The sequence below is a fragment of the Neoarius graeffei genome, chromosome 3, assembly GCF_027579695.1.
Source record: "Neoarius graeffei isolate fNeoGra1 chromosome 3, fNeoGra1.pri, whole genome shotgun sequence".
Taxonomy (NCBI): Eukaryota; Metazoa; Chordata; class Actinopteri; order Siluriformes; family Ariidae; genus Neoarius; species Neoarius graeffei.
The window spans coordinates 37,259,054-37,384,018 of record NC_083571.1 but is presented as its reverse complement, the minus strand read 5'-3'; the positions used below and the strand labels follow the sequence as shown (position 1 = coordinate 37,384,018).

General features: G+C 42.7%; 4 protein-coding genes across 4 annotated transcripts; 3 read left to right on the top strand and 1 right to left on the bottom strand.

The window, feature by feature from the left end:
• The first annotated feature begins 6,677 nt into the window (after window positions 1-6,677).
• LOC132882783 (bifunctional UDP-N-acetylglucosamine 2-epimerase/N-acetylmannosamine kinase-like) lies at window positions 6,678-10,433 on the top strand. Its single transcript, XM_060915893.1, has 3 exons — window positions 6,678-6,837; window positions 7,025-7,141; window positions 9,056-10,433. The coding sequence occupies exons 1-3, from the start codon at window positions 6,732-6,734 to the stop codon at window positions 9,289-9,291; spliced, it is 459 nt and encodes a 152-aa protein (XP_060771876.1). The 5' UTR covers window positions 6,678-6,731; the 3' UTR covers window positions 9,292-10,433.
• A 14,374-nt stretch (window positions 10,434-24,807) lies between these two features.
• Window positions 24,808-60,097, top strand: LOC132883322 (sialic acid synthase-like). Its single transcript, XM_060916785.1, has 7 exons — window positions 24,808-25,066; window positions 27,105-27,320; window positions 30,173-30,272; window positions 31,781-31,935; window positions 32,049-32,315; window positions 32,404-32,607; window positions 60,022-60,097. The coding sequence occupies exons 1-7, from the start codon at window positions 24,935-24,937 to the stop codon at window positions 60,070-60,072; spliced, it is 1,125 nt and encodes a 374-aa protein (XP_060772768.1). The 5' UTR covers window positions 24,808-24,934; the 3' UTR covers window positions 60,073-60,097.
• On the top strand, window positions 60,022-70,384 carry cplx2a (complexin 2a). Its single transcript, XM_060916786.1, has 3 exons — window positions 60,022-60,099; window positions 68,389-68,567; window positions 69,331-70,384. The coding sequence occupies exons 1-3, from the start codon at window positions 60,069-60,071 to the stop codon at window positions 69,523-69,525; spliced, it is 405 nt and encodes a 134-aa protein (XP_060772769.1). The 5' UTR covers window positions 60,022-60,068; the 3' UTR covers window positions 69,526-70,384.
• Window positions 70,385-72,594: 2,210 nt separating this feature from the next.
• tmod1 (tropomodulin 1) lies at window positions 72,595-99,462 on the bottom strand. Its single transcript, XM_060915892.1, is given in 12 exon segments — window positions 72,595-73,004; window positions 75,272-75,299; window positions 75,302-75,376; window positions 76,241-76,385; window positions 79,943-80,086; window positions 80,225-80,332; window positions 80,659-80,789; window positions 83,705-83,794; window positions 85,295-85,414; window positions 85,533-85,689; window positions 90,510-90,711; window positions 99,182-99,462. Coding segments are annotated over 11 exon segments (1,137 nt in total). The 5' UTR covers window positions 90,630-90,711; window positions 99,182-99,462; the 3' UTR covers window positions 72,595-72,985.
• Between the last annotated feature and the right edge of the window lie 25,503 nt (window positions 99,463-124,965).

The following is a 124,965-nucleotide window of genomic DNA, read 5'->3' as shown; positions in this document are numbered from 1 at the left end:
CTCTGGGGCCAGAAAAACCGGTTCCAGGCTAGCACCGACTCTCTGCTGGGCCAGAGGAAAGAACCGCTTACGTCAGCGGGGGGGGGGCGGAGTTGTTAAAGTGCCATTCCGCCATTGGATGTATTCTTTGGCATAAAATACAATATATTTTGACAACATATATAAATGGTATCACTAGATAGAGAAATTTTTTAGCTTCAAAATGATATATCAAACATTTTTTGACAATGACAAGTATATTAATTTTGCGACCAAAGTCACCTACCCTTTTAATTTCTGCGCGTGATGTCATCGGCAGGTTCCCCTTCTTGTGTACCACGTGACGTGTGACGTGGCACATATTATCAGCAATGGCAGATAGAACGCGATAAAAATAATACCAATAAGCCTAGCTAATACCAATAAATCTAGCTAACTGAAAGATTAAGGGTCATTCCATGTCAATTCACATACCCTCCCCAGTGACACCTCTTCAATTTGCCTGATATTTATTTTATTAGTGCCTTATGATGTCAAAAGAAAGAATCCAAAATTTTAGCTTCCTAGCTGGAACGATTTTTGAATTTTGGCCCTTCAAAGTTTGGGTGCCACGCCCACTTTTGGGGTCCGGGAATTGTACACTTAATTTGCAAGCATTTTTGGAGACCCATATCTTTTGTTCTAAGCGGAATATAAACCTGTAAATTGCTATATCTATGTATTCTGGCCATGTCTATCAGATTCTGCACCTAAAAATAGCACAAGTTTACTAACTTTAGAGATATTAATCCCTTAAAAGTGGATTTTTTTAATGACACAATTTTTTTTTTTGACATTTCAGGGGTCCATATCTTGGAAAGTTTTTGTGTTGATAGGGTTTAAACTGATTTATCATCATATTTGGGAACTCTACTGTGTACTTAGAGAGTTTCAGGGCACTCAGAGCTTTGGTGGGGGTACAGGAGGGCCCCAAATATGGCTTCGGGACAAAATTACCATTTGGTACGTCCTACTTCAGGCCATTAGTTGGCCATGTGGGCACATGGTGACTGGAATGAGCCTTTAACCCTATCAACAGACACCTTTTATCAAACTTTTAAGTCAATAAAAACTTTGATTATCCAACTCCTTCAGTATAAACTAAGCATTTGTATATGGTACTATTTTTGCATATTTTCTGAAAAATCCTAAGTCCGGAAAGTAGGTAAACTATTGTTTTGACTGCCTGTTCATGTTTAAGGTAGTAAAAGCACACCCATATAGTGATTTTAATCTATGGGAAGATTATTTATACCCAATACCCCATTAGTTATATTGACAATTACAAGGGATAAACCCTTTCCCGGCTGTTTCACGATGCTGTTTTTTTTTTTTTTTTACATTTGACACCTTTCCCTGTATCCAACCAAACTCTGACCACTATACACTTAATAGTTAAATGCATCTTTCAAACAGGAAAGGGAAAGATGCAAACAAGGGGATGATCCCAAGAAAAACATCCTGGTTGCTTTACTACATTTGTTCTGACATCCGATCTGGAAGTTAAACCTAGACTCATCAGGGGGGTTTTTTCAAGAAAAGGGGAAGGGGCCCCGAGCCACTCATGTGGGGAACATTAGCATATCAATTAGTACTGTATTTCCCCTTTTTATTAATTGATATGCTAATTTTCCCCACATGAGTGGCTCGGGGCCCCTTCCCCTTTTCTTGAAAAAAAAAAAAAACCTGATGAGTCTAGGTTTAACTTCCAGATCGGATGTCAGAACAAATGTAGTAAAGCAACCAGGATGTTTTTCTTGGGATCATCCCCTTGTTTGCATCTTTCCCTTTCCTGTTTGAAAGATGCATTTAACTATTAAGTGTATAGTGGTCAGAGTTTGGTTGGATACAGGGAAAGGTGTCAAATGTAAAAAAAAAAAAAAAAAACAGCATCGTGAAACAGCCGGGAAAGGGTTTATCCCTTGTAATTGTCAATATAACTAATGGGGTATTGGGTATAAATAATCTTCCCATAGATTAAAATCACTATATGGGTGTGCTTTTACTACCTTAAACATGAACAGGCAGTCAAAACAACAGTTGACCTACTTTCCGGACTTAGGATTTTTCAGAAAATATGCAAAAATAGTACCATATACAAATGCTTAGTTTATATTGAAGGAGTTGGATAATCAAAGTTTTTATTGACTTAAAAGTTTGATAAAAGGTGTCTGCTGATAGGGTTAAAGGCTCATTCCAGTCACCATGTGCCCACATGGCCAACTAATGGCCTAAAGTAGGATGTACCAAATGGTAATTTTGTCCCGAAGCCATATTTGGGGCCCTCCTGTACCCCCACCAAAGCTCTGAGTGCCCTGAAACTCTCTAAGTACACAGTAGAGTTCCCAAATATGATGATAAATCAGTTTAAACCCTATCAACACAAAAACTTTCCAAGATATGGACCCCTGAAATGTCAAAAAAAAATTGTCATTAAAAAAATCCACTTTTAAGGGATTAATATCTCTAAAGTTAGTAAACTTGTGCTATTTTTAGGTGCAGAATCTGATAGACATGGCCAGAATACATAGATATAGCAATTTACAGGTTTATATTCCCCTTAGAACAAAAGATATGGGCCTCCAAAAATGCTTGCAAATTAAGTGTACAATTCCCGGACCCCAAAAGTGGGCGTGGCACCCAAACTTTGAAGGGCCAAAATTCAAAAACCGTTCCAGCTAGGAAGCTAAAATTTTGGATTCTTTCTTTTGACATCATAAGGCACTAATAAAATAAATATCAGGCAAATTGAAGAGGTGTCACTGGGGACGTTTTGGGCATTTGTGTGAATTGACATGGAATGACCCTTAACTCAAAATTTTTCGCAATTTTTTTGGCCCCCATATACAAGGAGAAATGACTCTCTCACTTTGGGGGTTTCCTGGTCTAAAAATAGACCGACACGTGGTACACAAGAAGGGGAACCTGCCGATGACATCACGTTTCACTACTGCGCGGAAATTAAAAGGGTAGGTGACTTTGGTCGCAAAATTAATATACTTGTCGTCAAAAAAATTATGTTTGAGGGGGCATCGTGGCTCAGGTGGCTAAGGCGCCATACCATAAATCTGGGGACCCGGGTTCGATTCCGACCCGAGATCATTTCCCGATCCCTCCCCGTCTCTCTCTCCCACTTATTTCCTGTCCTGTCTCTACACTGTCCTATCCAATAAAGGTGAAAAAAAGCCCAAAAAATATCTTTAAAAAAAATTATGTTTGATATATCATTTTGAAGCTAAAAGATTTCTCTGTCTACTCATGTTATCATAAAATATATTGTATTTTATGCCAAAGAATACATCCAATGGTGGAATGGCACTTTAAGACCAACAACAATCACAAGACCGTGAACGGTCACCATTTTTAAGCGACGAGAAGCAGCAGCTGTACAAACGCGAAGTCATCCATTATTATTATTGCTGTTGTTCCCCCACAGTCCAAAACCTCACTTCTTGCTGTGAGGCGACAGCGCTAACCACGACACCACCATGCTGCCCCAATACAGTTCAATTAATGTTAATATGAATAGGCCTAAAGTTACAGTATTTCTATCACAATTTGCCAGACTTTGACCTTTTGTCTGTTCTTGCGATGATTGTTCCTTGTATTATGCCATGAGCCATCACTGTGGCTACTATATTCTACTGCTTTTAACCATAAGCCTAGCTCAGTCAGATACCACATTACCTTCCACTGGATGTGCAATAAGCTAATTGAGCGTCTTGAGCTACATTTAGATTGCCAAATCCATACTTCCAGTTCCGCGTGGGTTTCCTCCGGGTGCTCCGGTTTCCCCCACAGTCCAAAGACATGCAGGTTAGGTTAACTGGTGACTCTAAATTGACCGTAGGTGTGAATGTGAGTGTGAATGGTTGTCTGTGTCTATGTGTCAGCCCTGTGATGACCTGGCGACTTGTCCAGGGTGTACCCCGCCTTTCGCCCGTAGTCAGCTGGGATAGGCTCCAGCTTGCCTGCGGCCCTGTAGAACAGGATAAGCGGCTACAGATAATGAGATGAGATGAGATGAAGTGTATTGATGGCGCTGTATTGATTGGAATTACATCTAAATTTTCATGTTAGTGATGCTCTGGGATGTCCCTGTAAAGAACCTAGCCAACCTGTCATCTCTGTATGAGAATCCGCCTTGTGTCTTGGCCAAACTTTGGCGTGTTGACACAAAACTTGATGACGTCACAGGGTGCGTTGGAATTGTCTAGCTCCAAGGATTCCAACGGTACCTTGAACTGTAAAAATGAACTGTATTGTAATGTCTAAAGATATGACAATAGACAAAATTAGCATTTCTATGCCTTTATTGTTTTCAAGTTTCCGGGTGCTCCGGTGCGAAAGGCCCTCGCCAGCCACGGGGCTCGAACCCGGACCTTCTTGCTGTGAGGCGACAGCGCTAACCACTGCACCACCATTGGGGCGGCACGGTGGTGTAGTGGTTAGCGCTGTCACCTCACAGCAAGAAGGTCCGGGTTCGAGCCCCGTGACTGGCGAGGGCCTTTCTGTGCGGAGTTTGCATGTTCTCCCCGTGTCCGCGTGGGTTTCCTCCGGGTGCTCCGGTTTCCCCCACAGTCCAAAGACATGCAGGTTAGGTTAACTGGTGACTCTAAATTGAGCGTAGGTGTGAATGTGAGTGTGAATGGTTGTCTGTGTCTATGTGTCAGCCCAGTGATGACCTGGCGACTTGTCCAGGGTGTACCCCGCCTTTCGCCCGTAGTCAGCTGGGATAGGCTCCAGCTCGCCTGCGACCCTGTAGAACAGGATAAAGCGGCTACAGATAATGAGATGAGAAAAAATTATATATATAAAATTTATTATATAATAAATTATATATATAATTTTTAATATATAATTTATTATATAATATATATATATATATATATATATATATATATATATATATATATATATATATATAAAATTCACGAAAAGCAAAACTGTGAGAATTGGTTATTAATTTGAAGTGCGAAAGAAAACCCTCCATGTTTTTTTTTAATTAAATTATTTTTAAAGGGTATTAAGTCACATTTCCACAGCACAGACATCAATTAAATAATAATTGTGGGATTTGTTTTAATCCACAAAAATCCCTGTGTATTATTACCATTAGTATTTTTTACGTTGAGGTAAGCGTTTCCTCCTGCGCGTGCGCCAGATCACGGGACACTGAACGGGACACGGTTTAGTCATTCCATTGGTCGAGTGCCGACGTTCTCCTTTACCCATTGGCCAGTAGGAATGTCAATCAGAGTAACCCAGCGCTGATTGGCTAGCGCGGACGTTTCCGTTAGGACTGACGTCATCCGCCCCTCTGGGCCCCGCCCCCCTGGGCCATGGGCCCCGCCCTGGTTTTTTCAGACTTTTTAAATATTTTTCATTCTCATCCCTGTGTTTGACAGACTATGAACATTTTGTAAATAGCTTTAATAGAGGAATGCAAATACTATAGAACTAATAACTTTACTGAAAGATGAATTGAAAGAAATAGCTGGGAGTGATGCAAAGAGGAATAGAAGGAGCCAGAAGTAAAAGAAAAGATCTCATCTCATCTCATTATCTCTAGCCGCTTTATCCTTCTACAGGGTCGCAGGCAAGCTGGAGCCTATCCCAGCTGACTACGGGCGAAAGGCGGGGTACACCCTGGACAAGTCGCCAGGTCATCACAGGGCTGACACATAGACACAGACAACCATTCACACTCACACCTACGGTCAATTTAGAGTCAAAAGAAAAGATGTAAATAATATATTAGATAAGAAACATTAGTTTTTTTTAAACTTTTGCTCTGTAGACAAGAGACATTGTGACAGACTCTTGGAAAAAGCCAGGACATAATACAAGAATTAAGTGTAATTTGGAAGACAACAGGTATCTCACTTAAATACTGAGCATGATTTTTCACAAAGTCATTTTGAAAGGCCTATCAAAGTTTTCTTTTATTAACATTTCTTTAAATTGTTATTTACACATTTTTTTTACTTTTATTTTGATTGAGATAAAATACATAGGCACTTATTAGATATTTCAAGGTATTTTACATGGATCTTTCATTTTAAAAGAGAAAACTGTTGATAGGTATTTTATATGGCAAAATGAAGACCAAGACTAGTCAAATATTTACTTGTTGAGATCAATTTTTTACTTGCAGGAAATGCTCAGAATACACCATATAACACCTAAAATGGCTTGGTGTCTGTGCCCCCCAGACCCCCCCTCTTTCCTCGGATTTCTTATTTACAATTTCACAGCCCTGAATATGTTGTGGAAAAAAGATATCGTCCATAAAAGAGATAGCGGAACAGTGTCCGGGTTAGAAGAAGTATATTCTTCAAAGCTACATTTTCATCTAATTTTTATAAATAACAAATTTTTTTTGCCACTTATGTCATTGATTACAAAATATGGCATCAAATAGATACACATTATTGTTAAATTCTGTTGCTTTTCTATGTTAAATCTATGTAAAAAATGTGTTCTATAGCATCTTTAAATGTTAAAATCTCAACAGCTTCAGGGGGCTTCACCCCCTGTACCCCCAGCAGGGGCACTGCCCCTGCACCCCGCAAAGGGCTTGCAGCCCCCTTGACCCCTGCTGATAGTTTCTTACATTCCTCTATTTTTTTCAATTACTGCTGGGATCCCTGATCCAGCACGGGGAGTTAATCCATGGTAGTACGTTCTGCGCTGCTGAGCTCGGGCACATCATGGTGTCTCTGGATGGACCGGAGTGTTCCTGTGGGAATCACGGCTGCGTCGAGGCCTACGCATCCGGGTTAGCGCTGCAGCAAGAGGCGAAGAGGCTGCACGATGGTAAAACACACACACACAGAGACAACCTGAGTTTTTCATGCTGGTTGTCATGGCTACACTCCATCATAGCTCCATTACATCAGCAGCTGTGTATGCATCGTAGCAGTGGCTCTGTCTGATTAGAGGAAAATAACTGGTGTCTGTCAGCCAATCAGGAGCAAGTATTCAAACGATGTGATAATTACAGAGGATATGCTGCTGGTGGAGGGAATGAGTTTGAACAACAAGGAACAAGTGAACGCATCGCATCTCATCCAGGCTGCTCGCCTCGGAAACAGTAAAGCAGAGGGAGTGCTCCGGACAGGTGAGAATACAGCTGATATAATGATGGGGCCATAAATGATAATAGGATATATATATACACAGTGCCTTGCAAAAGTATTCATACCCCTTGAACTTTCCACATTTTTCCACCTTACAACCACGACCTTAAAAGTTTTTTTTATTGAGATTTTATGTGATAGACCAACACAGAGTAGCACATAATTGTGAAGTGAAACGAAAATGATAAATGGTCTTCAAAATTTGAAACAAATAAAAATCTGAAAAATGTGGTGTGCATTAGTATTCAGCCCCCTGTACTCTGATACCTCTAAATACAATCCAGTGCAATCAATTGCCTTCAGAAGTCATCTAATTAGTTAATAGAGTCCCACTGTGTGTAATTTACTCTCAGCATAAATACACTTGTTCTGTGAAGGCCTCAGTGGTTTGTTAGAGAACACTGAAGAACAAACGGCATCATGAAGACCAAAGAACTCACCAGACAGGTCAGGGATAAAGTTCTGGAGAAGTTTAAAGCAGGGTTAGGTTATAAAAAAAATATCCCAAGCTCTGAACATCTCAAGAAGCACTGTTCAATCCATCATTCAAAAATGGAAAAAGTATGGCACAACTGCAAACCTACCAAGACATGGCCGTCCACCTAAACTGACAGAGCGAGCAAGGAGAGCACTGGTCAGAGAAGCAGCCAAGAGGCTCATGATCACTCTGGAGGAGCTGCAGAAATCCACAGCTCAGGTGGGAGAATCTGTGCACAGGACAACTATAAGTCGTACACTCCACAAATCTGGCCTTTTTGGAAGAGTGGCAAGAAGAAAGCCATTGTTGAAAGACAGGCATAAGAAGCCACGTAGGGGACACAGCAAACATGTGGAAGAAGGTGCTTTGGTCAGATGAGACCAAAGTTGAACTTTTTGGCCTAAATGCAAAGCGCTATGTGTGGCGGAAAACTAACACTGCTCATCACCCTGCACACACCATCCCCACTGTGAAACATGGTGGTGGCAGCATCATGCTATGGGGATGCTTTTCTTCAGCAGGGACAGGGAAGCTGGTCAGAGTTGAGGGGAAGATGGATGGAGCCAAATACAGGGCAATCCTGGAAGAAAACCTGTTGGAGGCTGCAAAAGACTTGAGACTGGGAAGGAGATTCACCTTCCAGCAAGACAATGACCCTAAACATACAGCCAGAGCTACAGTGGAATGGTTTAGATCAAAGAACATTCATGTGTTAGAATGGCCCAGTCAAGGTCCAGACCTAAATCCCATTGAGCATCTGTGGCAAGACTTGAAAATTGCTGTTCACAGACGCTCTCCGTCCAATCTGGCTGAGCTTGAGCTATTTTGCAGAGAAGAATGGGCAAAAATTTCAGTGTCTAGATGTGCAAAGCTGGTAGAGACATACCACAAAAGACTCACAGCTGTAATTGCAGCAAAAGGTGGCTCTACGAAGGATTGACGCAGGGGGGCTGAATACTAATGCACACCATATTTTTCAGATTTTTATTTGTTTAAAATTTTGAAGACCATTTATCATTTTCGTTTCACTTCACAATTATGTGCTACTCTGTGTTGGTCTATCACATAAACTCTCAATAAAAAACTTTTAAGGTCGTGGGTGTAGGGTGGAAAAATGTGAAAGTTCAAGGGGTATGAATACTTTTGCAAGTATGTGTGATATATATAAAAAAGGGGAGTCTCTTGAATTTAAATTATTTTATCATCTTAATCCGACATTGAAATTTTGCCATGCGAAAAAAAGAAAAAATAGACAAGGACACTTTTTTTTTTCGACTGACATTATCAGAAATATGTTGAAAAAAATCTGTGAACCTAAAAAAAAGGGTGGCCTTATTACACTTCCAGATTATTAAACTTTTTTGTGAGATTTTAAAAACATATATATTGTGTCTCTCTTTTTCTCTCTCTCTCTCAGCGAGTACAGCTCTCGGTGTTGCGGTCGTGAACATCCTGCACACAGTAAACCCGTCTCTGGTGGTTCTGTCTGGTGTTCTGTCTCAGTACTACAAGAGTCCTGTCACAAACTTCATCAAGCAGCGCGCCCTCTCCTCCACCAGGGAAGTGAAGGTCATGGTCTCTGACCTTGACAGCCCCGCCCTGCTGGGTGCCGCCAGCATGGTCCTAGACTACACCACACGCCGCACCTACTGAGATGCCACGTACCAACACCAAGGGCCAATCAGACTCAGTGTTTCGTGAAACTTGTGTATTTGGGATCAAACCATTGAGAAGCAGTTGGAATAGCTGCTCTGGGACTCTGGGCCAAGTCAGGCTGTAAGCCTTGGAGTGTCTCTTCTGATTGGCTGTGAGCCTTGTAACTTTTCGATGAGCCTCTGATGTGTTTTGAGACTTGGCACAAAACCGGTCACATGTGACACCCTGGAGCCCATCAGACGCCGCCTACTGAGACAAAAGACCAATCAGAATCCTCGCACTTTTTTAAATTGCTTTCTCTGTTGGTGGTTTTTGTTGTATTTACTTTTTGTAATCATTTGTGCTTGGCTCTGACCCCCCGGCCTTCTCTTGTCGGTGCCTTAACAGTGTTTGCGATCAAAGAGGAAGGGAACTTTCATGCTTAGGAATGTTTCAAGCAGAACAGCTATGGTGATCAGTTAGCATGTGCTAACCGACGCTAGCTTTCAAGAGTTTGTAACAAATCTAAACGATGGACGCTTTCTTGTCTCTCGGTTATGTTTTCCTGGTCTGATTGACGTTTGTTTCTCATCACACGACTCATTCAAAGCTCTGACGAACAGCTTTACAGTATGTTGAAGAAAGATGATGTTACTTCATCAGTGGGAATCCTGAGGCTGTGTTCCAGTTCCGTTTCAAACTTTCCCTTGGTTGAGTCCATTTAGCTGTATTAATGTTCTGTTTTTTTATTACTCGAAGAGAATGTAATGAGCGTGTGTATGAAAAACAGAACTGAAACTCGGCTGCGACTTACTGACGTGCACCAGTGACTTTGGCGGCGAGGGGGTGGCGCTCCCCGTAAATTCCCAGCTCTTAGTGTTTTGCTTTGCATCGCATCATGACACTGTGCAGTATTTAGCTTAATGTACGCTAGCTTTCAGGCAAATGTCACTGTTGATTTATGTAAAACTCAGTATTTTATGCTAATAGCTATTGAGTTGACGACATGTTTTTCTGTTGGCTGATTTTTAGACTGAAATTGAGCCCGGCCTGTGTTTGCTCAGCTACGCCCATTAGTCCATGAGCATATAAGTGGTTAATCCAATCAGAGGCAAATTGTTTGTTGTCAGACCGTTGCATTAAACAGGTTTCCACCATCACAGATGTCTGTTTTAATTTGCTTAATTCTTGGATAATTTATTCATATAGCACTTTTTCACAAAGTGTTTTACATCAGTCATTAAAATAATCTGTTAAACATAATTGTGCTTTGTTTTTCTTTAACACCCAATAAGCAGCTTCAACGGTCATACATTTTCTACACCTTTATTCTTATGAACATTTTAGGATATATGAATATGCATAAATATGCAAATTTTGTGGAAAACCTCAGGTTTATATTAGAATTAATTCTGTCCAGGTGTACATTAACATCTGTGAGTTGTTTATTGCTAATTAGCTGCTTTATTTTACCACATTGGGGTTTAGCCATCAGGTTATCATGTAATAATTTGCAGACTGGACTGGGATTGGTTCGTATAATTGGGCCCATTTTGTGACATCACAGTTGGGGCAAATGCAGTGGACGTGGATGTTGACGAACCCTGATTCTCTCCTGCCATGGCATCGGAGGCGGAATCTCTGACAGAGGGCTGTCTGCTAATTAGAATACTAGGCCATGCCCATTGGGACAGATCAGATCAGCTGCTTCTTGACTATTTTATCATCTCATCTCCTTCTCATTATCTCTTTCCACTTTATCCTGTTCTACAGGGTCGCAGGCAAGCTGGAGCCTATCCCAGCTGACTACGGGTGAAAGGCGGGGTACACCCCGGACAAGTCGCCAAGTCATCACAGGGCTGACACATAGACACAGGCAACCATTCACACTCACATTCACACCTACGGTCAATTTAGAGTCACCAGTTAACCTAACCTGCATGTCTTTGGACTGTGGGGGAAACCGGAGCACCCGGAGGAAACCCACGCGGACACGGGGAGAACATGCAAACTCCGCACAGAAAGGCCCTCGCCGGCCACGGGGCTCAAACCCGGATCTTCTTGCTGTGAGGTGACAGCGCTAACCACTACACCACCGTGCTGCCCTGTGTTGAATGTGCTCTTGAAAAGTTTCCTGATTTATGGTGGTTGCTTTTAGTCTTTATCTCTTTATCTGCAGCGATGACTTCTAATGAAATGTTAATTTTTAACCACTGTAATATGAAGTGGAGCTAAAATAAACACCCCCTCCCACTTACACGTGGAGAAACAGGATCTCAGCGATTTCATCACAGGGGGGAGTCAGGGCCTTTCCAGCTCTGCAGCAGCACATTGAGCAATACGATGTCAAATCCAGATAAAGTCGCTAAGGCAGCTGCGTTTGTTTTATTGGCTGCTCAAGTTACAGTACAATAAAAGCACTTGATTACATCTCACTGTTCCTCAGAGAAGTGCACTAAGTAGGGTGTGAACCAATGGCGTCGAAATCTTCTGTTGAATAGTGAACCGTGTTAGGTTCAGCTTCTTGTTCCCTATAAAAGTGCACTATATAGGGTATAAAATAACTGCTCCACCCTATGTAGTGCACGAGATATTTAAGAGACTCCTGCTTCTATAAGTGCATTAAATACAGCTATTAAACCCTTTAGTGCACTAGTTATCCAACATTTCAGGAGTCCATGAGGTGTTAACTGTGTAGCTGAGTGCTTGAGTGAATTTTGTGCATATTCGGCCCACGGGATGAAACGAGACTAGTCCCCCTGATTCCTCATGCAGAAGATTCTAAAAAAAAATCTCCTGATTGGCCCGTTCCACCTGGCTGTTGGACTGGGGATGATATCCAGACGTGAGGCTTACTGAAACTCCAAGACGTTCCATGAAATAAGTCAACAGCCGTGATATGAACTGGGGACCATGGTCACTGACAATATCCTCAGGGATACCAAAGTACTGAATACATTTTCAAATAGTAGTTCTGCTGTCTGAAAAACAGTAGGAATGCCTGGTAAGGGAATAAGTGTCCGAGCCTTCGAAAATCAGTCCACAGTAACCATGATGGCTGTGTTACCCTCAGATGGTGGTAGGTCTGTGATGAACTCAATGACCAGGTGGGACCATGGTCTCTGAGATACACGGAGGGGATACAGCTTACCAGAGGGCAGGGTTTGTGGAACCTTTACTTGGGTACATTCGGAGCAGGAAGCGATGAAGTGGTTATGTTTGGTCCGCATCTTCTCCCACCAGTACTTACTCCTTAGCATTTGGTAAGTTATTTGACTACTAGGGTGACCTGTGGCAGGAGATGCATGTACCCATGCCACGAGTTTACTTCAAAGTGGTTTGGGAGCATATAGCAAGTCAGGTGGGCAGTCCTCTGGGCGATTGACTGAACGAAGCATTCTAGTGCAAGAACGGGATGAGGTTCCGGGTTACACGGTACTGGACTGAAAGTTCGGGACAGAGCATCAGCCTTAGTGTTCTTATGCCCAGGATGAAAGGCGATTGTGAAATCGAACCTCGTGAAGAACAGAGCCCATCAGGCCTGACATGGGTTCAATCTCTTTGCCTTCTTGAGATACTTTAAGTTTTTGTGGTCAGTTAGTATCATGAAGGGGTGTGTAGCTCCCTCTAACCAATGTCTCCATTGCTCAAGGGTGAGCTTAATGGCTAGTAGTTCACGATTCCCAATGTCATAGTTCCGCTCAGCTGACGAGAGCTTCTTAGAAAAGAAAGCCACAGGGTGAAGCTTTGGTTTCTCGCCGAAGCGCTGGGATAGCACCCCTCCCACTCCAGTCTCTGAGGCATCCACCTCGACTGTGAAAGGCTTGGTTGGGTCAGGATGTTGCAGGATGGGGGCTGAGGTGAATGCAGTCTTGAGTCGGCCGAAGGCTTCCTCAGCTGCAGGGGTCCAGAGAAGACATTTGGGACCTTTCTTTAGCAGAGTGGTTAAGGGAGCTGCGATGGTGCTGAAACCTCCAATAAAGCGTCGGTAGAAGTTAGCAAAACCTAGAAAACGTTGAAGCTCCTTCACAGATGTGGGTACAGGCCAAGACATGATGGCAGACACCTTAGAGGAATCCATGCTGACTCCTTCTGCACTGATGACATAACCCAGAATCGAAATCTGACGTAAATGGAATTCACATTTTTCAGCTTTAGCATAGAGGTGATTATTGAGTAGACGCTTCGGAACTGACCTGACATGTTCCAGGTGACTTGCTTCATCAGGGTAGTAGATCAGAATGTTGTCAATGTATGCGATTACAAACTTCCCCAGCATGTCCCGGAGCACGTCAACAAACAGTTCTGAAAGCATGTAGGGGACCATTGGAGGATTTCCTTGTTTTGCCAGGATATCAGAGGGTCGTGGAGCTGTAACCATGGGTAAGCCAGGATGGTGTCGTGGTTAACTATAGAAGTCGCAAAAAGTAAAATGAGTTCAGAATGGAGAGCTCCTACTTGGATGCGAACTGGAGTGGTTCTAGTTGTGATGAGACCATCTCCGATAGGTCCTCCGTCGATGGTCCTGATGCTGAGTGGACTCTGCAAAGGGGTTGTGGACAGATTGAACTCCTGGATGATTGAACTGTTGATGAAGTTCCCCTCTGCCCCGAAGTCAACAAATGCAGATAACACATGGGTCGAGGCTGGCAGTTTCAACAACACAGGTACTTTAAATGATTGTGAGTTAAAGTTTCTCACAGGACTCACCGCGTCAGAAGCAGGCTCAGAGTTGTTGTTGCGAGTAGGGTGGACTGGACACTGTGTTATATGATGGTTGGAACTCCCACAATAGAAGCATAGCTCCTCACGTCGCCTTCTCTCTCGTTCAGAGCATTTCAGCCTAGTTTGAGAAACCTCCACGGGTGTGGATGCATCAGCTGACTGAGCTGGTCTCGTGTCCTCCTTGAGAGAAGGTTGGCTGGAAAGTAGATAATCCGGTTGAATAGCGAGGTCTATGAGGGAGTCCAAAGTGGGATGTTCATCTCTACAAGCCAGTTCACTGGATATTTTGGGACGAAGACCTTAGTGAAACACTGCTTTCAGAGCCGGCTCATTCCATCCACTAGTGGCTGCAAGAGTTTGGAAATCCAGTGCATTCTTGGCTACTCCTCTTGCCCCTTGGGTGATGGTGAATAAATAAACTAAATAAACCCTTGGGCCCCGACTCTCGGGGGGCCCCTGGGCCAGGGGGCCCCAAGCAGTTGCCTGCCTTGCCTGTTCACAAGCTGCACATCTGGCTGTCAGGTTATAGTCCCATGAAAATCCATGACCTTGAGTTTGACATTTCAAAGTCATTCAAGGTCAAAGGTCATGGAGCCAAATGAAAGCCCATATGGCACTCCCTATAAGTTGATAATGGTAAATATCCGTCTACCATCAACGTTTTCAAGTTACAGCCCTCTGAAAATCCGTGACCTTGAGTTTGACCTTTCAAGGTCACTCAAGGTCAAAGATCATGGTGCCAAATGAAAGGCCATATGGGAGTTCCTATATACTCATAAAAGTAAACATTTGTCTATTGGCAACCGTTTTTGAGTTATAATGGACAATGTTATTTTGACCAAAAGGTTGACCTTTCCGGTCCGGGTTCGAGCCCCGTGGCCGGCGAGGGCCTTTCTGTGTGGAGTTTGCATGTTCTCCCCGTGTCCACATGGGTTTCCTCCGGGTGCTCCGGTTTCCCCCACAGTCCAAAGACATGCAGGTTAGGTTAACTGGCGACTCTAAATTGACCGTAGGTGTGAATGTGAGTGTGAATGGTTGTCTGTGTCTATGTGTCAGCCCTGTGATGACCTGGTGACTTGTCCAGGGTGTACCCCGCCTTTCGCCCGTAGTCAGCTGGGATAGGCTCCAGCTTGCCTGCGACCCTGTAGATCAGGATAAAGCGGCTAGAAATAATGAGATGAGAATGAGATCTACGGACCATTGCCCACCTACCCTGAAAATTTGAAGTCAATCGGTGCAACCGCCTAGACGCTATATTGTTAACAGACAAACAAACAAAGAAGATCCACGTTCCACTACAAGCAGGGGCGCCGCCAGAAATTTTGGGCCCCATGAAAGATTAGAATTTTGGGCCCCCCAACTTTGCCCACCCTCGTCACAATTGCACTATTGTCATTATTTGACTTTTGATAGCCCATGGACCTTGAGTTTGTGACTTTGCTATTACATTTTATGTATTAACCAATGGTTGAAACCAATGGTTTAGAACGTGTGAACATTCCACACACGTAACCATGTCAAACACTTGACTGGTGTCCGTTATTAGTGTAACGGGTTTATTTTTTTCCACTTGCCATTGTGTGTAGTGGTGGGGAAATTCTGTGCTGGCCCTTTAAGAGCGCAGGTAGTTATGGGAACGAGGCACTGGCCTCTTTCAGTTCGTTTTGGAAATAAAGCGCCAATGCCACTGGACGTTTGCAGCCCGTCCTCAGCAGTGTATTTCTGTCTCATTTCTTCAGAATAAAAAGACTGGTGAACAACACAACGCAACGTCTGTTACATTAGCAACACTTTAATCTAGCAAACTGTATATGGCGCTCGCTCATTAAAAACTTCAATCCTAAAGCATTTATGGGTTGTACTGCTGCTTACCTCCTTCTCCAAAGGCGGGTTCAGTGGTTTGGTAGGGCGGAGGTCCCCCTGAGGCTGAATCTGGGCATATTTAGGGCACCCCATTAGTTATGAAACTGGTTATTAACACTAGTTATTAGCACCAGCATAACGTAATATTTCATCTTGTTTATCACACAAGTCAGCTGAGTTATTAAAATGGAAAAAATGTCACTGTACAAACTGTAAAAGTGTTCTCTTGATAGGCTAATCCAACCACGTTCATACTGTTCATTTACCATTCGCTAATATTTTGAACACACATGTGAGCGATAGCTACCTTTCTTTGGGAAAAACTGAGTGACCAGTTGCCTGCCTCTCCGGTCCCTCTCAGCTTTCAGCTGCCTTTCTTTACGTTTTTGACAGCCACTCTTCATATTTAGCGATCATAGACTGTACGCACTCCACTGCTGGCTGGCTGGCTGCTGCACCGCGACACAGCAGCAAGTAGCGTTGCACTGATCAGCACACAGATTTAACGCATCGCGCTTCTACCAGAACTGGACCGTACCATTTTGCAAAAGGGGGAGGGTTAAATGACAATATGTTGAAGAACTCAAGAAATAGACAACCTTGTTCAATTAGCTCATTTTACCAGATGGAATATTGCATTGTTGTTATTTCAAAAGTCTTATTAAAATCATTAAAAGCATATTATCAGCCCCTTAAAGGGCCCCATGGCAGTGCTGGGCCCCTAGAATTGTTCTAACCTTTCCCCCCCTGGCGGCGCCCATGACTACAAGTGAAGCCACACCTTTAAAACCTCAACCACAGTCAGATAAATACTTTAAAATAAAAGATAGAGACCGTGTGTTTATTTGTGTCAGAGATGATCTTTCTTTCCAGCTCTTATACAACACAATGAGCTGTACAAATAAGCCATAATCCCTCAAAGACACACCACAGCCGTGTATGCTCAGGACTCGACAGCAGAGTGACATCACCACCCTGAGGGTTCAGATTTCAGTTGTCACTTGATGCGTTAATCACATCTGTCAAGTCAATTTAATTGTATAGCGCTTTTAACAACAGACATCGCCTCAAAGCAGCTTTATAGATAATTAGTCTGGATTTTCTGGTTTCAGGAGGAACGTGAGGAATCGCACTTGAATAATAAACTCTGCGGCTATATTCGCAGATTATGGTACAGTAATGTCACTAATATAAATCTTTTACTTTTGTTTTTATATATTTATTGAACATATTACACCAAACTAGAATTACGGGATTTTTTTTTTTTGTGGAAGAAATGGCAGGAGACCTCTTTTTCTTTTCCGAGACCCTTGAGTATCAGCTGATCTCACCAGGCCCGGCGCCAGGAACAGTTTACTAAGGCTGGGCATACACTGTGCGATTTTTTTCAATCGCGATATTTAGCTGCTGCTCACACTGTACGAGTGAATCGCAGGGGTAAACAGCACGCAGCTTACGATTCCTGTTCTCACACTATACGATCCGATGCTCGGATGCGATCTGACTGCTCACACTGTACTTCCATACTTCCAGATTCTTGTATCCGGAACTGCAACGTGATATAGTGTTGTGACGTTCGCGAACGAACCGATTCTTTTGAACGGCTCCTAGGCATGAACGATGAGAACCGAGTCTCGAGCTGGGGGAGCCGTTCTTTCTGTCGTTCTTTTTCTGTACTGCGTTTCAGATAGTTTATAATGTTGTGTGATATTAATGATAATATTGTGGGAAAACTACTTTGCACGGACGTTCATTTAATTTATTCTATCGTCATTTTGTTTGTTCCATTTTTGTGTATTTTATTTATTTATCTGTTTTGTATCTCAGACTTAAATATTTTTGTAAAACAAGTGTTTTTCTATAAAATATTCTTGCGTTGGGCGGCACGGTGGTGTAGTGGTTAGCGCTGTCGCCTCACAGCAAGAAGGTCCGGGTTCAAGCCCCGTGGCCGGCGAGGGCCTTTCTGTGCGGAGTTTGCATGTTCTCCCCGTGTCCGCGTGGGTTTCCTCCGGGTGCTCCGGTTTCCCCCACAGTCCAAAGACATGCAGGTTAGGTTAACTGGTGACTCTAAATTGACCGTAGGTGTGAATGTGAGTGTGAATGGTTGTCTGTGTCTATGTGTCAGCCCTGTGATGACCTGGCGACTTGTCCAGGGTGTACCCCGCCTTTCGCCCGTAGTCAGCTGGGATAGGCTCCAGCTTGCCTGCGACCCTGTAGAAGGATAAAGCGGCTAGAGATAATGAGATGAATGATATTCTTGCGTTCTTGATAACTATGTTCTTGAGTGGGTTCTTTTTTTTTTTTTTTACAGAAAAGCCATTCTGCATGGACATTCATTGAAGCCCTCATTGTTTTTTAATGGTTATTTATGAGCGTTTAGGGGTTACAATAATGTAAGTCTAGGTTGCTTTATATAAAAGGTATGTCCAGAAATATTGATGTCACTGTCTAAGCAGAGGGATCTGGCTTCTTTAGACGCTGTCTTCTTAAAACTGAATAAATATTTTAAAAAAGAGCCAAATGAGCCAGTCTTTTGAACGGCTCTTTTCAAAGAACGGATCACAAAGATACGGATCCCATCAAAGAGCCATAAATCCCATCTCTAAACATGAAGAAGAAGAGGAGACCGGAAGTGCTGCTCAGTGTTTGTTTTCTCTTCCGTATCTGTGTTCATGCATGTGTAGTGTGACAGGTTGAGGTAAATCGGCTCGTGACACCGCTTCAACAGTGCGATAGCCTCACGATGGGCGACCAGGATTTCAAACATGTTTGATTTTCATCCGATCGATCGGGAGGAGGTCGTGAGGTGTTAATCGCTTGTCGTTACCCCATGTATACTACACGATCCGAGACGCACGATTGAGCCAAAAATCGGCCCGATCTCGAAAATAGTCGCACGAGTGAAAATCGTGTCAAAATCGGGCCAAAAATCGCACAGTGTCTGCCCAGCCTAAGGGGCAATTAGAAATCGCAAGGGGGCAAATATTTTTCATATAGTGTGTAGAGTGATGGTGGTCTGACAACGTGTTTCAAACAATTAACTGCGCCAAACACAAAACCACGGCCCCGAAGGTTGCTTTAGTCTGGGAAAATCATGTGACACATTACCGGGGCAGTTGCGCTTTATCAACCCCCGTGCCCACCTGTTAACCCTCCCCTCCAATTTTCTCACAGACACGCGTTACAACCGGAAAGATGCCAAACATAAAACAACACACACAAACCTACAGGCAAGTCCTTTAAATTTAAAATACATACAAATAGCTCCGTGGCATGAAAACAAAACGTCAATGCAAGTCTAAGGTACTTGGCTCGGCGGCCAAAATCATAATTTAAAAAAATTAACAGACCCCGCGGCTGCACCAGTCATAGCCTTCCTGACTCGCACCGAGTCAACGCTAACCACTTAATCCGCGATCCCAGTTTAGGCGTGTAGGGGACTAAACACTCTGAAGTGATGAATTTTCACCCCCGCTGCATGGGGGGTGACGTCAACGACACATATTCTTACGCTACAGTGGTGCTTGAAAGTTTGTGAACCCTTTAGAATTTTCTATATTTCTGCATATATATGACCTAAAACATCATTAGATTTTCACACAAGTCCTAAAAGTAGATAAAGAGAACCCAGTTAAACAAATGAGACAAAAATATTATACTTGGTCATTTATTTATTGAGGAAAACGATCCAATATTACATATCTGTGAGTGGCAAAAGTATGTGAACCTTTGCTGTCAGTATCTGGTGTGACCCCCTTGTGCAGCAATAACTGCAACAAAACCGTTGCTCACTCCTGCACACCGGCTTGGAGGAACTTTAGCCCATTCCTCTGTACAGAACAGCTTCAACTCTGGGATGTTGGTGGGTTTCCTCACATGAACTGCTCGCTTCAGGTCCTTTGACAACATTTCCATTGGATTAAGGTCAGGACTTTGACTTGGCCATTCCAAAACATTAACTTTATTCTTCTTTAACCATTCTTTGGTAGAACGATTTGTGTGCTTAGGGTCGTTGTCTTGCTGCATGACCCACCTTCTCTTGAGATTCAGTTCATGGACAGATGTCCTGACATTTTCCTTTAGAATTCGCTGGTATAATTCAGAATTCATTGTTCCATCAACGATGGCAAGCCATCCTGGCCCAGATGCAGCAAAACAGGCCCAAACCATGATATTACCACCACCATGTTTCACAGATGGGATAAGGTTCTTATTCTGGAATGCAGTGTTTTCCTTTCTCCAAACTTAACGCTTCTCATTTAAACCAAAAAGTTCTATTTTGGGCTCATCCGTCCACAAAACATTTTTCTAATAGCCTTCTGGCTTGTCCACATGATCTTTAGTAAACTGCAGATGAGCAGCAATGTTCTTTTTGGGGAGCAGTGGCTTTCTCCTTGCAACCCTGCCATGCACACCATTGTTGTTCAGTGTTCTCCTGATGGTGGACTCATGAACATTAACATTAGCCAATGTGAGGGAGGCCTTCAGTTGCTTAGAAGTTACCCTGGGGTCCTTTGTGACCTCGGCGACTATTACACGCCTTGCTCTTGGAGTGATCTTTGTTGGTCGACCACTCCTGGGAGGGTAACAATGGTCTTGAATTTCCTCCATTTGTACACAATCTGTCTGACTGTGGATTGGTGGAGTCCAAACTCTTTAGAGATGGTTTCGTAACCTTTTCTAGCCTGATGAGCATCAACAACGCTTTTTCTGAGGTCCTCAGAAATCTCCTTTGTTTGTGTCATGATACACTTCCACAAACATGTGTTGTGAAGATCAGACTTTGATAGATCCCTGTTCTTTAAATAAAACAGGGTGCCCACTCACACCTGATTGTCATCCTATTAATTGAAAACACCCGACTCTAATTTCACCTTCAAATTAACTGCTAATCCTAGAGGTTCACATACTTTTGCCACTCACAGATGAGTAATAATATTGGATCATTTTCCTCAATAAATAAATGACCAAGTATAATATTTTTGTCTTATTTGTTTAACGGGGTTCTCTTTATCTACTTTTAGGACTTGTGTGAAAATCTGATGATGTTTTATGTTATATTTATGCAGAAATATAGAAAATTCTAAAGGGTTCACAAACTTTCAAGCACCACTGTATTTGCACACAAAGCGGACCATATATGAACACATACACCAACATAAACGGAGATAAACTTAGCCAACAAAGAAAGAAAATGGATTCACAATATTGTGATTGAATTCGTTTAATTCGGTGGGGGAAAGACTACTCCCGTAAACTTTACTGCATATTACAGGATATTGTTACCACTTAATATTTCGTATTTGAAAATGCAAATAATTAATACGTCTATAATACATTATATTTTCATAAGAAAACAATTAAGTGATCTGAGTCTCCGTTGAGGGGGCGGGGCTGTAGCCACGAGGGGGCGACGCCCCCTTTCGCCCCCCCACGGCGCCGGGCCTGGATCTCACTTTCTTTAAAGCTCTAAAAAGTTTTTAAACTGAAGCATTTCACAGTTAAACTCTTTCACACAAAAATATCGGATACAGATAATGACACCTCTGCTAATATGGATACTAACACTGACTCAGAGAATGATATTGCTTCTACTTCTCGGATGTCAGCTGTAGTTGACTTTTTACTGCAGATTTGTTAGCTAGCTCAGGAGAGCGACCCAGGGTGGGCGTCGAGGACGTAGAGCAGCTCCCACCTAAACATTCACACACATCACACCAATGGACAATTTCAGAGGTGGACAGTAACGAAGAACATTGAGTACTGTACTTAAGTACATGTTTTAAGTATCTGTACTTTACTTGAGTATTTTTTTTTTGTGTGTGGAAACTTATGACTTTAACTTCACTACATTTGAAAGACAAATATCGTACTTTTCACTCCACTACATTTCTATCAAGGTCCTCTTTACTATGAAGCAGCTTTGAAAGTGGATTTTTTTTCGCAGGTGACACTGAGACAGCCGATCAGTAATCACGAGGGTCACATCCTGTCCATAGACTATAAAATCAAGTTCAATGATTTATCAGCAGCGTTATTTGAACATGATTAGTTGACAGCAGAATGGAAGGAAACGGTTCTTCTGGGGAATGCAGCACCCATGGCCATACCTAGAACCCATGTTTCAGTTTTTTGAAAGGATTAAAGACTCATTTTGTTTTAAATGTTTGCTTTGGGGCGGCATGGTGGTGTAGTGGTTAGCGCTGTCGCCTCACAGCAAGAAGGTCCGGGTTCGAGCCCCATGGCCGGCGAGGGCCTTTCTGTGCGGAGTTTGCATGTTCTCCCCGTGTCCGCGTGGGTTTCCTCCGGGTGCTCCGGTTTCCCCCACAGTCCAAAGACATGCAGGTTAGGTTAACTGGTGACTCTAAATTGACCGTAGGTGTGAATGTGAGTGTGAATGGTTGTCTGTGTCTATGTGTCAGCCCTGTGATGACCTGGCGACTTGTCCAGGGTGTACCCCGCCTTTCGCCTGTAGTCAGCTGGGATAGGCTCCAGCTTGCCTGCGACCCTGTAGAAGGATAAAGCGGCGAGAGATAATGAGATGAGATGTTTGCTTTGTTTGCCTAAACCGAACCATATCACGGCCTACAAAAACTCGCCATCCAACCTGCAGAAGCATGTTGAAGGATGTAAACATTTTATTCCAAGAGAAAGCTTGCAACGAAGTTGTCTGTGCTTTTAGAGCTAGCGATAACGTTGCAATAGCTATGCAGTCTGGTTAGTCAAAGGACTTTCTATGGATTTGCCTGCCAAGTTGCCATCACCTTGTCCACGGCTAACGTTAACACATAGCTAGTTAACTTGGACACGCCCATAAAGGGACATACTTTCATATAAAAAAACCCCAACACTAATGCTGTGTTCACATATATACTGGTACGATAGTGGTATAACTGTATCCACGCCCGGATCACCACACAGGCTTCATATGGCTTCAGCCTAGGGGCCCCCACGCCCCCCGCCTCGCAGGGGGGCCCCCAATTGGTCAAAAGAAAAAAAACCCTTCATATTCATTGGCTCAAAATGAATATTTAAATAAACGGACGCTGATTGGGTGAGGCAAATCCGCCTTCCATATATAAGCGTTAGACGTCACGCACGACGTCACTCCACAGTTGAACAGTGAACGTGTGACAGAAAATACGAAAGCGGTGCTCAAAAGCGCAAGGCGCGACGGCAAAAAGCCCAACGTGACAAAGCTCTATTGAGCAATATACCAAAACTAACAGGGTTTTTTAAACCTAATGAAACCCAACTGGCAAGTGCAAGTCATCATGACACTAGCGTAGCAAACGTTATGTTAGCTGCAGCTGCAGCCAGTACTTGAGAGGTTCAGTTGCCTAAAAGGCCTACAGGCACATTCAATTGACAGTTGCATAAGTTGTGATAAGTTGTTGTCAATCTAAACCTTATAGTTTTTGGTGTTCTGTTTTTGCTGGCCCAGCTGTACAAAGTTTAATAATGAAAAAAAACCTTTAAAATGTAGAAAATAGACAGTTCTTTACAGGTAGATGGGACAAGATGGTGGTGGCCGGGGGGGCTACAGCAACTTGTAGCCTTGGGGCCCCTGGCCATGTTAATCTGGCCCTGACTGTATCGATACAAAGTATACCGGTACAGTTTAGTGCATCTGTCCACACTACAGCGAAGCGCTACAGTACCGATACTGTACCGGTACGAAACCCATACATTTGTGGGTTTCGTACCGATACAGTTATACCACTACAGTGCCGGTATAGTTGCTAGTGTGGACAGGTGTTGCGGTACGAAAATCCCTAGTGTGGACAGGGTATAGAGGTTTTCGACCCACGTGACCGTTGCCATGTCAACAAGTAGCCGGAGCCATTTTGATGATCACAAATATGGCAACTACCGGTAGCGATACACTGTTGATCATGACGAAGTCTCATTGTCGAGTATTTTATCCGGCCTAGATGACGCGAGTAAGAAGCAATATCACGAGAAAATCAATGATGCTGGTGTACGTGATCCGTACACGTTACCAGGCTATCTTTTTCTGGCTTTGCAGCGCTGGTGATCTTCCTGACCTGCAGTCAGGCGTGTGGGAAATACCAGGGAAAAAACAACAAAGAAAAAGGAGCGAGATGCAGAAAACACCTTCACTATCCAGCGACGTAGGGCATTTACAGGGCGAGCAGAGGGAGAGGTATTTGCAAAAATTGAGGTTAGCAGGCTTAGAGAACGACGTTTACCTGCTTCCACCAGGATTGTTCACTGACGTACGGAAGTACACGAAGCCCTCGTCTTTACCTGACTCTGTATACCTATGTCGTTAAAAACCAGGCTGGGTAACATGCCTACATCAGCGGGTCGTCCCTGGAGCCGGTGGTCGCCATCTTATTACAGCTAAGGTTTGTTCACATTTTCATTTACTTTCGGTCCTCAGGATAAACAAAATGTTATTAAATGTCATTGAAATAACTTCTTAGTCTGTTGAGACATGGCCCGTTATAAATTTGCTGTTACCAGGCAATGACCAAGAACTGTATTATTAGGGTCGGTGTAGTTGTAGCAGTGCACTAGCAGCTAGCTGTTAGCACTAGCTAATGTCAACAACAGTAGCTGGTATGTTACTGTAGCAATGTTTACGTTCAGTCATTTGGATGACTGTTAAAACCTTTCAGTCTCAAGTTTTTCCTTTACTGGATTTACTAGTTTCCTGAGCTCGCGCACTCACTCCCAGCCTGCCCGAGCGCGCTATGATGACTGAACGTAAACATTGCTACAGTAACATACCAGCTACTGTTGTTGACATTAGCTAGCTTGACCTTCAAAATGGCGGACACCGGGGCGTCACGTGACCTGTGACGTCACGTCGAAATCCTCTCTAAATTGGTCCAGGATATGCACTTTAAGGTGTGTCTCGTGACGCAGACACCAGGGACTCGAATTATGAAAACAGAGAGAGAGTGGGCGTGGCTACGGGAACAAACCCGGAAGTTCTGGTGCTGTCACTCCGTGTGTGTGTCTGTCTCTCGGGTTTCTGAGCTTCGTTGACAGTTTTATCTCTTCTGTGTGATTTTTTTTTTTTTTGTCTTCACTCCGAGTGAAAATGCCTCTGAAGTTTGAGCTTTGTCCCGGCCGCATGATCGGAGGAAACCACCCGTGTTTCATCATCGCAGAGATCGGACAGAACCATCAGGGGGACCTGAACATCGCCAAGGAGATGATCAAAATGGCCAAAGTAAGAACCCTGACGCGCTCTTGGCTCTTTCTGTTCTCACACTACAGAGAAATGTCATAATGATGCAGGAAATGACGTGTATCTGCTCAGAAATGCAGCAGTTTTGGCTTGGAAATCTACACATTGCATTAACTAATCAATCAATAAATTAATTAATTAATTACTCTGCATCAGAGATAATTTATAAATAAACCTCATATTATATTTAATTTTGTATTATTAAACTTGTTTTATATCAACTGATTAAAGTGTCACTTTTTTTTTTTTAAGTTGAAAATCCCTGGAGAAAAAGAGTGGTGACCACGTGACTGGCGAATTCTGTTACGTCATCAAATCTCCAATCGGATATGCAAATGAGTTATGAGGGACGTGCACATTTCTGAAATCAATATAAAATCACATTGTACGCTGTGGCACGGTCGCCTCACAGCAAGAAGAAACCTTTATTTGTCACATGCACAGTGAAAATCATCCTCTGCATTTAACCCATCTGAGAAGCAGTGAACACACACACACACACCCAGAGCAGTGGGCAGCCACACTACAGCACCCGGGGAGCAGTCAGGGGTTCGGTACCTCGCTCAAGGGCACTTCAGCCCAAGGCCGCCCCACGTTAACTTAACTGCATGCCTTTGGACTGTGCGGGAAACCGGAGCACCCGGAGGAAACCCATGTAGACACGGGGAGAACATGCAAACTCCACACAGAAAGGCCCTCGCTGGGCTCGTTTGCATGTTCTCCCCATGTCTGTGTGGGTTTCCCCCACAGCCCCAAGACATGTGGTTAGGTTAATATGGGACGGCCTTGGGCTGAGGTGCCCTTGAGCGAGGCACCTAACTCTGAACTGCTCCCCGGGCGCTATTAGCATGGCTGCCCACTGCTTCAGATGGGTTAAATGCAGAGAGGAAATTTCACAAGTGTGTGATGAATAAAGTTGTGCTTTCTTTCTTTACACTGCTTTTCACAGGTGGAGTGGGTAAGCTGGCGTGATTCAGGGCATTCCTAATTAGCATATTCATTCAGGTGTTTTTTTTTTTTCTGGAACTAACCCTTAATTCATTATTTATAATAATATCCATCCAGGCGGCACGGTGGTGTAGTGGTTAGCGCTGTCGCCTCACAGCAAGAAGGTCCGGGTTCGAGCCCCGTGACCGGCGAGGGCCTTTCTGTGTGGAGTTTGCATGTTCTCCCCGTGTCCGCGTGGGTTTCCTCCGGGTGCTCCGGTTTCCCCCACAGTCCAAAGACATGCAGGTTAGGTTAACTGGTGACTCTAAATTGACCGTAGGTGTGAATGTGAGTGTGAATGGTTGTCTGTGTCTATGTGTCAGCCCTGTGATGACCTGGAGACTTGTCCAGGGTGTACCCCGCCTTTCACCCGTAGTCAGCTGGGATAGGCTCCAGCTTGCCTGCAACCCTGTAGAACAGGATAAAGCGGCTAGAGATAATGAGATGAGATAAATAATGACGGGGTGAATATGTCATGTGTTATTGGTCATCTGAGGTTGTATTTGCCTAATTTTAAGACCTGGAAAGGACCAGATCATTTTTTTTTTTTTTATTATGTCCTGACACTTAAAACCTAGACTTGAAAGAGGGTGTACATTACATCACAGGCATTTATTCTTATCCAGAGTGATGCCCAACATACCCGGAGCAGCCTGGGGAGCAGTTGGGGGTTTGGTGCCTTACTCAAGGGCACTTCAGCCATTCTTGCTGGTCCAGGGAACTGAACCAGCAACCTTTTGGTCCCATAGCTGCTTCTCTAACCTTTAGAGTCATTATATGACTAGTGGAGTTTTTGTACTTAAGGGATCTGTTATATCCTCCTCTAATTGGTACCTTTACATACCATACAGAGTCTAGACATTGTCATACACTAGGTAGTGCAGGAATATAAATATGGCATAAGTATGGTGTAAATATAGTTCAACTATTACAAATCCCACATAAATCTAGGGTAAATATGGTATAAATCTAATGTAAACATGGCGTAAACGTGCTTCCTGTATTCCGATGCACTCATGTGAATGTTTTGCAGGATTGCGGTGCAGACTGTGCGAAGTTCCAGAAGAGCGAGCTGGAGTATAAGTTTAATAAGCACGCTCTGGACAGACCCTACACCTCCAAACACTCTTGGGGGAAAACATATGGAGAACACAAGCGCCACCTGGAGTTCACACACGAGCAGTACAGGGAGCTTCAGCGCTACGCTCAGGACATTGGCATCTACTTCACTGCCTCGGGCATGGACGAGGTCAGAGGTCTCACGCACACAAAAACATAACATATTTTCCTGGACTTTTAATAGAAAATGTATATCACTGGAGGGAATTACTTTTCTATGTTTTGTTTGTTTATTTGCAGGCGTTAAAACTGTACACCTTTTTAATTTATTCTTCAGAAAAATAAGAAATAATAAATTAGATATTAAATAGAAAGTAGGTTAGATGTCCTGTGGATTGTGTTTTTTATGGGTTAAATGAGTGTTGGATTATAAACCTTAAATCTATAGATAAATAAATAATACTGTTTGCCTTGGAGTATCATGCAAATGACCGCTTAATCGCACTAACTTGTCCTTGATTGTAACCTTCCAAACGGGTTACTCAGTACCACCAATTATATATTATGTTTTACCATACATACATACATACATACATACATACATAAATACATACATACATACAGTGGGGCAAAAAAGTATTTAGTCAGCCACCAATTGTGCAAATTCTCCCACTTAAAAAGATGAGAGGCCTGTAATTTTCATCATAGGTACACTTCAACTATGAGAGACAAAATGAGAAAAAATCCAGAAAATCACATTTGTCTGATTTTTAAACAAGTTATTTGCAAATTATGGTGGAAAATAAGTATTTGGTCAGTAACAAAAGTTCATCTCAATACTTTGTTATATACCCTTTGTTGGCAATGACAGAGGTCAAACATTTTCTGTAAGTCTTCACAAGGTTTTCACACACTGTTGCTGGTATTTTGGCCCATTCCTCCATGCAGATCTCCTCTAGAGCAGTGATGTTTTAGGGCTGTCACTGGGCAACACGGACTTTCAACTCCCTCCAAAGATTTTCTATGGGGTTGAGATCTGGAGACTGGCTAGGCCACTCCAAGACCTTGAAATGCTTCTTCCGAAGCCACTCCTTCGTTGCCCGGGTGGTGTGTTTGGGATCACTGTCATGCTGAAAGACCCAGCCACGTTTCATCTTCAATGCCCTTGCTGATGGAAGGAGGTTTTCACTCAAAATCTCACGATGCATGGCCCCATTCATTCTTTCCTTTACACGGATCAGTCGTCCTGGGCCCTTTGCAGAAAAACAGCCCCAAAGCATGATGTTTCCACCCCCATGCTTCACAGTAGGTATGGTGTTCTTTGGATGCAACTCAGCATTCTTTCTCCTCCAAACACGACAAGTTGAGTTTTTACCAAAAAGTTCTATTTTGGTTTCATCTGACCATATGACATTCTCCCAATCCTCTTCTGGATCATCCAAATGCTCTCTAGCAAATTTCAGACAGGCCTGGACATGTACTGGCTTAAGCAGGGGGACACGTCTGGCACTGCAGGATTTGAGTCCCTGGCGGCGTAGTGTGTTACTGATGGTAGCCTTTGTTACTTTGGTCCCAGCTCTCTGCAGGTCATTCACTAGGTCCCCCCATGTGGTTCTGGGATTTTTGCTCACTGTTCTTGTGATCATTTTGACCCCACGGGGTGAGATCTTGCGTGGAGCCCCAGATCGAGGGAGATTATCAGTGGTCTTGTATGTCTTCCATTTTCTAATAATTGCTCCCACAGTTGATTTCTTCACACCAAGCTGCTTACCTATTGCAGATTCAGTCTTCCCAGCCTGGTGCAGGTCTACAATTTTGTTTCTGGTGTCCTTTGCCAGCTCTTTGGTCTTGGCCATAGTGGAGTTTGGAGTGTGACTGTTTGAGGTTGTGGACAGGTGTCTTTTATACTGATAACGAGTTCAAACAGGTGCCATTAATACAGGTAACGAGTGGAGGACAGAGGAGCCTCTTAAAGAAGTTGTTACAGGTCTGTGAGAGCCAGAAATCTTGCTTGTTTGTAGGTGACCAAATACTTATTTTACCGAGGAATTTACCAATTAATTCATTAAAAATCCTACAATGTGATTTCCTGGATTCTTTCCCCCCATTCTGTCTCTCATAGTTGAGGTATACCTATGATGAAAATTACAGGCATCTCTCATCTTTTTAAGTGGGAGAACTTGCACAATTGGTGGCTGACTAAATACTTTTTTGCCCCACTGTACATGTGGGTGGCGTTTTGGTTAAACAGCACTTCACAGATATGACCTCAGATTAAAAGAAACAGCAGAAAAATAAGTTAAAATAAAAAAATAATTAAACAGCCACTAATTACTAATGTACTGGATTTCAGTCAGTAGTCTGATGTCACAGTTCTGATCTCTGTCTCTTTTCCACCAAAGCAGTTCCAGGGCTGGTTCGGGGCCAGTGCTTAGTTTGGAACCGGGTTTTCTGTTTTCACTGACAAAGAACTGGCTCTGGGGCCAGAAGAACCGGTTCCAGGCTAGCACCAACTCTCTGCTGGGCCAGAGGAAAGAACCGCTTACGTCAGCTGGGGGGCAGAGTTGTTAAGACCAACAACAATAACAAGACCACGAAAGATCGCCATTTTTAAGCGACGAGAAGCAGCAGCTGTACAAACGCGAAGTCATCCTTTATTATTATTGTTGTTGCTGCTGCTGCTTCTTCCGTGTTGTTTTTGCTTCAATATTCGCGCCAAGGTTTATGCAAACGTAGCGACGTAACTGACGTATACAGTGATGTAATGACGTGGCTTCCCTTAGCACCGCAACATATGGAAAAGCAAACTGGTTCTCAGCTGGCTCGCAAGTTGAACGAGTTGTGAACCAGCACCAGCACTGGCCCTGAACCAGCCCTGGAACTGATTTGGTGGAAAAGGGGTGTGTCTGAAGGTCAGTGTTGAGTTTGAGTGATTACTGCCCCATGGTGTTCTACACTGTGATTTCATCATGTGCTCGCCCTCAGGTGTGAACACACCTGCTGGATACACTGCATTCACACTTTATGCAATTTTTATTATAGATGGCTGTGGAATTTCTTCATGAACTCGACGTGCCTTTCTTTAAAGTCGGCTCCGGAGACACCAATAACTTCCCGTACTTGGAGAAAACGGCCCAGAAAGGTGAAGCTCTTTGATTACATGTGAGTTTTCAGTGATAAAAGGTTAAAATGGAGAACAATTTATTTTTACCGATTCTGCTGTTTTACTAAATATTTAATGTCCTTTAGATTTCATCAGTGAGGCTCTGAAATTAAAGGACATGTAAAGTCAGTATCCAATATTTTGGGGGTTACCTTCAAATATTTACCGGCTAGTGGCCTAGTGGTAGTGTGTCCGCCTCTTGATCAGGAGATCGTGAGTTCTGTTCACGGTCGGTGAACAAACAAACAAAAAACCCTAACAATATTAATTTATTGGAGGTTTTTTGTTTGTTTGTTTGTTGCCATAAAGTATATATTTTCTAAATGGTAAAGTGTAAAATATTCTGATATGCTGTTTGCTGTAATGGTTACCATTTCATGTAATCTGCATAATCAGTTGCTCAGCTTTTTTCAGGTTTTCATGTGTACATGTAAAGTTCCAGTAAAGCTTATTTTCCTGAAACAGCTGTTCTGCAGGAAAACACAATACACCTGCTGTACTATTTGCATTTTAATCAGTCATCTGTACAAAGCACCTGTATTGTATTGTATATTATTGTAACAAGATCTTGGAGATGTTTGGAGATATCGTATGTGTATATGGATGGAATTGCAATAAATTTGACTTATTTTGAAAAAAAAAAACCTAACAGTCGGGTCATTTCATTTCATTTTATTTGAAAGGGACCATGTGCAATTAAAAACATAAATGTTGCCATTTGATGCATTGCACCAGAGTTAGCCTTAGGCTAATTTACATCTGCAGTCCCTACTTAATGGCACAGAAAAAATCACTCAGCAAGTGTTGACATGAAGAATACAAATAAAAACAATACAGATAAAACATCAAATATCACCAAAGACCATCATAAAAATGGTACTTACTGCCATCTGGCAAGGCACGCTGCAATACAGATGCGAGTGGGGAGTCAAACTCTCGTGGTTACCAGAGGACTAGCCGCCCACTGTAACCCTAGCTATGTAATAGGCGAGAGGCCGAGGGCTGCGGAAACGGAGATCGGCGCCGCCCGATGCGCCACACGGCGCGGGAAGGACTTTAACTTCAAATATTTGAAATCTGTTCAACTAAATTAATCTGAATTGTTAATCTGTCAAGTTTAGGATTAATTGGATCTCATCTCATTATCTCTAGCCGCTTTATCCTTCTACAGGGTCGCAGGCAAGCTGGAGCCTATCCCAGCTAACTATGGGCAAAAGGCGGGGTACACCCTGGACAAGTCGCCAGGTCATCACAGGGCTGACACATAGACACAGACAACCATTCACATTCACACCTACGCTCAATTTAGAGTCACCAGTTAACCTAACCTGCATGTCTTTGGACTGTGGGGGAAACCGGAGCACCCGGAGGAAACCCACGCGGACACGAGGGGATTAATTGGATATTTATTAGAATTTATCATACTGTATATTATGAAATAAGTGCATCCTGATTTTTAATTGTGTGTGTGTGTGTGTTTCCCCCAGGTCGTCCGATGGTGGTATCTAGCGGGATGCAGAGTATGGAGACGATGCGGCGTGTGTATCAGACAGTGAAGAAACACAATGAGAATTTTTGCATCCTGCAGTGTACCAGTGCCTATCCTCTCGAACCTGATCATGTCAACCTGCGCGTCATCACGGTAACCTCACTGTCTGTGTGTGTGTGTGTCCCTTGTTGATATGAAGAATAATCATGCTGTATTCACACAGTAATTGATTATGAATTAAAATATCTCAATGTACTGACCAATAGGAATACCAGAAAGAGTTCCCGGACATCCCGATTGGTTACTCAGGTCATGAGACGGGCATTATTGTGTCGGTGGCAGCTGTGGCTATGGGTGCGAAGGTGTTGGAGCGTCATGTAACTCTGGATAAGAGCTGGAAGGGCAGCGACCACTCCGCCTCGCTTGATCCCTCTGAACTTGCCGAGTTGGTACAATCTGTCCGAATTGTTGAGCAGGCGCTAGGCAACGGCATCAAACAGATGCTGCCCTGTGAGGTGCCCTGCCACGACAAGGTGAGTAAGTGCACACGCACACACGCTACCTTAGTGATTGGCAGGCACAATGAAGTTCTCCTTATTGGTATCCCCCCCCCTTCTGTAGCTGGGTAAGTCTGTAGTGGCGAAGACGGCAATCCCTAAGGGAACAGAGTTAACCCTCGACATGCTGACGGTGAAGGTGGCTGAGCCGAAGGGTATTGCACCAGAGGACATTTTCGAGCTGCTGGGGAAGAAGACGACAGTAGACATTGGGGAAGACGAGAGCGTCACCGAGGACACGGTGGAGAACCACGCCAAACGAGCCAAAGTATGAAAGACCACAAACTGTTGCGTGTGTGTGTGTCTGATCTTAAGCTGTGTGAGGATTGTCATGGTGCTCTCAGCAGTGAGAGATAGGGAAGATTGTTCTCCAAACTTTCATCACAAAGAATAAAACCCAAAGCAAACTGGTGTTCTGTCTTCACTCAGTCGTCCTCCTGAGAAACAGTCTGACAAACTCTCTGAAGTCAAACGTCCCAAACGCCCACCATCAGCTGAGGCGTGGCACTTGTCGTTTGTCTCTTGCCTAACCCTCTATTTTGTATTCTGTCTATCCATCTCTGTGGCAAAGTAAATAATTCTTTCATTTTTGTCCATGGCTGTCACGTACTGTTTCCACATTTTCACTCTTTCTTTACTCTTTATCCCACACTTTTTTCATTCTCTGCTTCATTTCTTTTTCTTTATTCCTCTCCTGTCTATATATATGATGGCTGTCTACTCGTCAGACGAGCAAGACCATCGCTGGCAAGTTGACCTATGGCTGATTATTCCTACTCACATGAGATCGACAGTCACTTTTGAAGCCAGCGAGTGGCTTACAGAGTTTGCCGCAAATACTGCAAACTAGGTCTGTGGTTGTGGCCTGATGGTTGGTTCCGTCGGATGGAGGATCTTTGAGTTTTGAAATGTCTTGTAAGTCCAGAACAGCTCTTGCAGACTTTGCTGCAGACATGACACGTAAGTGGGTCTACCGGAACAAACTGAATATAATCTGTGTGTGTGTGGGGGGGGTGGTCTGTATGACTTCTGAGATGGCTTTGAAGCCCTGCATTTGACAAGCTAATACGGCCACGCTCATTACAGCGGAACTGAGGCACATCTGTATCTACTTCCTCTCCTTTGCGGGGAGCTCTTTTGGTTTTGGCCTAGCCTATTGACTTAGCATGGAATGAATGACAGCCTCCGTGTATCTGTTTCCTCCAAGTATTCCTATCGCCAGCCTGTTCTTCCCAGTTTATGATAGAATTTTAACAGGGAATCTTTAACACAGTCTTTGAAATGCTTCTTAGGTTTTTGCTGAGGTCTCTTTCCCTCAGCTAGCTCTCCATAGAACATCTGCTTGGGGATACGGCTGTCATCCAGCCGAACCAGATGTCCCGCCCAACAAAGGTGGTGTTTGTGTATTTGAGCTTCTGTGCTGAGTGTATTGGCTCGCTCCAGTGCTTCTGTGTCTGGAACATGCGCGATGCGCTGAATGCCAAGGATTGATCACAGACAATGCTGATGAAAGCGCTCCAGAAGATCTAAATGTTTCCTATAAGTCACCCATGTCTCACAAAAATATAGAAGGCTTGTAAGAACACAGGCATTATACTGTAGACCTCTAATTTTGTTTTCTTCTTCAAGCCTTTCTGAGACCATACACGGTCTTGAAAAACAGAAAAGGCATCAGTAGCTTTCTTAAGCCGGAGAGAGATTTCATTGTCAAGGGAACATTGATGATTTATCATGCTACTGAGGTAGGTAAAGTTATCAACGACTTTCAGCTTCTTCCCATCCACATAAATGGAAGGTTCTACATAGGCTGCGCCTGGAGCTGGTTGAAACATGATGACTGTCTTATCTCCTCTCATCTCATTATCTCTAGCCGCTTTATCCTTCTACAGGGTCGCAGGCAAGCTGGAGCCTATCCCAGCTGACTACGGGCGAAAGGCAGGGTACACCCTGGACAAGTCGCCAGGTCATCACAGGGCTGACACATAGACACAGACAACCATTCACACTCACATTCACACCTACGGTCAATTTAGAGTCACCAGTTAACCTAACCTGCATGTCTTTGGACTGTGGGGGAAACCGGAGCACCCGGAGGAAACCCACGCGGACACGGGGAGAACATGCAAACTCCACACTGAAAGGCCCTCGCCGGCCCCGGGGCTCGAACCCAGGACCTTCTTGCTGTGAGGCGACAGCGCTAACCACTACACCACCGTGCCGCCCATGACTGTCTTATCCAAACCGATTATCAGACCAAAAGCTTTGCATGACTTGGACAACCTGTCCATGAACCTCTGCATATCAGCAGCAGTGTGGGAGACCAGGTCACAGTCGTCAGCGTAAAGGAGATCGCAGACAATAGTTAGAAGAACTTTCGATTTAGCCGAAAAGCGGCGTATGTTGAAAAGCTTGTCTGTACTACGATACCGTACATACACACCTTGGTCACAGTTCTTGAAGGCATCCATAAGAACCATGGAAAAGAAGATGGAGAACAAAGTTGGTGCAACTAGATCTCCCTGCTTAACACCATTCTCCACTTTTATGGATTCAGACATGATGCCGCCAACAATTACGGAAGCCTCCATGTCATCATGGAAGGACTTGACCAGGTTTATGAAGTGTGGGGGGCAGCCAAGCTTTCCAAGAATAATCCAGAGTGCTTCTCTGTTGACCGTATCAAAAGCCTTTGTGAGATTGACAAAGACCTGATACTAGCACTGGCCCTGTTCTACACACTTTTCTTGGATTTGGCGCGCTGTGATATCATGTCTGTTGTTCCTCTGTTTGCTCTAAAACCGCACTGGGATCCTGGGAGGACTCTAACACACATATGGGCATTTAGTCTGGAAAGAATTACGCCAGACAAGATGTTTCCAGCTGCACATAATAATGCTATGCCTCTCTAGTGCTCACAGATTTCACGGACACCCTTCCCCTTGTACAGAGGAATCAAAATAGCATCTCTCCACTCTTTTGGGACTACTCCACAGGTCCAGATGTCTAAGATAACTCTGTACATGATATCAGTTAAGTGCTCTCCTCCAAACCGAAATACCTTGGCAAACAATCCATCTTGACCAGCTGCTTTTCCAAGATTTAGCTTCGCGATTGAGTTGCGTACCTCTTCCATAGTGGGTGGCGTTTCCATTGTGTAGGCTATAGGCTGCTGAGCTATGGTATCTAAAACTACAAGATCCACGTGTGATTCTCTATTCTCAGAGAAGTGTTCTTTCCATTGACTAGTTATTTTCGCTACATTCACACTGCAAGGCTTAATGCTCAATTCCGATTTTTTTGTGAAATCCGATTTTTTTGTGAGGTCGTTCACATTAACAAATATATGCGACTTGTATGTGATCCTCAGTATGAACGAAAAGCGACCTAAAAGTGTTCCGCATGCGCATTGCAGGATACGATGACGTCACACGCAGTGAGCATGGCCAGTGTTTACGGAAGTAAAACCGCCCGGTTGCGGTATGACCCATCCAATCTAGCTTGAATAGCTGCATCCCCCCAAATGGAAATCAGCTCCCTAACCTCTGCGTCCTTCCATTGAGAAGATTCAGAACCTTCACAGCCCGAAGCGGCCCTCGCATTGATGTCATGCGCAGGGGCGCAGATACGTTTTTTGAACTGGGGGGGACAAAAAACTGGGGGGGACAAAGCTGCCAGCAAACCAACCCCAATATGCCTGTCAAACTTGTTGCGGGTTACCATAGCAACCAAGCTCGAGCTCGCAACCTGTGCAGTCTGCGCAGCTCAACCAACCGAATATCGGTCTTTGTTTTGTTTTATGTGAGTTGTTGCAACTATGTATACACTGCTGTGCACCTCAATAAACCGAATGGTAATTAGTCTTTTGATTTTTCCGTGAGGTTTGCCTTATGCAAAGAAAGACAGCATAGACTTTTTTCCTCCCTATAAGTGGGAGGGACCGAGCGAGGTGAATTTAAATCTGGGTGGGACGAGTCCCACCCTCTATCTGCGCCCGTGATTATGCGCCATGTTGTAACTTTTTTTGAGAGACCCGCCGCCTACTTCAGCGCAGAATAGTGACGTTTGTGGCTTGTTGATGACGTGTAAGTCGGATGAATGCGACCTGGCGGTTCAGACTGAAGTCGCATATGAAAAGATCAGATAGGAATCGGAATTAGGACCACATATCCAAACGGCCTGGGTCGGATTTGAAAAAATCGGATCTGTGTCGTTCATATTGTCAATAAAAGATCGGATACAGGTCACATATGGGCGAAAAGATCGGATTTGAGTCACTTCAGCCTGCAGTGTGAACGTAGCCTTTGTCCATCACGTACACCACCTTGCCATCTTTTGACCTCAGAGGAGTAATTCTTGCCACACGAGGCCCAATAGACCTCTTGCAGTCATGTGACCGAATCCCGGCTGGAATGTAAACAGACGCCATCTTGTCGGTCAACAACACAGCTGAATATTGTTGCACTCGTATACAAAATGGATCAATTTCAACCGACGGACTACACGGCTCATTTTTCTAATGACTCTGCTCCTCCTACTCAAGCGAGTAGGACGCTTCTTTGCTTTGCTCCTGCTTTCTTGATCTTTATTTCTATACTTTCTCATTGAATTTTCACTATTTTTTTTCTCATTTTATTTTTCATCTTTATAAGCTTTTAATTTTAATTTAATTTCCACTTCTTTTTTTTCCCCCTTCATCTTTATAAGTTAGTTTTTAATACAAAATGGCAAGAAGCAAAAAATCCTGCAGAAAATGCATGGAACTAGAACAGAGGATCTCTATTCTGGAATCAAAGATTAATGCTCTGCCAAAGACGGACGAATTAAAAGCGATATCTCAGGAAAAGAGTACAGAAACAGTGGCTGAGAATGCAGAGATTGCACTCCGACAGACTGAGGACATTATGGATGAATTCACCAATCAAGCTGGGCAAAATGTGAGTACAGAAAACTGGCAAATGATGGGTGGTAAGCCCAAAAATAAAAACAGAAGAGTAATTACTTCAACACCAGCTCGTTCTACAAATTACAATAGGATCTACAATCCTATGGAAAATCCACAGCCCATAAGGATTCAGAACAAATTTGAATGCCTCAGGGATGTGGAAGAGGATTTTTCAAGTGGACAAACACATAGTAAAAAGAGAGAGCACCAAGATCGAAGAGCTGTGAGAAGAGGCAAAAATCAGCTCGTAACACCACCTGATCCCACAACCCTTGTTCTTGGTGATTCCACTGTAAGACAATTAAAAGGTTATAGGATGATTTGTTGTCTCCCAAATGCATCCATCTCTGACACCAAAGACAGCATTTTGAAGGTCATGTCCGAGCATAAAACTATTAAACGTATTGTTGTGCATGTGGGAGCAAATGATGTTTTCAGAGAACAGCTGTTTGTCCAAGACGATTTCAGAAAACTTTTTTCTGAGCTCTATAAGATTGGAATTCAATCTTTTATCAGTGGCCCACTTCCAGCGAGAGGAAGTTTTGCTTTTTCTCGACTCTTCAGTCTTAACACCTGGCTTGGAAAAACTTGTTCTTCATTTGGTATGAACTTCATAGACAATTTTAACCTTTTCTGGAATCGCAGAGAATTTTACAAGCCAAATAGCACTGAACTCAGCTGGATTGGAGCCAAAGTCTTAGCAGACCACTACAAACTTGCAATCTTTTCTCAGCCAGCACCGAGGAAAACAGTTGATAAGATGTCGCAGACTGACATAGTTGCAAAGCCTAAACAATCATCTTTGCAAGTCGTCATCAAGGACACACAAACATCTGACTTGCAAGACTCCCAACATTCAAGGACAGACGACTCCACTTCTCCTCGGATGGACTTCCCTTCTAGACTCATGATATTGCAAAAAATTCACCTATAAAATTCACCTAATGATTATGCCCCCCTTGAATGTCTCTACCAGTGTATCGATCAAATCAATAGCTGGATGTCACAAAATTTTCTTCAGCTGAACACAGATAAAACAGAAGTAATTCTATTTGGAAAAAAAGATGAAAGACTCAAGATTACCACTATTCTTGACACAAAAGGGATGAAAACTAAAGAAATGGTTAAAAATCTTGGTGTTTTCATTGACAGAGAGCTAAACTTTGACAGTCACATGAAAGCAATCACTAAATCGGCATTTTATCACCTAAAAAACATTTCCAAACTAAGAGGACTTGTGTCAAAAAATGATCTGGAAAAACTAATACATGCCTTCATCTCTAGTAGGGTTGATTACTGCAATGGCCTTTTCACAGGCCTGCCAAAAAAGACCATCAAACGACTTCAGCTGGTTCAAAATGCAGCGGCTAGGGTTCTCACACGAACAAAAAGAACAGAGCACATTACTCCAATTCTAAGGTCCCTTCACTGGCTTCCAGTAAGCTACAGAATTGACTTTAAAGCATTGCTGCTGGTGTACAAATCTCTAAATGGTACAGGGCCCAATTACCTCTCTGATATGTTGCAGCGGCCTAACCCAATCAGATCTACCAGATCAAAACAGAAAAATTTACTATTAAAACCAGTTGTTAAAACAAAGTGTGGTGAAGCAGCTTTTAGCTACTATGCAGTACAGCTATGGAACCAACTCCCAGAGGACATCAAAAATGCTCCTGCTGTTGGCAGTTTTAAATCTAGGTTAAAGACCAAGCTGTTTTCAGATGCTTTCTGTTAAATAATTAATATTGTCTTCTTTTTTTTTATATAATTTTTACTTTCTCTGCATGTTTTAAATTTACTTTAATTTTAACTTTATTCTATTTTATTCTTTATTCTATTCTGCTGGTTTTTTTTCCTCCTATTTCTACTTTATTTTTATTATTTTATTTCTACTATTGTTTAATTCTTATTTTCTTTTAATTCTTTTAATTCTTTTAATTAATTGTTTTAGAATAAAAATAAAATTTTATGTAATTTTATTTCTCTATTGTTTACTGTTTTTGTTTTTACTTCTGTAAAGCACATTGAACTGCCATTGTGTATGAAATGTGCTATATAAATAAACTTGCCTTGCCTAATGAACAGATAGATATATGTCTAAAATAAACGACCTACAGATTAGTGACCCTTATTGATTACCGGACGTAGTTTTCACGACCGTGTCAGTGGATATTGAACTGCCAGAGGTGGAATACCCAGATGTGTATAATTACCTCATTAACTTTCCCTCGCTGTTCAGTGGTGAAGCACTGCGTGCTTATAAATCTCTGGACAGTTATCTTTACAGAAATTCAGGATTTGTCAGCCCCCCTCAGATGTGGCATCTTGTAAACAAGAAAATAACAATCCTCATTGGACGGGTAAGTCACTTACGGTAAGTATTGAGCACTAGTACAGGCGCCAGTGATCGTTCTTTCCAGTCGGTACCCATGCCTTGTTGTTTGGATCGGCCTGGCTGATAGCAGCAATCCATTTTGCATGCCTGTCAGGGTCCCATGGCAGCCTATGAAACTTTCTTCCCGATTTCTGACCTCTCCTGTTGTGGCATTTATCTGCCATACAACTCTCCGGCAATATTTGCAGATTTGGGCGAAAAACAACGAAAGTCAGTGTCGGTAAATTGCGATGGCGGAAATATGGCGTTTGACCGACAAGATGGCGTCTGTTTACAATCTGGATCGGCTGTGACATCACATGCAAGTGGACTATGGCTTGCTTAATTAGGCTGTGCAGCTCCTTGCTGTTTTTGGAATCAGCAGTGGTCTGCATCTCTGCTGCAAGATTTGACCACCATGTGTCCTGCATTGTCCGCAGAGTATGTTGTGCATCAGCCTTAGCTTGCTTAAACTCCTCATTCAGTTGCTTTCTCTGAGTCTCTGATAGTTTTTTCTGCATAAGGTGTTTACATAAATTGTTCTTGGTAGAAAGAGTGACACTTATGGCTTGATCATTTTCATCAAACCAGTCTTGGGATTTGGAGGACACAGTGCCAACAACATCCTTAGTGACGTTGTAGATTTGCTCACGGGTAACCTTCCATGAGTTGGAGTACATCACTGTGCTGAGTCGTTCCTGCAAGATGGCCTGTGTATCTGATGAGTAAAGTTGTGCAACATCTAGACGTTTAGGAAGCTTAACTGTCTTACGTGACCGAGCAGTAGGCTTGATGGCCAAACGCATCTTTGATCTAACAAGCGCATGGTCTGTCTAGCACTGCTCCACGCAAGGAATGGACATTGCAGACATCTTGCATGTCACGCTTACGCACAATTACATAGTCTAGCAAGTGCCATTGTTTAGATCTTGGGTGCATCCATGTTGTTACATGGTCGCCCTTATGCTGAAATTGCCTGCTAGAAATAAGCAACTGAAACTTGGTGCACAGTTCAAGCAGCAGTAAACCGTTGTCATTTACGTTGCCTACACCATAACACCCACACTGCAAAAAATGGCCTTTCAAAAATAAGAAATAAAAGATTAAAACAAAGCATATTTGCTTGAATCAGGTGAAAAAAATCTGCCAATGGAACTAGTCAAATTTGACTTGGTAAGATTTCTTAAAGTAAGATGAAAAATCTAACCTGTTTTTAGATGAAATAATTCCAAAATAAGATTGGGGAACTTATTATGCGAGATCTGATTAACTCAAAATAATCAAAATAGTTCTTATAACAAGATCATACTTCTTACATTTAGCCATTCATCTCATCTCATCTCATTATCTGTAGCCGCTTTATCCTGTTCTACAGGGTCGCAGGCAAAAACATGCAGGTTAGGTTAACTGGTGACTCTAAATTGAGCGTAGGTGTGAATGTGAGTGTGAATGGTTGTCTGTGTCTGTGTCAGCCCTGTGATGACCTGGTGACTTGTCCAGGGTGTACCCCGCCTTTCGCCCGTAGTCAGCTGGGATAGGCTCCAGCTTGCCTGCGACCCTGTAGAACAGGATAAAGCGGCTAGAGATAATGAGATGAGAAAATCAAAGTGCTTTTAATGATATTGAAGTGCTTAGGCCTGTTAGCCCTCGAAGGAAAGGCAGCTCAATCACTTTAGTCTGACTTCCAACCACAAAAAAAACTCAGTTATACAGGACAAAAATGTCAACAAACTGTCAGCATATCTTCAACAACATACTCGGCCACAAGTCTCCTAACCTCTTGAGGCTGAAGGAGCATCTCAGAGCGGCAGAACGTTAATTTAGGCTGCTTTGTGATTTTATTGCCACTCTCATCCTCTGCTTGCTTCCTTGCTAACTTCATGTTACTATGGCACCTCTGTAAATGTTTAGTTAAATTACTGGTGCTATTTCGGGAAGTGGACAGTTCTTTAGGTTTAGCACACAGTGTATTTGACTACGATGTTCTTCACATCCTTATTTTTCACAAACTTAAAGTAATGGGCGTATGCCAATCTGGAGAATGTGCTATCCGACATTAGATCAGCTGCAGGTTCACTCATCTCTCTCTTCCGTCTGACTAGCCTAAAGGAAAAGGAAGTGAAACATTTTGCGAGGACGTTTCACCTCTGCTGATCTCGCGGTGATTTTGGCGAATTTGTATGAAGGAAAAAAAAACACCACTTCATTCCAGGTTAAAAATGCACTGTAACGCACGTTACTGACATTTGTACCAAGTAAAATATTACCAAATTTATTTCTGTAATGCCTTTCATTACCGCGTTACCGCAAAAAGCAATGCATTACAGGAATTTGTTACTTTTGTAACGCGTTACTCCCAGCATTGGATATAATCCACTGTATAATTTATTACATCATGGCAATCAATACAATTTTCATGACACAATATATTGATTCATATCAATACAATATTAATATAATAATGAACGTAACGTGCGTGACATTTGCATGCTTTTCAGTTTTTTTTCTAATATCAGTACAGTGTTTTTCTGGAATTTTATATTTAGATTTTTTTTATGTTAAAAAGAAATCAGATTTTTTTTCTTGGACATTTCACTCACAGATTTCAAGTTCCTTTCAACTTTGCTGTATTTATTTCTTTTGTTTAATTTTTAAACATGCAGTTTATGATTTCTTTTTTTAACTACAGAATAAATTACTACTACTCATTTCTGTGAGGATTCTCAGTCATCCAGGTCAGAGTAAACTGTGGGTGGTAAAAGAGAGCAACTGGACTTGGTTGAAGATTCTTGAAGACGTTTCACCTCTCATCTGAGGGCCCGTTTACACGAGGACGCTGTCGGGTAAAAACGACTAAATATTTTATCGGAAGTGCCTTTCGTCTACACGGGGACGGCGTTTCTGAGGCTGAAAAACGGAAAAAATTGAAAACACCTTCCAGAGTGGATAAGTTAAAAACAGCCCCCGTTGCATATCCGTCTAAACTACCCAATACGCGAAACTCTGCTTGGATCTGCTCACGTCGGGTACGCGTTTACGTCATACATATGTCATATACTGTACATGCCAGCCCGGGAAGTAAGAAAGTAAGTAAAAAAGTAAGAGCATGTCTGATTACATCGATCCAACGGACCTTCAAGCTGCTCTGGCAGCTTTAATAAACGTCCAGGAGTCCTTCGAACATCTATACCGAATCTGCACATACAGTATACCGTTAATGAACAGAGGCGGGTATAGTATGCTCTTACTTTTTTACTTACTTTCTTACTTACCATAGCCAGAGTAGTCAAAGTTTTCGCGGCGCAGATGTGCAGATCAGACAAGACGGAAGACGTTGCGCATGCGTGCAGACATAGCGGAGGTCTGTCACAGCACCACCTAGCCGCCTGGCATGCACATCCAATTGAATTCCACACATTTATGCGTCACCATATAGACGCAGATTTCCTCCTTGAAAACGGTCGTGTAAACGCGGAAAAAAGTGAGAACGAAAACGGACTTTTGCGTTTTTGTTTCAGACCGTCCCCGTGTAAAGTGGGCCTGAAAGGCTTCTTCAGTTCTGTCTGACTAATATGGAGTATCAGGTATTTATCCTCTCAAGGAAAGTCCCAGCAAAAGTGAAAGGTAAGATTTATAAGACAGTCATGAGACCAGCTGTGATGTATGGATTGGAGACCGTCCCCTTAACGAAGAGACAGGAGGCGAAGTTGGAGGTGGCAGAGTTGGTTTGCGATGGGAGGTTGGACAGGATAAGGAACGAGCACATCAGAGGGACAGCACATGTGGAGAGCTTGGGAATTAAGCTAAGAGAGATGAGACTGAGATGGTATGGGCACATACTGAGAAGAGATGCAGAGCATGTGGGAAGGAGAATGTTGAGGATGGAGCTGCCAGGCAAACGAAAACGAGATACATGGATGTGGTGAGAGAGGACATGAAAGTGGCAGGTGTGGTAAAGAAGGATGCGGAAGACAGGGAGCAATGGAGATGAAAGATCCGCTGTAGCGACCCCTAATCGGGAGCAGCCAAAAGAAGAAGAAGAATCCTCTCATGGATGAAAAGCAATCCTGAGGTGTCGTTGAGTCATCCTGTTGTACCCCTTTTCTACCAAATCAGTTCCAGGGCTGGTTCGGGGCCAGTGCTGGTGCTAGTTCACAACTCGTTCAACTTGCGAGCCAGCTGAGAACCAGTTTGCTTTTCCATAGCTTGCAGTGCTAATGGAAGACACGTCATTACGTCGCTGTGTACATCAGTTACGTCATTGTATACGTCATTACATCGCTGTATATGTCAGTTACGTCGCTACGTTTGCATAAACCTTGGCGCGAATATCGAAGCAAAAACAACATGGAAGAAGCAGCAGCAGCAACAACAACAACAATAATAATAATGGATGACTTCACGTTTGTACAGCTGCTGCTTCTCGTCGCTTAAAAATGGCGATCTTTCACGGTCTTGTTATTGTTGTTGGTCTTAACAACTCTGCCCCCCCCCCCCCCCCCCCCCCCCCCCGCTGACGTAAGCGGTTCTTTCCTCTGGCCCAGCAGAGAGTTGGTGCTAGCCTGGAACCGGTTTTTCTGGCCCCAGAGCCAGTTCTTTGTCAGTGGAAACAGAAAACCCGGTTCCAAACTAAGCACTGGCCCCGAACCAGCCCTGGAACTGATTTGGTGGAAAAGGGGCATTGGTGTGGGTCACTGGGGGCTGGGTGTGAACAGCCTAGAGAGTCGTTGGGGTGATCAATGGGTTGTTGGTTCTCTCTGTCCTCCTGTGAGTCACTGAAAACAGCTGGGTTTTGGTGTGCATTCAGTTGTCTGGGAAGTGTGCCATGGACTGCATTGTAGGTGGCTGATAAATGGTGTCTTAGACCAGCGTTTCTCAACCTTTTTTCAGTCACGGCACCCTTCAGAAGTATGCAAATTCTCAAGGCACCCCCATATAAAATATACGCAGTCACACTGACTATACGCTGACCCCGGCAGTGACGTTGTGACATGGGAAAGGGGGCTGTGAGACAAATTTTGATGATGTATGAGGCAGCGATGATCTGCATTAGTGTAACTATTGTTTTTTGGAATTTGAAGTCATTTTATTTATTTCAATGTTGGAATACAACCCCGATTCCAAAAAAGTTAGGACAAAGTACAAATTGTAAATAAAAACGGAATGCAATGATGTGGAAGTTTCAAAATTCCATATTTTATTCAGAATAGAACATGGATGACATATGAAATGTTTAAACTGAGAAAATGTATCATTTAAAGAGAAAAATTAGGTGATATTAAATTTCATGACAACAACACATCTCAAAAAAGTTGGGACAAGGCCATGTTTACCACTGTGAGACATCCCCTTTTCTCTTTACAACAGTCTGTAAACGTCTGGGGACTGAGGAGACAAGTTGCTCAAGTTTAGGGATAGGAATGTTAACCCATTCTTGTCTAATGTAGGATTCTAGTTGCTCAACTGTCTTAGGTCTTTTTTGTCATATCTTCTGTTTTATGATGCGCCAAATGTTTTCTATGGGTGAAAGATCTGGACTGCAGGCTGGCCAGTTCAGTACCCGGACCCTTCTTCTACGCAGACATGATGCTGTAATTGATGCAGTATGTGGTTTGGCATTGTCATGTTGGAAAATGCAAGGTCTTCCCTGAAAGAGATGTCATCTGGATGGGAGCATATGTTGCTCTAGAACCTGGATATACCTTTCAGCATTGATGGTGTCTTTCCAGATGTGTAAGTTGCCCATGCCATACGCACTAATGCAACCCCATACCATCAGAGATGCAGGCTTCTGAACTGAGCGCTGATAACAACTTGGGTTGTCCTTCTCCTCTTTAGTCCGAATGACACGGCGTCCCTGATTTCCATTTCCAAGAACTTCAAATTTTGATTTGTCTGACCACAGAACAGTTTTCCACTTTGCCACAGTTCATTTTAAATGAGCCTTGGCCCAGAGAAGACGTCTGGGCTTCTGGATCATGTTTAGATACGGCTTCTTCTTTGAACTATAGAGTTTTAGCTGGCAACGGCGGATGGCACGGTGAATTGTGTTCACAGATAATGTTCTCTGGAAATATTCCTGAGCCCATCTTGTGATTTCCAATACAGAAGCATGCCTGTATGTGATGCAGTGCCGTCTAAGGGCCCGAAGATCACAGGCACCCAGTATGGTTTTCCGGCCTTGACCCTTACGCACAGAGATTCTTCCAGATTCTCTGAATCTTTTGATGATATTATGCACTGTAGATGATGATATGTTCAAACTCTTTGCAATTTTACACTGTCGAACTCCTTTCTGATATTGCTCCACTATTTGTTGGCATAGAATTAGGGGGATTGGTGATCCTCTTCCCATCTTTACTTCTGAGAGCCGCTGCCACTCCAAGATGCTCTTTTTATACCCAGTCATGTTAATGACCTATTGCCAATTGACCTAATGAGTTGCAATTTGGTCCTCCAGCTGTTCCTTTTTTGTACCTTTAACTTTTCCAGCCTCTTATTGCCCCGTTCCAACTTTTTTGAGATGTGTTGCTGTCATGAAATTTCAAATGAGCCAATATTTGGCATGAAATTTCAAAATGTCTCACTTTCGACATTTGATATGTTGTCTATGTTCTATTGTGAATACAATATCAGTTTTTGAGATTTGTAAATTATTGCATTCCGTTTTTATTTACAATTTGTACTTTGTCCCAACTTTTTTGGAATCGGGGTTGTATATAATTTTTTGACGGCACCACTAACAAAGCCAGACGGCACCCTGGTTGAGAAAGGCTGTCTTAGACCACCACCTCTGTTCAGTGATGGCTGTTCCAGGTTGACAAAAATGGCTTCTTTAACTCCTTGCTCATACCAACGATCCTCTGTAGCTAAAATGCGTATGTTGCAATTCTGAAATGAGTGTCCTTTGTTGTTAAGATGAAGATAGACAGCAGAGTCCTGGCCTGAGGATCTTCATATGACCTAAAACTTCATCTTTTGCTACAGTATTCTGACTGATAAGTAAAGCTTTGCTGATCTTCTTGTAGCCTTCACCTTTGTGGTGTAAAGAAACGATTTTCTTTGGGGAATTCTGAAGAGACAAGTTGAGCATCACTCTCCATCCAGCATCCAGTCACTAAAAGAGGTCATTGTTGAAGAATGGAAAAAGATTGATGTTGCAAAATGTTGCCAACTTGTTCATTCCATGCCTAGAAGACTTGGTGCTGTCATTAAAAATCATGGAGGCCATACAAAGTACTAGATGTAGTAGTTTTTGTTGTGGGGTGTACTCATTTTTGCACCACCCTAATTTTAGTAAAACTGAAAAATGTGTAATCCAAGTTATATTATTAACCTTACTTTCCCATTATAAGTTAAACAGATGTTATATTAAACTTTGTCTTGTCAACATTTTGGAAATTGTATTCATTGAGATATTGTCTAAAATGTTACTTTTCAAAGGGGGTGTACTCATTTACGCTGAGCAGTGTGTGTGTGTGTATGTGTGTGTGTGTGTGTATATATATATATATATATATATATATATATATATATATATATATATATATATATATATAATATGCACACACACAGTGGTGCTTGAAAGTTTGTGAACCCTTTAGAATTTTCTATATTTCTGCATAAATATGACCTAAAACATCAGATTTTCACACAAGTCCTAAAAATAGATAAAAAAAAACCCAGTTAAAGAAATCAGACAAAAATATTATACTTGGTCATTTATTTATTGAGGAAAATGATTCAATATTACATATCCATGAGTGGCAAAAGTATGTGAACCTTTGCTTTCAGTATCTGGTGTGACCCCCTTGTGCAGCAATAACTGCAACTAAACGTTTACGGTAACTGTTGATCAGTCCTGCACACTGGCTTGAAGGAATTTTAGCCCATTCCCCCATACAGAACAGCTTCAACTCCGGGATGTTGCTGGGTTTCCTCACATGAACTGCTCGCTTCAGGTCCTTCCACAACATTTCGATTGGATTATGGTCAGGACTTTGACTTGGCCATTCCAAAACATTAACTTTTTATTCTTCTTTAACCATTCTTTGGTAGAACGACTTGTGTGCTTAGGGTCATTGTCTTGCTGCATGACCCACCTTCTCTTGAGATTCAGTTCATGGACAGATGTCCTGACATTTTCCTTTAGAATTTGCTGGTATAATTCAGAATTCATTGTTCCATCAATGATGGCAAGCCATCTTGGCCCAGATGCAGCAAAACAGGCCCAAACCATGATACTACCACCACCATGTTTGACAGATGGGATAAGGTTCTTATGCTGGAATGCAGTGTTTTTCCTTTCTCTAAACATAACGCTTCTCATTGAAAGCAAAAAGTTCTATTTTGGTCTCATCCATCCACAAAACATTTTTCCAATAGCCTTCTGACTTGTCCACGTGATCTTTAGCAAACTGCAGATGAGCAGCAATGTTCTTTTTGGAGAGCAGTGGCTTTTCTTCTTGCAACCCTGCCATGCACACCATTTGTTGTTCAGTGTTCTCCTGATGGTGGACTCATGAACATTAACATTAGCCAATGTAAGAGAGGCCTTCAGTTGCTTAGAAGTTACCCTGGGGTCCTTTGTGACCTTGCCGACTATTACACGCCTTGCTCTTGGAGTGATCTTTGTTGGTCGACCACTCCTGGGGAGGGTAACAATGGTCTTGAATTTCCTCCATTTGTACACAATCTGTCTGACTGTGGATTGGTGGAGTCCAAACTCTTTAGAGATGGTTTTGTAACCTTTTCCAGCCTGATGAGCATCAACAACGCTTTTTCTGAGGTCCTCAGAAATCTCCTTTGTTCGTGCCATGATACACTTCCACAAACGTGTTGTGAAGATCAGACTTTGATAGATCTCTAGATAGAACTTTGATAGAACTGCTAATCCTAGAGGTTCACATACTTTTACCACTCACAGATATGTAATATTGGATCATTTTCCTCAATAAATAAATGACCAAGTATAATATTTTTTGTCTCATTTGTTTAACTGGGTTCTCTTTATCCACTTTTAGGAATTGTGTGAAAATCTAATGATGTTTTAGGTCATATTTATGCAGAAATATGGAAAATTCTAAAGGGTTCACAATGTCATGAGCGTCTGCCATGATGGTGGATATGAACTGAGCGCTGATAACTTGTGTCGTCCTTCTTCTATTTAGTCCGAATGACACGGCGTCCCTGATTTCCATAAAGAACTTCAAATTTTGATTTGTCTGACCACAGAACAGTTTTCCACTTTGCCACAGTCCATTTTAAATGAGCCTTGGCCCAGAGAAGACGTCTGCGCTTCTGGATCATGTTTAGATACGGCGTCTTCTTTGAACTATAGAGTTTTAGTTGGCAACAGTGGATGGCACAGTGAATTGTGTTCACAGATAATGTTCTCTGGAAATATTCCTGAGCCCATTTTGTGATTTCCAATACAGAAGCATGCCTGTATGTGATGCAGTGCCATCTAAGGGCCCGAAGATCACAGGCACCCAGTATGGTTTTCCGGCCTTGACCCTTACGCACAGAGATTCTTCCAGATTCTCTGAATCTTTTGATATTATGCACTGTAGATGATATGTTCAAACTCTTTGCAATTTTACACTGTGGAACTCCTTTCTGATATTGCTCCACTATTTGTCGGTGCAGAATTAGGGGGATTGGTGATCCTCTTCCCATCTTTACTTCTGAGAGCCGCTGCCACTCCAAGATGCTCTTTTTATACCCAGTCATGTTAATGACCTATTGCCAATTGACCTAATGAGTTGCAATTTGGTCCTCCAGCTGTTCCTTTTTTGTACCTTTAACTTTTCCAGCCTCTTATTGCCCCTGACCCAACTTTTTTTGAGATGTGTTGCTGTCATGAAATTTCAAATGAGCCAATATTTAGCATGAAATTTCAAAATGTCTCACTTTCGACATTTGATATGTTGTCTATGTTCTATTGTGAATACAATATCAGTTTTTGAGATTTGTAAATTATTGCATTCCGTTTTTATTTACAATTTGTACTTTGTCCCAACTTTTTTGGAATCGGGGTTGTACAAAGAGAAGATAGATATGTGTGGTTTTGACCCATATTGTTTAAAAAGTTAGACTTTTCTGAAGATAATAAGTTTCTACCAGCCGATGAGTACGGATACAGGTCATTTCGTCCAATAGTTAAGACATTTCGTCCAAAGCCTTTTTCATACACACTATCAATTATTTTATATTTCAGGTGTTTGTTCGAAAAAAAGGAGGAATTCTCAATGGAATTTGACTGAAGCAAGACACATTTTTGTAAAGCAAATGAGTGCCATAGTACGTGTGCTTCGACACTAAAGAGTGCACTAAGGGGAGTAGCCATGTCGGCCTTTGCCACTTGCTGACCCTGGGATGAGTTAACTCCCGTGTCATTGCAGGCTGCTCTCCTTTCATTTCTGTGTTTCCGGCTGGATCATATTACTTCTTCCACGAGAGCGCTGCTCGGTGCCTGGGGCTTCGTTCACAAATCCCTAGGCCGAGGCACGGTCCTACCGACCCAAGACCATGCTCTTTTGAAGGGGGAGGCTTAGAGGGAGGTGCCTGTAAAATTTGGCTTCACTGTGAGCTCCCTTGGCCGAATTATTAATTTTTAAACCCAGCTGGATCATGTTAAATCTTTAGGCGCCGAGCAGCACTCTCACGGGGCTTTCATTCGTGAACAGCGGAATACCTGAAATATAAAATAATTGATAGTGTGTATGAAAAAGGCTTTGGATGAAATGGTCATTGGACGAAGTGTCCTGATCCCCTCATCTTCTCTCTGTACTAAGCCTCAGAGTTTCCTTGCCCTCTTTCCGAATCACGGACAGAATTCTAAAAAATCGGAATGTGTCACGATCATGAGTATTGTAGTGACTGTAACCATATACAGCACAAAGACATGGCATAGCTAAAAGAATGCTTAAAGCAGTGGAGAAACAAAGAGAGTTGCGCACGCGTGACTATGTTTAGTATGGAATGTCACTTGACCCTGCATTTGTATATCCACCAACACGGCTGACATCCGCGTTTCTATTTTGCTTTGACGTAACTTGCAAGTCAAGGACGTATATCCATCCATCCATCCATTAGAGTAGAGTGGGGTAATATGCCCCCGTGGGGTAATACGCCCCCGGCCTGTTTTACCCAAAATAACCACCAGATGGAGCAAAGTTACATTTCTATTGTTGCTATGGACTGGCTTGACAACGGGGATATACAAATATCCACTGTGGATCGCATATCAGCAACGCAGCGGAGAGAAATCAAATTTCATGGTAAGTGATATAATTTTCAGATATCAGTGAAACTGTATTTAGATAGCTGCTATTTCGTCAGATATCACAGCTGTGTATGTGGTATGAGTAGACAAGTCAGTACGTTAAAAAAAATACATTAGGTGTAAAAAGTTGAATCACATTTTGAAAGTAAGACCCTTTTTTGTAAAAGTGTAGTCTGTGGGGTAAAACGCCCCCTTAATGGCGGGGTAAATGGCCCCCAGGGGGCATCGTTTCCTTTTATCATAATTACTGTATTTCATACATTTCTGAATAGCAGATAGCTAATGAATTCATTGATTCAATTAGCATTATTTATTGATGCACATGTTCTTTGTTAATTCATGTTCAATCCACACAAAATTATATTGAAATTAAAATGCGAAATATAATAAAATAATGCATCTATTCATTAATTCAGGGATATTTTCTTGTTTCTTTCACATTATAGGCTTAAGTAAACACTTTTGCTATCCAAACAGCTTTTTTTGAGTGAGGGGGCCTATTGCCCCACCTCAGGGGGCCTTTTACCCCACTGGGGGAGTAAAAGGCCCCCTTGGCACAATGTTTGTTTTTGTTAAAAAAAAATTAAGTATTAACTTTAGGCAAACTTTAGGTGGCATTATTGTTCATGTCACTGTTGTCAAAAACTATGATTAAAACTAAACACATGGTTCATTTCAACTTGGAGAAAAACTGAATTTTCCTTAAGGGGGGCTTTTTCCCCCACTCTACTCTATCTGTAGCCGCTTATCCTGTTCTACAGGGTCGCGGGCCAGCTGGAGCCTATCCCAGCTGACTATGGGTGAGAGGCGGGGTACACCCTGGACAAGTCGCCAGGTCATCACAGGGCTGATACATAGACACAGACAACCATTCACACTCACGGTCAATTTAGAGCCACCAGTTAACCTAACCTGCATGTCTTTGGACTGTGGGGGAAACCGGAGCACCCGGAGGAAACCCACGCGGACACGGGGAGAACATGCAAAAAAAAATTTTACCCTAACCCTAGATACAGTAAGAATAGGTTCTAACAGTATCATAACACCAATGGAAGCCATGGCCTAATGGTTAAAGAAGCATTTTTGGGGCCAAAAGGTCATTGCTTTGATTCCCTGGACCAGAAGGACTGGCTGAAGTGCCCTTGAGCAAGGCACCTAACCCCCAACCACTCTGGCAAGAGTGGCAGTGTACTTTGTGTCTGATTAGCCAAAGAAAAGCTGATGATGTGATCATCAGTTCGGGTGGCGCCTGACCGAAATGAAAAAAATAACACTAAATATTAAAATGTACAACAAAATAATTCACACAACAAACATGAGCAATATATTGTTGCTATAAATATGCTAATATAAATTTGTTTGGCAACTCCCATAAAAAAAAAAGTCCTACAATACACAAAAGTATTTATAGATGTGGTGTGTGTGTGTGTGTGTGTGTTAAATACACAACGGATTATATCGACAAAAATTAAATTCGTTAAAACTCATATTTTTACAATTTCTTTACATTTAGTCTTCAAGGTTGTACTTTAACCCCAAATCAGAAAAAGTCGGGATGAAAGATGACATCATGAAAAATGCAAAAAAAAAAAAAGTGGTGATTTCTAAATTTACTTTGACTTGTATTTCATTGCAGTCTCAATGAACCCAAGATATTTCATGTTTTGTTGGTCAACTTCATTTAATTTGTGAATATACATCCATTCCTGCATTTCAGACCTGCAACACATTCCAAAAAAAAGTTAGGACGGGCCAGTTTAGGGCTAGTAATAAGGTGAAATAATGATGTAATTTGAAAAAGGTAATGTCAACAGGTGACTGTAATCAGGACTGGGGACAAAATCAGTATCCAGGAAAGGCCTAATCTTTGAGCAGTAAAGATGGGCTGAGGATCTCCAGTTTGTCAACAAATGCATGAGAAAATTATTGAAATGTTTAAAAACAAATGTTCCTCGAAGAAAGATAAAAAGGGATTTGGATATTTCACCCTCTATGGTGCATAATATCATTAAACAATTCAAGGAATCTGGAGGAATTTTGGTGTGTAAAGGGCAAGGGCACAAGCCTAAGCTGAACACCTGTGATCTCCGATCCCTCAGATGGCACTGCATCAAGAACTGTCATTCATCTACAGCAGGGGTTTTCAAAGTGTGGGAGAGTCAGCCCCCCCTCGGAGAGCAAATAAACAACAGCGCCCCCCCCCCCCCCCCCCACAATTTTTGTTGTTGCTATACTTAATGTTCCATTCGTATTTTTAAAAAATGGTTGTTGTACACATTTTTCTTTTTTTCTTTTTCACATTTTAAACATCTGTGCTTTTGAAAACATCATCTTTTTTTTTACGCATTTTAAACATCTCATAGTATCGTTAGCTAGCACCTCTTGGCAGACAACACACTGTGGCAGTGGAGCATCTTCAGATCCAGTCCATGAAAATCCAAACTTTAAATAATCGTGGTCATACTTCCTTCTTTTTCCAGTCCCCCCAGGATTCTGCGGGCCTTTTTTGTGATTGTTGTGGGCTAAAATGTCTGATGTTGCGGGGGTTTCCAAAAAAATTGCGATGAAAGTTGCAGTGTTTAGGTTTTTGTTGCGATTACATTGCAGGAGGAAGTGAAAGTTGTGAGAAATTGTTGCGATTTTCTCTTTTTGTGATTAAAATTGAGTGATATGTTAAATATTAAGTTATTACTGAAAAACTATTGATTAAAAAACAAAGACTCTGAGAAATGGTCCTATACACAACTTTACCAATACAAAAGATTACCAGGACTACAAAAATGCAGAAAAATAGGCTTTACTTATCCAAATGCACCTGTTGGTTCAAAAGTTAAAGTGCAGAGAACCTCACAGCACAACATGAAGTTACCTTAAAATATAATATAAATGCCTCAGCTTTCATGTAAGAAAAAAAAAACTATTAATACTAGTACTGTGTGCAGGCAGTCTCTCCTGAAGACTAAATTAAACAATAATTTTAAACTAATAAAATAAATGGCTCAGGCTTCATAGAAGAAAAAAAAAACAATTTAAACAGAATCTCACAGTATGATGCTGAAGCTGCCTAAACAATGGAAAATAAAATACCATTTTGGCAAAAATGTTGGCATCCATTAATTTCTTGTATTAAGTAAAAAAAAAAAAATAAAGTGCACACAGTGCTTCACTGTAAACATCACACACTTTCAGTAACAGAATTTAAGCCTATATAAACACTGACTCGCACATCATGCAATGTTGCCAAATACTGCTGATGTTTTCCAGTCCAAAATATGTTCAAAACCCGCCAAAATGCACTTAAAACTAATCTGGCAACACTGCGCGCATGCTGCTTCTCTTGAACGTAAACACGGAAGTAAGGCGGAAGGTAGTTTGTCGACGTCACCTCAAGACGACGCCAACGATTGGTCAAATTTGCGGGAAAGTTGCGATGATTGGATATAATTGTAACACCGCCCTGAATCCGGGGGGATTGGTTGAATTTGCGCTGAAGTTGCAAATCGCAACATCCTGGAGGCTCTGGGTTTTTTTGCTTGGCCCAAACTCTGTCTCCTCACTCACTGTAGCTTTAGGTACTAAAAATCGATCCATTTTGTCTCTGGTAAAGGCTCCTCACGTTGCGCCCCCCCTGAAGAACTCTGGCACCCCCCAGGGGGGGCGCGCCCCACACTTTGAAAAGCCCTGATCTACAGTATAGCTGATATAACCACATGGGCTCAGGATTACTTTGGCAAACCTTTGTCAAGCTGTACAATATTGAGTTATATCCACAAATAGCATTTAAAACTTTACTGCGCAAAAAGGAAGCCTTATGTTAACTGTATCCTGAACCGCTGTCGGCTTCTCTGGGCTCAGAGGCATCAGGGATGGATCATCACACAGTGGAAACGTATATTGTTGTCAGACAAATCAGTATTCCAGTTCTTTTTTGGAAGAAATGCACGTCATGTGGCCTGGAACAAAGAACCATCCAGACTGTTAGCCGGAACAAGTCCAAAAGCCAGGGTCTGTCATGGTATGGGGTTGTGTCAGTGACCGTGGCAGAGGTAACGTATGCTTCTGTGATGGCAGCATTAATGCAGAAAAGTACATTGAGATTTTGGAGCAACACATGCTGCCTTTAAGACGACATCTTTTCCAGGGAGATTTCAAAAAGACAATGCAAAACCACATTCTGCACACATTACAAAGGCATGGCTGTGGAAGAGATGGGTGCCTGACTCCTCTGTCCCCTATAGAGAAGGTGTGGAGAATTTTGAAATGAAAAACATGACAATGACGACCCTGTAGCCTACTGTTACACACCTTCAGACATGTTTGCAGGAAGAATGGGACAAAAATAACACCTGAAATGCTTCATCACTTGTTGTCTTCAGTCCCTAAACATCTTTTAAGAGTTGTGTGAAGGAATGGCAACATTATAAAGTGGTAAATGCTTTACTGTCCCAACTTTCTGATTTGGGGTTGTATAAACAGCAAGTTCACACCTTGCAAACATGAACTTTCAGCCAATCATATGTCTTGTTATTCGGTGTGAACACCAATCAGAGGTCTGATCATTCACCAGCATGTTTGTGTATGAACAAGAATTATAAAATATATCTCATATCATGACCTGGCGACTTGTCCAGGGTGTACCCCGCCTTTCGCCCGTAGTCAGCTGGGATGGGCTCCAGCTTGCCTGCGACCCTGTAGAAGGATAAAGCGGCTAGAGATGATGAGATGAGATCTCATCTCATCTCATCATCTCTAGCCGCTTTATCCTGTTCTACAGGGTCGCAGGCAAGCTGGAGTCTATCCCAGCTGACTACGGGTGAAAGGCGGGGTACACCCTGGACAAGTCGCCAGGTCATCACAGGGCTGACACATAGACACAGACAACCATTCACACTCACATTCACACCTACGGTCAATTTAGAGTCACCAGTTAACCTAACCTGCATGTCTTTGGACTGTGGGGGAAACCGGAGCACCCGGAGGAAACCCACGCGGACATAGTAAGAACATGCAAACTCCGCACAGAAAGGCCCTTGTCGGCCACGGGGCTCAAACCCGGACCTTCTTGCTGCGAGGCGACAGCGCTAACCGCTACACCACCGTGCTGCCCTGTAAAATATATCACCAGATCAAATTACCTTCAGTTTTCACTTTTTATACAACTCCATACTGGGGCAGGGGCCTGATGGGACGGAGTATGTGGGTGGAGTGATAGCATTGTAGTTCATGTTTATATGCAGCTTGGCTTTAAAGCAGGAATGTAAACTAAAGATGTGGATGATGTGTCTGTCATTGTAGCTGACAAACAGAAAAAGATGGAGAGAGAGAGAGAGAGAGAGAGAGATTAGTAAGTGATGGATCATGCCAAATGCAGCAGCAGTGCAGTGAGAGTGCTAACACTGCAATGCAGGGGCGTGCAAGATATAAAAAACAGAGAGAGAGAGAGAGAGAGTAAAAGAAGGCAAGATGAAATGGTAGAAGCTAGCCATGCCTGTTAAACACTGCCCTCTCACTTTGTCTGCCATAGTGCACTGCAGTGGACAAAGTGTGTGTGTGTGTGTGTGTGTGTGAGAGAGAGAGAGATGAAGGGCAAAGTAAAAATCTCAAGCTCTTATTCATGTCTGCATCCCTGAGGGGTAAGACACATGTAGAATCTCCTCAGATTATACACACATGACTATTTGACTTTGTTCTACTGTAAACTGTAGAGCTTATACAGCCTTTCTTCTCACACACACACTCTCATGTATTTAGGCACAGAAAAGACACAACTCTTGTATTTTATTTTAACGCCACATCACAAAGCATGGACCCATCATTCCCTTTTATGTGGCCTTTGATTAAAGTATTGGCACCCTTGACTTCATTTGCATGGTGGGGGGGTACTGACATTATTGTAAAACGACCTTGCGTATGAGAATGTGCTAGATAAAACCAACACACACAGAGAGAGAGAGAGAGAGAGAGAGAGAGTGTGTGCTGTTCATCCTCGTGCTGAAAGGTTCAAATATCATTGGGCTGAAAGTGTTGATCACGTGATCATGGGGTCTCCAGTGTCGTTAAAATAAAAGGTGCAAGCTCATCATCATCATCATCATCATCGCCACTCCGAGCTGCGCGCGCGGCATCCGGACACGCACACACAGAGGGAGAGCGCGCGCTAGGACGACAGGCATCACGCGCTCGCAGGACGCACGCACGAGCCCGAGGATCTCCCATCAGCAGGTACACAACCCGCCACGCTAATCAGCACGCGCTCGGGTATTACACTGACCGCGCGCGCTCGAGGCTAGAACTCCTGCATTCACTGAATTCAAACCAACAGATCCTCTGATTTTAAACCGATAGAAACGTCATCACTTGTCGGTCGCCATGGATACATCCTCAACCCTCATCCGGATCAGAGTACCGTATAGCAGGATGAGTTTGCGCTACGGCTCCGTCCGCAACCGCGTACTGACCGCTTACAGGCTGCAAACTAGGTCACCTACACTTAGTCGTGTTACGGTCAGGAACTTGACGCTCTCACAAATCAGCCCTCGCGCGCAGGAGTGTGCGGGTTTGCGGTTTGGGACACAGCCAGTGCTTCTCTCTCTCTCTCTCTCTCTCTCTCTCTGACTGACTGAGTGACTGAGTTCCTGTTTGGAGCCGCGCATGTGCAAAAAACATTTAACTCTTCCGGATAAAGCAGAATGCGCCTTTTAATGTTTAGAAAATTTTTTTAATTTTTTTTTTGCTATTTGTTTTAGAAAAATATTTATAATGCTTGTTTTCACAAATATATTTTGGATGTTTAATTTTAAATATTTGTATTAGTTTATTTAAAAATATGCATATTTATAGTTGAATTACTTATGATTAATACAATTATTATTATTATTATTATTATTATTATTATTATTACAATTATTTATCTAATAGTTAGGTCTTAGAAACATTTCAACTCTTCTGGATAAAGCAGAATGCGCCTTTTAATGTTTACAAAAATCTTTTTTTTTTTTTAAATTTCACTATTATTATTATTATTATTATTATTATTATTATTATTATTTTTGCTATTTGTTTCAGAAAAATATTTATAATGCTTGTTTTCACAAATATATTTTGGATGTTTATTTTGAAATATTTGTATTAGTTTATTTAAAAATATGCATATTTTATAGTTGAATTACTTATGATTCATAAAATTATTATTATTATTATTATTATTATTATTATTATTATTATTATTATTAATCTAATAGTTAGGTCTTAAACATTTTAACTCTTCTGGATAAAGCAGAATGCACCTTTTAATGCTTAGAAAAATCTTTTTTTTTAAATTTCACATTTATTTATTAATTTTTTGGTATTTGTTTTAGAAAAATATTTATAATGCTTAAAATTTATTATTATTTATTATAATTATTAATCTAATAGTTAGGTCTTAGAAACATTTTAACTCTTCTGGATAAAGCAGAATACGCCTTTTAATGTTTAGAATTTTTTTTTTTTTGATTTCACAGTTTGTTTTGCTATTTGTTTTAGAAAAATATTTATAATGCTTGTTTTCACAAATATATTTTGGATGTTTAATTTTAAATATTTGTATTAGTTTATTTAAAAATATGCATATTTATAGTTAAATTACTTCTCATCTCATCTCATTATCTCTAGCCGCTTTATCCTTCTACAGGGTCGCAGGCAAGCTGGAGCCTATCCCAGCTGACTACGGGCGAAAGGCGGGGTACACCCTGGACAAGTCGCCAGGTCATCACAGGGCTGACACATAGACACAGACAACCATTCACACCTACGGTCAATTTAGAGCCACCAGTTAACCTAACCTGCATGTCTTTGGACTGTGGGGGAAACCGGAGCACCCGGAGGAAACCCACGCAGACACGGGGAGAACATGCAAACTCCGCACAGAAAGGCCCTTGCCGGCCCCGGGGCTTGAACCCGGACCTTCTTGCTGTGAGGCGACAGCGCTAACCACTACACCACCGTGCCGCCCGCGTTAAATTACTTATGATTAATAAAATTATTATTATTATTATTAATCTAATAATGCTACACATCAGTGGTTATTGGCTTGAATCAATTAAATCAATTAATCAGTTCATTAGGTTGTTTCTTGCAGTAAATCTGCTTATTCTAGTTCAGTCTTAGAAACATTTTAAATCTTCTGGACAAAGCAGAATGTGCCTTTTAATGTTTAGAAAAATCTTTTTTTCACAATTTTTTTTTTGCTATTTGTTTTAGAAAAATATTTATAATGCTTGTTTTCACAAATATATTTTGGATGTTTATTTTGAAATATTTATTAGTTTATTTAAAAATATGCATATTTATAGTTGCATTACTTATGAAATATAAAATTATTATTATTATTATTTAAAAATATATATATATATTATTATAAATCTAATTATTCTACACATCAGTGGTTATTGGCTTGAATCAATTAATCAGTTCATTAGGTTGCAGTAAATCTACTTATCCTAGTTAGGTCTTAGCTATAAACATGTCGTTAGCTCACTAAGGTGAAGAGGGAAATTTCCAGTGGTGAAGTAAAAACATTTGATTTTTATGGCTGCTGCGATAACCAAAGCTTCATCGTGTCACTAAATGATTAAGTGCTTTTGATATTGGCAGCCATCTTGAACAAAAGGAATCTGAAGAGGGTGGTTTGCTATAACTCCGCCCCCTTTAGACCCGCCTGCCAAATTGAATTTTGAAAATATCATAAATCCAGATGATCATAACAGCCCTGCAATGACCTGGCGACTTGTCCAGGCTGTACCCCGCCTCTCGCCCATAGTCAGCTGGGTTCCACTCCAGAGTTAATAATTAAGATCACTAAACACAGTCATAGCTGATTGTAATATTTATTGCACAATGACAGTTTAACGACATTGTTTGAAAACGTTATAGTAAGATTTTATCTATGCTGGTCTTTTATGTAATTTAGAACATACGTTACTGATGACACCTTTAGCGTTAATACCTCAGGATATGTGAACAAATAAATAAACTAAAAATTGAACTAAATGTTTCTGCATGTCTGCATCCTCAGTGTCTTTGCCTTTCCACTCTGCAGGCGCCAAGACGAGACTCGGTACTGATCCCAGTAACTAGAGCAGAGCCATGAATTTCGTAATGAAGGCAGCGTTGGGAGGTGGGTGCAGTGTGTGTGTGTGTGTGTGTGTGTGTGAGTGATGAAGAGGTTGTGTTAAATGGCCTGAGTCAGCACTTGAGTGCCGCAGCAGCAGCAGCAGCAGAGCTTAATGTTGTCCCGGATTCAGCCGCATTCCTTCTATAACACTGCACTCAGATATGAGGAGAAACCCTGAGCACACTGACAGCTAGCTGGCTAACATGACAGGATTTCTGATATGTTATCATTTCTAGTTACATTTATAAACGGTCATATTATTTACCGTTAATTTCAGATAACATATCAGCTAATCTGACAGGATTCCTGAGATGATTGTGACTAGAAATGATAACATCTCAGAAATCCTGTCAGGTTAGCTCATGTTTTCCGAAACTAAGAGTAAATATGACCATTTATTTCAGATAACATTAGCTAACCTGACAGGATTTTGAAGTCATAATCATAAATGCTCTAATCTTTCCTCCTGGCGTTTGTCAGCTCGCCGAAATGAGCTAACCTGACAGGATTTCTTTTCTTTCCCAGAATCATAAATGTTTGTAATTTTATATAATAATTCACTAATGCTCATTATAATCTTCAGTCCTAACACTACCGGACAGGATTTCTGACAGGATTCATATTCATAAATGTTCAATACATTTACAGCTAACTCTAGGCAGCTTATTTTATATAAACTAACATGACAGGAATTTTAGATGATATTCATAAATGTTTAGAATCTTTGTTTCTAATGTTCGCAAGCTACCGTAAATGTGCTAACATTTGATAGCGTATTTGATACCATTTAAGATGACTTCTGTGATTGTATATATTATATTTGTAAATGTTCGTAATCTTTACTTTTAATGCTAGCAAACATGATCTAACCTGACAGGATGTTTAAAGGGGAACTGAAGGCAAATTTTTGATTATCAACATTCTATTTATCTCATTTTATTAAATAGCGGAATGCATTTTTGAGAGCTGTTTTGTCACTGCTACAGCAAGTTATGAGTGTTTGAAATACGCTCTGTAATATATCAGTCCGTATGTCAAAGCGATGGCCGTAAACGAGATTCGTTGAGACCTGTGCGAGACGTCATAGGACGGAAGTAAAACGTACGGCGGAAATCAAAGTGACCAACGTTGTCAAAAGACGCACGCGCCCTCTTTCGAATGCTGACGTAATCAAGCCGGAAGTTTTGTTTGTTTTGATAGCAATCAGGAAAGTTTGAAAAAAGTAGGCAGTAATCGTCATTTAAACTCGTTTTTGTGCAATATTTCGTTTGGAAAACAGTTTTCAAAATGGCGGCGCTGACACCTGGCTGACACTTCACACTTCGGAGTCTCGCACAAGTCTCGTGAAGATCGCGCGGATAAGCGACGCCTGCCGTCGACCAAACGAACTAAATTCAACACGGCTAAAAACCGAATAGGCTGATAAGTATAATATTTAATTACAATTAGCTGCCAATATGAGTCACGATATAAGGTTACTAAAACCGAAAACATAACTGAATAACACGTTAATTAAGAAATAACGCAAATTTAAAAATGACTTCAGTTCCCCTTTAAGTAATATTCATAAATGTTCCAATCTTCATTTTTAGTGTTTGCCAGCTAGCTGAAATGAGGTACCCTGATATGATTTCTCATCTCATCTCATCTCATCTCATCTCATCTCATCTCATCTCATCTCATCTCATTATCTCTAGCCACTTTATCCTGTTCTGCAGGGTCGCAGGCAAGCTGGAGCCTATCCCAGCTGACTACGGGCGAAAGGCGGGGTACACCCTGGACAAGTCGCCAGGTCATCACAGGGCTGACACATAGACACAGACAACCATTCACACTCACATTCACACCTACGCTCAATTTAGAGTCACCAGTTAACCTAACCTGCATGTCTTTGGACTGTGGAGGAAACTGGAGCACCCGGAGGAAACCCACGCGGACACGGGGAGAACATGCAAACTCCGCACAGAAAGGCCCTTGCTGGCCACGGGGCTCGAACCCGGACCTTCTTGCTGTGAGGCGACAGCGCTAACCACTACACCACCGTGCCGCCCCTGATACGATTTATTAACCATAATTCATTCATAAATATTTATAATCCTCACTGCTAACAGCATCCAGCTAACTAACATGATTAACCCGACAGGACCTTAAACCATATTCGCCCCTTTATCAAATCCCAGCATGCATTGCGTGCTAGGAACTTCCAGTGGCTCAGCTCATGTTGCTGATAATGGTACAAAAATCATATTGGGCTATAAAATCATTTTTGATGTTAAAATATCAGATGTAAGCTGAAATGAAATGTTATTACATTGTCTTTATTTGTTTCGTAACTGGTTCCATGGTATTCTCCGTTAGCACAGAAGCTTTTAATTGGTCATTCTTATACAGTATTATAACATCATCTTCGGCTCTGACTGACTGCACTGCCACTGCTTTCTGCAGACTCCACTGACTGACAGTATAGCTTTCACCCCTGTCTGTTCAGTCAATGTCAGTAATGAAATTTCTTTGAACATTTCTATGTCAGACCAGCAGACTGATGAACATTTGATGTCAGTGGGGTGACAGGTGTAATAGTGTCTGAAAATAAATGTCTGAATTCCAGTCTGATTTACATCCATACAAATAGACGAGATCTCTTCAATTCATGAAGCAAATCATCAGTAATTACTTTCCAAATATTTTATTCGCCACCGTGGACCGCTGGGATCAATGTAGAATGTTCCTGGTTGCACTGGAAAGCAGAAGAAGTAAAAAGCATTAAATTAGAGTCAAATGTATAAGCAGCTAGCGGCGAAGATGATTGTTGCTCAGCCTCGGCTAAGCATTAAATGTTTAATATACAATCTACATCATAGGATTTATTTCTCACTGAGTGTCTGCTAGTACAATTGGATTATAATAGTGAGCAGCACAGAATGCAGTGGCAGTGCAGTCAGTCAGGGCCAAAGACAAGGCAAGGCAAGGCAAGGCGAGTTTATTTATATAGCGCATTTCATATACAGTGGCAGTTCAATGTGCTTTACAGAGGTAAAGGCAAAACAGTAAACAATAGAAAATAAAATTACATAAAATAAAGGGGGAAGAAGAGAGAACGTTCAGTAAAAACAGCAGAATAAAACGGAATAAAAGTTAAGTAAAGTTTAAAACATGTAAAGATGGTATTTATCAGTTAGCAGAAAGCATCTGAGAACAGCTTGGTCTTTAATCTAGATTTGAAGCTGCCAACAGCAGGAGCATTTTTGATGTCCTCTGGCAGTTGGTTCCATAGCTGTACTGCATAGTAGCTAAAAGCTGCTTCACCACACTTTGTTTTAACAACAGGTTTTAATAGTAAATTTTTCTGTTGCGATCTGGTAGATCTGATCGGGTTAGGCCGCTGCAACATATCAGAGAGGTAATTGGGCCCTGTACCATTTAGAGATTTGCACACCAGCAGCAATGCTTTAAAGTCAATTCTGTAGCTTACTGGAAGCCAGTGAAGGGACCTTAGAATTGGAGTAATGTGCTCTGTTCTTTTTGTTCGTGTGAGAACCCTCGCCGCTGCATTTTGAGCCAGCTGAAGTCGTTTGATGGTCTTTTTTGGCAGGCCTGTGAAAAGGCCATTGCAGTAATCAACCCTACTAGAGATGAAGGCATGTATAAGTTTTTCCAGATCATTTTTTGACACAAGTCCTCTTAGGGGCGGCACGGTGGTGTAGTGGTTAGCGCTGTCGCCTCACAGCAAGAAGGTCCTGGGTTCGAGCCCCAGGGCCGGCGAGGGCCTTTCTGTGCGGAGTTTGCATGTTCTCCCCGTGTCCGCGTGGGTTTCCTCCGGGTGCTCCGGTTTCCCCCACAGTCCAAAGACATGCAGGTTAGGTTAACTGGTGACTCTAAATTGACCGTAGGTGTGAATGTGAGTGTGAATGGTTGTCTGTGTCTATGTGTCAGCCCTGTGATGACCTGGCGACTTGTCCAGGGTGTACCCCGCCTTTCGCCCGTAGTCAGCTGGGATAGGCTCCAGCTTGCCTGCGACCCTGTAGAACAGGATAAAGCGGCTAGAGATAATGAGATGAGAAGTCCTCTTAGTTTGGAAATGTTTTTTAGGTGATAAAATGCCGATTTAGTGATTGCTTTCATGTGACTGTCAAAGTTTAGCTCGCTGTCAATGAAAACACCAAGATTTTTAACCATATCTTTTGTTTTAATCCCCTTTGTGTTAAGAATAGTGGTAATCCTGAGTCTTTCATCTTTTTTCCCAAATAGAATTACTTCTGTTTTATCTGTGTTCAGCTGGAGAAAATGTTGTGACATCCAGTTGTTGATTTGGTCGATACACTGGTAGAGACATTCAAGGGGGGCATAATCATTAGGTGATAGAGCAAAATGCGATAATAATGACCAATTAACTTCCAATGACCAGTTAGCTTCTGTGCTGACGAAAAATACCATGGAACCAGTAACGACACAAATAAAGGCTAATACCATCACATTTCAGCTTACCTTCAATATTTGAACATAAAATCATTTTTTGTAGCCCAATATTTGTTTTGGTACTGTTATCATCAACGTGAACTGAGCCACCAGGAGTTCCCAAAGCGCAATGCATGCTGGGATTTGGTAAAGGGGCGAATTCATAAACGTGCGTAAATTTCCTTGCTGACCCGAGACATCAAGCTAATATGAACTAAGTAACAGGAATTTTATGTGAATATTCATCTAAAATCTTCACGGATCCTGATGAACAGTTTGCTAACATAAGCTAACCTGAAAGCTTTTTTTGACAGGAACTTTTAGTCATATTCATAAATGTTAAAATAGTGAATAGATGAGCTAACCTGACAGGATTTCTCATCTCATTATCTCTAGCCGCTTTATCCTTCTACAGGGTCGCAGGCAAGCTGGAGCCTATCCCAGCTGACTACGGGCGAAAGGCGGGGTACACCCTGGACAAGTCGCCAGGTCATCACAGGGCTGACACATAGACACAGACAACCATTCACACTCACATTCACACCTACGGTCAATTTAGAGTCACCAGTTAACCTAACCTGCATGTCTTTGGACTGTGGGGGAAACCGGCGCACCCGGAGGAAACCCACGCGGACACGGGGAGAACATGCAAACTCCACACAGAAAGGCCCTCGCCGGCCCCGGGGCTCGAACCCAGGACCTTCTTGCTGTGAGGCGACAGCGCTAACCACTACACCACCGTGCCGCCCCCGACAGGATTTCTGACAAAACATTTTTCACCATGTTCATAAAAGTGTATAATTTATCCACTAACCCTAGCTAGATAACTAAAGTGATTTTAATCTGAAAGGATTTCTGACAGGATTTTTAAATCATAATCATAAACGTTCTTAACATTCATGGGTAATGCTAGGCAGCCAGCTAACATGAACTAACCTGATAGCAGTTTTAGATGATATTTATAATATTCATGTTCAGAATATTCACTGCTAATATTCGCCAACTAACCTAAATGAGCTAGTATGACAGAATTCCTGACAATTTTTTAACTTGTTGTCAGACATGTTCACAATGTTCACTGCTAACACTTTCGAGCTAAACATAAGTTTAACTTACAGGATTTTAAGGCATGCTATTAATTTTCATACCGCTAATGCTAGCCAGCGCAATACATTTAACTGAAATGATAGTAATTCTGACAGGACTGTTTATCAGATTCATAATCTTTACTGCTAATGCTAGCTAGTGAGCTAAATAAGTCATATTTATTAATATTCATTATAATAATCATAATTAATATTCGTATTCATAATTACCACTAAAGCTAAGCAGTTAGGTAATGAGTAAAGTTGACAGGATTTCTCGGGACTTTATAGTCGTATTTCTGAATATTTTCTTGTCTAATGCAGACAGGCTCTCGTTAATGGATGCAATTAATTTCTTGCCAGGCAAATTTTAGCAGTGCTCAGTCCAAACATCTCTGTGTGTGTGTAAGGGACACTATACCTATGAATCTACATAAATACAGTGTCTTGCAAAAGTATTCATCCCCCTTGGTGTTTGTCCTGTTTTGTCGCATTACAAGCTGGAATTAAAATGGATTTTTGGAGGGTTAGCACCATTTGATTTACACAACATGCCTGCCACTTTAAAGGTACACATTGTTTTTTTTTTTTATTGTGACACAAATAATAATTAAGATGTAAAAACAGAAATCTGGAGTGTGCATAAGTATCCCCCCCAAAGTCAATCCTTTATAGAGCCACCTTTTGCTACAATTACAGCTGCAAGTCTCTTGGGGTATGTCTCTATTAGCTTAGCACACCTAGCCACTGTGATTGTTGCCCATTCCTCAAGGCAAAACTGCTCCAATTTCTTCAAGTTAGATAGGTTGCGTTGGTATACAGCAATCTTCAAGTTATGCCACATATTCTCAATTGGATTGAGATCTGGGCTTTGACGAGGCCAAGACATTTAAATGTTTCCCTTTAAACCACTCCAGTGTAGCTTCAGCAGTATGTTTAGGGTCATTGTCCTGCTGGAATGTGAACCTTCGTCCCAGTCTCAAACCTCTGGCTGACTCAAACAGGTTTTCCTCCAGAATTGCCCTGTATTTAGTGCCATCCATCTTTCCTTCAGTCCTGACCAGCTTTCCTGTCCATGCACATGAAAAATATCCCCACAGCATGATGCTGCCACCACCATGCTTCACTGTAGGAATGGTGTCTCAGGATGTTGGATTTGCACCACACATGGCATTTCCCATCTTCTTCTTCTTTTGGCTGCTCCCAATTAGGGGTCGCCACAGCAGATATTTCGTCTCCATTGCTCCCTGTCTTCCGCATCCTTCTCTACCACACCTGCCACTTTCATGTCCTCTCTCACCACATCCATGTATCTCCTCTTTGGCCTTCCTCGTTTTCATGTGCCTGGCAGCTCCATCCTCAACATTCTCCTTCCAACATCCTCTGCATCTCTTCTCAGGATGTGCCCGTACCATCTCAGTCTCATCTCTCTTAGCTTAATTCCCAAGCTTTCCATATGTGCTGTCCCTCTGATGTGATGGCCAAAAAGATAAATTTTAGTCTCATCTGACCAGAGAATCTTCTTCCATGTGTTTAGGGAGTCTGCCACATGCTGTTGGGCAAACTCCAAATGTGTTTTTTAAAGCAATTACTTTTTTCTGGCCACTCTTCCATAAAGGCCCACTCTGTGAAGTGTACGGCTTAAAGTGGTCCTATGGACAGATACTCCCATCTCCGCTGTGGATCTTTGCAGCTCCTTCAGTGTTATCTTTGGTGTCTTTGTTGCATCTCTGATTAATGCCCTCCTCGCCTGGTCTGTGAGTTTTGGTGGGCGGCCTTCTCTTGTCAGGTTTGTATTCTTTCCATTTTGCTATAATGGATTTAATGGTGCTCCCTGGGATATTCAAAAATTGGGATATTTTTTATAACCCAACCCTGATCTTTACTTCTCCACAACTTTGTCTCTGACCTGTTTGGAGGCTCCTTGTTTTTCATGTTGCTTGCTTAGTAGTGTCGCAGAGTCAGGGTCCTTCCAGAACAGGTTGATTTATACAGACATCATGTGAACGATCATGTGACACTGATTGCACACAGGTGGATCTTAATCAACTAATTATGTGAATTATGAAGTGAATTGGCTGGACCAGCTCTTATTTAGGGGTTTCATACGAAAGGGGGCGAATACTTATGCACACTCCAGATTTCTGTTTTTTCATCTTAATTATTGTTTGTGTCACAATAAAACAACAATGTGCGCCTTTAAAGTGGTAGGCATGTTGTGTAAATCAAATGGTGCTAACCTTCCAAAAACCCATTTTAATTCCAGCTTGTAATGCGACAAAACAGGACAAACACCAAGGGGGATGAATACTTTTGCAAGGCACTGTATATTTGTATAATGATGATCATTATTAGTCTTAACATTTAATTAGATTGTATTGAACGTATGCTTGCTGATAAAAATCACTAAAACCCACACTGAGCGAAGTGCTGACATAATTGCATTAAATATACACACACAACACTGCTGACTCAGGATTCACTGCTGTGTGTGTGTGTACATGAGATCGTGCTTAACAATCGAGTATTCCTCTGCATCAGTACGTGCCTTTCAGTAGAGAGAGAGAGACAGAGAGAAACTGATTGAGAGAAACAGAGAGGGGCAGAGGGAGATGGAGAGAAAACCAGAGAGAGACAGAGTGAAAGATACCAAGTGAGAAAAACAGGTGTATAGTATATGGGTCAATATCACAACATCAGCTTTCAGCAAATGCAGCTGTTATAAACATCAGTATAACGTGTGTGTGTGTAGGCGGGCCTCCCGATGTGGGGAAAATGCTGGGAGGAGAGGAAGAGAAGGATCCTGAGGCTGAGAAAGAAAAAGAGGAGGAGAGACAGGAGGCTCTGAGGCAGCAGGAGGAGGAGAGGAAGGCCAAGTACGCCAAGATGGAGGCTGAGAGGGAAGTGATCCGCCAGGGTATCCGAGACAAGGTACACTCCTCACACTGACCAATCACCAGCAGCCAGACTCCATCCTAAATCACTAAACTCAGCACCACTTAGTGCCCTTACTGCAGTGTACAGTAGTAGGCCACTTTGAGAAAGCGGTCGAGCATGTGGAATCCGTTCTAACGACTTAATGATTTGATTTCATGTCATATGATGACCGTTCATAGTCTCACCCGAGAACCTAAGGAACATAGAACACTGGACACAGAACATGCCTCAGAACATTGAACTCTAGAAACAAAGAGCTCTGGAAATATAGGCCCCTGGGAAGAAGGGATCCTGAGAACATAGAACCCTGGAAAGATAGAATCATTGCAATGCTGAGCCCTGAGCCAGAACAATAGGAGTCTAGAAATCTAGGACCAAAGGAACATAGAACCATGAAGGATTGAAACATAGGCTCTGGGAGCAGAGAACCCAGGGAATATAGATCCCTGGATACGTAGGACCTTGGGAATATAGAACCCAAAGAAACATACTGTAGAACCCTGAAGAATTGAAACCTAGGGCTCTGGGAATGTAGAATCCTTAAAACGTAGTACACAGGAAAAATGGAATCCTGGAAACATAGAACCATGAAGCAAAGAAGCCTGGAAACAAATGATCCCTGAGACCAGAGAACCCAAGAAACATAGGACTTCGGGACCACGCGGTATGCTGTGGTTATTATTGTGTAAAGGATTGCAATATATTTTTCATATCTGACTTGCGTGCATGTCCATGCGTGTGTGTGTGTGCGTTTCAGTACGGGCTGAAGAAGCGCGAAGAGGCTGAGGCCGAGGCTCAGGGTGCGATGGACGCGGCGAGTGAAGGCAGTTTGACTCGCCCGAAGAAAGCCGTGCCGTCCGGCTGCGGAGACGATGATGAAGAGGAAGAGAGCATCATGGACACGGTGATGAAATATCTCCCAGGACCACTGCAAGACATGCTAAAGAAATAACATACACACACTTGTAAAAGTACCACGGCACACAAACTCAGCTTTAGGGAATTAAGATTCAGATTACAACACATGCTTCCGCTTTCTAACAGCAGAGGGCGCAGTTCAGGCTAAACTTCAGTACAGTATCACCATCCTCCTCTCACACAGGCTCAAGGTGTAAATAGATTTCGACTGTGTCCCAAACGCTAGTGTTTATCTCACATTATTTCACCAAGAACAGAAATGTTCACTCGCTAGCTAATAGCTTATTAGATATTAGCGGCAAAGATAACGTGAGGAATTCTAGCGTTTGACGCCAAGAAAGTTTCACAATATAAGCCATATTTTATCTTTAAAGCAGAACGCTGAGTCACTAAAGACAGAAAAGTAACTAGGCTACAGAAGTGTGCATGAAGCGTGGCCTACTTTTACTGTTTTCTACTTTAAACCGTGGACGTGTCCCAAATTGAGATAGAATTACTTCATCTATGCATGTGTCTGTAATAGCGTAGGTTTGTGTGTGCTTTAAAACAAGCTCCTATTTTTTTGGTGCAATGGTCAAAATAATATAAAGAAGGCAATAAATTTATTATTATTATTATGCATTGTTGAACAAACATACCAAAAATGTTTTTTTTTTCTTTTTTCTCACCATAATAGCACATATAGAATTCAGGTATAAGAAGCTAAAGCTCAATAATTCATGTAAGACTTTACGAAACTGGACAAATTTCTTTGCACTTTGTTTTTCCGGAACCTTCTCAGCAATAAATCACGTCTTCTGTTTGCTTGGCTTTGTGAAATCAGTGACTAAAAGAAATGATGGTTTAACGATGGTGTGAAATGTGTCTGAATAAAAGAACGTAATATCACAAAATCAATACACTGTGCACTTTGATCTATTGTGTTTGACATTTGAACTTGAACATTCGCCCAAAACTGACTTAATTCATTCAGTGACGGAGTTTCTGTGGTGGGATTTTGGTGCATACAAAATGATCAGTCTGACAATATGACACAGAATATAATCATCATGTCTTCTTGTTCTTTTGGCTGCTCCCGATTAGGGGTCGCCACAGCGGATCTTTCGTCTCCATCGCTCCCTGTCTTCCGCATCCTTCTCTACCACACCTGCCACTTTCATGTCCTCTCTCACCACATCCATGTATCTCGTCATTTTCATTTGCCTGGCAGCTCCATCCTCAACATTCTCCTTCCAACATGCTCTGCATCTTGTCTCAGGATGTGCCCGTACCATCTCAGTCTCATCTCTCTTAGCTTAATTCCCAAGCTCTCCACATGTGCCGTCCCTCTGATGTGCTCGTTCCTTATCCTGTCCAACCTCCCATCGCAAACCTTAACATCCTCAACTCCGCCACTTCCAACTTTGCCTCCTGTCTCTTCGTTAAGGGTACGGTCTCCAATCCAGACATCACAGCTGGTCTCACTACTGTCTTATACATCTTATCTTTCACTTTTGCTGGGACTTTCCGATCACAAATGACTCCTGAAATCCTTCTCCAACTGCTCCACCCTGCCTGCACTCTCTTTCTCACCTCACTATCGCAGCCCCCATTTTCCTGCACAGTTGTCCCCAGGTACTGGAATTCTCCAACTTTCTTTACGTCTACTCCTTGCACCTTCACTACACTCTCATCCCCATTCTCATTGATGCACATGTATTCTGTTTTGCTCCTGCTCACCTTCATTCCAATGCATCCCTCCATCTCTCCCAACCCAACTCAACCTCCTTTCTACTTTCACCGCATATCACAATATCATCCACAAACATCATGTTCCATGGTGACTCTTGCCTCACTTTGTCCATCAACCTATCCATCACTATGGCAAACAAGAAAGGACTCAAAGCAGATCCTTGATGGAGTCCCACCTTCACCTTGAACCATTCAGTTGCTCCAGCTGCACACCTCACTGCTGTTTCACTGTTCTCATACACGTCTTGCACCACTCTAATATACTTCTCATTCACTTCACTCTTTCTCATACAATACCATAACTCCTCTCTCGGCACTCTATCGTATGCCTTCTCCAGGTCTACAAACACACAATGTAGCTTTCTCTGGCCTTCCCTGTACTTCTCCATTAACATTCTTGAAGCAAAAATGGCATCCGACGTGCTCTTCCTTGGCATAAACCCGTACTGCTGTTCACAGATTGCTACCTCTCTTCTCAATCTCGCCTCCAATACCCTTTCCCATAGCTTCATGGTGTGGCTCATCAATTTTATTCCTCTGTAATTACTGCAGCTCTGTACATCTCCCTTATTCTTGTATACTGGGACTAGCACTCTTTCTCCATTCATTCAGCATTTTCTCATTCTCTAGGATCTTATTAAACAATCTCGTTTGGAACTCCACAGCCGTCTCACATCATCATGTGTTATTCAAAAATATTTTAACTCCCATTTGGATTATGCTCTTCTACAAAATCTAGAACCTGTAAATGTTCTATCTAGAATTCTACAGAAAAGGACCCAGAGTAGAACGCTGCTAAAAATCCGACTTAATTATACAAACTATACAACCTTAACTATACAAAGAACCCTTTATTTAACTTTGTTTATATTTTAAAAAAGATTTCTCTTTTGTAGAATTTGAGCGATAACTTGTAGCAGTGTCCCGCAATGTTAAAACGCAGAGCTCCTTTGTAAAACCCTAGAAGGTTTGCAGATGCAATAAAAGTGCAATAATTTAAAAAAAATGGAGCAATAAAGCAAGTGTTGATATGTTCGAAATAATATTTTTATTTCTGTCGTTTCCATTCAAATTTCCTTACACACAGATTTACTATTGACAAACACAGGAGGAGAGAGCGAGAGAGAAAGAAAGAGGGGGAAAATAGAGAACAAGAAAATAAAAAAGACGTCATCCCGAATATCAAAAACAAACGTACTCAGTTGTTGTTTTAGCACTGCGCTAAACATTACTTGCTCAGGCTAGCTCATGTTTGCTAGCAGCTAACAGAATTACTTCTTATTTGATATATATCGACTCAGACACGCCTACTTGCCCATCTATGGAGTCCAATGCTGTCCTCTGTATTAGAAATAAACCAATTTCACACATGTCCAAACCACAACTATTTTATTAGGCGATTAAAACACAACTCATCTTAACAATCTCAGATTTATAAAGAATTATTGCTTTGTGACAACAACTCTGTGATTGATACACTGCAGATCATCACTTCCTGTGAACACCATCTCCATTTTAAATACACTCACAAAGTCTATGATATTTCATTCCTGACATTTCATTCAGTACATTCTACAGTTAGTCATAAGGCTTCAAAGGCATCAAAGAGAGAGAGTGTGTGTGCACGCACATTACAGTAGAATTACAGTCAAAGGAAGAAAGAATGAATGCAGTTGGTTGCAGACATCCAGGCCACCAGGGGGCGCCATCATGGCTGCTGCTGCTACACATTTGTCCGACATTTGGGGAAAATTGGGCCACTTTCACGCCTTTTCTTTCTTACTGCAAAAAGAGACAAACTCAAATTATTGCACGCACACACACACATATGAAGAAAGTTATATATTGTGGAACTGGAAACAAATCACACAACTGAAGTGATGCAGCAAAGAGAAAGACAGGAAAGGTCGAACCAAAACGAAGATGCTCTGAGGCAATCTGAAAAATGAGAGATGCTAACTGCTATGTTTCTGAAAAGCACCTGGTACTCAAACGTACTTGAATAATTAAATATTTTAGATATTCTGGTCAGTTAATTATCTGGTTAGTGTTACCAAGGATGATTACACAGGTTAACAAGGAGGATTATACAGGTTATAAAAAAAAAAAAAAAAGACTTAAAAATCACAAGATCAACTCATATTAGCCAGCTAGCTAGAGTTACCAGCTAACACAACAACCTCCCCTCAGAAATCCTGTCGGATTAGCTAATGCTAGCCACGTAGCTAGCATTAGCAATACAGATCGTGAACCTGAATATTTAGAGTCCAAAACATTATAAAAACAAAAAAACTAGGGCTGTCAAAGTTAACGCGATAATAACGCGTTAACGCGATCTCAATTTATCGCGATTAAAAAAAAATAGTGGCGTTAACGCAAATTCTAATTTGGCCCTGCGAGTCACCCGTAGTTCCTGTTGAGGCTTGTCGCGCGCTGCTTCAATAAGAGTACGTGTGAGTGATGGAGAAAGGCATAGACATATAAACATAGACGCCGCCTTCTGCGTAGAATCATACGTCATCCTCGCCGCCATATTGGCCGTGGCAAAGTGGAGATTCTTCAACCCGAGAATAAAGATGCCTCATTCACGTGCTGCGTTTAACTGTACCAACAGGTTTACCGTCCAAACGAGATCACCTTTCACAGGTGAGGCTGGAAAAATACTTTTCAATACTGTTCCTTCAGTCTTCAGTTTCCCAGCTCATCTCCACCGGGTAGGTGTATAGTTATAAGCAGTGAGAATTAGATAATACAGTGCTGCACTATGATGAACGTTTTTGAACGTATGATGAATGTTTTTAACCTTTCTGAATGTGAAGGAATCAGTGATGTATTTTGTTTTGGTATGACGTTAGAACCTGGCCGAACTCAGTTTGGCGGTCATTCAGCTCACTTTATTCAACGGGAGTACTGTAGGTCTGTGTGGTGACTCAATAAATAAAACAGTACATTTTTATTTTCATTCACTGTTTCCAGTTTTTCCACTATTTCCATCATTTATCATATTCAGTCTTGTAGGTTGGTTATTGTGGCCTCAGGTTTTGGTAGCTTGCTACGGTATGCTGACTGATTAGCTTACCTGAGCTATCTATCGCATATCTGTCGCTAGTTTGCAGTGTACAGGGTATTTCGCACACTATTTATAACCATCACATTAAAACTTATACATGTTGTTTTGATGCCTGTTTGTTTCCCAAATATATACGTGTGTGTCTTAATGGGTGAATAAAAGGCATCGAGTTAAATATTATTGTAGAAAGGGGCTTTATGAAGTTCAGTCCATTTACTTGCATTGGTTTACGGGGAAGATTTGCCACATCCAATATGGCGGACACTCTGACGTATCCCAGCAACGGGCCACCAGGCTCAATGCGGCGTCTAGTGAAATTGTAACATTTCACTTTAAAAGCCTTATTCATTTACATAGATTAAAAAAATATGCGATTAATCGCGATTAACTATATGAAATCCTGAGATTAATCGCGATTAAATTTTTTAATCGTTTGACAGCCCTAAAAAAAAAAAACGTTAATAAAACTCCGGTCAGATTCACACATGTTAGCTGCTAGCTAACATCAGCAAGAAAGATCACGAACATGAATATAAATCCTGTCAGGCTAACGTGTCATGTGACCTAAAGCAAACTTAAGATGTTCTCCAGTAACTCAAAGCTAGCATTGAAAGTTACTCTTATTTGAAAAAACTAGTACTAGTGAAAGAAAATGGAGGTTTGTAAATAAAAAGGTTCACTTTACAGAGTATTTTTAGAGAGATGCTAACTTTTAGTCAGTAATAAACTTTTTTTTTTTTTAGCTTAGCAATGAATGATGGAATGGTCATAGAGAAAGGCTAACGCTTGAATCCAAGAATCTCTAAGATAATGAAAAATGTTTGAAAACACACTTTGTGTGGAAGAAAAAGTCCAGAAGACAGCAAGAGAAGCAGAAAATGTGTTGAGGACGAAGCTGAAACAGAGCAGGAAGTGGAGCTCTGCAGGCAGGAAGTAGCAGCTTTGGAGGCTTCGTTTTAAATGAAACATTTATGTTTACTTGGGTTTTGAGGAGAACTTGAATTTTTACACAAGGCTCTCTCCAGCTCGGGGACGGACAGAGTGAAGGTGATGGCTCCGTCTGAATCCGAGCGAACTATACGCACTGCAATACACACACACACACACCGTCACACACACTCCATACAGCACGTTACAATTCTACGCTGGGTATGCGCTGCTAATCGCTAGCTAGGAGACGTTATATTCTTTAATCACAGACTGATTTCTGGTGACTCTGTGGTATATTTTTGTCCCTCAAAAGCAGTTTTAAAATCATGTTAAAATGTTTTTCTTCGATATTTTGTTAGATCAAGTCAAATATTTTTAGCGTTTAAAAGATCTTTAGAAGCGGGCGGCACAGTGGTGTAGTGGTTAGCGCTGTCGCCTCACAGCAAGAAGGTCCTGGGTTCGAGCCCCGGGGCCGGCGAGGGCCTTTCTGTGTGGAGTTTGCATGTTCTCCCCGTGTCCGCGTGGGTTTCCTCCGGGTGCTCCGGTTTCCCCCACAGTCCAAAGACATGCAGGTTAGGTTAACTGGTGACTCTAAATTGACCGTAGGTGTGAATGTGAGTGTGAATGGTTGTCTGTGTCTATGTGTCAGCCCTGTGATGACCTGGCGACTTGTCCAGGGTGTACCCCGCCTTTCGCCCATAGTTAGCTGGGATAGGCTCCAGCTTGCCTGCGACCCTGTAGAAGGATAAAGCGGCTAGAGATAATGAGATGAGATCTTTAGAAGCTGTCAGCATGGTTACACTAAGCTAGCTAACGTTCTGAGACCCCACAGGCAGTGTGTGGCTTGCTAACAGTAGTTAATTAGCTAGTTAGCTGGCTTCGTTAGTCCGCTTGCTTTTGGGATGAAATTCTTTAAGTACAATAGTGATAATTTTACAATGACACAAAAACTGTTAGCCTAACGTTCAATAACAGGGTCTGAATGGTGTGTGTGTGTGTGTGTGTGTGTGTTAGTTACCCAGATCATTGTTGTTCATCATAGCGTTAGAGCAGCGCAAGCGAGGACCCTGCTGTGTGAAGTGATATCCAAATTTTAGTAGCGTACTGTTTTTCTCCAACATGCTAGCAATCTCCATCTCCACCTTATTACCCAGAGGCTGGCTCTGTCTCACACACACACACACACACACGCAAATTAATATAGCAGAATCCATGAAAATTGTGTTAGCAGTTGATGCTAACTTAATTGCAATGTCATTTTAGTCAAAAGAAGTGTTTCTTCAATAATTTTACCATCACATCTGAGCAGGGCTGTGTAAAGACCTTTGGAGGGGCAGGGGCTCAACATTCAAAAAAGGGCACTTGGAACAAATTTTTCACACAAGTTAACTTTATTCAAAACTAAATTTCAATTGCAACTCAACATTCTGTGTGTCTTGATAGAATATGTTGTGGACGTCGTCATTCAGCCTTAAAGGGATAGTTCGGGATTTTTGACATGAATCTGTATGGCATCCCCATCAACAGTGTCGTGCAAACACACTGACTTACCCCTGACAGCATCCTGTGAGTCCAGTTCTTGTCCAGTTTTGGTCCAGACGAAAGTAGTCCGGCAAGTTTGTTGGGGTCACGAAAGTAAAACATTTTTCGTCTCAAAACAGTATGTGTTCAAAAGAGTGATATATTTGCATCACAAAACCGTTGTCAAATAAAAAGTCAGACCTCGAAATCGCTTGGCACTATTTTCTCTCCCTTCTTATCACTGCGCGCTGCCGCCAGGTGACAGCCACGGCTGTTTCATTCATTGTTTACTGCTAGCAAAGTTAGCGACAACATGTCTGACTACGACAGCGACGTTGAAAACGTTGACTTCATCTCACAGCCAAAGGGATATCTTTATGAACCCGAATATACAGATGAAGAAATTCGCCAGATGGAGTTAGAACGGGCAGAGAGAGAAAGGGTGGACAGAGAAGTGGAAGAAGGTGAAGCTGGAGCCGCAGCTTGTTAGCGCCGCTGATCTGAACTCCTAATCACTGCCAAACAATGGGAAAGGTGTTGATTCCTGCGCAGATGTCAACATGACAGCGCGCAGTGATACCGAGGGAGACAAAATATAGCGCCAAATAATTGCGAAGTCTGACTTTTTATTTGGCAACGGTTTTGTGATGCAAATATATCACTCTTTAGAACACATACTGTTTTGAGAAGAAAAACGTTTTACTTTCGTGACCCCAACAAACTTGCTGGACTACTTTCGTCTGGACCAAAACTGGACAAGAACTGGACTCACAGGATGCTGTCAGGGGTAAGTCAGTGTATTTGCACGACACTGTTGACGGGGATGCCATACAGATTCATGTCAAAAATCCCGAACTATTGCTTTAAAGGCCCGGTCCCACTGGCTGATGGACACAAAACGTATGCAAAAAGGACACAGCGGACGAGCAAAATTTCGGGGGTGGCTCTATCCGTTTTCATCCGCTCCAGAAATGGACAAAATTGGCGAAAATTTGTGAAAACAGAACGGAAAAGAACGGACGTGGGTAGTATATAGCGGGGATGTTAAACGCATGTTCATAGGAAGCCTAGCGGATGAAAGCGGATGGAAGTGGATGACAGCTCCGAAGGGGTTACCGGTGATAACTGAGAAGCGGACGCGTAGCAGAAAGAGCGGATGCATAGCGGATGAAGGGGATGCATCACGTACGTCTAACGGAAACAAAGGGGATGTTGCGCGGATGTATATCGGATGCAGACCGTTCACTGCGCATGCGGGGGGTATGAATTGCGTCTGCTCCGCGGATATAAAGGGATGCAGCACGCACGCCGTCAGCATAAAGTGGAAAGACGTGCTGGCGGCTACATCGATACATCTCTACTACTAGATGATTTTCTCCCCCTTTTTATACAAAATATCGATTGTCCGCTAGGTGTCCTTCTACATACTCTAGACATACTCCAGACATCCTAAATATACGAGATACATCCCAGATATAAACGCTTTGTCCGTTTTGAATACTTTATATACGAGATGCATATGCTTATATCCTTTCTATTTCCGTGCTACTAACGATGAATAGACGTTTCATGTACCTTATCTTTCCTCCCTCTTTCCGTTTTCAGCTGCAGCGGATGTGAGTTGCGAGGATGCCCAGAGGATGCAGAGAGGATACAGCAGACGTTTAATGGATGATAACGGACATAGAACGTTTGTTGCTCGTATATGTCGCGGATTTACATCGTACGCGGCGGAAAGTTAATCCGTTCTAAAAGTTTTGTGCAGCTCAAAACTTTTTGCGCGGATGAAATCACAGTGGACGGATGCTCGATGGATAGAGCGTATGAAGCACGTATGCAATGAGTACACAACGGATGCATAGCGTTTTCCAACGGATGGCAAAGATTTTTTTACGTTTTACATCCTCTTTGCATCCGTAAGTGCAGTGGGACCGGGCCTTTAGTTTTCGAAGCTGCTAGAATATGTTATTAACGCCGTCGTTCAAACTAGTTTCTCAATCTGCCACGTTAGTGAAATGGATGGAGCAAACGGTTTAAATATAGCCTAGGCGGCTTCATTAAATGATAAACAACCCTACGCATTTACTGTTGTGTTCTAAGCTGCACAATATTGCATGTTCAGATAAGAAATGAAAGGAGACTTTTCAGTGTGACCTTACCATGCCGTTCCTCGCACTGTCTCCCACTGTCAACCGCCTGCATGCGCTTTCTTTTTTTTTTATAGATAGGACAGTGTAGAGAGACAGGAAATGAGCGGGAGAGAGAGACGGGGAGGGATCGAACCCGGGTCCCCGGATTTATGGTATGGTGCCTTAGCCATCTGAGCCATGACACCCCCATGCATGCGCTTTCTGCACGGAGGCTCACTGAATGCATGACGTCACGGATTGATGCCCGCATTTACATAGAAAAACGTTATTTTATAAATCTATAATTTCATATATTATTGTCAAATTGTAGAGAATATTGATGTTGGAGCTAACTTATCTTTTACAAATATTAAAAAAAAAAAAAAAAAACACAACAAAACGGTCCCTATGAAAAGGGCACTTTGGACAGCAAACAGAAAAGGGGCAGGGGCTAGAGCACCTGTAGCACCGGTTCATTGCACGTGGGTGCATCTGAGGTAAATATTGATGTTCCAGATATTTCTGGCTCATTTCTACTGCCACTGTGTCTTTACACTGTCTGTAATAAAGACTAAACAGCTGCAAGCTAGCTAAGTCATTAACCTAGCTAACTACGGACTGAGGCTAATGATTTGGATCGATAAAACGTAGCCAGTAAATCTTTTATACACGATATAAAGGCACGGTGAGAGTGGAAACGAGCCAGAAACATCTGAAACATCAACATTTACCTCAGATGTGTTGAAGAATAACTAATGAAAGACTCAGAACAAACTGAAATTACACTGTACAATGCGGTTAGCTTTGACCGCTAATACAACTTCAACAGAGTAGGACAGTATTGCGTCTCTTAAACTCAACGGTGACTGAAGTGTTTTGACTTCTGAAGTCGTGAATATCACGGTATTTTCTGGAACATTTTCCTGTAAATACGGCTCCACATTTCCCAGTTTAAAGTTTAAGAAACAACAACGGACCAATCAGAAAGGAGTATTTTCCACAGACATGGTATAATAAAGTATAAACAATTTTTGCACTCAGAAGTTTGAATGCTACTACTGTGTGTGTACCTGGTTGTCAATTTTGAGCTCCTGCAGCGTTGTGTTGTGCTGCAGCGACTCCACCAGAGCGAGGATTCCATTTCCCGTGATGAAGTTTGACTCAACATTCAAACACTTCAGTGTGGTGTTTACTCGCAGCATGTCGGCTAACGCCTGAAACACACACACACACACACACACACACACACACACACACACAACACAATTAAGGCAGGGTTTACAATTATGAAGATATTGTCGGTTGAGACAGAGATGTGTGTGTGTGTGTGTGTGTGAGAGAGAGAGACTAACATAGGCCACAGGATCGTTGCTCCGTGTTCCCACGATGCTCAGTCGTTCCACTACTGTGTTTTCTTTCAGAGCCTCAGCGTACGTTTTCAGAGTGGTGATGGGGATATTCTGCACCATCACACACACACACACACACACACACACACGGTATTAAATATTATACATATTTATAAAATATTATACATATAGATTATACACATTTACTCATTAAACAGTAGCTAAAAAGCAGCTTCCAAAAGGAACCTTCATGTTTTTCAGTGTGTAAGGAAAAGGATGAGACATCTTGCAAGGCCTCTAGAGGGAGCACAAGTACTGGAAGAGTTAACGAACTCACTCAGCTCATTATAAACAAATGGAAATCTTTGTGTTGTTGAAGAAGGTGTGTGTGTGTGTGTGTGTGTGTGTGTGTGTGTGTGTGTGTGTGTAAAGAGCACCTTGATGTTGTTCAGGTTGACCTCCACGAGTTCAGTGTCATTGCGTTTTATCCTCACTAGCGTCTCTTCCACATCGGTGTCATTGGGATGCTCATCAGGTATTTGCTTATATTGTGCACACTGGATAACACCTGAACAATCACAACACATCACACTATCACACCTGACCAAATCACAGTACATCACACCTCAACAATCACACCACACTATCCAGTCCCCCCAGGATCTCGCGGGCCTTTTTTGTGATTGTTGCGGGCTAAAACATCTGATGTTGCGGGGGGGGTTTCCAAAAAATTGCGATGAAAGTTGTGGTGTTTTTTAGGTTTTTGTTGCAATTACATTGCGGGAGGAAGTGAAAGTTGTGAGAAATTGTTGCGATTTTCTCTTTTTGTGATTAAAATTGAATGATATGTTAAATATTAAGTTATTACTGAAAAACTATTGATTAAAAAACAAAGACACTGAGAAATGGTCCTATAAACAACTTTACCAATATAAAAGATTACCAGGACTACAAAAATGCAGAAAAATAGGCTTTACTTATCCAAATGCACCTGTTGGTTCAAAAGTTAAAGTGCAGAGAACCTCACAGCACAACATGAAGTTACCTTCAAATATAATATAAATGCCTCAGCTTTCATGTAAGAAAAAAAAAAAACTATTAATACTAGTACTGTGTGCAGGCAGTCTCTCCTGAAGACTAAATTAAACAATAATTATAAACTAATAAAATAAATGGCTCAGGCTTCATAGAAGAAAGAAAACAATTTGAACAGAATCTCACAGTATGATGCTGAAGCTGCCTAAACAATGGAAAATAAAATACCATTTTGGCAAAAATGTTGGCATCCATTAATTTCTTGTATTAAGTAAAAAAAATAATGTAAAGTGCACACAGTCCTTCACTGTAAACATCACACACTTTCAGTAACAGAATTTAAGCCTACAGAAACACTGACTCGCACATGCTGCTTCTCTTGAACGTATACACGGAAGTAAGGCAGAAGGTAGTTTGTCGACATCACCTCAAGACGACGCCAACGATTGGTCAAATTTGTGGGAAAGTTGCGGTGATTGGATATAATTGCAACACCGCCCTGAATTCGCGGGGATTGGTTGAATTTGCGTTGAGGTTGCAAATCGCAACATCGTGAAATCCTGGAGGGTCTGACTACCGGTATCACACCTCAACAATCACACCTGACCAACCACAGCACATCACACTATCACATCTCAACAATCACATCACAGTATCACACCTGACCAATCACAGCACATCACTTCATCACACCTGACCAATCACACCACACCATCACACCTGACCAAACACATCCCACTATCACACCTGACCAGTGTCACACCTAACCAATCACAGCACATCACACCATCACATCACACTGTCACACCTGACCAATCACACTATCACACCTAACCAATCACATCACGCTATCACACCTAACCAATCTCAGCACATCACACTATCACACGTGACCAATCACATCACACTGTCACACCTCACCAATCACACTATCACATCTGACCAGTGTCACACCTGAGCAATCTCAGCACATCACACCCAACCAATCACATCACATCACACTGTCACACCTGACCAATCATATCACATCACACTATCACAACTAACCAATCAGACCACATCACACTATCACATCACACTATCATGCCTGACCAATCTCAGCACATCACACCTGACCAATCACATCACACTGTCATACCTGACCAATCATATCACATCACACGATCACAACTGACCAAAGACATCATATCACACCTGACCAGACATCAAATCACACTATCACACCTGAGCAATCATAGACCATCACACTATCACTTCATCACATCTGACCAATCACAGAACATCACACTATCACACCTGACCAATCACATCACGCTATCACACCTAACCAATCTCAGCACATCACACTATCACACGTGACCAATCACATCACACTGTCACACCTCACCAATCACACTATCACATCTGACCAGTGTCACACCTGAGCAATCTCAGCACATCACACCCAACCAATCACATCACACTGTCACACCTGACCAATCATATCACATCACACTATCACAACTAACCAATCAGACCACATCACACTATCACATCACACTATCATGCCTGACCAATCTCAGCACATCACACCTGACCAATCACATCACACTGTCATACCTGACCAATCATATCACATCACACGATCACAACTGACCAAAGACATCATATCACACCTGACCAGACATCAAATCACACTATCACACCTGAGCAATCATAGACCATCACACTATCACTTCATCACATCTGACCAATCACAGAACATCACACTATCACACCTGACCAATCACATCATATGACCAGTGCAAATGTTAATAATCCATTAAAGTGATATAAATGCGTGAACTGATCTGTTAAGTGTAAACAAATCATTTCATTATCCAGTTTAAAGAGGCCGTATGATGTAAAATTAATTTGTTCAGTGTTTGTGCACATAACATTAGTGTATCTGGAGTCTACCAGCCCACACACTCTGAAATAAGAGACACCGCAGTCACTTTCTTTTATTCTGCCTGTTTCAGAAAACGTGATTCAACAAGACATTCGTGCTTGGCGCCACTTTTGTGTCACAAGCGGCGATCATTAGAATAATTCCACGCTCCATCTGAGTATATCCACTCACGGCTTTGAGAACTGCATTTGTGAATGAATATTTATGAGCAAAATGGTATCTGATTGGCTGGAGGAAGGGGGTGGGGTGAGCAGTGGCTCATTATCATTTAAAGGAACAGGCTCTCGACCCAGCCGTTTTGAACAGCGCTGTTTGGACAGGAGGAGAAGGAGCTGTGGGGCTCCATCCTTGAGGGATTTTAACCAAAGCAGGTCACAGACATCTTATTAAGACCTCAGGGAACTGTGTAAACTTGTGGAAAATGGGTTTAATACATTACCTTTAAATAAATCTGCCTACATTTATAGTCTGTACCATGTGTAAACAGAGATGTGTGCGCGCGCGTGTGTGTGTCTTACTGTTTAAACCCTGTTTGTTGACTATGGTGCTGCTGGCCAAAGCTTCATAATACTGCTGATTACTCATCAGAGTGTGCATGCCCAGAATAGCTGAGAGAGAGAGAGAGAGAGAGAGAGAGAGAGAGAGCACTTAGGAAATCAGTTGTACATCTCAATAACTCAAACTTTGAAGTGCACAATATTCTCTCAAACACACACTTTATAATAACATACACAACATTACACAGAGCTAAAATGGGGCTGAGATACAGAGGAAGAGAAGAGAAAGTGACAAAAATGAAAGCAAGAGGAAAAACTACTGGAAAAGTTTAGAAATAAAAAAGGTACAGTGAGAGAAAAAGGAAGCATAAAAGAAAAAGGCAGAAGAGAAAAATGTAAGGAAAAAAGGAAAGAAAAAGAAGAAAGGAAGATGAAATCGCAGGAAAGTAGGAGGAGAAGAGGAAAAGAAAAAGAAAAAAAAAAAACAGTTTGAACTTTAGCCAAAGAAAATTAGCTTTCCCCTTCATACTGTGTGTGTATGTTCCTTTTTTGGAAGCTGTGTTTTTTTACAGAGCGATGAATCAGTAGACAAAAACCCCAGTAAAGCTTTTTAAATAAACCCTTACAGCTAAGGGGGATTTCCACAGACTCGACATGGCAACCGCTATCTACACCCACACACACCCACCTACAGATGCAGAGGAAATTAGTGCAACATGCAGGTTTAATGCAACGTGCTGAACAACCTTTTGAAAAAAAAAAAAATCCACAGCTTAGAACCAGGTGGAACGAAGGATGAAGAATGGAGGAGGAGTGATGGAGGTGACTAGAGAGGAGGAGGAAAAAACAGACAGAAACACACACACACGAAGAAGGTTAACAGGGAGATTATTTGAGGTTGAAATCATGTCATTAGTATTCTGGATGAACAGAAGTGATGTTACAGGAAGAAGAGAAATAAATTGCTTATTAATTTTATTAGCAAACATTTCTAAAAACGGCGGCACGGTGGTGTAGTGGTTAGCGCTGTCACCTCACAGCAAGAAGGTCCGGGTTCGAGCCCCGTGGCCGGCGAGGGCCTTTCTGTGCGGAGTTTGCATGTTCTCCCCGTGTCCGTGTAGGTTTCCTCCGGGTGCTCCGGTTTCCCCCACAGTCCAAAGACATGCAGGTTAGGTTAACTGGTGACTCTAAATTGACCGTAGGTGTGAATGTGAGTGTGAATGGTTGTCTGTGTCTATGTGTCAGCCCTGTGATGACCTGATGACTTGTCCAGGGTGTACCCCGCCTTTCGCCCGTAGTCAGCTGGGATAGGCTCCAGCTTGCCTGCGACCCTGTAGAACAGGATAAAGCGGCTAGAGATAATGAGATGAGATGAGAAAAATGGCCAGATGATATTTTCCTTACAGCTGCAATTCAGCTCACAAACAGCAGAGGGCAGCACTAAACACTTCAACTGGCTGCTTTAAGGAAACGATATGATACAACTGTGTGATGATATGCTAAAGGGGGTGGGGCAGAGTGGAACACACTGATGTGTAGAAAGTCTGTGGAAGGTAAATATCGTTGGATTTAATCAGTGTAGCGATGTATCAGACGCCCCGCAGTGTGTACCTGCGATGTCACATAGTTCTGCATCTGTAGCATTGGCTAAAGCTTCCTCCAGCTCTGGCTCCAGTGTGACGTCTTCCAGAATCGGATCGACAACCTTCGTCTTTGGAACCCATGGCTTCCCTGTACACACACACACATCACAATTGTGAACACAAAACTGCTCTGGTGTGTGTCTGTCAGAGTTAAACTTTGACAGAACGTGTGCGTGTGTGTGTGTGAGAGAGTGAGAGAGAGAGACCTCTCTTCTCTCCAGTATACGGCACCAGGTCATCTCGGTCTGGATGCTCCTTGGCCTGTTTCTCCAGGTGAGCCAGCAGGTTGTCTCTGTGGAACGTTCCAGTCGGAGCTTTTTTTGTCTGATCTCTCTGTCTCAGACCCGCAGGTAACAAAGCATTCTGTCATAACACACACACACACACACACACAATGTGGTGTAATTTTTGTTGTAACCACTATCCTGATTTTACATTAGTGTTCTCTGTTTAAAAAAAAAAAAAATAAATAAATAAAAAAGGGTTACTCTACTATTAGGTGCTTTATGTAAACTACGCTAATGTATTTCAATATAATATTTGCAAAAAGTCAGAGTGCCCTAATTAAGTGAATTGTGTGCTGTAAAGTTTCCAGTGCTGACGATGAACCTACATCCTCGGGTTTAGCTGCTAGCATGGACCGTCCGCCATTAGTGTACCTAATGTGTTTAATTCAATTGTTAAATACACAACACTTTGTCATGATAACAAAATAAAAATGCATTTAAACACATTTTACGTGCAGAAAAGCATTCAGATGGTCTCGTGTTGAGAGTAAGTGCTTCTGGGAAATAATGCACAGGACTTTTACTGCAAATCACATGTGCTCAAAGCATTAAAAACACTGTGTGTGACTCAGTGTGGTAATGAGCCAGGGGATTCACAGTGCTCAGACTGACTCTCCATAGGAACCACGAGAGAGAAGAACCACACAGGCTCTGAGTGCACCAACACTCCTGTACACGGCTATTAATAACCACCGCTACAGCTGGGGCCCATCAATGCTTCAGACTCCTGAAGAAAGAAAGAGAGAGAGAGAGAGAGAGAGAGAGAGAGAGAGAGAGAGATGTGCTTTTTACATGGGCAGTAGCAACAGGTTGTTCCCACTTTCCATCGTGTTTACACGCTCGCTCACTATCGGTGGCAGACCAGAGGTTAGACACCAAAGTGCGCATGTGCAACTCAGTGATCAGAAGCTTGTTTTTGAACTTGCTTTATTGTCCTGGTCACTGTTCGGTTCTGTTTAAAGGCTCGGTGATTCAACAGCGAATCCAACTTTCACTTCTGGAAAACTGATTCACACCGAGCGATGTGTCGTTCAAGGAATGAATCGACTCTGCGTCGACTCCTTTAGATGAATTCATCTCATCTCATTATCTGTAGCCACTTTATCCTGTTCTACAGGGTTGCAGGCAAGCTGGAGCCTATCCCAGCTGACTACGGGTGAAAGGCGGGGTACACCCTGGACAAGTCGCCAGGTCATCACAGGGCTGACACATAGACACAGACAACCATTCACACTCACATTCACACCTACGGTCAATTTAGAGTCACCAGTTAACCTAACCTGCATGTCTTTGGACTGTGGGGGAAACCGGAGCACCCGGAGGAAACCCACGCGGACACGGGGAGAACGTGCAAACTCCACACAGAAAGGCCCTTGCCGGCCACGGGGCTCGAACCCGGACCTTCTTGCTGTGAGGCGACAGCGCTACCCACTACACCACTGTGCCGCCTCCTTTAGATGAATTCATCTCATCTCATCTCATTATCTCTAGCCGCTTTATCCTGTTCTATAGGGTCGCAGGCAAGCTGGAGCCTATCCCAGCTGACTACGGGCGAAAGGCGGGGTACACCCTGGACAAGTCGCCAGGTCATCACAGGGCTGACACATACAGTGGTGCTTGAAAGTTTGTGAACCCTTTATAATTTTCTATATCTCTGCATAAATTTGACCTAAAACATCATCAGATTTTCACACAAATCCTAAAAGTAGAGAAAGAGAACCAAGTTAAACAAATTAGACAAAAATATTATGCTTGGTCATTTATTCATTGAGGAAAATGATCCAGTATTACATATCTGTGAGTGGCAAAAGTATGTGAACCTCTAGTCATGAACCAGTGATTTCAAGGTGAAAATAGAGTCAGGTGTTTTCAATCAATGGGATGACAATCAGATGTGAATGGGCACCCTATTTTATTTAAAGAACAGGGATCTATCAAAGTCTGATCTTCACAACACATGTTTGTGGAAGTGTATCATGGGACAAACAAAGGAGATTTCTGAGGACCTCAGAAAAAGTGTTGTTGATACTCATCAGGCTGGAAAAGATGACAAAACCATCTCTAAAGAGTTTGGACTCCACCAATCCACAGTCAGACAGATTGTGTACAAATGGAGGAAATTCAAGACCATTGTTACCGTCCCCAGGAGTGGTCGACCAACAAAGATCACTCCAAGAGCAAGGCATGTAATAGTCGGTGAGGTCATAAAGGACCCCAGGGCAACTTCCAAGCAACTGAAGGCCTCTCTCACATTGGCTAATGTTAATGTTCATGAGTCCACCATCAGGAGAACACTGAACAACAATGGTGTGCATGGCAGGGTTGCAAGGAGAAAGCCACTGCTCTCCAAAAAGAACATTGCTGCTTGTCTACAGTTTGCTAAAGATCACGTGGACAAGCCAGAAGGCTATTGAAGAAATGTTTTGTGGACGGATGAGACCAAAATAGAACTTTTTGGTTTAAATGAGAAGCGTTATGTTTGCAGAAAGGAAAACACTGCATTCCAGCATAAGAACCTTATCCCATCTGTGAAACATGGTGGTGGTAGTATCATGGTTTGGGCCTGTTTTGTTGCATCTGGGCCAGGACGGCTTGCCATCATTGATGGAACAATGAATTCTGAAATATACCAGCGAATTTGAAAGGAAAATGTCAGGACATCTGTTCATGAACTGAATCTCAAGAGAAGGTGGGTCATGCAGCAAGACAACGACCCTAAGCACACAAGTCGTTCTACCAAAGAATGGTTAAAGAAGAATGAAGTTAATGTTTTGGAATGGCCAAGTCAAAGTCCTGACCTTAATCCAATGGAAATGTTGTGGAAGGACCTGAAGCGAGCAGTTCATGTGAGGAAACCCACCAACATCCCAGAGTTGAAGCTGTTCTGTATGGAGGAACGGGCTAAAATTCCTCCAAGCCGGTGTGCAGGACTGATCAACAGTTACCACAAACGTTTAGTTGCAGTTATTGCTGCACAAGAGGGTCACACCAGATACTGAAAGCAAAGGTTCACATACTTTTGCCACTCACAGATATGTAATATTGGATCATTTTCCTCAATAAATAAATGACCAAGTATAATATTTTTGTCTCATTTGTTTAACTGGGTTCTCTTTATCTACTTGTAGGACTTCTGTGAAAATCTGATGATGTTTTGGGTCATATTTATGCAGAAATTTAGAAAATTCTAAAGGGTTCACAAACTTTCAAGCACCACTGTAGACACAGACAACCATTCACACTCACATTCACACCTACGGTCAATTTAGAGTCACCAGTTAACCTAACCTGCATGTCTTTGGACTGTGGGGGAAACCGGAGCACCCAGAGGAAACCCACGTGGACACGGAGAGAACATGCAAACTCCGCACAGAAAGGCCCTCTTCGGCCACGGGGCTCAAACCCGGACCCTCTTGCTGTGAGGCGACAGCGCGAACCACTACACCACCATGCCGCCTCCTTTAGATTAATTTTAAAATGAAAAAGTAAACAAACAATGATGTGCATCTCAGCACAACTGGATGAGGGTAAGAACTTCTTTAGTTCAGTCATCACTGCAGTTGGTTTGGGAATCACTCAACTCCATCGTCTAATGGTGGAGAAGTTGGACAACGAACAGCACTTGAGAAGAACTGACCGTTGAATTTGCCATGAAGTGGTCTTGTCCAGATGATAAATGACCTGGATGAACGCGACCACACCATGCATAAGCCCTTGGACTTGCCTTCTAAACACAATCGATGGTAAGTGGGAACAAGTTGTTCTGGAACAAGATGCACCATTTTGTAAAGTGGACCAAGTTGCGCCCATTGGTGTCAAATTGTTCTTGAATAAATCATGTTTGGACGGGCAGTTGCGCTGGGGCAACTTCTTCCGGCGCAAGTGCCCATGTAAAAGCAACGAGAGAGGGCAAGAGAGAGAAAGAGCGCGCACGCGTGTGTGTGGACAGCATGTGACACTGGATGGACTGCAGAACTTGCGGAACTTCAAGCATGTCTTTATCTTACGTTCCAGCTGCTTATTTTCTGTGACACAAGTCGCAGAAAATCAGGACACGAGAATCCACTCACAGCATAACAATCACCAGCCAATCACAGCGCACATTAACTATTCCCCAATACCTACAATACAATAACACTATTTAACTGACCAATCATAGCACAATCCAGTCACTATTCCACCAATCACATCACTGTAACATTTTATTATTAATTCCCGAGTAAGAAGAAGAAAAATTTGTCACATGCACAGTGAGATTCATCCTCTGCATTTAACCCATTTGAAGTAGTGAACACACACACAGAGCAGTGGGCAGCCATGCTACAGCACCCGGGGAGCAGTCAGGGGTTCGGTACCTTGCTCAAGGGCAATTCAGCCCAAGGCCACCCCATGTTAACCTAACTGCATGTCTTTGGACTGTGGGGGAAACCGGAGCACCCGGAGGAAACCCATGCAGACACGGGGAGAACATGCAAACTCCACACAGAAAGGCCCCCGTCAGCCGCTGGGCTCGAACCCAAAACCTTCTTGCTGTGAGGCGACAGTGCTAACCACTACACCACCGTGCCGCCCTGAACAGATATGTAACAAATAACCAACTCAATACACACAAAATAAAAAACAAATTATCTTCTATACTGGAATTTAATTCCACATCTGAAACAGCTCTTACTGACACACACACAGTCCATTAGTGACCTGTAGTGTTAAGTTGCAGTCAGTTGCATCATCGCATCTGACTGACTGAATAACCTTCTAACCAGCGTGAGATAGAAATCCACACCCCAGCTCTGTGTATCGGTCCCTGACAGACTGAAATATGTAGTGATGAGACTCCCAGGTCTCCACGGTGATAAATATCATGATTATATCGTGTAAGCAATTATCAGTGCTTACGTCAGGGTCGAGCTCTTCGAGTTCATCTTCGAGTCTCCTGAGCTCTTCCTCACTGAGCTTCTGGAGGAGCTCGTCCTCGTCAACATCCCGGTATTTCTCCATCTCCTTACGGAACGACATGGTGAAGGACAAGTGGAGGAGGAAAAGGAGGAGGCAGGAACCACAATAATATAAAAAAAAGTCCTCCTCAAACCCTCAGGACCTGCACAGAAGAAATGCAGTTTGTGTCAATTTAGGAACAGCAGCATGTTGCTAATCTCGCGACCTTGGTTAGCCTCAGCTCTCCCGCTAGTCACAGTGTGGTAGCATGTTGGTTAGTAATCTAGTAGCTAGGGTGGAAACTGTACTCTGATTGGTTCCAGTGGTATTGGGGGTGGAGACTGTGGTCTGATTGGTTCTACTGGCATTGGGGGTGGGACCCTTTTTAACTAAATTGTTTCAATTAGTTATAGTAGCACTGAGGTCAGGAACTGCAGTTTCATTAGTTAAAGGAGATACGCAGAACCATGGCCTTACTTTTTGTTTATAAAACGCCTTGAGACCTCAAGAATGGCACAGGAATAGTTTCAAGCGTTAAACAATAAATCTAATATCGTAATTTTTATGATTAAAGTGATTCATATTGGTAGCGGTCTGAGTGAATGACCTTCACCGCAGGAAGGCTACTGATCTCATCGCCATTTCCGCTATAGTAAAACACAGAGCTGACTGCAACTCTGATCCTCCATTTTGAGCTAATTTATCGCCATGCCACGTAGATGTGTTGCTGGCGGGTGTAGCAACATGACAGAAGGTGGATTTACGTTGCATTCACGGCCCAAGAATGTTCAAACTGCAAAGATTTGGACGCATTTTGCAAGTTGTTCACAGGCACATTGGGCGCCTATGAAGTGGTCTCTCCTCTGCACATTTTACTGAAGACTCGTACGAGACCTCTAATCTGTCGAAGAGCGTTGGCTATAAGCCCGTATTGAAAGAGGGTGCAGTACCAACAACTAAAGGAAAAGAAAACTACAAGAAAAGGAAAGTAAGTTCAGTTGCACCGGTTCTCCCGGAGCGTAAGCCAAGGGTTGTCGCTAAAACCCAGGACAAAACAGGATGTGACATATTATTGCTCGGGCAGTGACCTCCCCACAGTTGTTGCCAAAACCGGTGACGTCCCATCCCGAGTTTTAGTAATTGCCTGAGCCGAGCAATAATGGCGGAGTAATCAGTATGGAGAAAATGGAGAATGAGTGGAGCAGCCGTCTGATTTCTCTGCTGGATATGCTTGCCTCAGCAGCGACATCTTGCCCTTACGTGGAAGAAGCGAATGAACGGAGAACTGAACGAACACCTGAAAGTCAGACTGTTTTGAAACAATCAGCCACAAGGTCGGCCTTCAAGAAGCGAGAACACAGATGGGTGAGTTGACGCTCATTTGGATACAAAACAAAAACAACAATACTTCTTGTTTACCTGCATTTAGATTAATACATGTAACTTGTATTGTGTGTTTAAGTTACCGGTATAAGATTATTTAATTTGCTTCAGAATGTGATTCACTCAGTTCATCTGATTATTTAATGAGCCTTTTACATTTTATCAGTGAAAATGCATGCATGTACATGTATGTTGCATAAGTTATAACACCTATCCTGTTTTAATGAGAGTCAACCCACAATCAATGAAGTCAAATCAGTCTTAGTTGAGCAAGTCGGTAACGCTATTTCTTACTTTCACCATAATTTTTTATTTATATGAGTTTGGTCTATAGCTGTAAAAGGCCTCGGCCTTAAAACCGGTTCCCGCAGTGATGTCATGCACTCAGGGCTGGCTGGCTCAGCGGGGCAGCTCGAATGCCAACTTTGCGGTCGATTTTAACTCTCAAAAATATAAATTTGTTTATCCCCATTTATGCAGCATACAAGAGTCAAGGGTGGAGATACTATCCACTCAGAAATGTATTTAAAAATAAAGGTTCTGCGTATCTCCTTTAAAGTGGCACTGGGGGCGGGGCCTGTCCTCTGATTAATTACAGTGGGATTGGTAGAGAGGACTGTGGTCATGTGCTAAACTTTATAAAAGACTAAAATGTGGTGGCATGCAATACGTTGTGGCTGTTTTTTTTTATGCCTTCAATAACTCTATCAAGACAATTTTGCTTTCAAGCCAATCAGAACATAGATTCAGCCTGAAATTAGTACCAAAGATGGCTTTGTTTTAAAATGTCATTGGACACGAAGGCTGTGTGTCTTCAGTTTGTCCTTTGTGAGTGAAGCCTCTACAACAGACTGGGAAAGTCTCATGGAAAGGAAAAACACAGACCCAGTTGCTCCATTAGGGAAGGCGAGAGCGACAGGTGGCAGGAGTCTCACTGTCTCATGTGATATATTTAGACTCCCACTGAGGCAATAAAAGGCCGAGTTGAAAGGGTGTGATAAAGACCCCGTCCACACGTAGCCGGGTATCTGCTAAATCGAAGATATTTTTCTACGTTTTGGCCTGTCATCCACATGAAAACACATCAAAAACGAATATTTAAAAAAACTCCGGGCAAAGTGAAGATTTTTGAAAACTCCGTGTATGCCTTTTCGTGTAGACAGAGATAACCGGAGTTTTGCGTTTTAGAACGTCACAATCTGCGCCAAAAAAAATGACAACAAATCTGCCCTGACGTCAAACGTGCGACCTTTGTTTACTGCAGAAGTCAGATTAAGCATGGACAAAGAGTAATGGATCGGAGTAGTGCCTTGAAAGAGTTAATTATTGTGCAGGTGCTATTTACATGTTTAATTTTAGAAGCCCAACTACTGACAAGATTCCCAATCAACGTTTTCTTGCGTCTTTTGAAGTTTATACTCCAAAATTGTGTTTAGAAGCAATTCTGTCTCCGAGTCTGTCCAGATGAATGAGCTTGGCGCCATGTTTAGGCGGAAGTGACGCCAACAGAGGGCTCTTCTGACGTGATTAGGGGGTAGGATTTGGGGAAATAATGCCATCTACAGGTTTGGAATGCTTATGAATGTGATTGAAAACGCATATGTTCGGTTATGTGTGGAAGGGATTTTTTTCGAAGACGAGGTGGTGTGGATAAAACATTTTTATAAACGGAGAGGGGGAAAATGTTCGGTTTTAAAAATACTCGGCTACGTGTGTACATGGCCAAAGAACAAACCTTAAATCTGGACATCAGTCAGAACAACAAGAATCAATCAGAGCAACGACATGTTCAACGACGTCCCTTCAACATGGCGTCCATCAGATGAGACATGTTTGGTGTTTGAAGTTTTAGTTTTGCACTGGAGCTACAAGGCTAATGTTGCTAAACAAATAATGCAATCCTTTAGCCTCTAGTTTAACCTGGCGCTATCCAGAGGTGGACAGTAACGAAGTACATTTACTTGAGTACTGTATTTAAGTACACTTTGAGTATCTGTACTTTACTTGAGTATTATTTTTTTTGGAAACTTATGACTTTAACTTCACTACATTTAAAAGACAAATATTGTACTTTTCACTCCACTATGTTTCTATCAAGGTCCTCATTACTTGATACTATGAAGCAGCTTTGAAAGTGGATGTTTTTTCTTTTCTTTTCTAAAACGTGATTGGTTTTTTTTCGCAGGTGACACTGAGACAGCCGATCAGTTGTCTAGGGTCTAGACACTAGGGTCTAGTGTCTAGGGTCACATCACATCCATAGACTGTATAAAATCAAGTTCAATGATTTTTCAACAGCGTTATTTAAACACGATCAGTTGATGGCAGAATGGAAAGAGGCGGTTCTTCTGGGGAATGCACGCACCCACGGCTTTACCTAGAACCCATGTTTCAGTTTTCTGAAAGGGTTAAATATTCATTTCGTTTTATATGTTTGCTGAAAACGAACCACATCACGGCCTACAAAAACTCGCCGTCCGACCTGCGGGAGCATATTGAGGTATATAAACTAGTGCTGTCAAAAATGTCGCGTTATTAACGCGTTAACTTGACTCAATTTTAACGGCGATAATTTTTTTATCGCGAGATTAACGCTCTGTGACATGATGTAGGTTTTTCATAAGCTTTTGAAACTGCCAGGAACTTGGAACAGAGACTTTGCTTAGAAAAACGATAGCAGCTAGACTGTAATGCCACGCCCCGCACAGCCAGAGTCCTCTGCTCTCCCCCGAAGAGCCACGGTGCTCGGCTTAGGTTTCGTTTTCCCATCGGCGGCTCCAGCCCGACTTTGCAGTGGCTGTGACAAGACGTGTTATGCTCTGCAATAAAAAAAAAAAATTGGTACAACCAGTGTTCGAACTATGCCGATATTTTCGGGGGGTCCCTTTTTTTCCCTTGGGGGGGGGGTGCTTGCGCTTGTCTCAGAGCGCGGATCTCCATTGCGCGCTCACTTCGGATATGCAAATGCTTCCCGTTACACACGATTGCTATGTCAATAAACATCATTTTGCCAATATTTTAGAGACCCCCCAACATTTCCCAAATCATGTTTTCAAGGGATCTCATGTCTGTTTCAGGGGATCTCGGATCCCCCGTGTACCCCCGTAGTTCGAACGGTGAGCAAGCCCATTCACTTTATGCTGATAAGAGAATTACAATGGTTTTTCGTGTGACAAAAATGTGCGATTAAATTGCGATTAATCGCGAGTTAACTATGACAGTCGCGACATTAATCGCGATTAAATATTTTAATCGCTTGACAGCACTAATGACATTTTATTCCAAGAGAAAGCTTGCAACGAAGTTGTCTGTACTTTTAGAGCTAGCGATAATGCTGCAATAGCTGTGCAGTCTGGTTAGTCAAATGACTTTCTATGGATTTGCCCGCCAAGTTGCCGTCGCCTTGTCCACAGCTAACGTTAACACATAGCTAGTTAACTTGGACACTGTTAGTTAGCATGTAAAAACGGAGTTACGCTAACATGAATAACGTTAACTTATCTGAAGTCCTTTCAGAAATGTCTCATCTCATCTCATTATCTCTAGCCTCTATCTTTATCTTTCTACAGGGTCGCAGGCAAGCTGGAGCCTATCCCAGCTGACTACGGGCGAAAGGCGGGGTACACCCTGGACAAATCGCCAGGTCATCACAGGGCTGACACATAGACACAGACAACCATTCACACTCACATTCACACCTACGGTCAATTTAGAGTCACCAGTTAACCTCACCTGCATGTCTTTGGACTGTGGGGGAAACCGGAGCACCCGGAGGAAACCCACGCGGACACGGGGAGAACATGCAAACTCCGCACAGAAAGGCCCTCGCCGGCCCCGGGGCTCGAACCCAGGACCTTCTTGCTGTGAGGCGACAGCGCTAACCACTACACCACCGTGCCGCCCCTCTTTCAGAAATGTGTTTTAGCATAATCTTGCCAAATAAACAATGTTTCTTTTCTAGTAGCGTTAGCTACCCAATATGACTACGAGTTTGAAAAGAGTTTGCTGGAAGTCAGGTGGAGTTTCACTGACTAGCTAGCTTAACGTTAAGCCACCATGATGGCACAGCATGCGTTCATTTTGTGAATTCACATTTCTGTCTTTGGTAACAGCGTTAGGTTTTGTAAGCGTTGTGGCAATAATACAACGATGCATTGACAGAAAATGTACTTTTAATACTTAAGTATTTTTAAAAGCAAGTACTTAAGTAAAAATGTGACTGGACAACTTTCACTTGTATCGGAGTAACATTTGACCAGTGGGATCTGTACTTTGACTTAAGTAATGAAGTTGTGTACTTTGTCCACCTCTGGTGCTATCTAAATCACACACACACACACACACACACACACACACACACACACACACAGTGTCAAACACCTTCAACTTCATCATCATTCACATCTCTTCTGAACTGTCACATTACCAAGAAACAACAAAGAAACTCCTCTGTCCTGAAAAGAAAGAAAGCACAACTTTATTCATCACACACTTGTGAAATTCCTTTCTGCATTTCACCCATCTGAAGCAGTGAACACACACACATGCACACAGACGTGAGCAATGAGTGCACACACACACCCAGAGCAGTGGGCAGCCATGCTAACAGCGCCCGGGGAGCAGTTGGGAGTTAGGTCCCTCGCTCAAGGGCACCTCAGCCCAAGGCCGTCCCATATTAACCTAACCGCATGTCTTGGGACTGTGGGGGAAACCCACGCAGACATGGGGAGAACATGCAAATGTCACACAGAAAGGCGGCCGCTGGGCTCAAACCCAGAACCTTCTTACACCACCGTGCCGTCCAAAATGCATGCTTTGTTTTCTGAAAAAAATCAGAAAACAAAGCTCCAGCATCTGACAGAGCGCTGGTACCAAAGAATCCTTCCAGAAATGTTACAGAAACACATTTCTCCTGACAGTTTAATGATCATAAACAGATTAAAGCACTGCGTGGAATCACTGAAGCGGCTGCAGAGACCCCATTGTATCAGAGCAGGGCATAAACCTGCACTACTGTCATAACTGCTGCGAGAGAGAATTAATCAACACCTGATGACCAATCAGAGTCCAGTAACTCCTCGGAAAAACAAACAAACACATTCTGTTGTGTTAAGTATAGGTAATCGTATGGGGCCGAGTAAAATTAAGGATTAATTTCACGAGTCATTTCGAAGTTTTGAAATCGCGACCAGGGCAATTTTCAAAACTTTGAAATCACGAGTGAAATTGATCCTTAATTTTACGAGGAACCATACGATTACTTGTTTATAATATACAGGGCCAAATTCATACTTCGGAAGCCATTCAAGTTCACAACATTTGTCATTCATGTTTTCTGAACCAATCAGGGCGCAAGACTGTCTTGCATGTTTGAGTCAGTTTCTAAAGCGTTCCTTGTTTTTGCAAATCTCTCGCTTTTCCCTCGAGGACTTTTCGTGATTCTTGAAAAGTAACATCTTTCAGGATTGATCCCGGATATTTCTCTCGTCTCAGATGCCGATCCAATGCTGCCTGCATTACTTTAAAGTGCATATTCTGGACCAATTTCGGGTTTTTTTTATATGAAAGTATGTCCCTTTACACACTCATCCAGAAGGGTAATTTTGCACAAGGCCATCTGTCTACAGCAGAAAAAAATAACAAAACGCGTCTAAAAAAATCCCAAAGGAGTCTGGAGCCAGATTCGTGACGTTACCTGCGGAAGCGCCAGCAGGCTGCGCGAGCTTTGCACGGTTTCAGTGCACAGCCTGTGTAGACCAAGCGCTCCCATTTCTCTCTCACTGTCCGGTCTTTTGGGAAACGATGAGTACTAATCCCATCAAGATTGGTGTTGCTACACCCTCCTACGATACATCTGTTAACCATTTTAATAATTACGCGATAACGTTGAAGAAATTTGCAGAAAACCACCAGGTCGTTTTCTCATAAACAAACCAGCGCTGACGTAGGATTCAGAGGGAGGCGTCCCGCACGTGACGTCACGAAAATCAATGTTTCCCGGGAAATCCAAATGCAAAGTTTTTCAGAGGCGGACCAATTCGCCTCAAATCGCTTGAATTCGACTAAATTTTTCTGGTATTGCGCAAGGTAAAAAAAATTGCACAAAATGCAAAATGTGACAGATATTTGACCGAAGTTTAATATAAAATAGGAGAATTGCATTGATCTTGCTCCTGAATTTACCCGTGACATGCACTTTAAGAGAGTCTGCTTCGTAGTTTTCTCCGTTTTCTTTCCTCACTTCTGCATAAAACCGCGATAGCACCTTGTCTAACTCGCAGCATTCATACGCCACTAGAGAGAGTCGTTTATTTGTCTTTCTTAAACACGCAGAGGCAAAAATTCGTACTTTTCTTGGGGGATCTCTCATCTCACCTCATTATCTCTAGCCGCTTTATCCTGTTCTACAGGGTCGCAGGCAAGCCGGAGCCTATCCCAGCTGACTACGGGCGAAAGGCGGGGTACACCCTGGACAAGTCGCCAGGTCATCACAGGGCTGACACATAGACACAGACAACCATTCACACTCACATTCACACCTACGGTCAATTTAGAGTCACCAGTTAACCTAACCTGCATGTCTTTGGACTGTGGGGGAAACCGGAGCACCCGGAGGAAACCCACGGGGAGAACATGCAAACTCCGCACAGAAAGGCCCTCGCCGGCAACGGGGCTCGAACCCGGACCTTCTTGCTGTGAGGCGACAGCGCTAACCACTACACCACCACAAAATTTGCTAATTTTTCTAACCGTAACCAAGCAACGAACTAGCCAATACCGTTCAAGAAAAAAAAAAAAAAAAAAACAGCCCTGCTTGATTGACCAATCAGAATTGAGTAATTTGGCCCCATGTGTTATAAACTGCAAAATAACAAAAAAGCTGATAGTCACTATTATACCAGTTATCCAGAAGGCTCTTTTTTTTTTTTTAATACCAACACACTTAGTGTTATACAGCGCGCGCGCTCACTCACTCACTCACACACAGTTGCAAACGCCAGATTAATTTATGAAATAAAAATTAAAAACTTGATCTAATCATTAATTAGCAGAGTTAGGGCTCAGTGCGCGTGATGCAGTTGTTATGAACCTCGTCCAGATTTTCGCTGACAACTTACTAAGCTGGTGCACGCGCTGCGCGGTCAGTCAGTTAGTGATCTTTTAACAAAGTGGAACTTTAAACTAAGAGAGTCATTAAAGAACAACCGGTTATTTTCATGCACGCGCATCGTGCGCGCGTGTGTTCTCACCGCACACTCCAGTCCCGCTCTCCGGTGTGATCTATATATAGCGCTGCTGAATACTTTGCCCAGATATGGTTTCTTTCGGGGAGCCGGTAAAGCGCGCGCACAGGCGCTCCGCACACCGCGAGCGAGCAGCAGCTCAGTGACACCCGGAGCCTCCGGTGGAACCCAGGACAGAACCACAGCACACGGTGACGAGAGAGAGATATAATCCCCGGACCGGAGCGCAGTTTCCTCTTGCGCCTCCTTCACTGCGCTGGACTGACCGCCGCCGCCGCCGCCGCTGTTTGTCCGCACACGAGACTCCAAAGAGCCGCCCACGCGCACGTGTCAGTCAACCGACGTCACGAACGCGCGCACACCAAGTTAAAACATTAATCATGAAGACATTCATTCTTGGGTGGCACAGTGGTGCAGTGGTTAGCACTGTCACCTCACAGCAAGAAGGTCCGGGTTCGAGCCCCGTGGCCGGCGAGGGCCTTTCTGTGCGGAGTTTGCATGTTCTCCCCGTGTCCGCGTGGGTTTCCTCCGGGTGCTCCGGTTTCCCCCACAGTCCAAAGACATGCAGGTTAGGTTAACTGGTGACTCTAAATTGACCGTAGGTGTGAATGTGAGTGTGAATGGTTGTCTGTGTCTATGTGTCAGCCCTGTGATGACCTGGCGACTTGTCCAGGGTGTACCCCGCCTTTCGCCCGTAGTCAGCTGGGATAGGCTCCAGCTTGCCTGCGACCCTGTAGAACAGGATAAAGCGGCTAGAGGTGATGAGATGAGATCTCACTGAACACAAACAATTTCCAAAATGTTGACAAGTTGGTGGTGTAGTGGTTAGCACTGTCACCTCACAGCAAGAAGGTCCTGGGTTCAAGCCTTGTGGCTGGCATACATGTCAACCCCTTTAGGCGTCCACCTGTAGTATCAGAGGAAGAAATCCATAAAATCCTTATAACCTTCGAATCACACCAAACTTCTCATCTCATTATCTGTAGCCGCTTTATCCTGTCCTACAGGGTCGCAGGCAAGCCGGAGCCTATCCCAGCTGACTACGGGCGAAAGGCGGGGTACACCCTGGACAAGTCGCCAGGTCATCACAGGGCTGACACATAGACACAGACAACCATTCACACTCACACTCATACCTACGGTCAATTTAGAGTCACCAGTTAACCTAACCTGCATGTCTTTGGACTGTGGGGGAAACCAGAGCACCCGGAGGAAACCCACGCGGACACGGGGAGAACATGCAAACTCCGCACAGAAAGGCCCTCGCCGGCCACGGGGCTCGAACCCGGACCTTCTTGCTGTGAGGCGACAGCGCTAACCACTACACCACCGTGCCGCCACACCAAACTTAATAAGTAAATATAACTTGCCCGTAGGGTGACCAGATTTCCCGAGTCTAAAAACAGGACACTTTGCGCGTGACCGTGATACTCGTGCACGCACACGCGTTTTGATGTAAACATGCGTCAGCTCAAACAGGTGCTTATCATTTTGTCGAAGCTCACTTTTATCAACATTTCAGAGAATAATCAAGTATTTTCTTGTTATCTACATGTACTTCTATTACAATTCAGTTAAAGTAAGAAAATCAGACAACAGATGTGATGATAGGGAATAGGCCAATAGCCTACATTTCAACTGATTTATTTCACCTTTGTGAAAACGCCAAGAAAATGCATTGCTTGCATATTAACATCAACATTTTATGCGATGAACTTTTTTTTTTTTAAACAATAGGCTATGCATTGTAACAGGAACGAGCGCATGAGCCTAATCATTGTCACCTCCGAACCTTTACCCAAAATGCCTCTGTTTAATCTTAACCAGTGTAGGCTATTAACTAGTTTGAAAACGTGAACCCTGAGTTGACAACAGCATCAAACAAGTCAAGACAATCTGTGATACAGATTAAAGACAGATGAAAGACAACAAAAAATGTTTCAGAAACACAGCCGAAATTCGTCGAAATTGGCCCGGGTATCGTCGAAATTAGCTTGGGTAATGAGCAAGGCTTCGAGAGTAGGCATGGTCATGCGATTCCTCTCGTCAGTCCAGGTGTTGTTCATGAGTGAAAATATTCGCTCAACTGGAGCATTGGTGCCAGGTAGGCACATGGTAAACTGGCTGACATTGCTGTAAGCAATCTCCCTACTCTTGAAGTATGTGAACATCTCTGCCCAGCGCTCATCCGTTCGGCATTGTCGCGCAGTAGTTGACAGCCGCTAGCGAAAAATCTGTTATAACGCAGCCTCTATATTGCAACATTGTACAAATAGATACACTGTAAGGTTGACTGCGCACACACGCACATTGATGCTGAATTGCTAGAAGCTTTATTGACATCTCGTTGGCTATATATGATCGCTGTAACCGGGACAGTTTGTTAGTATTTGGTGTAAACCGGGACATTTCAGCATCCCGACGGACCTTTGTCGGGACTGGGGACACGCAACGCAAAATCGGGACTGTCCCAGTCAAACCGGGACGTCTGGTCACGTTACTTGCCCGAGAACTTCGTCCAGCATGTCGAAAATCGCCTCGCCCGTGCCGATATTGCACACGGGCATGTCTATGATTCTTGACTTCGCCCCTCTGTTTATGTTGAAGATCCGCATCAAAATGGCCAGTTGCTTGTCCGTCTTTTTGTCATTGGATTTGTCGATCATCAAGGAAAATGGCGACTTCCGGCAGTGCTGGATGATCGGTAGTGTAGCTTCGAGGGCCAAGCTCTTTTTGATTATTTGTATTGTTTTGGTGCGCCTACAGCTGATAGATTTCGTAATCGTACTGTCCGTGCAAATTTGCGGCAACAGTTCTGTCAGGTGGTCCGCAATGGCTAGCGGCAAATTGTGCTGAGCAATAAAATTACAGATCGTAACTTCTGCTCTTGTTACACTTGCTGGTTGATCATCGGTATTAGGCTTTGCAAGCATCGTCATTTGCGGCTGATTCTGTTTCTGGTGCAAATTTCGCTGATGTAGTTTGGACCTCATGTGTTCCCTCACGTCGTAAACTCCAGACACCACAACTTTTATATCTCGCACACAAACTGTGCAGTGCGCGTACTCCTCATTTTTCGCCTGAACAATGACACCATTAAATGGCTCCTTCAATTCAGGAAGATACCGCCCGCCGTATCTCATTTTCTTTCTCGGTGTTCCCATTCTTTCACTCAGCAGACGCTATTCAAAATCTCTCAGGTGTAAACAATGAGAAAATCATTCGAACAATGACCATTTGGCGCGTTTAAATGCAGATCGTGCGCATGACCGGAACGAGTGAAGTCTCGCAGTCGCGATACTGCACGAGGCTTGAGGAATAAACATCCGGTTTCACATAGTCTGGGTTATCTGCCCCTGCATACACACTGTTCTTTGTCTATAAATCGAGCTTTTGTATGTTTTTGCGACGATCAGCTGACGATGTTCAAGTAAGATACACAAAATAAATTTAGGTCAGAAAATACTGAAAATCCGTAAGACTTTGTTTATACGCCCATACACCCTTGAAATGAGCTAAAATCCGTATAATTTCCGGACAATCCGTATAGGTTGACATGTATGGGCTGGCAAGGGCCTTTCTGTGTGGAGTTTGCATGTTCTCCCCGTGGGTTTCCTCTGGGTGCTCCGGTTTCCCCCACAGTCCAAAGACATGCAGGTTAGACTAATTGGTGACTCTAAATTGACTGTAGGTGTGAATGTGAGTGTGAGTGGTTGTCTGTGTCTATGCATCAGCCCTGTGATGACCTGGCGACTTGTCCAGGGTGTACCCCGCCTTTTGCCCATAGTCAGCTGGGATAGGCTCCAGCTTGCCTGCGACCCTGTAGAACAGGACAAAGCGGCTAGAGATAATGAGATGAGTTTAATAATGGCCGGGGGTCATTTCGTCCTAAATGGTGGAGGGAGGGGAGTGGCTGGTGCTGTACATAAGATGCAAGCTCTCCATGCGAAGACGAAGAACAGCAGCATTGAGAAAGAATGGGAGGTCCTCACCCTTCAATACTACCTGCTGGGATGCCCTTTCACCCTCTGCTCGGATCATGTCCCATTCGAGTGGCTCTACCGCATGAAGGATACCAAAACACGGCTCACCCGTTGGTATCTAGCTCGACAGCCTTTTAAGTTTGAGGTGGTCCACAGGCCAGGGACATCAGTGGTGGACTACAACCCCGATTCCAAAAAAGTAGGGACAAAGTACAAATTGTAAATAAAAACGGAATGCAATAATTTACAAATCTCAAAAACTGATATTGAATTCACAATAGAACACAGGCAACATATCAAATGTCGAAAGTGAGACATTTTGAAATTTCATGCCAAATATTGGCTCATTTGAAATTTCATGACAGCAACACATCGCAAAAAAGTTGGGACAGGGGCAATAAGAGGCTGGAAAAGTTAAAGGTACAAAAAAGGAACAGCTGGAGGACCAAATTACAACTCATTAGGTCAATTGGCAATAGGTCATTAACATGACTGGGTATAAAAAGAGCATCTTGGAGTGGCAGCGGTTCTCAGAAGTAAAGATGGGAAGAGGATCACCAATCCCCCTAATTCTGCGCCGACAAATAGTGGAGCAATATCAGAAAGGAGTTCAACAGTGTAAAATTGCAAAGAGTTTGAACATATCATCATCTACAGTGCATAATATCATCAAAAGATTCAGAGAATCTGGAAGAATCTCTGTGCATAAGGGTCAAGGCCAGAAAACATTACCGGGTGCCCGTGATCTTCGGGCCCTTAGACGGCACTGCATCACATACAGGCATGCTTCTGTATTGGAAATCACAAAATGGGCTCAGGAATATTTCCAGAGAACATTATCTGTGAACACAATTCACCGTGCCATCCGCCGTTGCCAGCTAAAACTCTATAGTTCAAAGAAGAAGCCGTATCTAAACATGATCCAGAAGCGCAGACGTCTTCTCTGGGCCAAGGCTCATTTAAAATGGACTGTGGCAAAGTGGAAAACTGTTCTGTGGTCAGACGAATCAAAATTTGAAGATCTTTATGGAAATCAGGGACGCCGTGTCATTCGGACTAAAGAGGAGAAGGACCACCCAAGTTATTATCAGCACTCAGTTCAGAAGCCTGCATCTCTGATGGTATGGGGTTGCATTAGTGTGTGTGGCATGGGCAGCTTACACATCTGGAAAGACACCATCAATGCTGAAAGGTATATCCAGGTTCTAGAGCAACATATGCTCCCATCCAGACGACGTCTCTTTCAGGGAAGACCTTGCATTTTCCAACATGACAATGCCAAACCACATACTGCATCAATTACAGCATCATGGCTGCGTAGAAGAAGGGTCCGGGTACTGAACTGGCCAGCCTGCAGTCCAGACCTTTCACCCATAGAAAACATTTGGCGCATCATAAAACGGAAGATACGACAAAAAAGACCCAAGACAGTTGAGCAACTAGAATTCTACATTAGACAAGAATGGGTTAACATTCCTATCCCTAAACTTGAGCAACTTGTCTCCTCAGTCCCCAGACGTTTACAGACTGTTGTAAAGAGAAAAGGGGATGTCTCACAGTGGTAAACATGGCCTTGTCCCAACTTTTTTGAGATATGTTGTTGTCATGAAATTTAAAAATCACCTAATTTTTCTCTTTAAATGATACATTTTCTCAGTTTAAACATTTGATATGTCATCTATGTTCTATTCTGAATAAAATATGGAATTTTGAAACTTCCACATCATTGCATTCTGTTTTTATTTACAATTTGTTCTTTGTCCCAACTTTTTTGGAATCGGGGTTGTACCTCTTCCATTGGGGAAGAAATTCAGCTGCAGCCCGGATGGCTCCCCGGCCTAAGTTGGGCAGTGGAGGTATGTGGCAGTGGGGGCACGGTTCAGCGCCGGTTTGTGAATAGGGAGTGAAGCTGGGGAAGGTGAGTGGCAGAGTGATGACATCTATTGGTAATTAGTGTGCCATCTCTCTGTGTTTGTTGCAGTGATGGAGAGTGAATAAGACAGGGAAGAGGAGTGGAAAATGATGCTTTTCTGCGCCAGAGTATTGGCTGTGACTGTGTGTTGGATGTTTTCAACCACATAGTGTCTACAAAATAAGAGAGTGTCGGCCCATCTATTTCAGCATCCTCCCCAGTCAGGGAAGCATGACACATGTAATATCCTCATTTTATATATCTCATCTCATCTTCATCCGTTTATCCGGGGCCGGGTTGCGGAGGCAGCAGTCTGAGCATGGAAGCCCAAACTTCCCTCTCCCCAGACACCTCAGCCAGCTCCTCGGGAAGAACACCAAGGCATTCCCAGGCCAGCCGAGAGACATAGTCCCTCCAGTGTGTCCTGGGTCTTTCCCAGGGCCTCCTCCCAAGGGGACATGCCTGGAACACCTCCCTAAGGAGGCGTCCAGGAGGCATCCGAAAGAGATGCCCGAGCTACCTCAGCTGATTCCTCTCGATGTGGAGGAGCAGCGGCTCTACTCCAAGCTCCTCCTGAGTGACTGTGCTTCTCACCCTAAGGGAGCGCCCAGCCACCCTGCGAAGGAAACTCATTTCGGCCGCTTGTATCCGCGATCTTGTTCTTTCGGTCATTACCCAAAGCTCATGACCATAGGTCATATATATATATATATATATATATATATATATATATATATATATATATACACACACACACACACACACATATATCACACACAATGCTCAATGTACGGTAAATGAGTACACCCCCTTTGAAAAGTAACATTTTAAACAACATCTCAATGAACACAAACAATTTCCAAAATGTTGACGAGACAAAGTTTAATATAACATCTGTTTAACTTATAACGTGAAAGTGGGGCTAATAATATAAACTTAGAGTACACATCTACCAAAAACTACTACATCTAGTACTTTGTATGGCCTCCATGATTTTTAATGACAGCACCAAGTCTTCTAGGCATGGAATGAACAAGTTGGCGACATTTTGCAACATCAACCTTTTTCCATTCTTCAACAATGGCCTCTTTTAGTGACTGGACGCTGGATGGAGAGTGATGCTCAACTTGTCTCTTCAGAATTCCCCATAGGTGTTCGATTGGGTTCAGATCAGGAGACGTACTTGGCCACTGAATCACTTTCACCCTGTTCTTCTTCAGAAATCCAACAGTGGCCTTAGATGTGTGTTTAGGATCATTGTCATGTTGGAAAAGTGCACGACGACCAAGGGCACAGAGCGATGGTAGCATCTTCTCTTTCAGTATAGAGCAATACATCTGTGACACGTAGTGGATGTTTATTATGTCTAACTATTACAAATATTTTAAGTTCGTTTCTTAGACAAGGATATTTTTTAAGCTTGTTACCTCGTTAACAGTTTCGGCGAGAATCTCCCGCCTTCTTCAGAAACAGTCACCAGATGTCGAGTGGTGACGTGCCTTATCAGCTGATGTTGCGTTACGGAGGCGTGAACGTCCCGCCCAATTTGACAGGTAGTTCACGCCTCCTGCTGTCAGGTCGCTCCTCCAGGACGGCGCTCCAGGTGTGCGACAGTGCATACGCTCCCTCGTCCCGGTTCATCGTCCTCTGCGCCCGCTTGCGTATCTCCACTGCCTCTAAAATCCAACGCTGGAATCTATTTTCTTCAGCGCGAATGACTCTGGCCTCTTCCCAATTCATTATGTGATTTTGTCGTTTGCAGTGGTCTGAAATGGCTGATTTTAGGTTTTCTTGGTTTGCTTTTTCTTTTTCGGATCTTGTGAGTCTTCTTGTTGTTTCTTTTTCACATTCTATTTGGTGTTCTTTCCTTCGAGCATGGAAGCATCTGCCCGTTTCACCAATATAGACTTTATTACATGAACGGCAAGGGATTTCATAGATGACGTTGCATTTATTGTCCAGTTGTATTTTGTCTTTGGGGTGAACTAGGGCAGATGCTTCCATACTCGAAGGAAAGAACACCAAATAGAATGTGAAAAAGAAACAACAAGAAGACTCACAAGATCCGAAAAAGAAAAAGCAAACCAAGAAAACCTAAAATCAGCCATTTCAGACCACTGCAAACGGCAAAATCACATAATGAATTGGGAAGAGGCCAGAGTCATTCGCGCTGAAGAAAATAGATTCCAGCGTTGGATTTTAGAGGCAGTGGAGATACGCAAGCGGGCGCAGAGGACGATGAACTGGGACGAGGGAGCGTATGCACTGTCGCACACCTGGAGCGCCGTCCTGGAGGAGCGACCTGACAGCAGGAGGCGTGGACTACCTGTCAAATTGGGCGGGACGTTCACGCCTCCTGCACGCAACATCAGCTGATAAGGCATGTCACCACTCGACATCTGGTGACTGTTTCTGAAGAAGGCGGGAGATTCTCGCCGAAACTGTTAACGAGGTAACAAGCTTAAAAAATATCCTTGTCTAAGAAACAAACTTAAAATATTTATAATACATCTGTGAATTCATGACGCCATCAATGAAATGCAGCTCCCCGACACCAGCAGCACTCATGCAGCCCCACATAAGGACACTGCCACCACCATGTTTCACTGTAGGCACCAGGCATTTTTCTTTGTATTCCTCACCTTTGCGACGCCATACAGTTTTGAAGCCATCAGTTCCAAAAACATTTATCTTGGTCTCATCACTCCAGAGTATAGAGTCCCAGTAGTCTTCATCTTTGTCAGCATGGGCCCTGGCAAACTCTAGGCGGGCTTTTTTGTGCCTGGGCTTTAGGAGAGGCTTCTTTCGTGGACGGCATCCATGCATGCCATTCCTCTGCAGTGTACGCTGTATTGTGTCACGGGAAATAGTCACCCCAGTTTGGCTTTCTACTTCTTTAGATAACTGCAGTGAACTTGCATGCCGATTTTCTTCAACCCTTCTCATCAGAAGACGCTCCTGTCGAGGTGTTAACTTCCGTGGACGACCTGGACGTCTCTGTGAGATGGTTGCAGTTCCATCTTTCTTAAATTTTTGTACCACTTTTGCTACAGTATTCTGACTGATAAGTAAAGCTTTGCTGATCTTCTTGTAGCCTTCACCTTTGTGGTGTAAAGAAATTATTTTCTTTGGGGAATTCTGAAGAGACAAGTTGAGCATCACTCTCCATCCAGCATCCAGTCACTAAAAGAGGTCATTGTTGAAGAATGGAAAAAGATTGATGTTGCAAAATGTCACCAACTTGTTCATCCCATGCCTAGAAGACTTGGTGCTGCCATTAAAAATCATGGAGGCCATACAAAGTACTAGATGTAGTAGTTTTTGTTGTGGGGTGTACTCATTTTTGCACCACCCTAATTTGAGTAAAACTGAAAAATGTGCAATCTAGGTTATATTATTAACCTTACTTTCCCATTATAAGTTAAACAGATGTTATATTAAAAACTTTGGATTTTCAACATTTTGGAAATTGTTTGTGTTCATTGAGATTAGGGATGTTAACCGATGACCGTTTGACCGGTGGTTGACCGAATCAACATCAACCGGTTAATTTTTTTTGGTTGTCAGTTAAAAAAAAATCAATCATTTTGAAGCTGCCGATTATGGAGCGGACAGCTGACAAATCAGAAACACCCATTCAGTCATGTCCCGCCCAGCTGCCACTCGGTGAAAGAAAAGTGTAGACACAGGCTTTTTAGCTTACAAATTACTATTGTTTTTTTTTTTTTTTTAATTATTAGAAGGCACATGGAGTTTAGTCCTGCCTTGGCCAGTGCATTCTGAAAGTATGTTTCGGTCTGTAGCCAACAATGCATGTTATTGCAGATCAGATCTCTCCACACAAACTAAAGGCGCAGATGCCGACTTTTTTTTTTTTTAATCGCGCAGATCCGTTTTTTTTTTTTTTTTTTGGCGGGGGGCGTTGGAGTGTCTGTAATTTCAGGGGTAATTCTGTATTAAAATTACTAAATAGGCGGGTGCCGTTGCAGTCCATAAGGCGTGGGGTGTGTGAAAGGAGGGCAGTGGATCGGGGGGCTGCGCGCGTTTGCGCGGAAGCTGCGCAATCAGTAGATCAGAATGCGCACATTAAATTTTGCGCGGGCGCGCGGCTTTCTGATTTGCTGTTTTCTTCTCGTGCTTGTACTTCCTGTGTTTCGTGGACTGTGGCGGCATTTGCTTATATGCAGAATTTGCTTTGATGAAGTTGTGGTCGGACGCTCCAACGCCCCCCCTTGGGAAAGGAAGGTCGGATCTGCGCGATTCAGCCGTGGAGAGGGCGGCATCCGCCAAAAGGCGCGCCGTTTGCATCCCTGTTAATTCCAATTTTAGAATTTTAAACTCATAGGTTAACCGACTTTAACCGGCTAATGAGGCTCGGTGGTCGGTCAAGATTTTTTTTTAGTTTTCGCCATCCCTAATTGAGATATTGTTTAAAATGTTACTTTTCACAGGGGGTGTACTCATTTACGCCGAGCACTGTACATGTCAAATTTTAGTTACCCATGCCCAATGCCGGGGTGGCCCTATATTTAGCCGGGACCATCCCCGGCCCAAACCATCAATGGTGGCCTGCTTGGAGCATGGGGAAAATAATTGTCACTAATTTTGGTCACTGATCTTATTCTTGCATTAATCATCAATTCAGCTGCACTCTGCATTTTCACATGGCAGCCCAGACGCCGACAGCATCGCAGCAGATTAAATAGGCGCTACCAAATAAGGAAATTCTCCCCTCCCCTCTATTGCAGTTGGTTTGGTCCAAGACTCCTCCTCTGTATTGCGGGGAACTTAAACAACATTGGCGCGAAACAGCGCGCGTCAGTGATGGAGGGCAGAAAGAGGCCAGGTGGAACTGAAAGGGCGGAGCTTAAAAAAAGGAAGGAGGTGGCAGCAAAATGTGCCAAATTGACAGATATGTTCTCAAGACCAGCTGGTAGGTTACGAAAGATATGGAGTATGATAACCCTGTTTGTCGATTTTATCAGTCTATGCTAGGCCTATAATGTGTCGATAGTTTGCGATGTCAATTCAGCTTTTTGATGTCATGTGAAATCTCGCAATTTACGCGGTATAGATGTGGCGTATGTCTTAATTCTAAGAAGAACCGGACATTGCTTTACATCCCAGTTATTAACAATTTTAGATGAACAGGTCCCAAATGTGCTGTTGCGCGTTATTTCCTCATCCAGCCCATTTCATCTCGCTGTCACACCGTGCATTTCCACAGGCGTGCGCACATTGTGGTTATGAACACACAGGCCTAGAAGTCATATTTGATGTTAAATAATTGTTGTTAAATAGAAGAGGTGTATGCGTGTGCCAATATTCTAAGCAGAATCGAACACTTGCTTTAGCCTACATTTCATTTAACCATTTTTGAGTTGCCTAATGCGCCCTCACGCTTTATCTGCCGGTTGCTGAGGACCCAGCATTGTTGATTTGCCATTATTTTCGAGGTGTATGCGGCATGTAATGCACAAGCATTGGTTCAAATGCACGCGAGATGGGTGCTTTCGTTATTTTAAGACTATGTGACTAAAAATGTGTTGTGTAATTCGCAGGGCCGGAGTGGGCCCTGTTTTCAGTCCGGGAGTTTAATTCACATTCAGGCCACTTTGAAATGGAGGAGGAATTTGAGTACATTAAAAAAGATAAAACAAATAACTGTTCTTTCACAATGCTTTTTATTTGGTTTAAATTCAGGTAGTGACAATGTATGTTGTTCGTCGTTCTCTGCATTACTTTAGGGTTAATAAAACTTCCATTACACGGTAGTTTAATGACCACAAACGTAATGCAGAGACCGACGAACGATTTCATCTAGTATGAGACGGGGCTCCACTTAACATTGGATGGTGTGTGGCCGCGTATCTAATCCGCAGATACATTTATCTGTGTCACCAACATGTCCCAAAGTTCTCATCTCATTATCTCTAGCCTTCTACAGGGTCGCAGGCAAGCTGGAGCTTATCCCAGCTGACTACAGGCGAAAGGTGGGGTACACCCTGGACAAGTCGCCAGGTCATCACAGGGCTGACACATAGACACAGACAACCATTCACACTCACATTCACACCTACGCTCAATTTAGAGTCACCAGTTAACCTAACCTGCATGTCTTTGGACTGTGGGGGAAACCGGAGCACCCGGAGGAAACCCACGCAGACACAGGGAGAACATGCAAACTCCGCACAGAAAGGCCCTCGCCGGCCCCGGGGCTCGAACCCAGACCTTCTTGCTGTGAGGCGACAGCGCTAACCACTACACCACCGTGCCGCCCGTCCCAAAGTTCCTTAGTGAAAATATTTGAAAACACATCCAAAGGACATGCATCTTCAGAAATCGGCACCTTCGGCCCGGGTGTGGGAATGAACTTTTACGTCGGGGGCGAAATCCAGCTGACTGCCACTCCAAATAGCAAAGCAGCGAGTATGGCTGATTGTTTCACGTTATTTAAGATGAATTACACAACACATTTTTAGTCACATAGTCTTAAAATAACGAAAGCACCCATCTCGCGTGCATTTGAACCAATGCTTGTGCATTACATGCCGCATACGCCTCGAAAATAATGGCAAATCAACAATGCTGGGTCCTCAGCAACCGGCAGATAAAGCGTGAGGGCGCATTAGGCAACTCAAAAATGGTTAAATGAAATGTAGGCTAAAGCAAGTGTTCGATTCTGCTTAGAATATTGGCATACGCATACCCCTCTTCTAAGTTATATATTTAACAACAATTATTTAACATCAAATATGACTTCTAGGCCTATGTGTTCATAACCACAATGTGCGCACGCCTGTGGAAATGCACGGTGTGACAGCGAGATGAAATGGGCTGTGTTGACATATGTAATGTGAATGTGTATGACTGACAGATGTATTCTGTACAAATGTTTTGGTTCCACTCCACAAGGGGGAGCTATCGATTTTTCAATAAGAGGTCAAGTGTATTGGTGACGTCACTCCCAATATAAAAGACGGTTCCCTCTTGTGATCATTCTCTTCTCTTGAACTCTTGGCTCTGTGCCTGATCTAGAGGACATGCAAGAAAGAGCAATGTTTAGTTTGCCAATTTAATAAATATGCCTCAACGGCTGAAGATGGACACTCGACTCGCCTATTTTTCTAACTTGCACTATTGATTCCTGCTGTGTGTTGGTATACTCTGCCAACAGGCTGGATGAGGAAATAACGCGCAACAGCACATTTGGGACCTGTTCATCTAAAATTGTTAATAACTGGGATGTAAAGCAATGTCCGGTTCTTCTTAGAATTAAGACATACGCCACATCTATACCGCGTAAATTGCGAGATTTCACATGACATCAAAAAGCTGAATTGACATCGCAAACTATCGACACATTATAGGCCTAGCATAGACTGATAAAATCGACAAACAGGGTTATCATACTCCATATCTTTCGTAACCTACCAGCTGGTCTTGAGAACATATCTGTCAATTTGGCACATTTTGCTGCCACCTCCTTCCTTTTTTTAAGCTCCGCCCTTTCAGTTCCACCTGGCCTCTTTCTGCCCTCCATCACTGACGCGCGCTGTTTCGCGCCAATGTTGTTTAAGTTCCCCGCAATACAGAGGAGGAGTCTTGGACCAAACCAACTGCAATAGAGGGGAGGGGAGAATTTCCTTATTTGGTAGCGCCTATTTAATCTGCTGCGATGCTGTCGGCGTCTGGGCTGCCATGTGAAAATGCAGAGTGCAGTTGAATTGATGATTAATGCAAGAATAAGATCAGTGACCAAAATTAGTGAAAATTATTTTCCCCATGCTCCAAGCAGGCCACCATTGATGGTTTGGGCCGGGGATGGTCCCGGCTAAATATAGGGCCACCCCGGCATTGGTAATTCGTCTTAAATAACGCGAAACAATCAGCCATACTCGCTGCTTTGCTATTTGGAGTGGCAGTCAGCTGGATTTCGCCCCCGACGTAAAAGTTCATTCCCACACCCGGGCCGAAGGTGCCGATTTCTGAAGATGCATGTCCTTTGGATGTGTTTTCAAATATTTTCACTAAGGAACTTTGGGACGGGCGGCACGGTGGTGTAGTGGTTAGCGCTGTCGCCTCACAGCAAGAAGGTCCTGGGTTCGAGCCCCGGGGCCGGCGAGGGCCTTTCTGTGTGGAGTTTGCATGTTCTCCCTGTGTCTGCGTGGGTTTCCTCCGGGTGCTCCGGTTTCCCCCACAGTCCAAAGACATGCAGGTTAGGTTAACTGGTGACTCTAAATTGAGCGTAGGTGTGAATGTGAGTGTGAATGGTTGTCTGTGTCTATGTGTCAGCCCTGTGATGACCTGGCGACTTGTCCAGGGTGTACCCCGCCTTTCGCCTGTAGTCAGCTGGGATAAGCTCCAGCTTGCCTGCGACCCTGTAGAAGGCTAGAGATAATGAGATGAGAACTTTGGGACATGTTGGTGACACAGATAAATGTATCTGCGGATTAGATACGCGGCCACACACCATCCAATTTTAAGTGGAGCCCCGTCTCATACTAGATGAAATCGTTCGTCGGTCTCTGCATTACGTTTGTGGTCATTAAACTACCGCGTAATGGAAGTTTTATTAACCCTAAAGTAATGCAGAGAACGACGAACAACATACATTGTCACTACCTGAATTTAAACCAAATAAAAAGCATTGTGAAAGAACAGTTATTTGTTTTATCTTTTTTAATGTACTCAAATTCCTCCTCCATTTCAAAGTGGCCTGAATGTGAATTAAACTCCCGGACTGAAAACAGGGCCCACTCCGGCCCTGCCCATGCCCTTACAAAAACTGTACTTTTCCCCTTACATACACCAGAAAATATTCCAATATATAACCCAAAGCACCGATTGTTTTATTACACATTATACACTCCTACTCTAATAGGCATATTTATCACACTGCATCAAGTTAAAGGGATCAAATAAGCATGTACTGAATAAAAAGAAATTTTAGGTCCCAGAGAACGTGCTTGATAGTTTGTGAACCCTTTAAAATTTTCTATATTTCTGCATAAATATGACCTAAAACATCACAAGTCCTAAAAGTAGATAAAAAGAACCCAGTTCAACAAATCAGACAAAAATATTATACTTGGTCATTTATTTATTTCTTGAGGAAAAATGATTCAATATTGGCTTTCAGTATCTGGTGTGACCCCCTTCCTTGTGCAGCAATAACTGCAACTAAACGTTTCCAGTAACTGTTGATCAGTCCTGCACACCGGTTTGGAGGAATTTTAGCCCATTCCTCTGTACAGAACAGCTTCAACTCTGGGATGTTGGTGGGTTTCCTCACATGAACTGCTCGCTTCAGGTCGTTCCACAACATTTCCATTGGATTAAGGTCAGGACTTTGACTTGGCCATTCCAAAACATTAACTTTATTCTTCTTTAACTGTTCTTTGGTAGAATGACTTGTGTGCATAGGGTCGTTGTCCTGCTGCATGACCCACCTTCTCTTCAGATTCAGTTCATGGACAGACGTCCTGACATTTTCCTTTAGAATTCATTGTTCCATCAATGATGGCAAGCCATCCTGGCCCAGATGCAGCAAAACAGGCCCAAACCATGATACTACCACCACCATGTTTGACAGATGGGATAAGGTTCTTATGCTGGAGTGCAGTGTTTTCCTTTCTCCAAACATAACACTTCTCATTTAAACCAAAAAGTTCTATTTTGGTTTCATCCATCCACAAAACAGTTTTCCAATAGCCTTCTGGCTTGTCCACGTGATCTTTAGCAAACTGCAGATGATCAGCAATGTTCTTTTTGGAGAGCAGTGGCTTTCTCCTTGCAACCCTGCCATGCACACCATTGTTGTTCAGTGTTCTCCTGATGGTGGACTCATGAAAATTAGCCAATGTGAGAGAAGCCTTCAGCTGCTTCGAAGTTACCCTGGGGTCCTTTGTGACCTCGCCGACTATTACACGCCTTGCTCTTGGAGTGATCTTTGTTGGTTGACCACTCCTGGGGAGGGTAACAATGGTCTTGAATTTCCTCCATTTGTACACAATCTGTCTGACTGTGGATTGGTGGAGTCCAAACTCTTTAGAGATGGTTTTGTAACCTTTTCCAGCCTGATGAGCATCAAAACCGCTTTTTCTGAGGTCCTCAGAAATCTCCTTTGTTCGTGCCATGATACACTTCCACAAATGAAGATCAGACTTTGATAGATCCCTGTTCTTTAAATAAACCAGGGTGCCCACTCACACCTGATTGTCATCCCACTGATTGAAAACACCTGACTTGAATTTCACTTTCAAATTAACTGCTAATCCTTGAGGTTCACATACTTTTGCCACTCACATATGTAATATTGGATCGTTTTCCTCAATAAATGACCAAGTATAATATTTTTGTCTCATTTGTTTAACTGGGTTCTCTTTATCTACTTTTAGGACTTGTGTGAAAATTTGATGTTTTAGGTCATATTTAGGCAGAAATAGAGAAAATTCTAAAGGGTTCACAAACTTTCAAGAACCACTGTAACTTGGGGGGAGGAGGGGTAACAGGAGGACAGAGGATGGGAAGGAGCAGTAGCCTAGCCTGACAAAAAGCAATACTGGACAATGTGCAATATAATGTGCACCTCTCCTGCTGGACTTTTTTCATATCTTATTTTTTATATTTGTATATGTAAATACTTAATTTATCTAGAAGTTTTCTATTTTCTGTTTATCCTGTAATGATGATGCTGGAATTTTAATTTCCCTGAGGGAACCCTCCCAAAGGGAACAATAAAGTTTTATCTAATCTAATCAGGACTATATGTCCAGTCAAGTAAACAATTACGAAAGAGAATGACTGAACTATAAATTTACTTATTTAATATACATTGTATCAGTAATACCAGAATTATTAATGTAAATGTTGCTAATAAAATGTATTATATTAAATAGTTCATAAAAGTTACACAAAGTTCTATTTGACAAGTGTTGACATCACCGACAATATTACATTCCACCAAAGAAAATTACTTGAAATATAACAGCAGTACTAAGTAGGTATGTGAATTAAAATAGTAGGTTACATGTAATAAATTATATATAATCATGTCAAGCAGTTAGTAAAAGTTCCATTTGAGAAAAAAAAAAAAAGTGTTGACACTGCAAGCAGTGTTAGATCCAACTAAAGATAACTGAACCACATCAAGTATATTATGTAAACAAGGATAAGTGAAAATCTTAATAAAATTATGAAGTTAAATAAAAAAAATCTTCCCAGTAATTTATAACAAGAATTTAAATCTTATTCCTTTTTAGAGTGTTCTTTGTTGTACAACCCCGATTCCAAAAAAGTTGGGACAAAGTACAAATTGTAAATAAAAACGGAATGCAATAATTTACAAATCTCAAAAACTGATATTGTATTCACAATAGAACATAGACAACATATCAAATGTCGAAAGTGAGACATTTTGAAATTTCATGCCAAATATTGGCTCATTTGAAATTTCATGACAGCAACACATCTCAAAAAAGTTGGGACAGGGGCAATAAGAGGCTGGAAAAGTTAAAGGTACAAAAAAGGAACAGCTGGAGGACCAAATTGCAACTCATTAGGTCAACTGGCAATAGGTCATTAACATGACTGGGTATAAAAAGAGCATCTTGGAGTGGCAGCGGCTCTCAGAAGTAAAGATGGGAAGAGGATCACCAATCCCCCGAATTCTGCACCGACAAATAGTGGAGCAATATCAGAAAGTAGTTCGACAATGTAAAATTGCAAAGAGTTTGAACATATAATCATCTACAGTGCATAATATCATCAAAAGATTCAGAGAATCTGGAAGAATCTCTGTGCGTAAGGGTCAAGGCCGGAAAACCATACTGGGTGCCCGTGATCTTCAGGCATGCTTCTGTATTGGAAATCACAAAATGGGCTCAGGAATATTTCCAGAGAACATTATCTGTGAACACAATTCACCGTGCCATCCGCCGTCGCCAGCTAAAACTCTATAGTTCAAAGAAGAAGCCGTATCTAAACATGATCCAGAAGCGCAGACGTCTTCTCTGGGCCAAGGCTCATTTAAAATGGACTGTGGCAAAGTGGAAAACTGTTCTGTGGTCAGACGAATCAAAATTTGAAGATCTTTATGGAAATCAGGGACGCCGTGTCATTCGGACTAAAGAGGAGAAGGACGACCCAAGTTGTTATCAGCGCTCAGTTCAGAAGCCTGCATCTCTGATGGTATGGGGTTGCATTAGTGCGTGTGGCATGGGCAGCTTACACATCTGGAAAGACCCCATCAATGCTGAAAGGTATATCCAGGTTCTAGAGCAACACATGTTCCCATCCAGACGACGTCTCTTTCAGGGAAGACCTTGCATTTTCCAACATGACAATGCCAAACCACATACTGCATCAATTACAGCATCATGGCTGCGTAGAAGAAGGGTCCAGGTACTGAAGTGGCCAGCCTGCAGTCCAGATCTTTCACCCAGAGAAAACATTTGGCGCATCATAAAACGGAAGATACAACAAAAAAGACCTAAGACAGTTGAGCAACTAGAATCCTACATTAGACAAGAATGGGTTAACATTCCTATCCCTAAACTTGAGCAACTTGTCTCCTCAGTCCCCAGACGTTTACAGACTGTTGTAAAGAGAAAAGGGAATGTCTCACAGTGGTAAACATGGCCTTGTCCCAACTTTTTAGGGGCCAAGCAGCGAAGCTGGCGAAGGCCCCTAATGAGTTTGTCGGTTTTCTTATTAGGGGCCAAGCAGCGAAGCTGGCGAAGGCCCCTAATGAGTTTGTCGGTTTTCTTATTATTATTATTATTATTATTATTATTCAACTTTCTTCTCCTATGGGATGTCAATGGCAGCCCATAGAACCACACATAGGAAAATGCTCAAATTTGGCACACACATTCTAGACAGTCTCAGCATTCCCCACAACAATTTTTAGGTCCCCACCCCCAACCCTCTAGCGCCACCAGCAGGTCAAAGTTGCAGGTACATTTCTGGTTGTAACTTTTGAACCGTTGGTCCGATTTTCAAAAACTTGGTATCCCTGGAATCCTTGGGTCAAGACGAATCCAAAGCACCCCATGACGTCATTTTCCGCCCATATAGTTTTCCCGCCATTTTGAATTTTGTGAAAATCAATTAAAATGCTTCTCCTCCCTCAATTTTGGACCAATTTCTCCCAAACTTGGTAGATGGCAACTGTGGACTAAGCTCCACAAGAAACTTACCCGGTTTTTAGAATTTCATAAGCGTTTGGCCGTGGCAGCCAATCAAAATTGGAGGCGCAGACGCCAAACAGGAAGTGTGCTCATATTTCGGCCGCCCTTTGGCGTATCTTAACGAAACTTGGTGGCTTTATGCCCCACCCCTCCATGAAGGACCCCAAAGAATTTGGAACAAATTGGCTGCTAGGGGGCGCTATAACTAGGAAAAATGTCTTTTGGCTCATATCTCATGATGCGTTTTGGCTAGAAACAAAATTCCACTGCCTATGGAATCCTTGGGTCAAGACGAATCTATCGCACCCTATGACGTCATATTCTGCCTTGAGGATTTTCCGCCATTTTGAATTTTGTTAAAATCAATGAAATTCTATGGCAACCCATAGAACCGTCTGACGACAGGTTTTCAAATTTGGCACACTGATTCTAGGCTGTCTCAAGGTTCTTGTCAGCAAATTTCAACTCACCACCTCAAACTCTCTAGCGCCAACAACAGGCCAAAGTTGCATGTACATTTCTGCTTGTTACTTTTGAACCGTATGTCTGATCGTCAAAATCTGTGTATCGCTGGAATCCTTGGGTCAAAATGAATCCAACGCATCCTACGTCGTCATATTCCGCCTTGTATATTTTCCGCCATTTTGAATTTTGTGAAAATCAATTAAAATGCTTCTCCTCCTTCAATTTTTGGCCAATTCGTTCCAAACTTGGTATATGGCAACTTTGGACTAAGCTGCACATAAAACTTACCCGGTTTTTTGAATTTCATAAGCGTTTGGCCGTGGCAGCCAATCAAATTTGGCTGTGCAGATGCGAAACAGGAAGTGTGCTCATATCTCGGCGGCCCTTTGACCATTCTTAACCAAACTTGGTGGGATTATGCCCCACCCCTCCATAAGTGCCCAGACCACATTTGGTGCACTTTGGCCATTAGGGGGCGCTATAACTTTCCAAAATGTGTTTTGGCTCATATATAATTGAGCTCATATCTCAGCAGTCTTTTAGCACACACACACACACACACACACACACACCTAGTACACTTGAAGTAATTTCAGCCATCACAGTCAATCGAATTTGACGGTGAAGCCGTGCATGCCTCTAACCATCTGGTTGGAGGTACATTTCTGCTTGTAAACACTTCCTGTGCGTGCCTATGACCGTCTGCCTGGTCAGTTCTTTCTGTTGCCATGGCAACTTAGGCTGGCTCACCCTGCTTGGCCCCGCATTGCTGCTTGCAGCTATATTTATTTATTAGGGGCCAAGCAGCGAAGCTGGCGAAGGCCCCTAATGAGTTTGTCGGTTTTCTTATTATTATTATTATTATTATTATTATTCAACTTTCTTCTCCTATGGGATGTCAATGGCAGCCCATAGAACCACACATAGGAAAATGCTCAAATTTGGCACACACATTCTAGACAGTCTCAGCATTCCCCACAACAATTTTTAGGTCCCCACCCCCAACCCTCTAGCGCCACCAGCAGGTCAAATCTGCAGGTACATTTCTGCTTGTAACTTTTGAACCGTTGGTCCGATTTTCAAAAACTTGGTATCCCTGGAATCCTTGGGTCAAGACGAATCCAAAGCACCCCATGACGTCATTTTCCGCCCATATAGTTTTCCCGCCATTTTGAATTTTGTGAAAATCAATTAAAATGCTTCTCCTCCCTCAATTTTGGACCAATTTCTCCCAAACTTGGTAGATGGCAACTTTGGACTAAGCTCCACAAGAAACTTACCCGGTTTTTAGAATTTCTTAAGCGTTTGGCCGTGGCAGCCAATCAAAATTGGAGGCGCAGACGCCAAACAGGAAGTGTGCTCATATCTCGGCCGGCCTTTGGCCTATCTTAACGAAACTTGGTGGGTTTATGCCCCACCCATCCATGAAGGACCCCAAAGAATTTGGAACAAATTGGCTGCTAGGGGGCGCTATAACTAGGAAAAATGTCTTTTGGCTCATATCTCATGATGCGTTTTGGCTAGAAACAAAATTCCACTGCCTATGGAATCCTTGGGTCAAGACGAATCTATCGGACCCTATGACGTCATATTCTGCCTTGAGGATTTTCCGCCATTTTGAATTTTGTTAAAATCAATGAAATTCTATGGAAACCCATAGAACCGTCTGAAGACAGGTTTTCAAATTTGGCACACTGATTCTAGGCTGGCTCAAGGTTCTTGTCAGCAAATTTCAACTCACCACCTCAAACTCTCTAGCGCCAACAACAGGCCAAAGTTGCATGTACATTTCTGCTTGTTACTTTTGAACCGTATGTCTGATCGTCAAAATCTGTGTATCGCTGGAATCCTTGGGTCAAAACGAATCCAACGCATCCTATGCCGTCATATTCCGCCTTGTATATTTTCCGCCATTTTGAATTATGTGAAAATCAATTAAAATGCTTCTCCTCCCTCAATTTTTGACCAATTCCTTCCAAACTTGGTAGATGGCAACTGTGGACTAAGCTGCACAAGAAACTTACCCGGATTTTAGAATTTCGTAAGCGTTTGGCCGTGGCAGCCAATCAAAATTGGCTGCGCAGACGCCAAACAGGAAGTGTGGTCATATTTCGGCCGCCCTTTGGCGTATCTTAACGAAACTTGGTGAGATTATGCGCCACCCCTGCGTGAAGGAACAGAAAAAAATTGGAACAAATTGGCTGCCAGGGGGCGCTATAACTAGGAAAAATGACTTTTGGCTCATATCTCATGATGTGTTTGGGGTAGAAACAAAATTCCACTATCTCTGGAATCCTTGGGTCAAGACGAATCTATCGCATCCTATGACGTCATATTCTGCCTTGAGGATTTTCCGCCATTTTGAATTTTGTTAAAATCAATGAAATTCTATGGCAACCCATAGAACTGTCTGACTAGAGGTTTTCAAATTTGGCACACTGATTCTAGGCTGCCTCAAGGTTCTTGTCAGCAAATTTCAACTCATCATCTCAAACTCTCTAGCGCCACCAACAGGTCAAAGTTGCAGGTACATTTCTGCTTGTTACTTTTGAACCGTACTTCTGATCGTCAAAAGCTAAGTATCTATGGGATCCTTGGGTCAACACGAATCCAACGCACCCTATGGCGTCATATTCCGCCTGGTATATTTTCCGCCATTTTGAATTTTGTGAAAATCAATTAAAATGCTTCTCCTCCCTCAATCTTTGACCAATTCCTTCCAAGCTTGGTACATGGCAACTTTGGACTAAGCTGCACATAAAACTTACCCGGTTTTTCGAATTTCATAAGCGTTTGGCCGTGGCGGCCAATCAAATTTGGACGTGCAGATGTGAAACAGGAAGTGTGGTCATATCTCGGCAGCCCTTTGACCTTTCTTAACCAAACTTGGTGGGATTATGCCCCACCCCTCCAAAAGGTCCCATACCACATTTGGTGCACATTGGCCATTAGGGGGCGCTATAACTTTCCAAAATGTATTTAGGATCATATATCATTGAGCTCATATCTCAGCAGTCTCTTAGCACACACACACACACACACCTAGTACACTTGAAGTAATTTCAGGCATCACAGTCAATCGATTTTGACGGTGAAGCCGTGCATGCCTCTACCCATCTGGTTGGAGGTACATTTCTGCTTGTAAACACTTCCTGTGCGTGCCTCTGATCGTCTGCCTGGTCAGTTCTTTCTGTTGCCATGGCAACTTAGGCTGGGTCACCCTGCTTGGCCCCGCATTGCTGCTTGCAGCTATATTTATTATTATTATTATTATTCAACTTTCTTCTCCTATGGGATGTCAATGGCAGCCCATAGAACCACACATAGGAAAATGCTCAAATTTGGCACACACATTCGAGACAGTCTCAGCATTCCCCACAACAATTTTTAGGTCCCCACCCCCAACCCTCTAGCGCCACCAGCAGGTCAAAGTTGCAGGTACATTTCTGCTTGTAACTTTTGAACCGTTGGTCCGATTTTCAAAAACTTGGTATCCCTGGAATCCTTGGGTCAAGACGAATCCAAAGCACCCCATGACGTCATTTTCCGCCCATATAGTTTTCCCGCCATTTTGAATTTTGTGAAAATCAATTAAAATGCTTCTCCTCCCTCAATTTTGGAGCAATTTCTCCCAAACTTGGTAGATGGCAACTTTGGACTAAGCTCCACAAGAAACTTACCCGGTTTTTAGAATATCATAAGCGTTTGGCCGTGGCAGCCAATCAAATTTGGAGGCGCAGACGCCAAACAGGAAGTGTGCTCATATTTCGGCCGCCCTTTGGCGTATCTTAACGAAACTTGGTGGGATTATGCCCCACCCCTCCATGAAGGACCCGAAAGAATTTGGAACAAATTGGCTGCTAGGGGGCGCTATAACTAGGAAAAATGTCTTTTGGCTCATATCTCATGATGCGTTTTGGCTAGAAACAAAATTCCACTGCCTATGGAATCCTTGGGTCAAGACGAATCTAGCGCACCCTATGACGTCATATTCTGCCTTGAGGATTTTCCGCCATTTTGAATTTTGTTAAAATCAATGAAATTCTATGGAAACCCATAGAACCGTCTGACGACAGGTTTTCAAATTTGGCACACTGATTATAGGCTGGCTCAAGGTTCTTGTCAGCAAATTTCAACTCACCACCTCAAACTCTCTAGCGCCAACAACAGGCCAAAGTTGCATGTACATTTCTGCTTGTTACTTTTGAACCGTATGTCTGATTGTCAAAATCTGTGTATCGCTGGAATCCTTGGGTCAAAACGAATCCAACGCATCCTATGCCGTCATATTCCGCCTTGTATATTTTCCGACATTTTGAATTATGTGAAAATCAAGTAAAATGCTTCTCCTCCCTCAATTTTTGACCAATTCCTTCCAAACTTGGTAGATGGCAACGTTGCACTAAGCTGCACAAAAAACTTACCCGGTTTTTCGAATTTCTTAAGCGTTTGGCCGTGGCTGCCAATCAAACTTGGATGTGCAGACGCGAAACAGGACGTGTGCTCATATCTCGGCAGCCCTTTGATCTTTCTTAACCAAACTTGGTGGAATTATGCCCCACCCCTCCATAAGTGCCCATACCACATTTGGTGCACTTTGGCCATTAGGGGGCGCTATAACTTTCCAAAATGTGTTTTGGCTCATATTTAATTGAGCTCATATCTCAGCAGTCTTTTAGCACACACACACACACACACACACACACACACACCTAGTACACTTGAAGTAATTTCAACCATCACAGTCAATCGAATTTGACGGTGAAGCCGTTCATGCCTCTAACCATCTGGTTGGAGGTACATTTCTGCTTGTAAACACTTCCTGTGCGTGCCTATGACCGTCTGCCTGGTCAGTTCTTTCTGTTGCCATGGCAACTTAGGCTGGGTCACACTGCTTGGCCCCGCATTGCTGCTTGCAGCTATATTTATTATTATTAGGGGCCAAGCAGCGAAGCTGGCGAAGGCCCCTAATGAGTTTGTCGGTTTTCTTATTATTATTATTAGGGGCCAAGCAGCGAAGCTGGCGAAGGCCCCTAATGAGTTTGTCGGTTTTCTTATTATTATTATTATTATTATTATTATTCAACTTTCTTCTCCTATGGGAAGTCAATGGCAGCCCATAGAACCACACATAGGAAAATGCTCAAATTTGGCACACACATTCGAGACAGTCTCAGCATTCCCCACAACAATTTTTAGGTCCCCAGCCCCAACCCTCTAGCGCCACCAGCAGGTCAAAGTTGCAGGTACATTTCTGCTTGTAACTTTTGAACCGTTGGTCCGATTTTCAAAAACTTGGTATCCCTGGAATCCTTGGGTCAAGACGAATCCAAAGCACCCCATGACGTCATTTTCCGCCCATATAGTTTTCCCGCCATTTTGAATTTTGTGAAAATCACTTAAAATGCTTCTCCTCCCTCAATTTTGGACCAATTTCTCCCAAACTTGGTAGATGGCAACTTTGGACTAAGCTGCACAAGAAACTTACCCGGTTTTTAGAATTTCATAAGCGTTTGGCCGTGGCAGCCAATCAAAATTGGAGGCGCAGACTCCAAACAGGAAGTGTGCTCATATTTCGGCCGGCCTTTGGCGTATCTTAACGAAACTTGGTGAGTTTATGCCATACCCCTCGCTGAAGGACCCCAAAAAATTTGGAACAAATTGGCTGCTAGGGGGCGCTATAACTAGGAAAAATGTCTTTTGGCTCATATCTCATGATGCGTTTTGGCTAGAAACAAAATTCCACTGCCTATGGAATCCTTGGGTCAAGTCGAATCTATCGCACCCTATGACGTCATATTCTGCCTTGAGGATTTTCCGCCATTTTGAATTTTGTTAAAATCAATGAAATTCTATGGAAACCCATAGAACCGTCTGACGACAGGTTTTCAAATTTGGCACACTGATTCTAGGCTGCCTCACGGTTCTTGTCAGCAAATTTCAACTCAGCATCTCAAACTCTCTAGCGCCAACAACAGGTCAAAGTTGCAAGTACATTTCTGCTTGTTACTTTTGAACCGTATGTCTGATCGTCAAAATCTTAGTATGGCTGGAATCCTTGGGTCAACCCGAATCCAACGCACCCTATGGCGTCATATTCCGCCTGGTATATTTTCCGCCATTTTGAATTTTGTGAAAATCAATTAAAATGCTTCTCCTCCCTCAATTTTTGACCAATTCCTTCCAAACTTGGTACATGGCAACTTTGGACTAAGCTGCACTAAAAACTTACCCGGT

Excerpts from the sequence above, each read along its gene's own strand:
- LOC132882783 (XM_060915893.1), top strand. The coding sequence starts at position 6,732 with ATGGTGTCTCTGGATGGACCGGAGTGTTCCTGTGGGAATCACGGCTGC. Across the intron at positions 6,838-7,024 it reads GGCGAAGAGGCTGCACGATG|AGGATATGCTGCTGGTGGAG; the intron begins GTAAAACACACA and ends TGATAATTACAG. Across the intron at positions 7,142-9,055 it reads AGAGGGAGTGCTCCGGACAG|CGAGTACAGCTCTCGGTGTT; the intron begins GTGAGAATACAG and ends TCTCTCTCTCAG.
- LOC132883322 (XM_060916785.1), top strand. The coding sequence starts at position 24,935 with ATGCCTCTGAAGTTTGAGCTTTGTCCCGGCCGCATGATCGGAGGAAAC. Across the intron at positions 25,067-27,104 it reads AGATGATCAAAATGGCCAAA|GATTGCGGTGCAGACTGTGC; the intron begins GTAAGAACCCTG and ends AATGTTTTGCAG. Across the intron at positions 32,608-60,021 it reads ACCACGCCAAACGAGCCAAA|GCGCCAAGACGAGACTCGGT; the intron begins GTATGAAAGACC and ends TCCACTCTGCAG.
- cplx2a (XM_060916786.1), top strand. The coding sequence starts at position 60,069 with ATGAATTTCGTAATGAAGGCAGCGTTGGGAG. Across the intron at positions 60,100-68,388 it reads AATGAAGGCAGCGTTGGGAG|GCGGGCCTCCCGATGTGGGG; the intron begins GTGGGTGCAGTG and ends GTGTGTGTGTAG. Across the intron at positions 68,568-69,330 it reads GCCAGGGTATCCGAGACAAG|TACGGGCTGAAGAAGCGCGA; the intron begins GTACACTCCTCA and ends TGTGCGTTTCAG.